This window comes from Aulonocara stuartgranti (assembly GCF_965226115.1).
Source record: "Aulonocara stuartgranti genome assembly, chromosome: 17".
NCBI lineage: Eukaryota > Metazoa > Chordata > Actinopteri > Cichliformes > Cichlidae > Aulonocara > Aulonocara stuartgranti.
In genome coordinates, this window is record NC_138953.1 from 18,583,122 (window position 1) to 18,711,077 (window position 127,956).

Below are 127,956 nucleotides of genomic sequence, written 5' to 3' on the forward strand. Positions count from 1 at the left end.
CAGCCCTGCAGGCTGGATCTAACTGTTTCACAGCGCAGTAACCATGCTTTATTTCAGGCTAATGGTGCTGAACTTACAGAATAAAAATGTTTTACTGGATAAATACTACAATGATTAGAATAACCTTTGTTTGCACTACACAGTTTGAATTAAAAACACACACACACACATTAAAGATAATATGCATGTTCAGACATACAGACGCATGATCAGCTATGTGGTATCAGGTTCACTCCATCCATACAAATAGACACAAACTGAACTTTACCTCCGCTTAACTTACTTAACCGTAAACCTTCATCTGTCCATGTTCAGAGTGAGTGACAGCATTTTACAGTGTCAGAAAATAAGGGAATATTAGAAATGCACAGTGATAGGGACGAGCTGTCAGAGTGCTCACATAATGTTATCTTCATAAACATAATCGCAGTAACCGAAACAAATACTCAGAAAGTCTGCAGTAATCTTTAAATTCATGTAATCAATAATACTTTCATAAAATGAGACATCCAAAAATGTGCACACAATATGACACATTTAACGCGTGTGAAATGTTGAGCAGTGTGTAGAAGCTTTGGTCTTTGTCAGTGCCCTCAGACAGAACACCTCACACCCACGGTGCACAAATCCACAACGTGCACCACTCTACAATGTACATTTACACCAAATAATGTTGACCTTCGAAGCTTGTCTGTCAGATCAAATCCTTGTGACATCACGGTGGTTAACAGTGAGTTTTTATGGTTAGGTTAGAAAACAGCAACAGTGCTGCAGTTCCTGTATGAACTGAACAACTTTGAAAATCTAAGAAACAGTTAAGCTTCTCTCCTCGAAAGCTAAGAGGGACAGACTGAACATGCAGACTGGACGGACTTTGTCACACTGGAGCATGAAACGAGGAACAATCATCAATCAGGAACGATCATATAGCCCTGTCGTCTTATTTGCTGTGATTTAGTGTGCGATTGTGTCCACGGGCAGAATTCTTTCATCTGGAAGTGACCTCATTCTCAGATGTTTCACTGACTTGATCACAAAATCTCTCAAACTTTTCGCCCTTTCAAAACTAAAACAGCTGAGAGAGGTAAAGGTAAGACAAATACTAATGAAACAAATGCAGTTATGCACTTTTATTTTCATCTGCTTTGAAACATGGGTTTAAGAAAAGGTTTCTTCTGCTGCTCCATTTGAAGCTGTTTGCTTGTGCTGCCCTCTGCTGGTCAATCAGGTGATCTTCCAGAATCTCTTAACTTTTGTTAACACAAGTGTTTAAATGAGCTTCATCTTTGGATAAGCTTTTTGCAACATCTTTAAAATTCCCCATCCTCTTGGAGCTGGAGGCTGGAGGATGAACTGAGGAGCGGACTCCATCTGGAGTGGAGTTCTCTGCACGGCCTGCAGAGGGCGCTGCATTAAAACGCTGTCAGTCTGTGACGAAGGTGAGTCCAAACAGCTGAATAGTTTTTGGAACATGATCACGTGATCAGGGAGCTGCAGATACTGCAGAGTGCAGCAGTGCAATAACTCTGTGCTGTGTCAGTGTTGTGGAGCTGAGATGATGATGTTTTAAGAACAGGGTGGACAGTTAGAGCTCTGTAAATAAATCCTGATGTATTCACCTGTTTTTCTCCATCCCTGTGTTGCAGAAACCTTGGGACGGTCGGACGATTTGACAACATCCTCCCAGCTGCTCTTGTCTTTGTTTCATTATTGCTAACACTGTGAGGTGGAATCTCTGAAAAGATGGCTGAAGTTGTGAAGAAGGAAAATTAAAGCATTTATTTAACCATTAAAACATTACGAAAGCCTTCAAAATCTAGTTTTAGTCTAAGAAAACTTTTTTTTTAAATTAATCTTTCCAGGTTGCAAAGATAAATAAGGATATTAATATCAGGCTTACAAGGAATTAGATACTTTACCAAGAAATCATAAGGAGCAACCCACATAGCAGACAAGTTTGGCCCAGATCTGGTGTCACGCCGGCACTGCTAGCTGACTTCTGGCATGGTAAGTGGTATGTCATCCAGATATGGGCCAGGCCTGGCAATGATGCAGGTTTGACAGGTTTGTGAGTGTACACTTTATCCAAAACCTAGTGAGGGTTTACTCATGGTTGCCATCGGGTGGCTGTACCTCAGGAGGTAGAACAGGTCCTCTAGTCTGCATGTCAACAGTGTGAATGTGTATGAATATTGTTAGGAAGCACTCAGTTTAGAGAAAGTGTTTGATTGGGTGAATGTGGCATGTTGTATAGAGCACTTTGAGTAGTCCGTGAGAGTAGAAAAGCGCTTTGTAAGAATCAGTCCATTCACTGTCTGAGCAAAGTTTCGTATTGTTACTTTTGCACTGTTGTGTTCCGGCACATGTTGTTATTACATGGCTTGATTAGAGTACACATTAGGCTGACATCTGGGGCTGGAGCTGAAACTGTTCTGGGACAGGCACAGGCACAGGGCAGCACTGTGTCTACAACTGGTACGTGGCTGCACACAACTTGCACATAGCCCACATACCGCAAAGAATGACGGCCCTTTGGTGGCCCAGATCAGGTTTGCCAGAGCTAATCCACACATGAGCCAGCACAGGACCACCAGTGTGTCTGCAACTGGCCTTGTGCTGGCCCATCTGTGGGCCACCTCTGGCAAACCAGATCTGGGCTAGTTAATGTGAGATGCCAAAAAGTGAGAGGGAGACCTTTCAGTGATGCTTTTCAGAAATCGGAGAAACTCCCCACAAACATCCAGGTTTTGCTCTTTCAGCTGGGCTGAGCAGATGTGAATGTCTGACTGAAGGAACTAATGAAACAAGAAGTAGAAACCTCCTCAACAGGATCTACACTGAGCTCTACATCACAGAGGAACAGAGTGAGGGAGTTTATACTCAACATGAGGTGAGGCAGCTGGAGACAGCTTCCAAGATCCTCTATGACACTCCAATCAGGTGCCAGGACATCTTTAAAGCATTGCCTGACCAACAGAGACCCATCAGAGTGGTTCTGACAAACGGCATTGCTGGTGTTGGAAAGACTTTCTCAGTACTTTCTTTCTCACTTCCGGTATGATGGCGCCTGTTTGGCTCTGCCGCTGCCGGTTGTAGTTTGTCGCGCTCTACTACTGTTGTGTTGTTTTTTTCTGCTCTACTGTTCTCACTCAGTTTTAATGATGTATTTGCGGCCCTGGTGTATGATCGCCTGGCCTTGCTATCCATCCGATCCTCTATGATGCCACACGATGTCTCGTCGTTTATTACCCAGCCTCGGTTGTCTGATCGGGGTGGTGGGCTTGCCGTGGCTTTCCAGGACCGTTTCTCCTGCCGCTCCGTGAAAACTGGACTTTTTCGCTCGTTTGAGCTGCAGCTGCTTAAAATTGGTAACAAGGATCCTTTGTACTGTGCTGTGGTGTATCGTCCACCTGGATATAACAGGTTATTTTTATCGGAGCTCAGCGACTTCTTATCCGCTACTATGAAGCTGTCTAGAGTGCTTATAGTTGGGGACTTTAACATACACGTTGATGATGACTCCGACCTATTCACCAGAGACTTTATGAAAATTATTTTCATTTGACTCAGCATGTGTCCGGTCCTACACACAGCAAAGGCCACACACTGGACCTTGTTTTTACTTTGGGTTTAAAGGTCGTTGATATTATATATAGAACATGTAGATATAATCTTTCATAACCCAATTGGATGTGTTTAGATTTTAAACCTGGAGCACAACATTACAACGTCCCAGTCACTGAGCTTTTCTCGAAAAAGGAAAAAGTCAATTTTATCCTTCTGTTACTGTGGACCACCATCTTCTCAGTTTTCTACACACTTGAAACACAAGCACATACTACCATGCTGCTGATCCCAAATCGAGTCTTGCACTTTAGAATCAATACATTATAAATGATTTTAACACTACTTCAGACAACATGTTTCTATCAATTATCACATATAAACGTTGTACATGTACAACATTTACATTGTAAAGCTACAATGAAATTTCCAGAAACCAAAGGAATATTTTTGGCTTACATTTTCAAATGTATTCTGTGACAACAAATAAAAACATAAAATTATTACCAAAAGAAAATGTAAAGATTTATTGATGGATGTTGTGTATATTCATAAATTGTATGAGTTAAAATTGTGAAATCAAGGAAGTAAACTGACTTAAGAGTCTCCAGTCTATAGTGTGGACTCTCCAAAGAAAACACGCATCTGTTTAATTCCTGAATTCTACAGACTGTTTTCACTCAAGTCCAGAAGCTTCAGATGGTAAGGATTGGACTTCAGAGCAGACACCAGAGCAGCACAACTGATCTCTGATAAACTGCAGTCAACCAGTCTGAATTGTGGGGGGAAAGAGATAAAAACAATGATGATCCTATCAGATGTGTTCAGGTTTTAAACATGTAGCTCACTTTACTATGTCCTAACCAATGAGCAAATACCTCTATTTCTGTGTTTTCTGTGCATTCATGTATATGTGTGTCTTTGCGTCTATTCAGAAAGATCAGTATTAATGATCAAACAGTGGATTAAATAGACAAAAAATATTTATTCCTTATTCATATATATTCCTTATTCCTTATTCAATACAAATATTTGTGCGCGCGTGTGTGTGTGTGTGTGTATATATATCCCCACAAACTGCATGCCTTTGGACGGTGGGAGGGAGCCGGAGTACCCATGCATACTTCACACAGAAAGACCCCGGCCTGATGGTGGAACTGAACTAAGGACCTTCTTGCTGTGCGGCAACAGTGCTAACCACCGTGCCTCCACACACACACACACACACACACACACACACACACACACACACACACACACACACACACACACACACACACACACACACACACACACACACACACACACACACACACACACACACACACACACACACACAGTGGTCCCTCGCTATAACGCGGTTCACCTTTCGCTGTTTACCGGATTTTTTTGTGTGCAATTTTGCATGCTTTTTTTTTCTTACAGCGCATTGTGTTCTGCATCCTGATTGGCTGTAGACCATTGTCAATCCATCTCGTGCCGTGTCTCCTGTACAGTACAGAATGTGTTCAGCTTGTCAAATTTACATAAATCTTTGATCGCTAGCAGTGTGACTCTGAAGTGCTGTACTGTAATTTTGTAGGTTTTCTGCCCAGCAAACACAACAATGTCGACAAAATGTTTTGCATCATCAAAGGCAACCGCCATACCAACCGCAAACCTCGTTTACTTGCATTTGAGTTCATCTTTTCATTTCTTCACATCTTCTAGCAGCTTCAGAGTGTAGGGATTCATGCATTTTCATTTACACGACTGTTTTCTGAGGGGAGACACAAATCCCTTTTTGTGAGGACAACATCATAAAAGCATAGTCACAAAAATCACAGCATAAAAATCTGATAAATCAAACATGCAGGTGGATCACCTGCTGAGGTGAGCATCTCACAGCTGTTTCTTTTTCATTTGCATATTCTGAACCACAACAACTCTGCAGATTATTTCTGTGTATGACACTAAGACACTTGCAGTTATGTATGCATCAATTTGAATTGGTGTAAAGTCTGTGCTCATCACTGTGTTGTTTTGAATTTGAGCGCCACACAGTGGAATGTAGAACTGAGCCAACACAATTTTTGACTTAAAAGTAATGAAAACTAGTCATAAGAACAGCCTTTAGTAAATATTTTTCTTACGAATTCTTAAATTTTAAATGAATGTTTTTTTAATTAACAATTAAAAAAGATTTTTTCTTTTTTTTTTTACTTTTTTGTAAAAGTCAACAAAATTGCTCTAAAATATGTGAATGTTTGTGGTTATTGATCTACATTTTAATGGCAACATATAAGAAGTTTATATATTTTTTAATGATAATCCATGTGTATGTGTGGGGTTGTATTATGGCGATGTAGCCACTGGATGTGAGCGTTGAGCTACTAAATGTTAAAAACTGGCTGTGTGAAACTTTTATTTAAGAAAAAAAATAACCTCTTTTTATTTGTTTCATTCATTTATTCATTTGTCTGTAACTGTTTTGTTAAACTTTTTGTAGTCCTTTGTTTACTTCGTTGTTGCTTAGTAAAATGTTGCAAAATTGATTAGGACTAAATAAATAAATAAACTGCACTTGACCTGTCCAATTAAAAATTGTGAATCTATTTTAAATGCTATAAAAATGTAGTTTAAGAATAATTCTGAAACAATGAGTTATGCACAGTAATGCTATTAATACTAACAAGAAGAATAATTTATACGTTCATATTTTTATCGTTGTGTGTAACCTATGTCTGAGATAAAAGTTGTAATTTCTTGTTTTTACGTGACGGTGTTTTGCCGTTAAACTCCGGGCTTCGTTGTAATGTTTCGTCACGACTGCTGGGGGCAGTGAGGAGCCGTGTGGCCTGAGGACAGCCAGGATTTAGAGCGCAGAAGAAGAAGTCTGTGTTCCACGTGAGCTGGTCAGCATGGCACCTCCGGGAGGAATAAACAAACCGAAAACTGTAAGAAATCCTGTTTTTCCTTCTGTTAGTCGGTTGGAGCCGAGGGCACATTCAGGAAACAATAACGAGTCAGACAGATGTTAAAGTTTTGTTCACACCCCCCTACAGTTATAGTAATGAATCAGTCCTTTGAGACAGTTTCCTCTCCAGTATTGTCAGTTGCGGGAAGTCGAATATAGCCTTAAAACATTTTGAGGAATTGTTTTAAATGTGTTGGTGCAATCCCTTTGTTAGTGGAGCGCATTGTAACTTCAGGAAACTGGGACACCCTGTGGACGGCAAGTAAACTGCATCGATCGAAACGTCACGAGACAAACAACAGCTACAGCTCTAAGAAGAATAGATTATACAGTAACCGGAAGCAGCAAAGGTGCTCTAATGGCTTAAATTATTATTTTTATGGCTGTTAATTTCTAACATGGCAGATGCACAGCTGCAGGTTTTAAACTTTGAAGTAATCGTTAGTATGTTCAGGTCTTTCTTCCACAGCCTGGTGGAGAAATCCTTTTAAGCCATCAATGGACAGTTACGTTTTCCAAGCGGGTCACGTGAGAAACCGTGTCTGTTGTGGAGCTAAACTCAGTTCTGGTCAATGGTACTTTTCTCTCTTTATAAACTGACGCTGGTGTTACAATCAGTCTGTGAAAACAGTAAAAAGTGCAGTAAAACAACAACAACAACATGTTAAGATTATTTAAGCTAAACTGCCAGAAAAGTGAGCCCTGCTACAGGCTGGCGACTATTCCAGGTGTACCTCACCTCTCACCCTATGGTAGCTGTGATTGGCTCCAGCCCCCCTTCCAACCCCACGACCTGGAATTAGATAAGTGAAAGAATATGGATGAATGAATGCCAGGAATAAAAACAAAAAAACTATATGTGCTGTTGTTACTGTGTTCGTAGTTTGAATACTTCATCTGCAGTTTGCAGTTCTCTCACTGAAAAAAAAGAACTGATCATCTGTTTACGGCTTCATATGCATATTACTTGAGAGTTGTCTGCCATATTAAATGTGATACAACCACAAATCACTTGTGGAAGACTCACTCTACTGTGGCAACCATGTCCAGTGTCTATGATCAAGATCAGCGGTCCCCATTTACAGGAAAATGGAAAGTTTTTAAAACTCTGTTGGTTTCCAGTGTAGCTGCTAACACTTTAAACCTAACTTTGTGGTTTCAGTTTAAATCGGCTGCAAGACACATACTGATTTATTTACCACCTGCTTCAAGATTACATTAAATGCATCAATAACAAACTGTGGCTGTGTCTTGATTACATTGGGTTATGTACATCACTCTCTGCTGCAGATGTTTCATAAACACAACCTGTTGGGTCGTTTCTCTGTAGCTTTTCTTGTGTGATAAAGTGTGACTGAAGTAGATGGAGCTCAGTGAAAAGAAACACTTATTACTATGTCCTCAGAATGTCAACTCCAACTTTCAGAACAAAATATCCCACAGAGCATTTTTCGCCCAGTTCTCATCTACCCCTGATTTAGATTCTAACCGTCAGTTTCAGATCTGCATTGTCTCTGAGTTTAAGTTGTTTGAGTCAGCTAATTCAAAGAAAGCCTGGATATGTTTCAGCTGTTGTTGTTTGTTCCTTCATATCTGATGAGGAGCTCTAAACACTCGAGTGTTTCTGCCTTCCTTGAACGTGTCGTGGTTCTCTTGCAGGAGTTGGGGAAGAAGCTTTTCAAGCGCCGGCGAGTTCTGAGCCGTGAGAAGAGGAAGCGGCATCAGATCGTGGGAGCTGTGGTGGATGAAGGTCTCATCACCATCCATCACCTGAAGAAGAGAAGGTGAGTGTCAGCTGACCCCCTCCTTCCTCCACCTTCTCATGGCCGCAGCGCGTTGTGACATTTTCTGTCCCATCAGGACGAGTCCGAGAGCCAACATCACGCTGTCAGGGAAGAAGAAGAGGAAGCTGATTAAACAGCTGCAACACCAGCAGAAGGAGAAGGCCACTATGGAAGGTAAAGAGTGCCAAACCTTCTGACTGACTCTCTCCTTAAGTGTTTTCAGCATCTCTCAGGTACTTCAGTCGGTGTTAGTGTGCGGCTCTGGTTTCCAGACCTGTGTGGTCCACTAAGCTTTAGACCTAAACATATGAAAGACCAGTTGGGATTGCTCCGTTTATTACTTTACATTAATTAATCTTATTTTGAATTTGGGCATGGATGAAAATTTACATACGCTCTGGGTGTTTATGGAAAAATTGGAAAAATGTAACATCCCAAGAACAAAACTCTCATGCAGTCATAAGATAACCTTAACAAATAGGTAAAGCATTTGGGATGCATTGTTTTTATTATTTCCAGTCTTCGTAATTTATCTCTTCTTGGAAAACTGCAGACTGTGGCAATGCAAAATTATGAAAGTTTTGACTTTTCATTGAAACTCAAATGCATATTGTCCACTCTGCCTCAAAGGCTTAAAGACATCCACGTGGCAACATTGAACGCTAGTCATAGCGCCACCTAATGGCAGCAAGACGTCAGTTTTAGCTGATTGATATGACATTATCACCAGTGTTGGGAAGGTTACTTTTAAAATGTATTCCACTACAGATTACAGAATACATGCCCCAAAATGTATTTTGTAATGTATTCCGTTACGTTACTCAATGAGAGTAACGTATTCTGAATACTTTGGATTATTTAATATATTATCATGCTTTTTATAACTACATTAATGTACTATTGCTGTGTGATTTATTACTAGTACTGAAGGTTACTCGCCAAACCAATACCAACTACATTTTTAAATCCTAATATAAAATGAGTAACAGTAGGTGGACATTAGGTAAGGCTGCACTTTTTGCAGCGATCTTGTATAGAAAACTATACGGCATCCATCCCACTTTGGATGGAGCAGCTCTCATTTCTAGAAATATGGACAAATTTATTAAACCCCCCAAAATATGACTATCCAGAGTTGGGACCAGGAAGCAGAGTTGCAGTCTTACACGCTTCTCTGCAGCTTCTCTCCTCCTGCTACCCCCCCAAAAACCCATCTCCATAGAGACTGTGTCGGCTCCCAAACAGACAAAAAACAAACTAAAAACCAGCAACAAACAACTTAAACATAAACAATTACAAAGAAAGAACAACAAAGTATCCACATCTGAACCAAAGAGTAAAACAGTGAAATGTGGATTATTAAATATTAGGTCTCTCTCCTCCAAGTCTCTGTTAGTACATGACTTAATAATTGATCAACAAATTGATTTACTCTACCTTACAGAAACCTGGTTGCAGCAGGATGATTATGTTAGTTTAAATGAATCAACACCCCCGAGTCATTCTAACTACCAGAAATCTCGAAGCACAGGCCGAGGGGGCGGTGTGGCAGCAATTTTTCACACCAGCCTATTAATTAATGAAAGACCAAGACAGACTTTTAATTCATTTGAAAGCCTGATGCTTAGCCTCGTCCACCCCAGCTGTAAAACTCAGAAACCAGTCTTACTTGTTATCATCTATCGTCCACCTGGGCCTTACACAGAGTTTCTGTCTGATTTCTCAGACTTTATATCTAATTTAGTTCTGAGCTCAGATAAAATAATTATTGTGGGTGATTTTAACATCCATGTAGATGCTAAAAATGACAGCCTCAACATGGCATTTAATCTGTTATTAGACTCAATTGGCTTCTCTCAAAATGTAAAAGAACCCACCCACCACTTTAATCACACTCAAATCTTGTTTTAACATATGGCATAGAAACTGAACATTTAACAGTGTTTCCTGAAAACCCTCTCCTGTCTGATCATTTCCTGATAACATTTACATTTACAATAATTGATTACACAGCGGTGGAGAGTAGACTTTATCAAAGTAGATGTCTTTCTGAAAGCACTGTAACTAAGTTTAAGAATATAATCCACCCACTGTTATCATCTTCAATGACCTGTACCAACATAGAGCAGAGCAGCTATCTGAACACTACCCCAACAGAGGTCGATTATCTTGTTAATAATTTCACCTCCTCACTACATATGACTCTGGATACTGTAGCTCCTGTGAAAACTAAGGTCTCTAATCAGAAGTACCTGACTCTGTGGTATAATTCTCAAACACGTACCCTAAAGCAGATAACTCGTAATCTGGAGAGGAAATGGCGTGTCACAAATTTAGAGGATCATCATTTAGCCTGGAGAAATAGTTTGCTGCTTTATAAGAAAGCCCTCCGCAAAGCCAGAACATCTTACTATTCATCACTGATTGAAGAAAATAAGAACAACCCCAGATTTCTCTTCAGCACTGTAGCCAGGCTGACAAAAAGTCAGAGCTCTTTTGAGCCAACAATCCCTTTAACGTTAACTAGTAATGACTTCATGAACTTCTTCACAAATAAAATCTTTATCATTAGAGAAAAAATTACCAGTAATCATCCCACAGATGTAATATTATCTACAGCTACTCTTAGTACCATTGATGTTAAGTTAGACTCTTTTTCTCTAATTGATCTTTCTGAGTTAACTTCAATAATTACTTCCTCCAAACCATCAACGTGTCTTTTAGACCCCATTCCTACAAAACTGCTCAAAGAAGTCCTGCCATTAATTAATTCTTCGATCTTAAATATGATCAACCTATCTCTAATGATCGGCTATGTACCACAGGCCTTCAAGCTAGCTGTAGTTAAACCTTTACTCAAAAAGCCATCTCTAGACCCAGCAGTCTTAGCTAATTATAGGCCAATCTCCAACCTTCCTTTCATATCAAAAATCCTTGAAAGAGTAGTTGTCAAACAGCTAACAGATCATCTGCAGAGGAATGGTTTATTTGAAGAGTTTCAGTCAGGTTTCAGAGCTCATCACAGCACAGAAACAGCTTTAGTGAAGGTTACAAATGATCTTCTTATGGCCTCTGACAGTGGACTCATCTCTGTGCTTGTCCTGCTAGACCTTAGTGCAGCATTCGATACTGTCGACCATAATATCCTATTAGAGCGATTAGAACATGCTGCAGGTATTACAGGTACTGCACTGCAGTGGTTTGTATCATATCTATCTAATAGACTCCAATTTGTGCATGTAAATGGAGAGTCCTCTTCACACACTGAGGTTAATTATGGAGTTCCACAGGGTTCAGTGCTAGGACCAATTCTGTTTACATTATACATGCTTCCCTTAGGCAGCATCATTAGAAGACATAGCATACATTTTCACTGCTATGCAGATGACACCCAGCTCTATCTGTCCATGAAGCCAGATAACACACACCAATTAGTTAAACTGCAGGAATGTCTTAAAGACATAAAGACCTGGATGGCCGCTAACTTTCTGCTTCTTAATTCAGATAAAACTGAGGTTATTGTACTCGGCCCTGAAAAGCCTAGAAATATGGTATCTAACCAGATTCTTACTCTGGATGGCATTACCTTGGCCTCCAGTAAGGCGGTGAGGAACCTTGGAGTCATTTTTGACCAGGACATGTCCTTCAATGCACATATTAAACAAATATGTAAGACTGCGTTCTTCCATTTGCGCAACATCTCTAAAATTAGAAATATCCTGTCTCAGAGTGACGCTGAAAAACTAGTTCATGCATTTATTACTTCCAGGCTGGACTACTGTAATTCATTATTATCAGGATGTCCAAAAAACTCACTGAAAAGCCTTCAGCTAATCCAAAATGCTGCAGCAAGAGTACTGACAGGGACTAGAAAGAGAGAGCATATTTCTCCTGTTTTGGCTTCCCTTCATTGGCTTCCTGTTAAATCTAGAATTGAATTCAAAATCCTGCTCCTCACATACAAGGTCTTAAATAATCAGGCCCCATCTTATCTTAATGACCTTGTAGTACCATATCACCCTATTAGAGCACTTTGCTCTCGCTCTGCAGGCCTACTTGTTGTTCCTAGAGTATTTAAAAGTAGAATGGGAGGGAGAGCCTTCAGCTTTCAGGCCCCTCTTCTGTAGAACCAGCTTCCAGTTTGGATTCAGGAGACAGACACTATCTCTACTTTTAAGATTAAGCTTAAAACTTTCCTTTTTGCTAAAGCATATAGTTAGGGCTGGACCAGGTGACCCTGAATCCTCCTTTAGTTATGCTGCAATAGACGTAGGCTGCCGGGGGATTCCCATGATGCATTTAGTTTTTCCTTTCCAGTCACCTTTCTCACTCACTATGTATTAACAGACCTCTCTGCATTGAATCATATCTGTTATTAACCTCTGTCTCTCTTCCACAGCATGTCTTTTATCCTGCCTTCCTTCTCTCACCCCAACCGGTTGCAGCAGATGGCCGCCCCTCCCTGAGCCTGGTTCTGCCGGAGGTTTCTTCCTGTTAAAAGGGAGTTTTTCCTTCCCACTGTTGCCAAAGTGCTTGCTCATAGGGGGTCATATGATTGTTGGGTTTTTCTCTGTATCTATGAAGCGCCTTGAGGCGACTTATGTTGTGATTTGGCGCTATATAAATAAAATTGAATTGAATTAAACTTATTGTTTCGGAGGAAAACACGAACACGGTGTACAGTCGAGTCTTAATAGCTTACTTACAACTGGGCTCGTCAGGCACTGTTTTTGGCTGCTGTGGTTATTGTTATATTTACATGCTTCCAGCTCCTGTTTCTGCTTGGTGACAACTCGTACTTTCGATTCTCCTTTTTCTCCCTCCCTCGCGCTCACAGACACATAACGGGTATGACAGTCCATTCTCCCTGCAGCACTACACTGCCCATGAGGCTACATTCTTTAGGGCTATGCCTTTAACACTCTGGCTATCACCTTCATATTAAATAATGTTTTGAATAATAATTACAAAAATATTTCTTCACGTCATTATGCTGGCGGCAAGTAGAGGTGACATGGGCCGTGAGACCCAGGCATTAGAGCCTCTTAATGCGTCTTTTGTTTGGGTCTCCACCGGCATGGAATTACCAAAAATAGAGAGGGCATAGCCTAACAGGTGAAATAGGACTGTACTGCTGTGTAATCCATTTATTTCAACAAAGTAACTGTATTCTGAATACCACCTTTTTAAATGGTAACTGTAACAGAATACAGTTACTCATATTTTGTATTTTAAGTACATAATGCCGGTACATGTATTATGTTACTCCCCAACACTGATTATCACTGTGTGTTCTACACGTTACATACTGACACAGATGATTAGAGAGTGAAGGTTGTTTTTTTTGGGGGGGGGGAGGTTTAACACCACATAGTGGACACAGGAAATGATGCATTTGTCCATCATCCAGTTAGATTCCACATGTTCTGCATCAAAGCTGACTGATCATCAGCTGCATTTTGTGTTGTTTTTCAACTTCTGGTGTTTTATTGATACTTTTTTATGACACTAAAATAAAATTGCTCATCATTCGTCTCTCTGTAGTGGAATCAACAGCAGCACCACAGAAGAAGCACAACACCTCATCAGCTCAGACCAAGAAGAAGAACAAGAAGGCGTCCGGATGCCAGGACGATGTAGAGATGGTGGATGTTGAATGAAGATATGTCTGCACTATGAGTCCCTGCTCAGACGTCCATGCCGGCGCCTCAACTTTGAGACTAATGGACAATAAGGACGTCCGTCCTGTAGTTTGTTTCTGCAGAAGAAAAAACTACAACAGTTGACATGGAAGCCCCTTTCTGCCAAAAATGTTTCCCCTCAAATATTAATTGAGCTGCTTTTATTTTAGTTGTAAATAAATCTGAATTTGTTTGAGGCTCACACTGTTTTATTTTTATTTGATCTTTTGCAGATTCTTAACCAAAACAGCTTTAATCAATCATTTAAACAAAAAACTTGAGGTTATTCTAAGTTAAATTAGTATGTTAGTGAAAAGACCAAATGTCTTCTATGGTGTAAAAGTTTTGTGAGAATTAAAAATGTAACTTCACTGGCAAAAATATGAAAAAATATGATATTGTTTTAAATTTACTATCTGAAGATATTTTTGTAATTTTTGACTAACCAAAGGCATTTTACACTTTCATTTTGTTATTTGGCAGAAATGGGTTTCCATATGTGATTGGGTTTTTATTTTATATCTCTGTTAGCGTCGCAGCACCTGCAGAGTTTGAGGGCAACATTTGGACCTGTGGTTGTTACAGCATTCATCTTGTAAGCTTGTTTAATTAAATGGGTCATGAGCTTTGACCTTTAACCTTCTGTTCCACCTAGTTCATTAAAATTTTATACATCATCAGAAGTTTCTATTCATTATTTAGATTATATAATAATTCAGATTTTTTTTAACCTTTCTTAGTTGTTGGTTCATAAATATTTGACTTATTATTTTCCTGACACAGTTTGGTAAACATTTGTGCTTGATGGGAACATCCAGGTTCAAATGTAAACTGCACATTAAAACTCATTTTGGCTCTTCAGCAGTTTATGTTGAAAGAAAATTTTGTTACAGTTTAACACAAACTATGTTCATTTTTGACACGTTATTCAAATAAAGACCTGATAAATCCTTGTTTAATTTTTGCTGACTTCTGTTTTTTTATTGGGAAATAACATCATAGGTTTCCATGCTTAAAGGTATTGTGCTTTGTTTTGTTTTTTTACGTATGTCACTATTTGTGTTTTCTGACATACTTTGATGAGCTTCCATATGTCAAGTCATGTTTTAATAAGTTTTTCTAGGTGGTTAATTCGGGTTTATTTTAAGAAATGTTTTCTCTCATGAGTTCTATGAACTGTGTATAAAAATATATACAATTAAATGTTTTCAGAATTAATGAGCCTCCATAGTTCTGATATACTTTATTTATTTATTTATTGGAGAGTTGTTTATAAACGTTTTGTCTTTTTGACCTTTTAGTAAGTCCAAACATTTAGTCCAGTTAATTCTAGATGTTTGTGTTCATCATTGCGATTCAATTATTATCAAAGGGCTTTAATGGGTTTCCAAACTTATTAAAAATTAAATAATATTGTTTTAAATATTAATATGTCCCCATATTCTTAAGAAAGATAGATAGATAATAAAATGTTTTCAGAAAGCTCCAGGGAGTTCTCATTATTTGTTTTTACTTATAGGGTTGTATTGCGCTTCCATTTAAGTCCATTCATCCATCCATTGTGTACCCCACCCCATAACAGCTGTAACTGGCACTAGCCCTCCACAACCAGGTTTTTTTTTTTCTTTTATCTAATTTTTTTATTTTTGATCTTTAATGCACTTCCATGATTTTGATATTAGGTTCAGTTTTGTTTTACTTTTTCATTTTATTTGAAGGCTTCAAATAAGCTTACATTATCTATTTTTATTTACTATTTATACATCCCATTAGTTGTATTTTTTTCAGGGGGGTATATTGGGCTTCCGTATGTTTCAAAATTTGTTGTCCAGATTTTGACTTACTGCAATTGTTTTATTTATTATTTAAGTTCTAATGTCTTTATGGGCTTCCATAAATTCAGTCGAATTTACACCTATGTTGTTTTTGTAATGTTTTAGAGGCGTTAATGGTCTTCCATACATGTTGGAGGTTTTATAAACTATTGATCCGCTTCACGCTGGCATCCTTTCTCTCAGATGTTTTGTTCATGATCAGATTTAATTATTGATGAGGCTCCGTATGGAGCTCTTATATAAACTGTGTCTTTATTGAAACATCTGAAGCTCTTTGTGTCCGGTTTCTCCGGCTGTTTCTCTGATATTTTTCCGGCTTTTTGGAAGAACATCAGACGGCAGTGAGCCTCAGATTGGGGATGCAGGCTCCTTCCCTCCCCCTACCAGAGGACAAAGACTAAAATGGGTCAGACTCAGGAGACAAGCAGCAGATCCTCCGCACCAGCCATCATGTAACGTCCTCCATCCTCTGCAGGCGGAGAACAGCCGGGTTCGTTATTAAGACAACAGAAACGCGTCCTCTGCCTTCTTTTTGTTTGAGCATCATGTCCTGTCGGGACGGCTGAGGCTTCTTACTGGAACTAAGCTGGTTTGAACAAACACCGACTCATCACATCACATCGCACTGACCGCCGGAGGGACGATGGAGGCGGCGCCGAGGTAATCTGTGTCCCCGCTGACCGCTCAGGTAACAAAACGCATTTCGGCCGCTTCGTGTCCCAATTAGGCTCCATTACCGCACCAGTAAAACCAGTACAGGGCAGGTTTGAAGGGCAGGTGCTGTGTGCAGCAACACATTAGCTTCGTGCTAAGACTCCAGCTTATAGATGCGGTCATGTGTGCAGCGCATTTCATTTATTACACACTTTATTACAGATTTTTGGCCTTGAGCTCAGGCTCAGCCCGGGCAGGTGCTCTCAAGTTCTTATTATCCAAAAGGAGCTGAGAGAACAACAGCTGCAGTTCTTCTGACGTCCAGCAGGGGCTCCACAGAGTCAGTCCCCATAGACTCCCATGTTATAAATTGACGTTTATTTCCTCTCTTAATAACAGCTGGGATATCTGTGTGACGTCATCCTGTGTTCTGCTTTTGATGTGATGTATGGATGGAGTCAGTGCCTCAATCATAGATTTTATATAAAAGATGGAATAGCTGCTGGAGCTTGAGCTTTTTCACTGTCGCAGTTTTTGGCTCATGGGCTAATGACTTGTGATTGGCAAGTCTGATTCTAATAACAGGCAAAATTTACAAAAAGATCTTTGAGTTTTATTTAGTTAAACTTGAAACTATAGTCTGAAATCAGAAAAGTATCACAGAAGTCACAGTTTTGGCTTTTTATACTGTTAATAAGGTTCAGGTTTTAGATCTCTAAAATTGGACTTTTTTATTTATTCATTTTTCAGGTAGCAACTTTTAGCCATGCAGGTAATTTACACTTAGCCCTAAACTCACTTATTTAAACTCTGTTGAAGTTTAATGTCAGACTAAAGTTTATTACAGTGAACTAAGACTAAGAAGACATTAGTTAAAAATTAAAACTACTTCTTCTCCTTTTACTTTTTTTAATGCCCGAACAGCCCCTGAGTTGTCATGTTGTCAGAGTCATGAAACCGGCTCTGTGAGGTTATTACATCACTATTCTGCTTTTACATCAATGATGCATTTTGTTAAGCTCTGTGCTAGTTTTAGTTGATTACAGCCTTATTGTACACTATAAGCATAGTGAGTTATTTTCCTGATTTAGTGGTAAGATAACTCGACAGGTTGTGAAATTGTTGTTGATTTCTTTAGGCTTTTATGTGGACATGATAGTATGTGAGGAGGCTGTATATGACATGGAAGAATACACCCCATGACATTCTTATGTTTTTAATTAACTTTGTTGCAGATTTTACGAAATTAAAGACTAAATTAAAAAACATAAAATATATAGAGATTAAACTCACCTCTAACTCTGGTTTGTTAGAATTTCTCTTTCTAAAAAAAAAAAAAAACTAATAAAATGATCACCATGACAGTCCTCCCAGATGTTACAGGAAAGGTTCATCCAAGCACCCATTAAAACGAGGACTAGCGAGATTATATACCACGTTCTGATGTGGATTTCTAAAAAGATGAAGTCATATTTGGAGTTAGTGAAGTCGAGTTAGTTGACATATAATGATGTGCTGCCTGGTGGCTACTTACAGACTCATGGTTAAGCTAGTATAACACATTAGCACAGGGAAGATGGAGAATGAGGGTTAAACTGCTGTGAGTAAAAGTTCATGCTGAGGGTTCCTGTTGAGTAGAGGACGATGCTGACATAAAAACAGGGTCATCATGTTGTCGTGAATAAGGAGCACTAATCTGTCTGATAGTGGCTCAGATAACAGCAGCTGTAAAGCTGATAGGAGAGCAGCCGTAGCAGAAAAACAGGCTAAAGTCCTGCTCTGTGGACTGTGGACCCACAGAGCTGCTGAGCATCTAAAGGAGGACTGTTCACACGGTCGGTGAGTTTCTGCTCTTAATTATTAAATACTCAAAACTCTTTATACAAACTAACATGTTAAGTAGGCTGTACATGGAAACAAGGTCCTCTTCATCTTCTGTACTTGTGCAATGGGAGCTGGATTTATTCCACCAAATCCAAACGATGATCTTTCAACTATATTTAAATTTTTGAGGACGTGGATGAGATCACAGTAAAGCAAATGTGGTAAAAAAGATGAGTGTAAATTTTGCTTATGTAGCCAAAAACACTGCGTTTTTAATGTGCTTAGCAGACACACCACAGAGAAGCATCCCAGCAGCAGCCTAAAGTCACGCCAGGTGTACTTTTTAATAGGCTCTGCATCAGGCTGCACGGAGCAGAAGTGGGAAGGAAGTGACAAACAGGAACTACAAAGTGAATTTGATGTGTTTTAGAAATAAATGCCCGCTTGCACATGACAAAAGTCAGTTGGAGACTCAATGCGAAAATGTGCACCTGGTTTACTTCCAGGATTCTCCACGAGACGCCTCAGGATGCTACAGGAAAAGTGCACACAGTATCATACTGTATAGAGTCTAATTCTAAACCTCCTCACCTGTAATGATCTTTCACATGAACATCAAGGTAGTTTGAAACAGAGGTTGAGGTTGGAGTGCACAGTGTAAGTGGTAATGGACGTGTTCTCAGAATCTTTCGATTACACCCCCCGTGAGTAAACGTGATAATCAGGATGTAGAACACTTTGTGACGTGAGATTAATGTTTACCTCATCACAGATAACACCTGAGTTAATAAGAGCTGTAAGGAGTAATATGTAATCACAGTCCTCTTTTCTACCATCTTAGCAGTATAGAAAAACTTAAATATGGTGAAATCCACCTTTAAGGGGCTTCTGATGTCCTCATCAGTCTAATCAGGGGCTCTCTAAGTTTTGATGACTTCATCGATTCGTAGATCCTTTGATTCTCTTGTGCAATATTATTTTTAAAAAGTGCTGCTAACATTTTTAGTGCTATGCAGCTGACACCCAGCTGTATTTAACCATGAAACAAATCAGCTAGTTAAATTACAGGCATGACTTAAAGGCCTGGATGACAAAACTGAGGTTATGGTACTCGACTCTATCTTTAAAAAAATGGTGTCTAACTAGATGTTTACTCTGGATGGAGTCCAGCAACACTGTCAGGAACCTCTGAGCCATTCTTAATCAAGACATATAGGACTGCTGTGTGGACATAAATTTTCTTTTTTTCTTTTTTTTGTGGGGGGGGGGGGGGGGGGGTAGCTTTTATTGCAGTAAAACAATGGCGAAAAGACAGGAACACTACGACAACTACAAGACATGCAGCAAAAAGCCTTGGGGCACATTTAAACCCAGGTCTTTGCATTAGCCCCACAGGACATAGATCACCTGCTCTACCCAGTGAGCTACACACTGGTCTGGTTAAACATTAACTGTAGATAAATGTGGCATACAGTATTGGATGCAGGATGCACTTTAAAACCACTCATTGGAGATGGATCGGTTATACCCTTAAAGAATGTGATGCGGTGCGACAGGTGCATTTTATATTTGACCTGTTCTGTAAGCATCCACCTTTGAAATACACAGCTGAATGAACCTGAGCTACAACCATGTGGTGACTTGAAATAGCCTTATGAACATGTACCATTGCTGGAACAGGAAATATATATGCAGGATGTCAGGTGAAGCAGAATGGGCCCTCTTTAAGGATCTATGTCAGATTTTCAGTCACAACAATTTATGTAAAAGATTTTTGCACTTCTGTCTGTAAGCGTCAACCACTGGAGTGGAAAAATGAAACACTGAAAACATGATTCCTCTAATGCAGCGGTCCCCAACCTTTTTTGCGCCACGGACCGGTTTATGCCCGACAATATTTTCATGGACCGGCCTTTAGGTGTCGCGGATAAATACAACAGAATAAAACTAGTACTGGTACCGAAAAAAAGAAAATTTATTCATAACACACATGAAAAGACCCAGGAAAACCGAGTAAACGATAAAAACGATAACAAAATAATGCTGAAAACCGATAAAAACCCTGAAAACTATACATTTCACACCTGAGCCTCAACTCTCACGGACCGGTACGGACCGAGGCCCGGGGGTTGGGGACCGCTGCTCTAATGTTTAGCTCAGGCCCCAACAGTGCGTCAATCCCCAAAGACTCTCATATTAAATGTACAGCCTGCTGTGGTCTCTGTAGGTTTAAAGTTTCCATTATTAGAGGTGTGGCCTCTTTTCCTTTTCCTTAATTTTGATGCAGCGCTGGAATAGCTTTAGATTAGCGGTCTGAATGCTTCTTCCACCACATTTTTCTCTCTGATTCAAACATCTTTCTGACCTCGTTCAGTAGTAATCTAAAAAAAGAAGCTGCCCCGCCACCTCCTTCAGGAACAGCTTCCATTTTTAGGTTTCTATTTTCTCCACAGATCTAATTTTGCTCTCTTTGTGGTCCAAGACAGATCTGGGACTCTGAGACATCCTGACAAGGGTTTGAAGTCTCAGACAAAGTCCAAGAAAGACTTAATAAGATGTACTAAAAGGTTTGACTTAAAACAATGGTTCCAAAAAAATCCACCTGACGTTTCCTGCCCTTTTTTCTCGTTCAGTGTCATCTTGCCTCTGTTGTTCTGAGTGTTTGCTGTGAAACACTTAAAGTGATAATATTTAATAAATAAATAAATAAAATAAATAAACTTTAATAACAGTGGGTTTGTGCTCTGCAGTTCATCTCTGTGGATTTCTGCTGTCCTGCTCTGCACACCGAGGCCTTTCTGATCTGAGTACGCCCACTGCAGCCATGACCCCTCCCACCTCTGAACGACCCTTGGGGACGCTCATGCTGTTCGTTTACGCTGCTTTCACATTCATAGTGATGATATCACTTCCCGTGTCAGCACTGGAACCGGAGACGTGTTTCTCCAGGCAGCACCAGAGCGCCATAGTCGACGTCAGGCTGTCGCTAAACAGACCGACAACAGCCATGGATGCCCGGGTGGTCCACTCTGAGCGGGATTGCGTCCTCGCCTGCTGCTCAGAGGAAGTCAAACCAGGTGAGCAGAGTGAATGGGGAACATGGGGGTCAAAGGTTATGTTTTTTAAAGATATGTTTAAAAAAAACTGTGTCTGAACCATGAAGCATGAAGCATGTAGCTAAAGTAAAAGCACTCATTAGTCTATCCATAATATTATTGGATAATACTAATCCAGTTAAAGCTTTAAAATAAATGGTATGGAGTATAAAGTAATGTACTGGCATCTAAAGTCTGGTTGAAGTGGAAGCAGCATAAAATAGAAATACTGTACTTCAGTAAGAAGTACAGCTTTAAAAAGCATTACTTAAGGAAATTTACAAAAGCCAGCAGCGTCTGTAGGGACCAATTATAAATGGTGGGCTGGTGCCACCCTATGCTCATTCCATCCATTTACACCCCTGCAAAATCATCACCAGGATCTATAGAAACAACAGCAATGACTGTATGTCCAAGATACCTTTGTATAGTGCTCAGGAAAGCCTGAGAACTGAGGTCACGCTGGCCCTGGTGGTGAAAGTTTTGGGTAATTTGTGCAGATTGTAAATTTAAATATTTACCTTCAAAACCAGACATAAGAAAAATCAAAGCTTCATTAAAGGGGAGCTGCTCTTCTTGTTTCGTCATGTATACCTAATTTAGTCAGAGAAAGTATAACCCAGGTTACTGGCTTTGACGGCCACATGTAACCATCTAAAGACTATATCTGGTTTTTGGTCAGTGTTTTTTTTTTTTCCTGTAACCATCGCTACCGTGGGATATATCACAGTTTCTCTATAGTAGGCTCATCAGTCTCAAAGGTCACAGCAGACCACTATAAGCTAAAAACTGTGACTCAAAAAAGTGAAAGGAAAAAACTAACTTTGTGTTTCTGAAGGTGCTAAATGCAACATGGTGGTTTTCAACGGGAACAAACACGCTGGTGATGAGAACTGCTTCCTGTTCCACTGTCAGATAGAGCAGGACTGTCCTTTAACGAAGGCTCAGGAGGGCATCAACACCTATGACATCTACAAAGGTACGTCAGATACTCATTGTAAACACAGAAAATGACTTTAATAATGATGATTAAATGCATGATGAACAAAGACATGAGTGACCCAGCTTTGCATACATTCAGCTTCGGATTCTTGAAGATTTTTAATAAGTAAATTTAAGCCAAAACTAGAAGTATTATTGATTAGTTTAGAAAATAGTTTTCATTTTTCACCGTAGGATCTTCACTTCATTATTATTAAAAAACAAAAACAAAAGCAAAATTAATGATAATGATATTATGTTGATACCTGTGGAAGATCAGTCACGTTCATCAATTACCCTCCCCACACACATTTTTGGCTGTGCGTTCTGTGTGGAGTTTGTATGGGTTTTCTCCAGGGCTTCCTCCCACAGTCCAAAGACATGCAATTAGTGGGGTTAGGTTAATCGGTGATTCTAAATCCGGTCTTTAAGTGATGTTGTGATGAATCCTGCTTCCGGGTCCAAACTACTCTGCGTTTAATAAGGCTGTTGTGTTTTTAACGTTTTAATTAGTGCTGTCAGCGTTAATCTTGTTAAAATTACGTTAACGCCATAACCCCATTAACGCAGCAAATCTCTGTTAGCGAGTTAACGCGGATCGTCCCGTGTGTGGGGCTGCACGGCGACAACGCATTAACACGTTTAGCTCGTTAACGTGTTAGTGCCATGCAACCCCACGCACGGGGCGATCCGTGCTAACTTGCTAACAGAGATTTGCTGCGTTAATGGGGTTATGGCGTTAGAGTCATTTTAACGAGATTAATGCTGTCAGCACTAGTTTTAATGCTTTCATCTTGTTCTATATAATCCCAAAAAAGCCCCTAAAAACAGTCAGTGATCACTGTCAGCCTCTCAATTTTTATTACTGCTATTAATTTTAAAGCACAGTTTTTAAAACCTTGTGATGTAACTACAACCCAGTCAATGCAGCAGTATATTAATTACTAACCGCGTATTGTGGATGGATTATCTCAGTTGTTCTCCTGACTGAAGTTTGGTCCATTTACAGAATCCTGCCATGCGATTGCATTTATCCCTAACCATCGGGAACCCTCACGTTACCTTTTATTGAGTGGAAAAAAGTTAGTGTTCGTCCTCCAGCGTCAATGATTATATTATGCTAATATAGCTGTGTCGCTAGCGATCACCTAGTACATCATTATATACCAGCTAGTCAAGCTTCAGTAACCCAACAAAACATCCCTGCTGTTTACTTTCCTGTGATAGTAAAGGTGATAACAGAGCTGTACGTCTTAATTTGTTTTCAAAAATATCTCAGTCAGAACATGGTATATTCTATTTAGATGCTAACTCACTGCTAACTTCTAACTCCATTAAATTTCATAAATTCTATTTTCATGAATGCCTGGATGTTAAACTTAATTGTTACCCCTAGTAGAGCAGTAATGTTGATCATTTTATTACAGATGAAAGAATTTAGACAGTTTTTCAACTCTCAGTAATGCCGCAGTGATCGTTAGTCTTAGGGACCTGCAGCGTAGTTTGGGCCCAGACATAGCTAATGACGGCAGACTTAAAGACTTTAGGTGCAAATGTGATCACGACTGGTTGACTGTCTCTTCGTGTTAGCCCTTTGCATGTCTGGGATAGGCTCCAGACCCTGCCCCTGCAACCCTGAACTAGATAAGTGGAAGGGAATGGATGAATAATTAAACTCAAAATACAACTACATAGAGGTCCATAACCATAACATTAGCAAATAATATACAATGTTATCATATATGTGCATTATTGATGTCCTATTTTCAAATATCATGGTTATCATAAATATCTTCACCTGTATATAAAAGAATAATAATTTTAAATATTAATGTGTCAAATTTCCTGTATCATGAAAGATAATTAACAAGCACCTGAACAAACATTTTAAATGATGGGGTATATTTTATGTCATGGAGTTTTTTCCCCAGAGAGTTAACAGACAGTATGGTTCTTTCACAGAAGGCATGTAGTTAAGGCTCCAGTGAGATTTGAACTCACGACCCCTGGTTTACAAGACCAGTGCTCTAACCCCTGAGCTATGGAGCCCTATATGTCAGTGTGAGACACACCTGTAATATGTGACATACCACTAAACCCAAACCGTTCATGAATGGTTGTTACCAAATTGGATCAAATGTCAGTATAATTGTTTTTTAGCCTTCTAAAACTCACTTTTTCTTGTTTGTGTTGAATTTTGGATGATTGTGGATTTTTGCTGCCCCCTGCTGACCAAACAATTCTATACAAATCTTTAAGTTTATGTCTTTGTGTTTTCTTTCCTGCACAGGTTTACTTCATCCAACCACTGTGAGACCTCCCACCACTACCACCATCACAACCACCACCACACTGGCACCAACTACGCCAACAACTGCACAACCAACAACCCCAAAAAGTATAACAACAACAATGCCACCAACCACTATCACAATGACAACAACCACTACCACAACACAACCGACAACCACTACCTTACCATCAACCACAACCTCAACCCCTACCTCCACCTCCACCCCCACCCCCACACCTCCACCCATCATCATAATTGCCACAATGGCAGCAGTGACCTCATCACCCACCACTGCAAAAGCATCACCTCTTTCCACCACCTCCATAAAAAAGCCTAACAAAACCACCAAAAAGCAAACTAAAACCAGGAAAGGAAAAATTCATCCTATCAGCATCACCACCACCCAGCCAACTCATACTTCAACTCCCACCACAACCCCAAACACCACCCCCACCACCACTCCAACCACCTCACTTCCTGTTGTAACAATGAACAAGGAGGCCAAATACAGAACTACCGAAAAACTTCAGCCAAACACTGAAACCACCACGACCACGACTACAACACTTCCAACCACCACAACACCTCTAACCACCACACTTTCAACTACCACAACTACCACAACAACCACAACCACACCTCCAACCACCACCACTACTATTCCGTCAACTACCACCACAAACCCCCCTACTCCTCCTTCAACAACCACAACAACAACTACCACCACCACCACCACCACTGAGGCGCCCACCACCAGGACAACGCCCGCGGCGACTCTTTTAATTGTCCCCAAAGGTGCTGTTCAGTCTGACCACATCCTCCAGAATTCAAGTGCTGCCAGAGGCAAAGGGATAGCAGCACATGGAGCAATGAAAAGCGGCATGGTGGCATTTGTGGTGCTGGTGCTTGCCATCCTCACAATGGCCCTCGCCATTGGAGGCCGCAAAGCAATGGAGTCTTTCGACAGACGCCACTACACGAGACTGGAACTCAATGATCTGCACTACGAGGTGTGACAAGGAAAACGTTACAAGGACGGAAGCCCAGAGGGGCAGTGAGATTTATTGAATTTATTCAATTAGTTTAATAGCACAAAGTTACATAATAATGGAGCACCTACATCACCTCCTGAAAGGTTTGTCATACTGTGGAGAACACTGGATTGTGATTGGCCGGAGAGTACACATAATATTTCGTTTCTTTGCATTTAAAACAGCTGTCACTTTTTGATCTTCTAAAAAATAGCGCACTGCTTTGCTAGCAACATTTTTTTCTGTTGTTTTTAACACCCAAACCACCAATGTTATGTAAAAGATAGACACAGATATTGATATTACCTGTTGGTTTGTGACCATTGCCATGTTGCTATTTTAAAACTGGAGGCAAGCTGAAAGAGAAACCAAGGGGTGCTGTGTGTTCATACTTTAGTAACTTTTTTCTAAGTAGAGAAATTATGGCCTCCATGCTGTTTCAGCTAGCACTATCTAAAACTCATGAGTGCCATTTCAATTAACATCTGAAAACAAAATTTCCTGCATATGTTTGGGTTTTGACAGAGATCATTTTAAAAAAGATTGGTCATAAGACCAATTTTGAGGAAAGAAAAACCCTGTAAAAGCTAAGCTAAGCTGGCTTAGCTAGCTGAACTTTATGTTTATAACAATAGTGAACAAACTCCGCCCATTCCAGAGTTTCTAACAAAGAAGTCATTCAACAAACTCACCAGTCACATGATTTTTAAAGTCTTCACTGTTGATTATTTCAGCTTTATTCACCTTAAGTGACCATGTCCATCTTTTATATACAGTCAGTAGGTAAAGTACAAAGATGACAACCTCATTCCATTTCAGACTCCGCCTCCTTAAACTCATCACAGACCAATCATGGACTTCATACCTTAATTTTTCTGTTATTGGTGTTAACAAAAGAAAAAGATGGTAGACTTATATTGAAAAATTCTCACAATGAAGACAAAATATCTCTTAATTTAAAAACTATTCTTAGAATTTATTTGAGGTGTTTTTGTTTTGTGAAAAAAAAATCAAACTTTGAGATATTTTTTGGGCTTTTATGTTTTTAGATTATTTGACTTCTCATGAGACAAATTCCTCAGTTGTTACTTGATCTTTTTAAGTCTTGTGCAACAAGTGATAGTGCAACTTTGAAGCAGCCTTCAGACTTTAGGCGGTAACACTGCCCTTCTGTGGCCTCTCAGATCACATAATGAACTCAGAGTTCTGCTGGGAAGCTCATTGGTCCAAAACTTCAGCTGACGATGGAACAAAGAACAAACAGCAATATTTTTACTCGTAGAAACTCAGGAAGCTTCTGAAGTGGACTGGCGAGAAGAAACTCTATACAAGCGGACTCTGATTCAGATTCTGGCCTTCTTCTGATTCGCCGTGGGGTCGCGGGGCCCTTTGTGTATACACCTGCATGTCTTCTTCCTCCCACACGCTTCAGCCATACGAGCCTGTGATTGCTTCTTAAATCACCTGACCGGTGTAGATGTCAGACTCACTCTCTCACTGTGGTGTTTTTGTATTTTGTATTTCACATGTGGATAAATATTCAAACGATGGATGCAATCCTTTGAAAATCGATGCACTATTGTATCCTGTTTTTTTGTTTTTTTTAATGACTATGATCTGCTGATTTTTTTTCATAAGTAAGAGGACACTTGCTGCGCACTATTTTCCTATAATGACGTTTGTATTGTACTGGATGTGCAGAAACGAGACTGCTATAGCGTCACTTCACCACCAGGTGGCAGCAGCAGCAGTCCGATAAACTGAAGCTGCACCAATAAGGCGTTTTCACTGATACTGCTCTGATTTTTACTTTGATTGTCTAATTAATAATTACATGGATGGTAATAGTTTGGTCTTGTTTTGTGAAGTGATGCTTTTGCATAAGTTTGAACTTTGATGTTTCGTTCTTGTAAGGATTAAAAAACTGTTGATTTTTGAAAAGTATCTGAGTCTGCAGATTTATTTTTGCTTGAGTGTGTTTGATTTTAAATAGAACCACTGTGATTTTTTATCGTCTGGGTGATCTACCAACAAATAATCAAAATTAATCTTGTAAAGTTGTTCCAAATTAAATAAAATTTCACATTTATCACAGCATCACATTTATTACTGTTCTGTATTAACCAAACTGGGAGCAGGTTCATTACAGCAACAAAAATAATCAGCCTGAGTCTGAGAAAAGTTTCCACCTGACCCATCTGTTTTTTAAATCTACAAAAACTTAAATATATGTCATGGAGCCATGCATGCTGGGATATAATGCATGCTTCATATAATGTGTATTTTCAGAGTAACTTGCTGTCACAGTTAAGATTTATCTAACTTGTATTATAAGTTTTTGAGTATTTTTACTTCTTTCAGGGCTGAAAAAAAACCCCACATTTCATCTCTGTTAAAAACTGCAAACAAACTCCCAAAGGTCTCAGCCTTATGTTAGTGCAGATTTCTCATAAACTTGAGTTTTTGGTCGATGCTGTTCTTGATCAAGCTTCTTTTCTATCATGTCCAGCTGAGCTCCAACTTTGGACAAATTCTTGGTGCAGGTTAAACAGTTGAGAATTGTTTGAGAATTCCTCAAAATTTCAAGTTTTTATATTTTCACTTTTCCAGATATATTTATGTATGCTGCACAAAAATTATTTTGAAGAAGGTTAAATGTTTTTTTATGATTTAGTGAAGAACAGTCATAAGCATTTCACAAGTTTCAAAGACTTTTATTGGCCATAAATATGGCACAGGGCTAATATGTATGCAAAAAGTTAGCGTTTACAGGGTCGACCCTTCTGTCTGTCAGTTTCTGGGCCCAAGATGGTGATCCTCCTGCTTTATCACGGTTCCAAGATTATCACTATTCGACTCAAAAACTAGCATAAAAAAATCCTCAGACTGATGATCTTCCAGGATGTCTTTTGTCTTGTGGTAACTAAGAGGCTTCGAGATCATCAAATAAACATTTTGGATCCTTGGCCAGGAAGCTTCCCAAACTTCACATCAAGAATCTTTGCTTAGCACTGTAATATTTACTATAGTGGACTTAAATCATATATTATACTGACTCTCCTGTAAGTGTTTGAAACTGGATTTCTTACCATTGTTCTTCACTAGATCACAAACACGTACAAAAAAAGCTAGATAAAAACTGAAACAGCAAAATGTATATAAAACACTAAATATGTGGCACTGCGAAAAACCTTTGGTCATGACTGCATAAAAATAAACTTTAATACTCTAATGTGTTTCTGCTTGTGGCCTTCATTGGGGCCATCATAAATATAACAAACATCATATACATCTAACCAGAAGCATACTTACCTTATTACCCTTTGAAATGTTGCCTGTAATGTGTTTTATGATGACCCTGATGAAGTCTACAACCTCAACATTTGTAGTAAAGCTGTTTATTATGCAACAGGTGCTTCAGAGCTGCTGTCAACAGCGCTTGGCAGAAAGTGATCATCTGCTCAGTTTCAGGAATGATTTTGACTCCTAAAGAATCGTGGCTAAAAGATGAGCCTGGCATCAAATGTAGATAAAAAAAGAGACCTTTGCTCTGACTTCAGGGAGCAGCCACTGATCACACATGCTGACGTGAGTCTTGAAAGTTTACCCAGAATGCACTTTTAAAGTTTTATTCAGTGAATTATCATTAAACAGATCAAACATCCATGGTTTCAAATTTTGTTCCTGTTGCTCTGAATCTAGATAATAACAATAAATTGGTGCAGTTTATTCAAGTAATGATTTATCTCATGATACTGAAGCTCAAATGATTCAAGTTTTTAACAGAGCTTAAATGAGTTTTTCAGCACTTGAAATTTCATTTGGATATTCGCCATACTTACAAAAGTATCATCAAGTCTAAACCCAATCCTATGAACTCAGTCACTGATCAAATAGTGTGATGTATATTGTGGTTGAACTCATGACAGGCACATGATCAGGTATGTGGTAGTTAATGTGCTAACAAGTTACCTCATATTCCTGAGACTGTGAGGCAGTTTTGCTGACCTGGTGATTAAACCCTGAAATTTTTTAAATGAGATGCTTTCCTTTCCTCTTAGCAGGACATTTGAGTCCCGTCCACCTTGCTTGTAATTTTACAGTCCTGCTTTCACTTCCACATCTCCCACAGATACATTCATTAGATAAGACGAGAGTGATCCACACTTTATTAAATCAGCAAGAGGTTTTAGAAAAGCTGTTACTCTGAAATAGGAAGTGTACTCTGTAATCCGAGGCCTCACATCCTCATTGAACTTTCTCCTTCTGAAAGCTTTTGAGAAATCTTGCATTTTCTGATGTTTGAAACCTGAAACTGGGGCTGATGTTTCATGAATAAAATCTCAATAATAATAATGATAATAATGATAAAGCAATAATAATATTGTAAAAAGTTATTATCAACAGAACACTGAGATGTAAAAATTATAAATCCCAGAGTAATTTTCTTGTTTATATGCTACTGCTGCTACTTTCATGAAATTAATAAAATTCAAAGTTGCTTTTGGGGCGACCACAGGTTATCTGCCTCCATCTTGGCCTATCCCTATCATTTTTCTCCATCACCTCTTCATGTACTTCATTCTGCCTGGCAGCTCCATGTCTATCCACTGTTTCTTGTCTGCTGTTGCCCATCTCAACTTTGCATCTCTAAGGCATAAAACATTAAAATGCAAATCAAAAATAGAAAAATGCAACATGTAAACTTTATAGGGTGTGAAGAAACTGAGAAAACCTGAAATCAGATGCTATAGGTAAAAAGTGTAAAATTCCAAAATTTAGAAAGAAAATTTAGAATCAAAAGTGCTGTAAAATCTATCACATTATGTAGGTTTATTTACAATATCAGATTTCACACTTTTTAATAATCCACATAATGGTTTTTTTGTGTGAAAATCAAATAAAAGTGTCAGATTCATCTATATCTGTGATTATGGTGGGTTTCTGGTGAAAATGTGTTTCTTCTGATGTTTTATGGCATTACATAGACTTGGATTTTTAAGACATGTTGTGATGCAGCGATTTAACAAACAAAGGTGATTAAAAGCTTTTTACCAAATGACTGAATTTGGTATAAAAAAGCAGATATAGTATATAATGATTTCCTGAGCCCCCCTTGCCTTGTGCCACCTGATGTAAAACCCCTGGAAACGCCCCTGCCGTTGGATGATATTGGGGCCCTGTTTTGTGGGGCCCCTGTCCGTGTGATAAAGTAGTCCCGCGGGAATGTGGGGTTAACGTCTGTGTTCGGGGGTGGGGTTCTGTGGGGGTTCGAAGTCGGTTCTGCGGGACGTTTCCGTGTTGTGAGCGTACCAGCGGCTGTGAGGCGGAACAACAATAGAAAGCCGGGCAGCGAGGTGGCGGTGGAGGCGGAGGCTGGAGAAGGGGGGCAGCTTCCTCACAGCGGAAGGAGACGACGGAGCTCCTGCAGGACAATGTGAGACACCGAGAGTTTATCCGACGCAGTTAGCGAGCAGCCAGCCGGGATGGAAGCGGGCACGGTGTAATGCGAACCGGAGCCGAACATCGACCTGAATATTCTGGGAAATCCGCTTTTTTTTTAGCCAAGGAAGCGGCCGCAGCAATGGGAATACTCCGCTGACGAGCCGCCGCGGCTGGGCCGAGAATCGGGAGAAAGATGGGTGTCGCGCTGCGGAGTCTGTTGTTGTGTAGTTTTTGTTTTCTCATACGAGGTGAGTTTGTGTCCACACTGTGACTTTTACCCACACGTCCCCTCGCGTAAAAGACGCGAAAAAGTGCTGTTAGCAGCCCAGGGGAGCTTTTTCCCTTCTCTGTGGATGTTTGGAGCTCGGCCTCCGGGTCGGATTTCTCCCGAGTGGAGCGAGCTAGCTTAGCCTGCTGCTGCTGGAGGAGAAACCACAAACAGCCCTGTTAGCTGGAAAATACCCCACCAGAGACTACTCACAGCACCGCCAGCTTCCCTTCCAGCGCACCCCTTTGTCTCGGGAATATGTATTTGGCGCAGTTGGTCGCTCCTGGTTGTGTTTTGTAACTTAAAAACAGGCTGGATCGGGCTCAACAGCAGTTAGCATAACAAATGCTAGGGAGCGAGCTGGTTAGCATCAGGGAGCTAATAGCTAATAAACCATCTACATGGAAAAATAACTTTATTGATAACAATGAACAGAATAAAGAAAAGCAAGGCCAATAAATGTACAGTATTACACACAAAACAGCAGCTACACGGCTGGACACGTGTGAGAAATGAATGTATTTGTATAAATCTGACAGTAAAGAAACAATAAAACTGCAAAAAAAAAAGAAAAAAAACCCCTCTAAACTCGGATTACAATGAAAGCGAACTGCTAGCTGGATCTAAAGGATGTAAAGAATGAGTCCGAGGCGGATCTCTTTAGAAAAGTAAACCGAATAAAGTAAATTCATGAAGGTGTCATCGCCATTAAAAATGCTCCGTTAAATTTAGTTTAGTGTTTGCTACACAGCACGGCTGTGCAATAGAGCAGAAATACTATATCACAGCAACTGAACAGGGCTAACTTTATTTGTGTAGTACATCTCACACTTACGATATCATACAGATCATCATCTTGGTCTGAGGAGCTCCTGATAATATCCAGTAAACACTAGAGGATGAAAAATAAAACCCATAAAGCCATCTTATGTAAAGAAAGTTTATAGGTCAGTGAGAGACATTCATTTATCATATCACATATTCATTACACAGATTTCAGTGTCAAACTGTTACCCAATAATTATGTGTGTTAAACATTTGTAAAACAAATATTTTTAAATATCAGGTTTATCTGCTATGTATTTAGTTATTTTCCCCATATTTTTGCTATCAAATTACACCAGAAATGGACAATCAGATAAATATTCAAAATGCTGTCTTTATCCTATATTTGGTAATTTCTTTTGTTGCAACAGTTTAAAAAACGGTGATGATAATAATGTCCTTAATGTATAATTTATTATATATTAAGGATAAAATGAGACCAAAGCACAAATGTAAGGTGTAAGTGTCTTTTAAATGAGCATTTCTGGATCTTCAGTACCAGAACAAATGCTTAACAGTTGGTTAAATTCAGATTGCAGCAAGAATTCAAAGTCCAACACTGAGTGGGATTAACAGATATAAGATTTGGAGCTGCATGTTTGTCAGTCTTTGTTGTGGAGACACTGGTGTTGTTATCACTTTGTGGGATGGTGATTGGGGCGTATTTGATTAGTTTTTATCTTGTTTCTTGTCTTCTATGACTTGTTTCTATAGACTCTGCATCTGGGATGAATGAACATTGATTCACTGTACATCAGGAATATAAAAGACAGAAAAAGTGGGAATTAAAATATATTTATTTGAAATAAACAAGTTGTACCAACGCAACGGAAAACACTCATTTAAACTCAGATTATTAATAAAGGCTATATATAAAAAATGTGATTAAAAGCAATTGATAATGAGCGAGGAATTATAGAAAAAAATTGCTAGAAAGACAATTTTCTGCGCAAGTTCTAGGCCAGCACTCACTATAAAGGACATGAATCTAATATTAATGTTTTTTTAATAACATCTTTAAAACATTATGAACAGAATAAAACTAAACTAAAGAACCTAAACTCGTTATAAAATGAGTTTAAGTTGAGGATTAAAAATATTAATGAAGCAATGACGTATGTAGATCACAGAGGCTTCAGAGTGTTCACGTTGCTCTTTGCTGTGCTGCGGTTCAGCACTAGAGCCAAGTTTAAAAAAGCTGGGTTTAACTAATCCCACCACCTGCACCTGCATTCTCGAGTTTCTTTTTCTGACTCACGACTTAAATGGGACGCGGTGGTAAGGCAGCCTGATGATTGGGTGGTTATTGATCAGATCATACACATACCGGAGTCATTATATATTCTGCCTGAAGTTTCTCCATCAATTCCCTTTTTGATTATTCATGAGTTTTGTTTAGGTTTCAGCTTCATTTAAACTTTATATTTAAATGTGAGTATGAATGAAAGAAAAACAGGGTAAGTAAAATTATTGCAGGTGACTCGTGCAAATCTCCACTATTGTGAAAATATGGCAACACATATGGGTACAGATCCTGTAAATAAGTCCAGCTCTTTGCTGAGTTAGAAGAGTTAAAATGATCATACAGTAACTTTTCACGGTCAAACCCATGAACTGATCAGACGAGCGTCTGTTCACTGTGTGGATGATGACCTCACCAAGCGGCTGAGATGTCGTAGTTCAGGTTGTCTGTTTAACTTTTTCTGCCAAGGATAATTTAAGTGCAGTTTTTTGACACCTCACTGTAAACCAGACATTCCCAAACTTCAGACCGCCCAGTTTGAGTTTAAAAATCTTTGTGGTTCTCCCAAACCTTCAATCGCAGCTCAGATCATCACATGCACTGAAAATGAAGGATTTTGTTTGTTCTTTCATTGATTCATTTTGATCTTCTGATTATTTTTCAAAAAGTCTGCCAGATCAAACGTGTTGAGCTACACGCTCTTAACCTCTTGAGAATAAGAGACGGCAGAAAGTCACTTTACTTAACAAATTAAGTTCTTTCCAACTGATGTTGCGATATAAGATGGGTTCAGGCTCAAAAGCAACTCAGAAAAGTAAGTCTAATAGTATTAAACCCCATTCGCTCAGTTTCTTTTTTAGACGTAAACTTATCAGATTGAAATTTGAGGCTGACAGTTTTGTCTTTACCTCACACGTGGTTGCTCACAGTCCGTGTACTACCTGCAGCTTTCAGCTGTGTCTAAAGTGTCTTGATTATTTTGGGCTCTGATGTTGGACATTTGTCTCTATTTGTAGAACGATCAGTTAGTCAGTGAAGACGCGCTCAGCAGATTAATGGAGGTAAACATCAGCTCTGTGTGCAGTCAGCGAGTCCCAAGAGTCGGATTTCCTCATGTTTCCTCCTGGCACGGTTCGGCTTGTAAGCAGCCTGGAGGGACCTGAAATTGAAGTTTTGATGTCTTGGTTCAGTAAATATTTGGAGAAGGAAACCCCCCTCCACCCCCACCCCCTTCGAGTGGAGTGAAAACAGGCCAGCAGGCAGCGGGTGCCGTGGGGCTCATGGTCGCCTCGATGTGTCAGATTGTGGGTTGGGCTCAGAGCCAGGATGCCGCTGAGAGTCTCTGGCTGCTCGTCAGCACGCCGTGTCATGCTTGGACTGCGCTGCTCGCTTTGAGAGCTCGTTCTGCTTCAGTCAGGTTGTTGAACAGAAAACATCAAGGCTAAAGGGGGAGGCATGGCTGCTGAGAAGATGGCGGGCCTCTTATTGGACCATATTTCCACAGCGTGGGTAACACTTTTTCTGCTGCTGGGACAGAGCTGGTTCTGCATTAGTGTTTGTTGGGAACCAGTCCGCATTTCAAGAGGTTAAAGAGATGACTATCACAGAGCAGTGCTGTCTCAGATGTCATGGTGGACACAATGTGTGGGCTGGGTCTGCAGTCACTGGTGACGTTCTTAAAGAAGATCCTCCATAGCCGTGTTCTGCTGGTGTTGCATTTTTTTTTTTTTTTTGCACAAACACCAACCGTTTTTGGTGGAGACATGCAGACAGTCCCACGTTTGGCACTGGATCCGGATCTTTTCCCAGATGCAGATCTGTAGTGCTGCTGGAGCTGCTTAAGAGTCCAGAGTCCAGTCTACATTTTGACAGTTTAAAAAGGATTATATAACAATTCTAGATGAAGTTTGGATAATTTCCATGGAAAGCAAATCATAGTGGAGATGACTGATGTATTTCTCCTGAAATCACTGATTCTAGTTGCTCTAACCTCATGCTCAGGTAGCACCTGACGGTTGGCACTGGGATCAATCAGAGCCAGTTCTAGATTAAGCACCAGCATTGTGTTAAAGGAAAAGAAGCATGATTCAATTCAATTTTCAATTCGATTTATTTTATTTATTTATATAGCGCCAAATCACAACAGTCGCCTCAATGCACGTTATATTGTAAAGTAGACCCTAAAATAATACATTCAGAGAAAAAAACCCCAACAATTATGACCCCCTATGAGCAAGCACTTTGGCGCAGCGGGAAGGAAAAACTCCCTTTTAACCGGATGAATCCTCTGGCAGAACCAGGCTCATCTGCTGCGAACGGTTGTAGTGAGAGAAAGAAGACAGGATGACGGACATGCTGTGGAAGAAAGCCAGAGATTAATAACAAGTGTGATTCAGCAGAGAGGTCTATTAACACATGTTGAGTGAGAAAGGTGACTGAAAATGAAATACTCAATGCGTCATGGGAATCCCCCAGCAGCCTACACCTATTGCAGCATAACTAAGGGAGGATTCAGGGTCACCTGATCCAGCCCTAACTATATGCTTTAGCAAAAAGGCAAGTTTTAAGCCTAATCTTAAGAGCAGAGATAGTGTCTGTTTCCCAAATTCAAACTAGAAGCTGGTTTCACAGAAGAGGTGCCTGAAAACTGAAGGCTCTCTCTCCCATTCTACCTTTAAATATTCTAGGAATACAGCATGGCTGCTGCTTTCTGAAACATCTGTTGTTTACATCCAAACGGTGGAGGTTCAGGGCAGTTTCATGAGGCATTATGTTGTAAAACTATGTTTATGTCTTTGTTTTTTTGATATGTGCAATCCTAATGATATTTCCGTGTCTTCCAGGTGAGCCTCTATTACTATATGCGAATAGGCGAGATCTTCGGCTCGTGGATGCGGCACATGAGAAGGCTAACGCCACGGTGGTGGTTGGAGGGTTGGAGGACGCCGCAGCTGTGGACTATGTCTTCTCCAAGGGCCTCATCTACTGGAGTGATGTGAGCGAGGAGGCCATCAAACGCACCTTCTTCAACCAGTCGGGGGCTAGTGCATTGGAGACGGTGGTATCAGGTCTGGCCTCCCCAGATGGACTGGCGTGTGATTGGTTAGGGAGTAAACTTTACTGGACAGACTCAGAAACCAATCGGATTGAAGTGGCTGAGCTGGACGGATCGTTGAGGAAGGTTCTGTTCTGGCAGGAGCTGGACCAGCCGAGAGCCATCGCCCTGGATCCAGAACGAGGGTGAGTCTGATCATCTGGCTGGTTTCCGGCCTGCAGGAGAAGAATGTCAGGATGTAGCTGGTGGTTTGGTTCCGAGTTGATCCTTGATCCATTTGAAGGTTACTGAGAGGTTTGGCAGATGATGTTACACTACTCTGATCTGCTTCTTTCCAGCTCTGTTTTTGTTCTTGGAGCTTTGTATGATTCCTAGTTCAAACTAATAATAATTTCTTCTGTCTGAAAAAGGCATTTTTGGTTCTTCCCCTTTAGGCCAAAATGTTAGCAGCTGGTCTTTGGGGGGGGGGGGGTTGGGTCAACACTTGAGGATTTTTTTTGTTATCTCTCTTTTGTGGGAGGGGGTGATTCATTGTCCTCTTGGGGAGGACATGTTGATAGTAGAGATGGTATGATACCACTTTTTTATGACCGATAACGATATCATAAATTTGGATATCTGCCGATACCGATATGAATCCGATATAGTGTTTTTCTTAATGAATAAAACTTTGTTGTTTTGTTTAATATCGTGCTGCATTTTGTGCAAGTTCACACTCAAGTTTTAAAAAACAAAACACCAAAGCTATTGTGTTATACCTGTATGCAAAAAATACACTGCACCCAAAATATTTCATAGTTCAGCAGTACTGATCTATCTAATTTACTTAAACCTACACCATCATCCCTATTCTGGTAATTTAAAGAGTACTTAGCAGAAATATTAAACAACCTAACTAACGGGGTTGTAAACTGCCAGCAAAAAAAATAGGCAACCACCCCCCCCCCACCCTCCGCCTTGTGATGCTTAATCGACGCAATCAACTTAAATTCAATGCATGTGTAAAAAAAAAAAAAAAAAAAAATGCACAGAAATCAATTATTTTTTATTTCACAATAAAGCTCAAGATCCTGTTGAGACTTTTCAAAATAAACTGAATCACGTGAAAGATGCACAGTGTTTACAGATGAGAAGCAAAAAAGAGCCGTCAGGTGCTAAAAAATAAACCTTAGACTCAAACGTTAAAACAGGCTTTTCCTCGCAGCACGCTGTGTAATAAATACACACAAAGAAAACGGCGGCCGTTACAACTTATGTCTAAAAATGTATAGTTTCATGCATCAGTTAAAACACTCGACTCCAGGTACGCGACGCCCAGCTGGAAACACTTCACGCAATTTGAGCTGCCAGAGATTCACAGAATTTAGAGAAAATGTTACATTTTTGTGATTTATATCGTTATCGGACAATAGATGTCTTAATATCGGGATATGAGATTTTGGTCATATCGCACAGCCCTAGTAGAAAGTAATATTAAATAATTCTAATTTTTGTTTCTGTTGTTTAGCTGCTGGTTTCCTCTTTCTGGTGCAAAATGGGCCAAAAACTAACAAGGGAGACGGGAGTCGCAACAGAAAAGCCGATCAGCCAATCATTGATCAGTTTCATGATTGAAGTAGCAACAGGAGAGGGGGAGAGAAGAGGCAGTCGCTCCATATATTGGTTGTTAAGCTTAACGTGGGAATGCTTTACAAACATTCTGAGATGTTTGTAAAGCACACTTGCTTTACTTCTCTCTGGGATAACTTTCTCGGAGATGAAATGCTGGTTTGGTAGTGAGGCTCCAAATGCTCAACCAGACCGGCGACAGGTCTCGCACGCCACAGCCGCTCTATCACTTGACGCATACTGCTCGGACTTGCTAAGGTTATGAGCTGAGTTATGCCATGTCGCAAGTTTTGTGAGGCGCTTTCGTGATATTTAATGGATTGGATTAAATTTTTTATTTCTCTCCGATATCCGATCCAGTAATTTAGGTCAGTATCGGACCGATACCGATATGTAATATCGGATCGTTCCATCCCTAGTTGATAGTCCAATAATCTCACACTTGACATTAGAATTCCACCTTTAATGGACAGCTTCCTTTTACAACAACCGAAAAGCCCACACACAAAACTTCTGCCCCCTTTTCCCAAATGTGTGCAGCCATGCCTCCCCCAGGACACTTGCGCAGTAAGTTACATACATCCTAACAGAATGATGCATCGTAGTGATGCTCTTAGTTGTTAGTGTGTTACTAATTACTTATTGTTCTTTTCTTATTGTATTTAAGACAATGTGACTAAGACAATAAATTAAGAGGCGTCCCCACTACAGTCTAAAGGTAAGGGAACAACATGCAGGGAGTGGCAGTGCTAGCTGGTTGGTAGCTGAGCTTTAAAAATAAGAACAAGAAGATTGTCCAGTAATATTTTCATTGCTTTGTCTCAGATGGATTAAAAAATACAAATAAAATGCAGGATATCTGGTGGGACATGCTTATCTAGGGCTGGGCGATATAGACCAAAATTCACATCTCGATATTTTTTAGCTGGATGGTGATATATAATTAGGGCTGCCACAAGCGATTATTTTGATAGTCGACTAGTCACCGGTTATTTTTGCGATTAGTCGACTAATCAGATCATGCATCTATTGGATGTAAAAAGTACAGCTTATTGCATCAGCATGCATCTGCGCTTATATAACTATCATTAGCTTACAGCTTGAAGTGTTTAAGGTATGTGCTAACTAAAAATAAAGAGCAGATGATAGTTTATTAAACTTTTAATGAAATTTGCAGATTGTCTCAGTGGAGTTTAATGAACTCAGCCGTCTGCTCCTTGCTATCTAAAATATAACAGGACACTGGAGTAAATTGTCGACCATCTCACACTTCGGTTTAATCAGTTTTCTGTTTGACGTTTATTCAGCTATGTGAAAACTGTAACTTTAATCTCAGCCAAATGGATTTACTCAGGAACAAATAAAACTTTGAAAAAAGCCAAACAATAACAGTTTTAAGTTATCTAAGTGCCTTATATATCATGTTTAACCTGAGTAGCAAAAGACCGTGGGGGGTTTGAAAACGATTTGTCGGGAGTCCGCTGTTCTCGCCGGCTCTAGTGAGCCTTGAACCCGGCTAGCTATCGGGCTGGTGGGTAACAGATGTCTCCGAAAACATCGCAGCACTTTTACAAATATGTGATATCTTGATAAACTGAGCAGATATTTGAAGTTTACACAGCTACATTATTGCCTGAAAATATGGTAAAAGTTTATTTTGTTACCCAGAAAGAGTAATATTAAAACTAAGTAGCTGCCGCTATTGTTGGAAACTGAAATTGGCTGAGCCGTGCTATGAATTCTGGGATAAGTTGGGCCACAAAGGATTCACCCGACCCATCCTTCATATCTGGGGGAAAGTAGGACGCATTTGTCGGCTGCATTTGCAGAAGTCTTCGAATTTGGAAAGCCTTCGTTGCGTCGCTGTAACGTAATTGAGCTTCAAATGCATCCTCCGCTGGCATCCTTGTACATGCAGTGCTGCCATCTTCTGTTTCAGACTGTTATTACACTGTTAAATCCTACTACTTATTCCTCCATCTTTCATGATCTTACAAGGCTTTAAACGGCGCGTCAACTATTAAATTTGTCGTTGACGATTTTGATAGTCGATCTAATCGTGGCAGCCCTATATGTAATATGTATTAAGGTTGTGTGGTATGTAAAAATTTTACAACCAACAATCGTCAGTCCAGTAACTAACGATATGCGATATAATCGCGAATGCGCAAGCTTTTTGATGGGCGGAGCAATGTAATAATGCACGGACTGATTTGTGCATTTAGAGTAGAGATGGCACGATACCACTTTTTTATGTCCGATACCGATATCATAAATTTGGATATCTGCCGATACCGATATGAATCCGATATAGTGTTTTTTAATCAACAAAACTTGTTTTTTTTAATATCTTGCTGCATTTTGTATAAGTTCATACTCAAGTTTAAAACAACAACTACACTAAAGCTATTCTGTTATACCTGTATGCAAAAAAAAAAGTTTCATAGTTCAGCAATACTGATCAATCTAATAAACTTAAACCTACACCATCCTCCCTATTCTGGTATTTTAAAGAGTACTTAGCATAAATATTAAGCAACCTAACTAATAGGGTTCCAACTCCCAGCAACAAAAATAAATAAATAAGAAATGGGGAACCACCCCTCACGCTCCACCTCATGATGTTTAATCGACGTAATCAACCTTAATTTGATGCAGTGTGAAAAAAAATGCACAGAAATCAATTATTTTTCAAGAAATATTAAATAGATTCAACATCTTTCTTCAACAAAATTGCAGACTGCACAGATGGTACCTTCCCAAAGGAAAAAGTACTATAGCTTACTAGGGTATATATATTAGACTTAATAGTTACTATATACAGTAATTGACTTCTATTCATTTTACATCAAATTAAAACTTTGGGTGTCAGATAATTATTTATTAAAAGGTAGACATTTTAAATGAGAATAAGAAAGAAAAGTATGTCTTTGTGCCCCCTTTTCCCTGTTAATGCCCTATCGGCCCCCCTGGCTAAACTTTGCTAGATCCGCCCCTGCACAGTTACCAGCGTCAGCTACGTAGAAAAAGATCCTGGTGTAGAAAGTAATATTAAATAAATTCTAACAACAGCTTATCAAGCTTAAACGTGCTGCTGTTGTTCAGCCGCTGGTTTCCTCTTTCTGGTGCAAAGTGGGCCAAAAACAAACAAAAGAGACTGACTCGCGACAGAAAAGCCGATCAGCTGATCATTAAGCAGTTTCATGATTGAAGTAGCAGCAGGAGACGCAGTCGCTTGTTAAGCTTAACGCAGGAATGCTTTACATTCAGAGATGGACTTACACACTTGCTTTACTTCTCTCGGGATAACTTTGTCGGAGATGAAATGCCGGGTTGCTAGCGAAGCTCCAAATGCTATCCAGACCACCGACAGGTCCTACATGCCACAGCCGCTCTATCACGTGATGCATACTGCTCCGACGTGCTAACGTTCTGAGGTGAGTTACGGCGTGTTGCAAGTTTTGTGAGGTGCTTTCGTGATATTTAATGGATCGGATTACATTTTTTATTTTTCTCCGATATCCGATCCAGTAATTTAGGTCAGTATCGGACCGATACGTAATATCGGATCGGTCCATCTCTAATTTAGAGCACAGAAGAAGTCCAAACATGGATGAACTAATTGCCAAATTGCACACTGGAGGAGAAGGCGCAGATAGAAATGGACTATTACCTCAGTGTGGAGGCTGTAGACGGAGAAGATGATCCACTGGCTTGGTGGAAAATGCATGAAAAACGTTTCACATTGATGTCACACATATAGCTGTGTATACCAGCCACAAGCACACTTTAGAACGCGTTTTCAGGACCGCTGGTAATATTGTTAAACAAATTGCTAAAACCTGATAAAGTAAATGTGCTTCTCCCTGTCAAATACATTTTGGTGTATTTATTTGAGATGCACCAAATAGCAGAAAAGACTTCACTTTACACCAGAGATTTTTTTTTTTTTTTTTCCATGTTCCCTGGAAGAGACGTTTTGATTTTTGACTTATGTGTTGTTAGGTCGAGGTCGACAGAAAAACACTGGACCGGCCTGTTAACACGGCTTCAGTTGTCCCGTGCTATAATACGGTTCACCTTTTGCGGCCTCGCTGTTTCACAGATTTTTTTCATGTTCTTTTGCATGTTTTTTTTTTTTTTCTTACAGCACATTGTGTTCTGCGTCCTGATTGGCTGTAGACCAGCGGTCCCCAACCTTTTTTGCGCCACGGACCGGTTTATGCCCGACAATATTTTCATGGACCGGCCTTCAAGGTGTTGCGGATAAATACAATAAAATAAAACTAGTACCGGTACCGAAAAAAAAAGAAAATTTATTCATAACACACATGAAAAGACCAAGGAAAACCGAGTAAACGATAACAAAATAACGCTGAAAACCGATAAAAACCCTGAAAACCATAAATTTCATACCTGAGCCTCAACTCTCGCGGCCCGGTACCAAACGACTTACGAACCGGGGGTTGGGGACCACTGCTGTAGAAAGTTGGCTACTTCTTGGATTTCACCTATCGCGGGTTATTTTTAGAATGTAACTCCTGCTATAAACGAAGGACCACTGTATAGTGGAAAAAAATATGCCAGTTGCTCTTTTTTTCCCTCCTCACCATTGTGGTTTTTTATTTAATTAAAATGTTTCGTTCTCTTTTTTTTTTTTTTTTTTTTTTTTTTAAACATAGTCAAAACTGTGATCGACCATAGGCTGAGGCTATCGTCAGCCTATCGTCAATAGTTGCCCAACCTTATTATGTATCTCGATATATGTATATATATATTTTTTACCCCATATGTAAGGGTTAAAAAGACAGTTCTTAGTCAAACCCAGGGCTCTAGACTAACTATTGCCATGGTTGCGCTGGTGCGCCTAACTTTTTTTTTCTTTTCTTATGTGCACCAGCACAAGAGTTAGGCGCACCCAAATTTTTCAGCTGCATCGCTTAACATTGCACTTTCACATGTTCACTTTTTTTTTTTTTTTTTTTTTTTTTAATTGCTGTCCATACAGACAAGATTGATTTGTAAATGATTAACTAAGAATCTTGTCAAAACAAATTTCTTTATTTGGAGCGCAGTTCTACAGGAAAGATAAGCTATTGAAAAAGTGCTTGTGCTTAAAGTGCTTTGGCAATGTTAAACTTAATGAACTGCTTGCTGCTGCCTGCCCCTGAAAGGCAGTGGAGAGAGGGGGACAGTTGGGCAGTGCATTTATCGTGACATATAATGTGTTTCCTGGATACACTGTGTTTTTTAAGTATTTCAATTCAAAGTCACAAATGCAGTATTGCTGGCCATGGTCTTTCCACACTCACGATAGTAAATGCAGTGTATCATATTCTCAGCTTTACTCTATCTTAGCCAGGGAAACTGCTCAAGCCACTGTCTTTGAAATGTATACACTTTCCCCCTTTTACTTTCAGTGCGCTCTGGCTCGGAGTCGATCGTTTGTGGCTCATTATCTGATGCCGTCTCCGGACCAGTGTTAGACATAACCTGAGAGGTTTATGGCTCCGTGTCAGAGGACTGGCTATGAATTTCAGATGGATCAGGCTTTACTTCACAAAAAAGTTATCAATCTTTCTTTTCATCTTTTCTTATTACCCACAGCTACATCCACTTCTCTCGGGCCTAGGCTACTCACTAGGGCTGGGTATCGTCACTGATTTCTATAATCCATTCGATTCTGATTCACAAGATCCCAATTCGATTCGGTCCCCGATTCGATTCCCTGTTCAATTCGATTCAGTTTTGAGTCACAAATATTATAATTCTGATCACTGATCAGTACTGACACTTGTGAGACTTCATCAGAAGTGTAAGCATCACAGCAGATGCCTCTTTGTCAAAGTAACTGAGGATAAAACACAGATAAACATGAAGGAGATTTTCCTAGCATGGCTTTTATAGCAGGTAACTGTCTTGAAAGTGCAGTAGAACAAAAACGGAAGAAAAGCATGAACTTTGAACATTACCTGATTTTGCTGAAGTAAACCAAAGCAAAGTTACATAGGCTTTATTAGAGACACAGCTGAGAGTTTTGCAATTTAGCTTCATTTTAAAAAGTTTACATTTCTTCTGCATTGAACAGCAGAATTGAGGCTTTCTTGTCAGAGGTCATTTTTGGGAAGGAAAAAAACCCAGCAGTAAACGTTAGACTAGTGGGTAATAAGCGAACAAATAATGCAGAAAACGGAGATTTGAGATGGGAAACTGTTCTTGAAGTGAGAGAGAGAGAGAGCTGTGCAGGAAGTGTGAGCTTTATCATGGTGGAAGCAAAACGGCAAAAGTAAGAGGGAATTGATGACGATGTTTATCAAATGTGAAGTGTAGTTTGGATCTTTTGTTGCTGGTTCAGTGAATTTTTGCTGGAGAGTGACAAAACCTGCAGCACCTAGTCACCTCTGTCTATCCCCCTGCACTGGCTGACAGGATATGTGGACCACGGCCAATCAGAGAGGTCTCCCCTGACTATCTCTGATTGGTTTAGACCACAATATGTGCATAATCTGTGGCTGTTGTTGAACACACACGGAGACAGAATTTTTTATTTATTTATTTATTTATTTTTACTCGAATGCCTGGTCGCAACTAGGATTTTTATTATTATTATTATTTTTTTTTTTAGTCGCACCATTGAGAAATTAGGTCCCATGTGTGATCAAACCAAATTGGTTGCACTCTAGAGCCCTGAGAGCTACGTGTCCCAGATATCACAAAGGGACTTTTATTAACATACAGCTGTAGATGTATATCATCTAGTACTTTGTGCAAAAAATGGGATGGCGACCTTATCTTTAGCGATATGATAGGCCCCTGCTTTAGTCATCCTACTTCTTACTTTTTCTCTCGTATGGCACAGCACGAGTATATGAGTTTTGCAAGATGGTTTGTTTCCAGGCAAGAGGCTGGGAAGACTTTGCGCTCTGGTATACAGCACGCAGTTTCACACACTCTTCATACTGCACTTTTAGACATTGTTGTAAATGGTGGGAAAGATTAGTAGTGTGCAAACCTTTTGTCGGGACACTTTTTCTTCTTGTTCTTTTTAAGGATCATTTAAAAACTGGTGGATGTGAGTTTTTTTTCCTGTGTATTTCTATTTTTGGCACCCACTAAAGAGCAAAAGGAAAATGAAAAATACTAATAATCTGCTGATTTGTTAATTGTATAGTTATTTGCTTAAATGTAATCGACATTTTGTTTATCAGGTAGTCAGTCGTGGCAGGAAGAAGCAGATTTCTGTTAAATATGTTAAGCATCAGAGCCCCATTTGAGCCAGGAAGGACTCTGCTACTCCCAGGGTGTGAAATAATGTAGTTTTCTGAAAGTTTCATTTACCCACAAAGTGTCCTGCGTTGGCGTCGGTGAGACGGGGCTGTTGCCCTTGGACCGTCTCATTTTGCAATGTACAAGATTACAACTGTGGCCTAAACCCAAACCACAAGCCTTTCCTAAACCTAACCAGCAACTGAAAGTGGAAGTACAAAAAGATGAAGTGTAAAACACAAAGGTCCAAACGGGACACAGACTGTGGTCTTCAGGGTGATGTGCCTGTGAGTTTACTGCAGAATTTAATAAAAATAGAAAATAATAAAAATTATTTAACAAAAGCTTGTTTGGAAATAATTCCCACTTTAGTCTAAAACAGACGACAATTAGCAGTTTCTTGCTTGAAAGGTGATTTTTATTGATTTAAATTGTTAAAATGGGTTTTACGGCTCTTTCAAACTCTCCTGTGTTCCTGAAGTTTGATGTTTCTGCCTGAGCATCTTCCACCTGCTGATCCTAATTCATCGCCAAAGCTCGCGGCCTCGACACTGTCATGGCCAGCACTCACTCCTCTTCCTGTCCTTCATCATCTCTTTCCCTCTCCCAGTGCTGCCAGCGTCTTCCTCTTGGGAGAGGTTGGATTACGATGTAAATCCATTAGGGTGCAGATAAAAGAGGCCTGTAATGTATTCATTAGTTTTATTTAAATCCGGGCCCGTCGCGCTGCCTCTCACCGTCTTCCCTTCTCTTCTCTCTTGGGTTTCTATTCATGGAAACTCTTCCCGCTCGCTGTTTGATCCACCGCTGTGTTGGAGATAAAAGTCTCGCCGAGCCGCTGGCACATGCAGGAGGCTGATCCCTCTCTGATACTTCACTCTGAGCTCCACTCTTGTTTTTGTCTGGTTTGTTTTTGAGTTGTTTGTCTGATGAAACCGGGTTATTGGAGTACTCTGCCAACAACTGTTCACTTTGCCTTTGGCTCCGAAGCCTCACCTGGATATTAACAGAAAACTACGAGTGTTCATCTGTTTATTTTCAGCGGTGTCAGAGCATTTCAAGATTCTTCAGAGCAGAGTTTACACTGTGTACCTGAGCTTCAGAGTAATGTTAGGGAAGATGACCTGGATATGATGAAGCTAACAGTGTCAGAAACATGCTGTGCCACCCAGTTACAGCTAACCAGCCGTTACTGTAACGACCCACGTGCTGACTGTTAGTTCTGACCATGAGTGAAGTTTGTTGTGCTCAGAGCTCTTCACTCGCTAATGTTTAGAGACCTACGTTTCTGAGGTTAGCTAGTGTTGCTCACTGATGATGCTAGCAGTAGAGGAGAGGCATCCTTTGGATTTTAAATTCATCCAGAGTCTTTCACATAAAAGTCTGCAGGCTGTTTGAGGCCTCCAGAGAGTCAAGGAACATCTCAGTTTTTAAGTTATGCTACAGTCTGTTCAAACATTGAATATCAAAAGCATTTAATCTGGGAAAAGGTTACCCAGCATGTTTAAAACCCAGAGTAATTTATAAAAGACTATTGCAGAATCCAGTGAACAGGACAGGTGATTATTTAAAAGTCTGTACACCTCGTTCACAGATGGTAATCGGCTGGTTTTGTGACTAAAGCTGAATATTTTCCTTCATCCTCTTTCTGCTGCTGTGAACACAGACAGCCACATGTTGAGAAAACTGATCATGTCAAGATTTGATAACCAATGCCAGGTTAAAAACAGGTAAATGACAGCACACACCGACTGAATCTTTGAGCCAAGCTAGTGTATGCAGATGTTCTATTTTTGTCCACGTCTTGTGAACATAAAAAATATGGCCAAGTGCAGACAAACAAACATTTAATCAGAGGAAGTGAGGATCAACTGAAGCTCGTTTTTTCAGCTTTACTGTCTTGTGTTTTGAGAGAAAGCGGCAGAATTTGGTCCAGACAGAGGCTGAAACATGGAGGAAACGTGTTTTAAATGTTAAACATGGATGTGATCTGATTGATGACGCTCCCAACATGAGTGAGGAACACTTGGCAGGATGAAGAGCAGTGTTGAACAAAGCTGTGATTACGCTCCAGTAAAACAACGACAGCAGCTTCTGATTTAATCAGCCGCAGTCCCCACTGTGCGTCTCATTAGCTCGGCAGCAGCGCGCTCTGGGGCTCCTTCTCCAATGCAGTCGTCCCTGTTTTCTCTTGTTTTGTTTGGTTGCGTGCGTTTCACAAAGGCCCATTGTTGCCGCAGCAGCTGTTTTGTTTTTCCAGCGGTTACTAAGCCAGACGAAGGTACTGCAGCAGCAACACGCCAGCTCCACTCAGTCATGGATGAGGGGAGAAAATGTTGTTTCTGCAGAGAGGAGGTAGACCCCTCAGCCGTGAGCTTGTGGACAGATAAACTCCCTCCACATGTGATGGGCTGATGACTGCATTATAAAAATGATTATAGTAATTCTGAAGATTTAAAGAATATGAAGTGTTCCAGGATCTTTTAATTTTCCAACGTCTTTTAAGCAACCTCTATGATTTTTTTTTTTTTTTTCCCCCCCTAAAGCACCCCAAATTGCCAGAACTTTCATTTCCTGGGACCGCAGTTTAGGAATGTTCCAGCAAACCTTCAGCTCTTTGTTATCGGTATTTCTGCCTCAGTCTGAAGGTATGCAAAGATGCATTAAAACCTGTTGTCGAGTTATCTTGTGCCAAAATACGAACTGACACATTAAAATCTAGCTGGACTTGTACATCTTTTAGTTTTTGGCTAAGGACAGAATAAAGTCTGGGAAACCTTCTTTAAACTTCCTAACATGATGACGTCTCAAGCAGCTTGAAGTTTGGGAAGTTTCCAAGGAACTAAAAGTTGGATGTGTTAAGGATGAGGGCTGCACTAAAGTTCAGTGGACCATTTTAGGTTCTAGTTGGACTTGTTTTATCCCCAATTTTGTGACAGTACCAGTTCATGACAACACCAACAAAATATTAAGGTAGAAGCTTTTAAACTTCAGCTGGAATTGTTCATTGGCCCATATTTAAGTTTCCCCTGAGGCAGTTTTAGTTTGTGGTCCAAAGCAATACTTAAACTTGAACTAGATTTTGGTGTCAAGTATAAAAAAAAAAAAGAATAAAGTTCCAGAAACCTGCTTGGGTTTAAACATGTCCTCCAGCACAGTGACCTTTGTTTCTAAAGCAGGAAAAAGTCAGATCTTGTACTTCCATAGACTAAAGATGGAAAGTTTCCAAGGAACCAAAAGGCTCTTTGAGATACTTATTTATCTGTGATTCTATCTCAGTTTAAAGCCTAGAAGACATTAGTTAGCTGATGCCTTAGAAAGCTGTTTCTGTATGTTAATGTCATGAGGCAAATGCTAAATGATGTTGTACACACTGTAATTTTGAAGTGGATGGTGTTGGATTGTAGCTGGACTTGTTTGTTGTTTCATCTGTAATTTTCCTGAGAAGCACTTTAAAACTGGTGCCTAACCTTGAACTAGTTTTTGGTAACGAAAAGGAAGTGAATCAAGTTGTATAACCTTTTTCTCTATTGACTATGTGCACGTTAGCATATGCTACTTCCGGTGCGGAACCTCCTGTGGGGAGCTTTGTTTCCGGTGTCCTATTCGCGCCTGGTTTACGGTCCAAAACAAGTTGAGCAAATGAATCAAGCAGCGATTTACATTTCTCTAGATGTCTTGGGCATTTACCCAATATATCTGTAAATGATGTTCATCGACTTGTCGATATTTTTCCCCCGCGCCTCAGAGCAAAAGAGAAAAGGGATTCAAATGTTATATTTCTCAGCTGTCCCTCGTTTATCGCGGGTGTTATGTTCTAAAAATAACCAGCGATAGGTGAAATCAAGTAGCCAAATTTATTTTTTGACGGTGCAAAACGTTTGGACATACAGTACTGCACTTCAGAGTCACACTGCTAGCGATCGATGCAGCGATTCTGTACTGTACAGGAGAGACGTCACGGAGGAGATCGTCTGCAGCGATCAGGACACAATGTGACGTAAAAAAACGTGCAAACTTGCACTAAAAAAATCCGTGAAACAGCGAGGTGAAAGGTGAACCGCGTTATAGCGAGGGACCACTGTAATTTTGAAGGTAAGTCACAACATACCCTTCGTAAATACTAATGTATAGAAACCGTTACCAGTAATCATTCATTTTTTGTGTGGCTTTTTTCACGGTTTGTTAACATGCTGTGTAGGTGTGTACTTGACTAGCTGATATCGACATAACTGGGGAAAGATCTGGTTTGACTATTCTTCACCTGTAGTTTGAATGCTGAACATTTGCCTGTTTAAATCATAAGACCAGTCACTATACAGAGATGTGCTTCTGAATGTGGACGATGTGTCTTCTGCTGCAGTGATGCAGTTCTGCTTGTGTTGAGTGATGTAAACAACTGATCGATCTAAACGCTTTAAACGTCAAAGTTGATCATTAGATTTTTTTATGACACAACAGCGGTGTGTTCCCACCTTCTGCTCTTTGTAACTTAACGCAATCTTTCCGTTTTCGAGTTTTGGACATGATTTTGGAGTATATCTTCGCAGTAGCGATTGACCGCAAAGTAAAGCTACCGGAAATGCACAACCCCACATCCGGTCTCAAACCAGGAAGTTAGCATTGTCTCGTGCACATAGTCAATTCATAGTTCCTCCATCAGATGATCTGTATTTCTAAGAAATGCAGAACTTTGACTTCCAGAGAATAAATGTGAACTTTCCAAGGAACTCTTATTCTCTTATTATATATCTCTCTCTTATAACTCTTATTTCAGTTTTGTGCTTTTACACCCCAGTCTGAAGCCCCTCAAAGAGGATTTGAAACCATCATCTCATCTTTAAACAAGTCAGACAGGCGGGTCCTTTTGTTTTTTGAAAAAAAAAAAAAGAAAAAAAGTTCGCATCGAAGAAAAGGGCGCAAGACGTCTGGGCTCCAGCTTTGGTGATATTCTTGAAACGCTTTACCTGGCAATGTTATTCTACCTGCATCCGTCTTTTATTTACAGTTTTTGGGCATTAAAGATTGACTTCCTTACAGTCTGAAGATGTTGCAGTTGTCTTTGCTACTCTGTAATGCTAAAAACTGTACCCTGCAGGAATTCAGTTCACAGCTGCTTGTAAGAAGCTTCAAAGAGGGACATTTTTAGTGTTTGTAATAAAGTTTCTCTGGTGAAGTGAAGTAGCGAGTGTTTCTGCAGTCGGGTTCATTGTGTTGCAGCAACACAGTCTTTGAGGAAAACTGGTTCTTCAAATCCACAGTGGAACGCAGAGCTGGACTCGGTTCAACCGGGATGATTAATGCATCAGGTACCAAACACAATGCAGCTCTTGTGGTGAGGGGATGTGTTGTGTGCTCGGCATTTCACTGCAGCTTTTCTCTCCCCTCTCTGCCTGGCCGGGGCCTCATTGTTCAGGGAGGGAAAAACACACCCTGAATGTTTCAGAGCTCTGAAGTCCTACCTGCTGCTTCTGCTGCTGCTGCTGCTCGTGCCGTCTCAGGACACAGCTCTTCATTTGAAGAGATACTGAAACCCTTCGGTGCCGGCCTGTCACAGCCAACGGCTCATCTGGCCGCTTTGCTTTGCTTTGTTCGCAGTGAAACCCAACCAGCTGCTGCATTTAAAGGCTGCTGGGCAGGCTATCAGTTCAAGCTTTTGTCTTGTCTGAATGGGATTACGTGGAGAGGCCCAGCAGCTCCGTTTTTGGGTCAGTTTTTCATTCAGAAACATGAAGTTACAGGATGTGACGGTACTTTCCTTTTATGGCTCACCTGTGTGTCAGTTTACTCATCAGACTGACTCACAGTGAAAGTGTTATCCCAAATATCCAGTTAATTGATGGGAATTAATGTATAAGCCTTAAAGCTGAGGGTGAAAAATCAGCTAGGCTAGTGTGTGATCAGTGGGCTTCTTTTCATCTTTCAGTCAATTAAATCACATCAAAGTGTGAATATATGCACTGTAAGTACTGTACACTGTACTATACACAAGTCCATCACATAGAAATTGGTCAACAGGGTGTTGGAGGCAACCAGAGGTTCCAGGAATAAATATGAAGCCGCAAGAATAATCCCACTTTCCTTTCTTTCGGCTTTGTTCTAGCTTTTTCTTATCACAGCCCCTTTGCTATACGATCACTCACACCTACAATTTGTTTCCTGGAAAATTGAGCTTCTCACAAACTCAAAGTAACGTCTGAGTGAGCTTCCTCTGTGAAGACTTTCAGGATCCGGTTACAGTTTTCAAACTTCAGAGGTTCTAACTCCAGCTGTGAGTTTTCCATCAGCCTCTTTGGATCTGCTGATGTTCGATTTCAGTTTGGCCCTGAGTCTAGGGATAAAGGGGTCTGTTCTGCTCTCCATCCCTGCCTGGGCTGTGGGGGGAGGTGGTTTGAGATTGAGGTGTGGGATCTGGGTAGAGGAAAAAGAGGCTGTCCAGCTGTGATGGTAATTAAGGCAAACAAAGAGGAGAATTAGCTGCACAGCAGGAAGCCCGCCTTCCTCATAACACCTCCACATGTGTGCTTCATGTGAGGAAGACATGGTTTTTAGAGCTGTTGGACTCTGGGAGAGCACATTAAAACAGTTTTTCTTTCACAAAGCAGCCTGAAACCACAAAAAAACACTGATTATTCAAAAAAAGAAACCGTTTAATCAGGGTTTGATGGTATTGTTCGTGATTTAATCGGCTGTGGTAGAGTTCATCTGATCTCAATCTTCAGCCCAACATTGGTCATAGGTGAGTCGACCTGGACTAAACCTGACAAGCAGTAAAAACAGTGGAAAACTTTAACGATGACAACAGCTACCTAAAAATAACAGAGGACACAATCACACACTGCATTATATTATATTACCAGAAACTTTCTAAAAAGTAGTATATTTAGATTTGGTACATGGTGTCACCCCTGGGTATCCCTTTTTCATCATATTGAGGCTTTACAAAAGAGAGAGAGTGGAAAAAGTTCAGCTTATTTGGACTGATGAAGAATATTCTGTGTTTGTATGTCTGAGGCTGGAAATCAAATACCAGCCCCCTGCCTGCAAACTGTGGTTTCTACAGGCCTTCAGGCCTGCTGACAGAGATCACACATCCAAATGTTTCAGGGACATCCAGCATCCATCATTCTGTTTATGTGAGCTCCACTCCCAAGAGTCTGTGTTCACTCAGCCGCACTACCAGATATTTACAATAAAACCTCTGAAGGACGTATCCTCGGTGGTTTCTAGATAATAGCATTTATCTGCAGCTGAGATGTTCCTGTAGTTTATTTAGAAACCCTGCACAGATTAATAACAGATAACAGCCAGTAGTTTGCGCACAGCAGTGGAGAATGATGTAATGCAGGGAGGGAAGATGTTTAGGTTCTCTAAAATTTATATTGCCTGACCATCAGTCTCATTTCATGAAAATGATGGTTTAAAATGAAAAAGTCAAAACTTGTAGGTTATGTTGCTGTGTGTAAAAACCCATCTTTTACTGCACAGCTGAGAGCTGTGCTGGTTCTGCAGTAGTTTGTGGAAAACGATGAGGTGCATGTGTGAATTTCACTTGTCTCTCAATGTGTGGGCACGCTGTTTAGTGTGGAGTGATTAGTGTTTCGTGTCTTTGTGATGGTCGTTTTTCTGTGTCTTCAGCTTCATGTACTGGACTGATTGGGGCGAGATCCCAAAGATTGAGCGGGCGGGCATGGACGGGACAAATCGCTCCATGATCATCGATAAGGAGATCTACTGGCCCAACGGGTTGACGCTGGACTACAGCCAGCAGAAACTGTACTGGGCCGACGCCAAGCACAGCTTCATCCACCGCTCCAACCTGGACGGCTCCTTCAGGTATATGCAGCGCCACCTTTAGGGTTTTTGAAGCTGGGTGATGAGTTTTTTCAAAACCGTAACATGCTGTGTGTTTTCAGGGAGGTGGTGGTTAAAGGTGAGCTGCCTCACCCGTTTGCCCTCACTCTGTTTGAGGACACGCTCTTCTGGACTGACTGGACCACCCACTCCATCCACTCATGCAGAAAGCAGACAGGAGGTGGCCAGCGTGTTGTCCACTCCAACATCTTCTCTCCCATGGACATCCACGTCTTCAGCACCAAGAGACAACCCACCGGTGAGTCCAGACAGTTTCATCCCCTCCGACATGTTCACTGACTCACTCGGGTAAGAATCTGAGCTTTGAAAAGAACAAACCAGGCCTCTCTGCAGATGTTTAACAGCTGCATGTTTCCTCGGTCTTCACTTGTCCTCATCTGTGATCAGACAGTCCTCTTTCAGGCTGTGGAGAGCACAGAGCCCTTCAGGTGTTGAACAGAGGCACATCCTTCCAACCAGATGTGAGAATATCCAACATGTGGAGTCTGTGAAGCTCCAGCTGCAGCAAACCTCATCGGATTTATGCACAAATGTTTTTGTTGGCTCTCTGATAAAGAATCTGAAACACAGTCAGATTCCTCGTCTTGTGTATTTTTATACTTGGGGTTAAATTATTCACAGGGAAAAAAAAAAAAAGCTCTAGAAAATCCTTTAAAAACCCCAACGAGGTGTTGTGGTTTGTGCAAACAATAGCTTGGCCGTGTTAATTCAAGCCAAACAACAGCAAAGTTTCCTCACTGAGAACATGTGGCACTAATTAAAAAGCCAAGCACTGACAGATTTGGTATCACTGTACTGTGAAAATGCTGTTTAGATTTCTGTTTTGTTCCTAAAAAGTCCTTGATTTGTTGTTGAAAAGTGCACAGGAACCTTGTTAGAGTCATTAAAACTATTTTCAGTGAAGATGATCTTATTAAAACATAAAAAGATAATTTAAAACAAGCGAGGTCTCTATATGTCAATTTCTTGTTTGTTTGTTTTTTTTAAAAGTGGACTTTTACGTATTCAAAATGAAAAACACATTTTTACTTTTAAATGATTACAAATGCCAAACAATTGCTTGTGTTATGTCACTGTAGCGACATGCAGACCACCCAAACACACAGTTCTCTGCCTGATGTTTATCCTTTAGTGTCTGATGTAAGAGCTGTCATCTGGAACACATGAATGATTTCCTGAGGGTCGTGCTGAGGGTAAAGTGCAGTTTTGAGGCTGTAACTTGAAGGTAACTGGATTTTTTTTTTCTTGTTTTTTTTCCTTTCGTGGCAGCAGTGAATACTCCTTGCTCCCTGAACAATGGAGGATGCTCCCACCTCTGCCTCCTCTCACCTGTCAGGCCTTTCTATCGCTGTGCCTGCCCCACTGGGGTCCAACTGCTGGAGGACGGCAAGACCTGCAGAGACGGTAAGAACGCTCTCCGCCTTCATTGTCTGTCGGTTCCTGACGCAATCTGTCAATTTTTAGCCGTTGTTTTTCAGGGTTTTGTTTTTTTTGTTGTTGTTTGTTTCTTTGTTTGTCTTTTACCTGAAGCATTTTAGTCTGGGTTTAATAGTAAAGTCAAAAGTTGGACTTTGACTAATAATAAAACAAAAACTGCAGACAAACATAAGGACAAAGAAATTGTGCTAGAGCTCAGCTACCTTAGATTGCAAAGGTGTTCCTAATGAGGTGGTTGGTGTATATTTAGGTCTATATAATCCAGAGAGTCAGATTAAACTCGCAAAATGTGCATTTTGGCTTCAGAAACACTCGAATGGAAACCGAAAAAGAGTCCAAATATTTCCTGAGGTGCGTCAGTGAGCAACGTCGATGCATGCAGATTATCTTTTATTTTCACCCAGAAAAAAGGGAAAAAGCACAAAATGCGAGCTTGTATAACTGTTTACAAGGATCCAGGCCGAGCACGCAGATTGGATTCATTAGTGTGTTTGAGCTTTTTGTTCCTGCTTGAAGAGAAGCCGGCAGATTTTCTGGTGCCAAACCTCATTAGCTTTTCCTCTAATTTAAAAACTCCTGATAATGTGCTCGCTCCCACTCTCCACCTCCTCCTCCTTCTCTTCTTCATCGTAGTCATGTACAAGCAGAAGGTGGTGCTGGGCTGACCTGTTGTTGCTATGGTAATCCGCCTCCATGAGCGGGGCCGGCCGTTTGAACTGCAGCCCGACGTTTCCCCGCCCTCTGCCTCCTTTTATTTACATTTTCGGGTTCAGTAACCCTCGCCTGTAGAGCAATGGGAGTTTTGAAGGCGGGGAGGCCTTTGTGAGAGACGGGATCACATGATTCCCCTGCAGACAATGCCCCCTTTCACTGCTGGGGTTTAACCATTTCAGCCAAGGGGGGTGAGCTGAAGGGTCGATGTTTGTTACTTCTCTGAATGTTAAAGAAATGAAGTCAGGTGTTATATCAGGACTGCGAGTAAAAGTCCTTCACACAGAGCCCCAGGGTTCATTTCTGCTGTGCATGTTTTTAATTAGCTGTGTGCTAACAGAAAGAAAATCTTCACCAGGTGGATTCAGACCTGCAGTAATTCCCCTTCAGGGTTTACACTGCTCTTTATATGTAAGATATCAAAACCTTCAAATATCTTTTACATTTCTTTTAACTTTAAAGAAGGCAGACATAATGGTCTCAAACAAGGCTAAAGATTTTCACTGGACAGTTTTTACATTTCAGTTTTACTCAAGACCAAAATGATCACACTTAGTTTTAGTTCTCTGCAGTATTCGAGGTCTAAACTTGGTCCAGAGTGGATAAATTTTGTATGGGTCATATTTTCAGCTGTGGGCGGATTACCAAACGGCTTCATACTTGTTGAAAGCTGAGATGGAAAAATGGTTCAGGCTGCCACTGTAATGTGTTATTATTACGACACCATAGATGGTCTATAAAATTATCAGTAAGTATGTTGATAATTGCTGATCTCAATTTTTATGAATACTGTACTAGCCTAGGTGAAACTCTAATGCTGTGATATCTTCATTACTTTGAATCGGCATCTTTTTAAAGGTGATGCAGTAATGTAATTGTAAAAAAAACTTTGAGTGATGATGTTCTGACCCTGTTTCTAACCTATGTGTTCCTCCTCAGGTGCGACGGAGATGCTGCTGCTCGCCCGGCGAACTGACCTGAGGCGAATCTCTCTTGACATGCCAGACTTCACTGACATCATCCTGCAGGTGGACAACATCCGTCACGCCATTGCCATCGATTATGACCCGGTGGAGGGATACGTCTACTGGACCGATGACGATGTGAAGGCCATCCGCCGCTCCCTTCTGGATGGCAGTGACGCTCAGTTCGTGGTCACATCTCAAGTGGACCACCCTGACGGCATCGCCGTCGACTGGATCGCTCGGAACCTCTACTGGACCGACACTGGGACTGACCGCATCGAGGTGACCCGGCTCAATGGTACCATGCGCAAGATCCTGATCTCCGAGGACCTGGATGAGCCCAGAGCCATCGTTCTAGACCCCGTGGCTGGGTGAGTCTAACATCTGGAAGAAAATAAAGGAGAGAGTTTTGTGATCTGAATAAAGGCACAAAATATTTATAAGCATATGTCAGGATTTTAAAAATTCTCAGATGAGGCTTCAATCAAAGATTTCAAAGATCTGAATCTCATATTTGGAGTTATTGCAAACAAAACTTCAGAGTTTAATTCTGTGAAATCATTTTAAAACGTTCTTTGTAGAAGTTCAGGTGTTTGACTCCTTTAAACCAACAAGGTCAGGTTAAAGTTTTTTTCCCCTCCTGTTTTTCAGGTACATGTACTGGACCGACTGGGGTGATGTGCCGAAGATCGAGCGGGCCGACCTCGATGGGATGGAGAGAGTGGTGATGGTGAACACGTCTTTGGGTTGGCCCAACGGCCTCGCACTCGACTACGAAGAACGCAAAATCTACTGGGGAGACGCCAAGACGGACAAGATCGAGGTTTGTGTTTGAGCTCCAGATTTTACTTTGATGCTCAGAATTCTTTAGTCTTGGTGTCCTGATGGTTCTCTGATCTGCTATTCTTAAAAGTCAACCTTTATGATTTCAATCTTTTGTCAATTTTAAACAGGGTGGTGGGAACAGTTTTCACACAGGTTCTTTTAGTTTTTGTCAGCACAGAGCTTCAAGTCTTCTTATAGGGCCACTCGAAACACCACCAGCTGTCCTGTATGTAAAATAATCTGTGTTGGAGGCAGGCATGTCAAGCAAATATGTGAAAGACAAGGATATTGACTATGGACTGTTAGATCAATCCAGCCTTGTAGTTAGCAGTGCTTTTGTTCTGTTGGTTAATCTTAGCTGGTAAACAGCTGTTAGGTACATTACTGCTTTCTGTTGGTGGTAATGGTGCTTTACATGCAGGCACAGGTAAAACATGAGGAACATGGACTTCAGGTTAAACAGTTGAATAAATATTTCAGTTATTGTGAAATTATGATTCCTGTTTGTGATGTTGTAGATCTGAACATAAAATGACAGTGAAGTCGTTCTTCTCCTGACTCAACACTCATTTTGGGCTGTTTTTTGGGTTTTGTTTGAAGCATCATTATAAATTTATAGAAATTAAAAATTTCAGTAATTTCAACCTGTCAAAAAAAAATCTAACTTCAGATTCTGCCATTAAGCCAGATTTTTGGTAATAGCCCAATATTCAAACCACCACAGCTGAACTGAACATGAAATCACCCTAAACTTGTGACGGTGAGCGACTCGTTCAAGGAACAGTACAAGCAAATATATAACGTTCAGAATAACGTTCACTGATTGCCCTTTTAAATAATCTGGTGCTGACGTTATTTTCTACTAAAAATATTCAGAGCATAAAAAAAGCACTAGACTCTAGTGCTTTTTTTTATGCTCTGAATGTTGTTCATTGTTCACTCTAGTGACTAGAGTGAACAATGAACATTAAAATGGTTTACAGTTTTATTTTCAAATGGCCTCCTGAAGGTTTGCTGATGTTTTATTGTTTTGTTTTTTTTCCTGTGAGAGGAAACGTTGCAACTGGACGGTCTCTTCAGCTCTCTGTTCGTCGCAGAGCTGTGAAACTTTGTGCTCATGGCAGCTGTGCTCGGTGTTGACCGTCCAGCTGGGTCTGAAAGTAAAAGTCTGATCTCTTTCTCTCTGCGGTTTGCATCCTCACGCCATGCTGTCATGTTTGTAGCTGATTTTATATCTCTGGTTTTCATCTGACCCCACCTGAACCCCTTCTTTAAACCCCCCCCCCCCCTCAGAGATCATGTTGATGCCTGGCAGTGCCCCGGCAGAGGGGCCTCTGCCCCCCTCCCCCCCGGGTTTCTCCGAGGACCCAGTTTTTGCGGTGAGATCCCACATCTGGTTCCGATTGCGGCCTGCGCTCCAGCTGCGGTCGGCTCTGTTTAGAATAGACCCAGAATCTGAAACCGTCGCCGCGCTGCGGTCTCAACTCCCAAACCAGCGGAGACCTTTTGGCTGAGGCCGTCGGGCTGAGGATGGAAACTTCGTCTTATATTTATACACCACGTTCCTCCGAGGCCCAGTGTGTGGAGATGTTTTTGAAAGATGGCAGCCGGCCACGCAGGGGCTGTTCTGGGAGCAGCGAATCGCATTGCTCCACGCTGCACTGATAGGTGGAAGGACGCTATACAGATTACAGGCCTCACTGTTTTTTCTTTTCTGCAAATTCCTCACATATTTGTCTCTGTTGACACTTTGAGCCTCCCTGCATGTTTCAGAAATGATCTTATCGAGGTGAACTCCTCTTCATGTGTTCGCCTGTTTCACCAACACTGCTGCAGTTAAAAAAAAGAATTGCCTTTAAAAATGAGTCTTGGGTTCGATGTTTTGTTTTTCTTCCTCTCACTTTACTCTTTGTGCTTTGGTCTGCTGGCTCATGAAAATGTAAAGCTTTTATTTTTCATGGTTTAATTACACAAAGAACTTTTAACAGTGTATATAAGAGAATACAGGAAAAACTGCATTAACCTGCACGTACAGCTCAGAAGTTTAATGATATTAAAAAAACAATAACTGGGTTAAGTTAAATTTTCTCTGATAAAATATTTAGCTGAAGGATAAACACTTGAAACAGCTAAGTTATGAGTATGCAGGTTGAATTGGTGATTTAAAAGAGAAACAATTAGAAACAGTCGAACATAAATATTTAACTAATAGTAGCATATAGTTGGCTTTTGAATGTTAAACGTGCTGGATAAAAAGTTTAATTTATCTAATTTAACAAATGACTAGCTTAAAGTAAGCTAGTCAGGAGCTAAAGACAAGTGGCTTAGTGTATATCTTTTTATTTTCAAATAGCTGTACAGCACTTTGTTTGAAAGCACTTTATAAATAAAGTTATTATTATTGTTATTATTAAAAAGTTAAAAATATTTATGTATACATGAACAGATGAATCATTAAAGTCACAGATGGTTGAAATGTTAAGCTAAAAGTAATAAAGTCGTTTAGGTTGTTGGCTAAGTGTAATTAATGGTTAAATGAGCGGTGTTGAGGGTCCACATGGTTTCTGCAGTGACTCAGTCCTTATGCATCATGTTTGGTGGTGCTGATGGAGGTGTGTTGGAGCTCCTCTGATGGTGCGTCAGTGTGTGGAGGCTGTAACGTCAATTCAGTCTTTGTTTTAATCGATTGCAGCTTCATGTGTGAGTTTTTCTGTGCTTGTGTCCCGTGGAGTGGGTCTTTACAGCACTCTGTCCTGGTATTTGTCAAAGTGAGATGTCAAATTTTGTGTGAGAGCAGAAGAAGAAGAAGAGGAGGAAATGTGGCACCCATATGCTGCTGTTGTTTGTTTGCTCCGGCTGTTGCTTCTAATTAGTGGCTCTGCGATGTGCTGCCAGGACGCCTGAGCCCTTATGAGCATGCTCTGTATCCACAGTGAGTCTGCCCAACCCCCCATCTGTGCAGCACTGGCTAGAGGAAATGTTCTGTGATGGGACCTGGTCTGTTCTCTGCTTGGAAGCAGGTTTATAAACTCTTCCTGCTGGTGTCAGCACTTTTAATACAGCAAACATCAAACTCTTATTCAAACCATAACAATTAATTTTTTTAATTTTATCCCCATTTTTCTTCCTCCTTTTTATCTTCTCCTTATTTTGTTTATATCTTCATTTTATTCTTTACTCTTTCTTATCTTCTGATTTGGAGGTTGGCTTCCTCTTTTTATTCTCACTTCTTCCTCTTTGTCTTTATGTACTTATTCCATTTTTCCACTTATTGGCTTTGTTTTCATACTCTTCCTTTATATTTCCTCTTTATTATGCTTTTCCTCTTCCCCTGATGTCTTCCTTCTCCTTCAGACTATAATTTCTTACCTTGTGTTTTCAGGTGATGAACATGGATGGGACGGGGCGACGGGTGCTGGTGGAGGACAAGCTTCCTCACATCTTTGGCTTCACCCTGCTTGGAGACTACATCTATTGGACAGACTGGCAGCGGCGCAGCATCGAGTGCGTGCACAAACGCACCGCAGTGAGAGAATTCATCATCGACCAGCTACCCGACCTCATGGGCCTCAAGGCCACGAATGTACATGAAGCTTTTGGTGAGTCCAGCTGATGATGGTCTGGTCTGCAGCAAATAAACCTCCCCATTTTCTCCCCAGATGCTAACTTTCTGCTTCACATGCTCAGGTACGAACCCGTGTGCGGATGATAATGGCGGCTGCAGTCACCTCTGTCTGTACAAGCCTCAGGGCGTGCAATGTGGCTGTCCCATCGGCCTGGAGCTTATTGCCGACATGAAGACCTGCATCGTCCCCGAGGCCTTCCTGCTCTTCTCTCGTCACACAGACATCCGCCGGATCTCCCTGGAGACCAACAGCAACAATGTTGCCATCCCGCTCACTGGTGTCAAGGAGGCTTCAGCACTCGACTTTGACGTCACCGACAATCGCATCTACTGGACCGACATCACTCTGAAGGTGGGACTCATTTTCACATACTTGTTTTTAGTCGTTCTCAGTTTTTTTTTTTTTTTTTTTTTTTTTGTTTTTTTGTTTTTTTTTCTTTCTTCCTCACGTCGTCTGAATCTTTTCTTCTGTTAGTTTTTTTTCTTCTTTCTCTCTAACACTTCCTGGTGTGAGCAGAACCTTGGTTGTGAACTAGGGGTGGGTTTCAAAAATAAATTTTAGCGTGAATAAAGCTCTATCGATTCATTAAATCCTGAATCATTTTCTAAATATAAATGTATTTGCCAGAAACGCGAGAATTTGAGGTTAAAGCTCACAAAACGATTTCAACAACCACCAAACAGCTAAAACGGCAAATGAGAGCAGGTAAACGAATTCCACACAAAGATGTAAACAAAAAGCTCGGACCCTGCGCATCAGAATGTGTGAGATGTCGGCTTTCTCACCTGACGGCATGTACATGGACACGCCATCGGTGCAAAAAAAGACAGCTCACTGATTCTGAAGCTGCAGGTTTTGTCATTCTCCAACCAAAATTCACTGAACCAGCAGCAAAAGAAGATCAAAACTACACTTCACATTTGATGAACATTGTCATAAATTCCCTCTTACTTTTGCTGTTTTGCTTCCATCATGATAAAATCACACTTCCTGGGCAGTTCTCTCTAATTGTACTTCAAGAAGTGTTTCCCATCTCAAACCACTGTTTTCTGTATTATTTGCTTGCTTATTACGCACTAGTCTACCGTTGTTTACAGTGCTGTCGGTCACTTCTTTGTTTTGTTTTGTTTTCCAAAAATGACCTCCAACAAAAAAGCCTCATTTCTGCTTTTTAATACCAAAGAAATTAAAACTAAAATTCTGCCAAACTGCAAAACGCTTGGCTGGTTCTCTTAATAAAACCTCTGTAACTTTGCTCTGCTTCAGTAGCATCAGGTAATGTCCATATGTTGATTCTTGCTTTTCTTCAGTTTTTGATCTACAGCAGAATATTTTTAAGGTTATCTGCTATAAAAAGCCAGGCCAGGAAAATCTCCTTCATGATTTTCTGTGTTTTATCCTCATTTACTTTGACACAAAGGCATCTGCTGTGATGCTCACACCTCTGATGAAGTCTCTCAAGTCTCAGTACTGATAAATGATGATATTTCTGACTGTCTGAGTCAAAATCTAATCAAATCAAATCAATTCTAGAAATCAGTGAGGATACCCAGGCCTATTGTGAACTGCTGTTGTTTATCCAGTCTTTACTTTGACCTTTGACCTGTGCAGACCATCAGCCGGGCCTTCATGAACGGCAGCGCTCTGGAGCACGTGGTGGAATTTGGTCTGGATTATCCGGAGGGGATGGCGGTGGACTGGCTGGGAAAGAACCTGTACTGGGCTGACACTGGCACGAACCGCATTGAGGTAGCCAAACTGGACGGGCAGCACCGGCAGGTTCTGGTCTGGAAGGATCTGGACAGTCCCCGAGCTCTGGCTCTGGATCCGGCCGAAGGGTGAGAACCGCATGAAGCGGTCTGCAGGTCATGATGGTGGGTGTGGTTTGTGCTGACCTGTCTCCTCTCTGCAGGTACATGTACTGGACAGAGTGGGGGGGAAGCCAAAGATCGACCGAGCGGCCATGGACGGGACAGGACGGATCACGCTGGTGGCCGATGTGGGGCGAGCCAATGGACTCACCATCGACTACGCAGAGCGCCGCCTGTACTGGACCGACCTGGACACAACGTTGATCGAGTCCTCCAACATGCTGGGTAATCTCTCAACCTCATAACTGCCAACCTAACCATTCAGCTCATGTTAGAGTAGCAGAGCGCACTTCGTGTTGTGTGACATAAACGATAGAAAGCATCAAAGTTTTTACTTCTTCGTCCCCTTTAGGTCTCGACCGTGAGGTGATTGCCGACGACCTCCCTCACCCGTTCGGTCTCACCCAGTATCAAGACTACATCTATTGGACAGACTGGAGCCAGCGCAGCATTGAGCGTGCCAACAAGACCAGCGGGCAGAACCGCACTGTCATCCAAGGTCACCTGGATTACGTCATGGACATCCTGGTGTTTCACTCGTCCAGACAGGGCGGCTGGAACGCCTGTGCCTCCACCAACGGTCACTGCTCCCACCTCTGCCTTGCTGTCCCTGTCAGCAGCTTCGTCTGCGGCTGCCCCGCCCACTTCTCCCTCAACTATGACAACAAGACCTGCAGCGGTGAGAAGACGCTTACACCCCTGCATGTATACAAACATCATGCAGAGTTATTTTGACACCTAGATTGAGAGAGAAATAAAATAACTGAAACGGCAAGCGTCATCTTTGACTTCTGTATGGTGGCCTTTATGGGACATCTCAGACTCAGCTGAAGTTTGAGCTTGATAGCTTGAGTTATCTTTGTTTACTGTTTCTGCCCCACAGAAGCTCTAAGAATTCTGTCTGACGTGTTTCTGTCTTTCAGCTCCCACATCCTTCCTGCTCTTCAGCCAGAAGACAGCGATCAACCGCATGGTGATTGATGAGCAGCAGAGCCCTGACATCATCCTGCCCATCCACAACCTGAGGAACGTCCGCGCCATCGACTACGACCCACTGGACAAGCAGCTGTACTGGATCGACTCCAAGCAAAATGTCATCCGCCGTGCTCAGGAGGACGGGAACCAGGTACTGCATCCATTAGAAAAACTGGAACCACTGCCGGTCCCTGGGGAGAAAATCCAGATTCTGGTGGTTTTAGTTAACAGTCAGATCAAAACTGCCAGAGGAACTGAAAGTGTTTTTGGACAGTTGGAGAGTCTGTTTCTATAAGAAACTTAAATTTGTCTCCTACATTCACATGAAAGAGATTCAAATATAGGTGTGTTGCTAATGTTGAGTAACCACTACCATAAGTTCGCTACAAATACTCCAATCACCGCACACACACATGAATCCGGTCTTTAAGTGACGGGGTATGAACCCTGCTTCTGGGTCCAAACTGCTGTTTATTAAGGCTGTTTTGTTTTTAACATGTTTTAATGTTTTGTATGTTGTTCTATTTAATCTAAACAAGCCCCTAAAAAGAAAAAAGAAAAAAAAGTCAGTGATCACTGTGTACCACTACTCATTTTAAAGCACAGTTTTTAAAACCTTATGATATAGCTACAGCCCAGCCCGTGCAGCAGTATATTAATGACTAACCTCATATTGTGGATGGATTATCTCAGTTGTTCTCCTGACTGAAGTTTGGTCCGTTTACAGCATCCTGCCATGCGATTACATTTGTCTCTAACCATCGGGAACTCTCACGTTAACTTTTATCGAGTGGAAAAAGGTTCATCCTCCAGCTTCACTGTGTTTATGTTATGCTAACATAGCTGTGTCACTAGCCACCAGGTAGCACATCATTATATACCAGCTAGCTCAACTTTAGTAACGTCACTACTGTTTAGTTTTCTGGCTTCAATTATGTTGGAAGTGATAGCAGAGCTGTACATTTTGATTTTTTCACAAAACTCTGTCAGAACATGCTATATCATGTTTAGGTGGAAACTAGCGAGCCAACTCCCTGCTAACTTCTAACTCTGTTAAATTTGATAAATTCTGTTTTCATGGATGCCTGGATTTTACACTTAATTGTTACCCCTGGTAGAGCAGCACACTGATCCTTTTATCAAAGAAGAAAGAATTTAATCAGTTTGTAACTCTCAGTGATGCTGCAGTGTTCGTTTGACTTCAGGACCTGAAGCGGAGTTTGGACGTCAGACTTAAGGACCGGATAACCGGTGCCATAAAAGAAAACGACGGGCTCACTGGATATAAAATAAGGTCCCGTCTGAGCCCCATGAGCAGTTTTCACTGCAATAATTGTAGTAAATGTGCAGAAGTCAATTTGACCTTCATACTGTTTTAAGCGCTGTTTCAGACCCAGAAAAGTCAAGATTTATTTCCTTTTAATATTATCAGTTTAATTTTAACATTTACGATTCATAACCTGATGAGTTCACCACATTTAAACAGAAATGGAGACAGTTTACATCCACTACGAGAAACAAGCTAACGACTAAATCTGGCTTTTGTTAAGCATTATTTTTTTGTATAATCAGCTCTGAGCATCATGGGATATATTGTAGTTTCAGTAAACTGCAACAGTTTAATGTCTTGACATTTTTCATGAATCTTCAACTTTGAACGTAAACAGAGAGATGAGACAGAAACCTTAAACCTGCAGTTTTCTCAGGGGGAGTTCAAGTCATTCCTAAATAAACATCGCAAACGACCTTAGTGACAGCATCTATAGAGAGGAGAGGGCCATGTGTGAGCATGTGCAAACGATATGTCGCCACTTTGATGTCGTTCTTGATGGAGGGTGTGCTGGTGTCATTTTGGACATTTTGTGCGTAAGTCTGTCCCGTATTCAGTAAGTGAAAATAAAATGAACAATAAAAGGTGAATCAAATGGACCATTATGGCAAGGCTGGGATGGTCAATTTGGTAAAGTAAATCCGTTGGGCATCTTTCTTTGCCTTTAGACAATAATTCTGATGGCAAAAGAGCCAAACGGGACAGGCAAAAAAAAAGAAAAAAAAAAGACATAAAACAAATAAATATGTAAAAAAAAAAAAGGACATTTTGTGCGTGTGGGCAGTAAAAACAACCTTCATTTGTCTCTTACAGATTAAACATTTCAAACTGCCCGTTTCTGGTTTGTTTTTCCAGAGCATGACAGTGGTGTCGGGCTCTCTGGGCGGACACAGTCAGGGTCTGCAGCTGTACGATCTCAGCATCGACATCTACAGCCGCTTCATCTACTGGACCAGCGAGGTCACCAACGTCATCAACGTCACCCGCATCGATGGCAGTAGAGTCGGTGTGGTGCTGCGGGAGGAGCACGACAAGCCGCGGGCCATTGTCGTCAACCCGGAGAGAGGGTCAGTACCACTGAGGCCTCACGCCAGTAATCGCCATCATTACATCATCATCATCATCATCAGGGCACTTTTTTCAGGCCAGTCAAAAATGACAAAACAAAAACAAATGTAAATGCACATCCCTGTCAGCATGGCCACATAGGCTCAAAAACACAACGTAATAAATATTATTAAATCCTTTACAAATAACAGTATATTCATATATGAATATAAGTGACGATAAATACATTTTTTGTTCAAATGAGAGACTATGAGATGAGATAGCCTTTATTTGTCAGTTGCAGGTCTTTTGCCCACAACCGAGATGACAGACCATACAATACACAAACATCACATTGGGGAGACAGGTCAGGCTAGGTAGTGAGGAAAAAAACATCGAAATGTGTAACACAAAAGGATAATACAGGAATGAAATCTTTTAGATTTCTTCAGATTCTTGTGTTTTTTGTTGTGTATGAGTTGAATCTTTGTTTCTGGAAAGCATCAGGTTGCGGTGAGATGGACCTGTGGTGTAGGTTTAACACAGAAGTATAAATCAAACCCTGAACGTTTGTCTCTAGATCAAATATTATGATGTTATCATCTTGCCTAGCAACCACCTAACAACAGACAAAAACACCCAGTATTTGTAGCATGGGCATGTAATGGTAATAAACTGGAACAAATACTGTGGGGTACTTCATCTTCCTTGTTTACACCATCCCAGGCTGAAAAAAATCGTTATGGAAACTGAAATCTGTTCAGGATTCAACATTAAACAGCTGAGAAACACTTGAATGATAAACATTAACATGATTCCTGGTTGTAAATCAGCTCTTTCATCCTCCTGTGTTTCTGTAGTTAATCTGATTTAGATCCAGAAAATGTCACCTGACCCACCTGCAGGTCGTCTGTATGGCGGTGTGTGTGTGTGCACTCTGCCTTTAATCACTCTCTAATTTGTCCTCCATGTTTGTTCTGTCGGGCTGCTGCAGTTCACTGGCTCTGACTCGCTCGCTCGCTCTGAGCCATAATTGTAGGTTAGTTTCAGGCCTTGTGGTTGAGAGATGAAGTCTGCAGATGTTCTGGTTAACTTCAGAGCAGCGAGAGGGAGAACGTGTACAAACCTCCAGTCTTTGTCCTCACAGCCCGTACATTATGTCCCCACAGGTACATGTACTTCACCAATCTAATGGAGCGCTCCGCAAAGATCGAGCGGGCGGCGCTGGACGGTACAGAGCGTGAGGTGCTCTTCTTCAGCGGCCTGATGAAGCCCGTTGCTTTGGCCATCGATAACGAGGTGGGGAAGCTGTTTTGGGTTGACTCAGACCTGCGGCGCATCGAGAGCAGTGACCTCTCGGGTGAGTTGGGGCCGTCGGGTCCACTTCAGTGTCACCTGTCCAAATATTTTACTGTTTACTGCAGCTTGACCAGAGGCTCAGAGTTCGTCTTAAAAACTGAGTTTGGCGTTTTTCAGCTTTGAAGATATTAAAGGAATTTATTTAAAACTGGAGTTCATCCTGCTGCACATTCAAATCAAATCTGTTCCTGTGGATTCTGAACCTAATGCTCAGCAGTACGAACCTAAACAGGAAATAAACAAACCTCCATGAATGTCAGAAATCAGCGGAGGTGGGGGTTGGTGTGGAGACCGGCATTCCTGTGATTCTCCGGCGCCGCGTGCCGGCCGGCAGGAATGTAAACTGTTCAGTTCCTCAAATGTTTCCTCCTAAAGGAAACTCGGCCCTGCAGATTTTAGCTGCAGGAGGCCGTGAATCCTTTTTCTCTTGTGAATTTTGTGCCTCTGGGACTCCGCCTCGATGAGCAGATTTTCAGGCTGTTGACCTCGGTGTATCGCTCTCCATCCTCCCACCTCCCCTCTGCCTCACCCCTCAGTTTCTCTCCCGTTTCTTTGCTCCTGAAGTTTTTGCCCTACAACCTTGTTCTTTTTTTTTTTTTCTTTTTTTTCTTTCCCGGCACTTTTTTGAAATGATTTAGGAGCCAATCGCATCGTGATTGCGGACTCGAACATCCTGCAGCCCGTGGGCCTGACTGTTTTCGGGAACCACTTGTACTGGATCGACAAACAGCAGCAGATGATCGAACGCATCGACAAGACGACGAGGGAGGGACGGACCAAGATCCAGGCCCGCATCGCCTACTTAAGTGACATCCACGCAGTCCACGAGCTCGACATGAGGGAGTACAGTGAGTCCGCTTTACATGCACGATTTAACAGATCAAACTCAAACTGAAACCGCGCTCACCTGAGCTCTGCGATTTCCAGGTAAACATCCTTGTACGTGGGAGAACGGCGGCTGCTCTCACATCTGCATCGTGAAAGGAGATGGGACGACGCGCTGCTCATGTCCTGTTCACCTGGTGCTGCTGCCCGACGAGCTTTCATGTGGAGGTGAAGCATAAAATCATCAGCATTAATAAAGATTGCTCAAAGATTTGAGCAACCCTCCTCTCAGTAAAATAAAATAGATAGATAAGGGCTATTTGAGATAACGATATATATCGGATAGGAAAATGTCTATCATTTCAAATTAGCCTATTGTTTATTTTGTGGTGACACAAAATAAACTGTTTACGGCAATATTTTTTCATCATTTTGATGGTCACTGTAGAATTAATTTCTTAAAGTTCTCTCTTTCTCTTATATTTAATATAACCACACTACGGACGGACAAGCGACTGTTTTTGTGCGTTGTCGTTAGCAACAGCGACGATAAATGCACTGCGTGGCTCCGCTGTCCGCATGTTTATTTTCCACATAAACCTTTCACAATAAAGCTGTAGATCCTGTTGAGGTTTTTCAAAATAAACCGAATCACGTGAAAGAGTACGCAGAGTGTTTACAGACGAGAAGCACGTCATGTGCTAAAAAGTAAACATAAGAACAGGTTTTCCCCCGCAGCACGCCGTGTAATAAATACTCACAAAGAAAATTGCAGCTGTTTGAGCTTATGTAACACTCAACTCCAGGTGCACGACGCCCAGCTGAAAACACTTCACGCAAGTCGAGTTGCCCGAGAGTCACAGAATTTTAATAAATGTCTTATATCGGGATATGAAATTTTGGTCATATCGCACAGCCCTGATGTAGATATTGATAGATATGTGATATAGATATATATTCATATATTTGAATACAGTTTCAACGTTAATATAAGGTTTGACCAGTGTCTGCGTCGTCCTCAGAGCCGCCCACCTGTTCGCCGGAGCAGTTCTCCTGCACGTCGGGCGAGGTGGACTGCATCCCACAGGCCTGGCGCTGTGATGGTTATGCCGAGTGCGACGACGGCAGCGATGAGGAGGACTGTCCGGTCTGCTCCGACTCAGAGTTCCAGTGCGATAGCCGGCAGTGCATCGAACTGAGCCTTCGCTGCAATGGAGAGATCAACTGCCAGGACAAATCTGACGAGAACAAGTGTGAAGGTGAGCCGGGTAAGACAGAATCTTTGAGGCGGGATCACCGCAAAGTAAAACTTTAATTCCTCAGCGATTTAATTTTCAAAGCTTGTGTGTGTGTGTGTACCTGTGAGAGTGTACAACATTTGTTTGATAATTTCTAAACGCTTCACTCCTGAAATAAAAGTCAAAGGAGCCACAGTGTTTAAATATCAGTGGCCCGACCACAAACGGCAGCTGTAACAAGTCTGTTGAGCGTCTTTTGCCTAAATGTTTGTCTGCAGTTCGGTGTCCCGCCGATCAGTTCACCTGCTTCAACGGCCAGTGTATTGGGAAGCACAAGAAGTGCGACCACAACATGGACTGCATGGACAACTCAGACGAGACGGGCTGCTGTGAGTCTGCAAACACAAACATCCAAAACATCCGAACAGTTTGATCCGGTTTATCTTTTTTAATCTGATCACTTGTGTTCTGACCTGCGGGAACATCTTAGCTGTGGTGCTTCTGTCAGACTTCAAATCACTGAAACAGAAAAACGTCTAACAGTTATGAATAAATACGTACGTGTACTACACCAAGAGTTAGGGTACACACATACCCACACAGGTTTACTGTACACCAAGAGTTAGTGTGTGTGTGTGACACCAAAGCTGAATCAGTTCTTTGTCTCCATCTTATATTAGTAAAATAATAACTAGAACTTATATTTCCATAGAAAATAAAAATAAAAAATCTTCTGTGAGTTCAGATCCAACTGAGGAGCCACCGCCGCCTCCTCACAACACCATCGGCTCCATCGTGGCCGTGGTCATGGCATTGTTTGTGGTGGGCGCCATCTACTTTGTGTGTCAGAGGGTCCTCTGTCCTCAGATGAAGGACGACGGTGAAACGGTCACCAACGACTTCGTGGTTCACGGGCCGTCGTCTGTGCCACTGGGATACGTGCCGCATCCGAGCTCACTGTCCAGCTCGCTGCCAGGTGATGATGTCATCCTGGGTCACACATGGCAAATTTTCCCAGCTGCTCTTCTCAAACTGACCAAAAATCTGAAATTCATGTTTTATTTAATAAATAGCTGCTGATTTTTGTGTATAAACCCATCGACAGGTATGTCCAGGGGGAAGTCTGTGATTGGCTCCCTCAGTATCATGGGTGGGAGCAGCGGCCCGCCCTATGATCGCGCTCACGTCACCGGGGCTTCATCCAGCAGCTCATCCAGCACAAAGGGAACGTACTTCCCACCGGTGAGAGACAAACACACGCTTACTCTCCCCACTTCCTTCTATAAGACTCTACCTGCTGTCCTTAGCTGGATCCATTGATTGATTGGAAACGTGACTGTGCTGTAAATTAGCCTAAACTAGCAAACGCTGCCCCCCACTATTTGTCTGAGGAACAACTCTTTGTTTTAGGTTTTGTTAAAGAATGAAACAGTGAAGTTATTAACAGTTATTTGTTTATTTTTTTTTGTTTTCGGTTTGAGCTGAATGTAGATTTGGATTCATGCTGATTTAAAAAGCAGCTAACATTACAGTGTCTGAGTTATTTGAGCTTTCTCTTTTTAACACTGCACGTTAAGCCTCTCTCCTTGTGGACTCTCTGGTCCTGGGTCAAATTGGTAAATTTCTCTTATTTTTTTGGTTCGCAGATCCTGAACCCTCCTCCGTCTCCTGCCACGGTCCGCTCCCAATACACAGTGGAGTTCGGCTACTCCTCCAACAGCCCCTCCACGCACAGATCCTACAGGTCTGTATGCTTCTGTCTGTCAGGAACTTCCAAACAGCGTCTGCTGCAGTGAATTCCTGAAATCCCTGAAGTGCTCTGGTTGTGTATTCAGAGGATTCCAGAGTAATGGAGCTGGTTTGGAAATGTAATCAGAATTCCTGCCACACATGTGAATGTTTACCCCTCGGAGATGCCTTCAGGGACCCTCGGCCTTTTTTTTTTTTTTTTTTTTTTTTTTTTGTGTGTCAATTTTTTCACGTGAGACCGAGTGTGTGTTAATATAGGAGGACATTTAGATTCTTGTGGAAAGAAGCTGCGTCTGCTACTTTTTCAGAGTCAGACATCTTCAAGTTAAGAATTCATATAAAGTAAAGAGGCATTAATGACTTCATGGAGCTTTCTCCCCAGTAGAATGCTTGCATAGCATAAACCTTTGAGGACATGGGGCGATCGTGGCTCAAGAGTTGGGAGTTCGCCTTGTAATCAGAAGGTTGCTGGTTCGAGCCCCGGCTTGGACAGTCTCGGTCGTTGTGTCCTTGGGCAAGACACTTCACCCGTTGCCTACTGGTGGTGGTCAGAGGGCCCGGTGGCGCCAGTGTCCGGCAGCCTCGCCTCTGTCAGTGCGCCCCAGGGTGGCTGTGGCTACAATGTAGCTGCCATCACCAGTGTGTGAATGGGTGGATGACTGGATATGTAAAGCACTTTGGGGTCCTTAGGGACTAGTAAAGCGCTATATAAATACAGGCCATTTACCATTTTAAATCTATTTTTGTTTTTCTCTAATTCACACAGGCTCAGCTATATGTGTACACCCCTCCCAAATATTTGGTTCAGGTGCAAATTTTAACATTTAATCAGGTGCGTTTGGTGGCCATTAACAAGCATTTGGCATAATTCTGGCTGATATTCAGCAACAATTCTTGGTAGATTGGTTGGTTTCCAGGCCCGTCTTTTAAGCACAGTACACAAAAGGTGGAGGTGTTGGCCTCCTTCATGATTTCCAGAACTGCCGCTATGCTTGACCGTTGGTCCAATGTTCTTCACTCCTTCAAACACACCTTGTCATTGTGGCCCAACAGCTCAGTCTGCGTCTTGTCTCTGAAGTTCCGTCCTTCTTGAATGCCTCATGGGGGCATTTGACTCTTTCTCCACAAGTTGGAGCTGTTGCTCTGCTTTTCAAGCATGCAAAACACATGTGACCTTTGACCTCTCTACACCAAGTGAAAGAAGCAGAAAAAAGTGTTTTTTGTTCTCACTCTGCCGTTTCTCTTTTTCAGCTACCGGCCCTACACCTACCGCCACTTTGCCCCTCCCACCACCCCCTGCAGTACCGACGTGTGCGACAGCGACTACACTCCGGGACGCCGAGCGCCGCTCAAGTCCAGCGCCACCGCCAAGGGCTACACCAGCGACCTCAACTACGACTCAGAGCCTTTCCCGCCACCGCCGACGCCCCGCAGCCAGTACCTGTCTGCGGAGGAGAACTGTGAGAGCTGCCCGCCGTCGCCTTACACCGAGCGCAGCTACTCCCATCACCTCTATCCGCCGCCACCGTCGCCCTGCACGGACTCCTCATGAGCCAAATCCCCTGTGATCCCCCACCCCCTCCTCACAGCTCCACCCCCTCACTGTAAATAGCAATTGTGCATATATGAGGTAAAAAACGGGAAAGAGAGACTGATGTAACAGGAGGAGCGAGATGCAGGACGAAAAAGGGAAAAGTGAACCGGGAGCTACAGAACATTTGTACATTGAAAAGAGAAAAGCATATTTATATATTTTCTATACAGTGTTTACTGATAATGCCATAGAGGTTTGTATTAAGAAATTTGTACATTTTTTATGAAAAGGTTTTATTAAAATCATCACAAATATAAGTTGCCTTAAACCAGGAGAAAAGAGGCTGAAGGACACAAAGCACACAAATCAATGGGACGTTTAACTTATGATGCCAAATATAAAAAACATCGACAGCTACAGGGACAAGAAGAGCTCTGCCCGGAGGCTCCTCCCATCGCCGCGCTGCTCTGTAGTTACCATGTAAACTGGATGAGGAGCGGCTGGAGAGAATGTGGTACTGGGTCTTTGATTTGAACTTACCTCTCCTTCTTTTACTGAACGGTTCGTCTGTGTGGGTGTGAGTCATGTGCTGGATTGCGAATCCAGGACACTCGGTCTGAGCAATAAGGCACATATTTACCAATAAATCAAACCAGAAGCCACTGAGTATCGACGACGCTGCAGGGGTTCAAACAACTGTGGTCCAGTCTCTGAGAGCCCCAGAGACGACACGAGCGTGAATTCTTTTTTTTTTCTGTTCTGTTTTGTTTGTTGGTTTTGTTTGTTTCTGTTTGTCACAAGGAACTTTTTTTTTTTAAGTGTCAAACACTGCAGAGAGTTTTGGCACAAACTCTAATGCGCTGCAAAGTACTGCATGAGGCCAAATACAAGCGTCAATGGGAAAACTACAGTCATGACAAGGATTTGACTTGGATGTCCTTGTGAGTTACTGCAGCTTCATATTTGCCCTCCACAAACTACATGGACACATATGTTTAACTACCTGCAGCGCAATACCTGCTATATTTTGCACTCTGCAAACTTCGTGTAAGGTCTGCATATTATATTCAGCAAATTTCAGCTCCACGGCTCTCACTGCAAACTGCTTGGTACTACACCATTAACCTACATGCAGTGCATTATAAACTACAGGTGTGAGCCCCTGTTACATTTTACTTACCGGTATAACAAACTTCCACTGGCACCCGTCGTGCTCACACTGACCTCCACGCAGTGCTTGACAAAAAAAAGAATCTTTTTTTCTTCTTTTCTTTTCCTTCTCATTTTCACATGTGCGCTCGTGTCTCTCCGGAGCCTCTGTAGACACGGCACAAACGCATTGAGGCAGCATGACTCACATCCTCAAACCTCTCCGTTGATGTTCAGACAGGATTTAAACCAAAACGTACGCTTGTGTTTTATGTTCTCATCGAAACGTTCTCATGCCCGACTGCAACTGAAGCGAGCCAAAGCTGCACAGTGGACGCAGGAGGCGCTCTTCAGTTTCCACTTCTGTTTTGGGTTTTTTTTTTTTGTTGTTGTTGTTGTTTTTCCTCACGTGTGGAAGCAGCGTTCCCCTTCAAGAACACGATGTTGTGCCTGACCAGCTTCATATCCTTTTTTTATGTTGTTGTTACTTTGAGGAAAAACACACAAATGAAATCCAGTGCCCACTAAATGCTATATAGTATTTTTGTACCACATATTGTGTAGATAACGTATTTATAAGCTATATAGTAAATCATTGTAAATCCATTGAATTCTTGCAGTACTTTTCATTCCGTCTTTTTTTATATTGCCTCATTATATTTTTCTACAGAAAATCACTCCAAACTTACGGTGACAATCTCCCATCAGTCCAGTCGAAGAACATATCCAGGTTTTCTTGTCTGTTTAAAGTTGCTCTGATGTTTGAAGGACTGTTGTGCCAAATCTTTTTTTTTTTTTTTTTTTTTTTTTCTCTCTCTCTTCTCTGTCAAACAACGTGGAGGCAGATGTTGGGACCAGAGGAGAAACATGAGACGCTCGTGTCTGTTAGTCTATTTGTGTCTTTACGCTCTGAGTGAACTTCAATCTTTTTTTCATGAATCGTCAGAGAAGTTTCGTTTCCCTTCCTGCTTTTGTAGGAGATGAATAACACCAGCATGAATTTGAAGACAATCTGATGTTCTACACATTTTTTATTTTTTTAATGTCGGTCTTTAAGCCACTTTTCTGGCTTTTTATTCACCTTATTGTCGTCAGAATCCAAATACAGGGTGCAAGTGAAAACGTGACATTTTAACATTTTAATCAGAACCCCAAACCACTGGCAAGCAGAAACTTCAGTTCGTCTTGATACTTTTTTTGCTTGATAATTGTTTTGTTGTGTCCGTCCCCCCCCATCCTTTATTCATTAAAACAAAAACAAAAAAGTATTTAATCTTGGAGTTTGTATTAAAAAAAAAAAAAAAAAGACATAAAGCCAGGACTTTGAGATTCAGGAGTCTGAGACTGAGGGCAAATTTTCAGTCACTGACAAAATTCGTATCATGTAGCGATAAAGTGATTTTATTCTGACGCGTCCTGTTGAGACTAGTTGAATTTCATATTTCCACTGAAGTTTTCTCATTTCATCACTGGATTTTTTTAGAAACTGTCTTTATGATCTGAAGAAAGTAGAAAGATATTCTGGGGTCAAACGTCTACAGAGCCAGTGAAGTTCAGAGACATGTTACAGTTTAATGACTTCTCAATATATTAATCTGTGAGAACTGTTTTCCTCCTAATAAACACCCCTGCAATATGTTTTATGTTTAAGATATTTGTACAGATGCTTCGCTGCCACAGACAAAAGCAGCTTTTCTGGGTTTAAGGAACTTGATAAATGAATATAATCACATCATCTGCATATTAGCATTGGCGGGGGCAGATTCTATTCTCATCAATGCAATAACATTACCCAGTACAGTACTTTAATCTCAGATTTTTTTTCTTCCCCCTCTGGGTTTTGAGGCCCCTTTGCCTGTTTGTTGTTATCTTTAAAGAGCAGCAGTTTCTTTTAAGAAACTGTTACACTCCGGTTTTGTCCTATCCTAGTATTTTTAGCGGCCCACTCCCCCTCAACAATCTCGATATGTGTCCACATCTGTACGAGAGCTTCTTTGTTCTTTAGTTACAATGATCTGCTCTGGGAGAAGTTCTCATTTGCTCTCTGAGCTTTATCAAACTTTTTTCTGTACAAACTATTGTAGCTGACTTACACTGTGTGAAGACAGATAAAGAAAAGATGACTGACACGAATCAAGAACTCATAGCATGAACCCTTGATTCGATAATCTGCAACGGCTCGGTCCTCTGTGTTCTCCTCTGATCGGCATTTGCTTCCATGAAGAGTTTGAGCTTATTAAAGTCTTTGTTGTGTCAAGTCTGTGATCTGGGAAGTCAAATGTGAAGAAAATACTGTTAAGAATTACTAAATCTACAAGCTTGACTGAAATTGGAGTCAAAACTTTTTCATATAATGGCAGGTTTAAGGATTTAAAAGGTACAAAAGAAACATTTGAGGGAATAAATGAGTTTACTGATTGGATGAGTCATTTGTCCTGATAAATATTACATGGGATTCCACTTGGTAAATAAAATTATTTGGATAAATCTGGGTTTAAAGAGATATAGCAGCTCTAGTTTGTTTGTTGTATTTGGGAGGAATTTACCAAGAAAACGTCCCTTCTGACTACCGTCAGGCTTTGCAGATCCAGGGACGTTTCTGTGCAGATTGCGAGGAATGTGGATGAAAATGGTTCCAGGAAGTAGAAATGTAAAAAGGTGTTTTAAAAAAAAAACTATTAAAAGCACTTTTGTTAGTTTATTGGCGGGTCGACAGGAAAACTGTCGGGATCTGTTTTGATCTTGTGGTGCTTCATGGAGACGACCAACATTTGGTTCGTCATGTTCGTTAAATTCCACTAACTGTACATTTTTTGTTGTTTTGTTTTGTTTTTTATATGATGACTGCTTTACCTGTAAACCAGATGGACCTGTACAGCCCATCCAGCTGCCACCATAAGCTGTTGTAACTCATCAAATGCTGTTTTTTTTCCTCTTTTTGTTAAATATAAAGTGAGTGAACTCTGCATCTGTGTCCTGATTCATGTTTAATAGGCAGAAATGCCAAAAACGTGGTTCTTTAGATTTGACAATACATCAAAATATGAAAAGGTACCTATAAATCACAGACTTAAGGCATTTGTTTTTAGTTGTAGTATTTTTTGCATCCTTAGCCTGATCATTAAGAACAGAAATAAAACCATGTTTACAAAACAAAAACTTTTATTGTGTTTAAAAGAAAATGGGAATACAACTGTCTACTGTAAGAAATGATAATCTGTGCAAGGCTGGACTGGGACAAAAAATCGGCCCGGGCATTTTGACTAGAGACCGGCCCACCAGGATAAAGATTGAAAATGTGACGTCATTCAGGGATAAAACCACAAAGGTTTCTGAGAACTTGTGGCAAGAGGTACTAGCGCGCGCAGGCTTTCAATTGAACTCCGTTACACAGCGATAAAAAGAAACCCAAAAAAAATGGCAAGAAGCTGTTGTATTATTAACTGCAATAGCCGGTCGCATGACAGCCACGGGAAGCCGACGGGTAAAGAGATCGTTGTTTTTTTATTTTTTTTTATCGGATTACATTGTTGAAGAGAATTTTTTTAAGCCATGTTTCCGAAGTAAGAGCCGACGGATGGTCTGGATATACCAAATATAACGTCTCAGAACACTCCAGCTCACATGTTAGTCTGCTCCAGGCATTCCCACAAAGGTCAGAGTTTTGTAGTAGTTAATACGTCATTTTTCTTAACATAATTGGTGATATAGGTTACAAGCAAGTCTGGCGCTGAACAGAAATTGTCGCGCTATGCTCCTTTATTTATTGTGCATAAATAGTGAATTGTCCTGACACAATATTGCGTTTCGCTTCTGTTATTACTAGGGATGTAAGAAAATATCGATACAACGAAATATCGCGATATTTCACGCAATGATACTGAATCGATATTTAAAATCAGTGTTATCGATTTTTTTTCATTGAAAAATAACATGCATTTACTGTTTATTTCTTTTGTATGTTGGAATTCGAACTCCGGCCACTGGTTTGCAGTTTTCACCGCCTTTACTATAACGTAAAAACGAGGTCTCGCGATAACTGTAGAAGCGTCTAGTTTGCCAAAAGAACGAAGTAGAACAGTCAGTGGACGTGTGTGATGCTAGCTAACTGATGACTGAAGAGGAGAGGATACAGCCGGCCCCCGCAGCTTTCAAAGCTGATGTGTGGACTTATTTTAGATTTAGGACAAAAGAAGGCAGTAAAGACTATGACAAGAGCTATGCAGTCTGTAAAATCTGCACCGCCAGAGTCAAATATTCCGGTAACACAACAAATTTACGAACACACGTGTCTAGACACCATAGCGACGTAGCGTCAAATGCTAATTTTAAAACGAAACGAGGTGATCCCTCTCAACGGACAATTGAAGAAGTTAACTTTTCGAAACTACCAGCAACTTCAACTCGTGCAACAAAAATAACGCAGTCAGTACTTGTTTTTATTTGCAAAGACATGCGCCCTCTGAGTGTTGTGGAGAATAAAGGATTTCGTAATATGATTAAAATGCTGGAGCCCCGTTACACCGTTCCTTCTCGACAACACATCACGGACATCGCTCTGCCAAAGTTGTACCAAGAAGTCAAAGCGACAGTGCTGGACTCTCTCAGCTCGGCTGAGACAGTTGCTCTGACATGCGACGCTTGGACTTCAAGAGCCACTGAATCGTACGTAACTGTTACAGCACATCACATAACGGACCAGTGGAACCTTCAGTCTCATGTACTACAAACCCGAGCCATGCATGACAGTCACACAGGTGAGCACATTGCAGCGTTACTAACTGACGCTGTGGCTGAATGGGGATTGAACGCAAAGGACCTTGTTTTTGTTACCGATAATGCACCAAACATGGCTCTCGCGGCTAGACTTGCAGGCATGACGCACATACAATGTTTTGCACACAGTCTGAATCTCGCCTCACAGAAAGCACTGAAAATACAATCCGTGGTGTGACTTCTCGGGAGGATCCGACGTGTAACAGCCTTTTTCAGGCGCAGCACCACAGCCAGCAACCAGTTGAAGCAGAAACAGTGTCTCCTTCAGCTACCAGCTCACAGATTGATCACGGACATAATTACAAGATGGAACAGCTCCTATGATATGATAGAACGATTTTTAGAACAGCAACCAGCCATCTGTGCAGCTCTGCTTTCTGCAGAAATTTTCACATTGAGTGAATCTGACATCAGATGTGCAGAAGAAGTTGTCAGGGCACTCAAGCCTATGAAGGAAGCCACCCTGGTGATGTCACAGGAGAGTATGCCAACCCTGTCCATCATTGCTCCTCTTCATTCCAAGCTTGTGATGGGTGCACAAGAAAGTGTTGATGATACACCGACAGTAAGGGACATTAAGACTGCCATAGCAGAAGATCTGGGAAAGAGATATGTAAATGAGAGGGAGACACTATGGCTGGCATCAACTGTTGATCCTCGGTTTAAGGACCTGCCCTTCCTGTCTGAAGCAGAGACCAGTGAGACCTATTCCAGACTGTTGGACACTGTGGTGACTGTGATAAAGAAGGAAGAAAATGTAAGTAAATAAATTAATTTATTTGGAAAAATTCAACTGAAGTTATAAGCAAGTGAATAAAGTAAAAAGCAAAAAAATAAAAATGCATATTGATGACATTTGTCATCAAATATTAGTGAAAAACAGGGTGAAGCTTGGATTTGAATTTTGACTTTCTGACATTAATACTATTTGAATTTAATGTTTTTCAGCAGCAAAAGAATGAGGAGACTGACAAACAGGTGGAGGAAGAGAATGCCACAGAGGAGGCTCATCACCCACATATCAAAGACAACTTTGACTCCATCCCTCGGCCACCCCTAAAGAGACAGAGGACCTCATGTGCATTGGTGGACTTGCTCGGAGCTACGTTTGCCTCTACTAGTGACAATACTGCACCAAAATTAGAACATGATGTTGCTGCAGCTGAGATCAAGAGGTATAGAGATGAGACCCCTTTGCCTCTCACAGGAAATCCTCTCAGTTGGTGGAAGGACGATGAACAGGAATACCCTCAGCTATCCAAAGTAGCAAGGAGTTTCCTATGCATTCCTGGAACAAGTGTTTCTGCAGAGAGAGTTTTCTCCTCTGCAGGAGACATAGTAAATGCACAGAGAAGTGTCCTGAGAGCTGACCATGTCGATCAGCTTGTATTCCTGCACAAAAATCTGGAAATTGAAAAATAAACACTGAGAAAACACTACACATGTAAAATCTCTGATATGAGAATGTTTGGTATTTTGGTTGAGTCTCATAAGCACTTTTATTTAGATGAGTAAATTCCTTTTTTCAGGTTGTACTAAAAGTGTTCCATTGATGGACACTGCAGAGCTGTACTTTATTTTATTAACACTTAGTTATAATAGCACTTTACATTTTTTGTTAATGTTTACTTGGATGGATTCTTCAAGCAATTTCATTTTTGATTTATATTTGTTTATGTTAAGGTCACATAAAAAGTACTTTGTTTTGATGCTCCATAGAGCAGTTTTTGGATAAGTATTTTACAATCATAGTACTTAGAAAGACTTCAGTGTTACATGTTTACTTTTTTCATGTTAAAAAATACTTGATATTTCAGTAAAGTAGTTTTTGTTTGTTTATTTGACATGACTTCTAATAAGGCAGATGTTAATTTCTCCATTCATTTTGAACTTAGAGTGTTTTTGTTTCAGATGTTTCATGTCAAGCATTAAACAGTTTGGACTGTTTACTGTGAGTTTTCCTAATTAAATTTAGTCCTACTAAACACAAATATCGTCTGGCTTTTAGTATTGCAATATATCGTATCGTCTACCCTGTATTATGATACATATTGTATCGCCAGATTCTTGCCAATACACACCCCTAGTTATTACCATGGTACATTAACAAAAACATATACTTTTATTCACAGGATAAAACAGTTGTTTTGTATCACTAATTGTCCAGTGTGATTACAGCATACAATATTATTGTCACTGCTACATTTCTGTAATGCTACCAGAAATTATTTCCACTACTAATTAATTACCGTTGAGCTCAAAGGTTATATTAATAAACGGTTAACGAATGTGTATTTATGAAGACGATTTGTGAGGCTGGTAAACTTACCTTTGTTCGTACGATGGTCTTTCGTTCTACACGGTGCATTTCAAGGTCCTGTACCCATCCGTCGGTAAACTGTACCTGGGCTTGTTGCAGTGACCTGAAGTTACTAAACTTCATGAGTGTATGCACTCACTCCAAGAACCGTATAATTATAAATCTGAGCGTGGTGAAAGTTGGGCAGCACGCTAACGTATTTTGTCCACTCTGTGTGCTCGTAAGGGTCTGACCCTTTCACACCTTTGATTTTTTCCTCGTATCTTTTCTTTGTCTTTTCGTCGAGTCTGTCTTTGTACGGACCGGCATTGTTCTCCTTTTGTTTTGTACATTCCTTTTTTGTGTGGCAAAGAAAAAACAAGAAGGTATTGGAACCGGAGAATGAACGTTTTGCGGAGCTGCAAATGCTTGCATTTGATGCGGTACTTGGATTGTTTTGCCACGAGTTCCCGGCATGCAATGCGCGAAAATCACGTGATTGCTAAACAAGGGGGAGGGTGCATCCGGCCTCCTCGGCTGTAATTGGTCCAGCCCAGAGTCGATCATGACCAATTGGCCAATCCAACACCTTTCATTATATATACCCTTACTAAAAAAAGAAAAAAAAAATCCATCGGCCCATAAAAACAAAAAATCGCCAGCGGCCCCGGTATGCCCGATGGCCAGTCCAGCTATGGCTAGAGCTGAAGAGGATGATCACCCTTGGCCTTACATACAAAGGATGTTTCGCTTAAAAGCAGTACAAAAGAACAGCTATGTCTTCAGCGTCATTGTCTTCAGTGAGAGCCAAAACAACAACTTTTCAGCGTGAAAAAACTCAGCTCGTGTAACCTGAGGAAATGGTAAGTTTTCTCTAAATATCTTTTAGCTGTGGTTAGCTGGATGTCAGTCTTATGTTACAGCAGCTGTGTCGAGCTCGAGCTGCGAGTCATATTTTTGGCACTACGTTGTAGTGAGATAAGTTTGTGGATGTTTTGTGCAGCTTCAGCTGTCCTTTTAACTGCTTGCTGGTTAGCTAGCATGAGCTATAAGCTAACAGCTAGCCTGGTTAATGACGCCAGAGTTCCACGCACATGCAAACAGCCCGTCTCTACTGCTTTAACTGTTAAAACAGAAGGCAATACTCCGACTAACAGGGTTTATTATGTGAAACAGCAGCTTGTTTAGTTTAAACAGTCTGCATTAAGCTGGGCAAACACTTTCAGTCGCGTTATTCAGCACCTGCTCAAACTGTACAATTAAATCGCAGGGGTTAGAAGTTAATAGGTCACGATGCAGGGTCTCACACTATACGGCCTGATGCTCTGATGCGACCTGAGTGCTCAAACTGTGCATTCATAACATGAAGCTTATCATACAAAATCTGTCCCTCGTTCTCCCATTTTGACCTCGGGACTTCCAGGTTATACTCGGCACAGATGTTCCTGTACACTATGCCGGCCACTTGGTTATGGCGTCCCATGTATGCCTTGCCTGCTAGCATCTTGCACCCTGCTGTTATGTGCTGGATTGTCTCTGGGGCATCTTTACACAGCCTGCACCTGGGGTCTTGCCTGGTGTGATAGACCCCAGCCTCTATGGATCTTGTACTCAGAGCTTGTTCTTGTGCTGCCATGATTAGTGCCTCTGTGCTGTCTTTCAGTCCAGCTTTGTCCAGCCACTGGTAGGATTTCTGGATATCAGCCACCTCCTCTATCTGCCGGTGGTACATACCGTGCAGGGGCCTGTCCTTCCATGATGGTTCCTCGTCTCCCTCCTCTTTCTTGGGTTTCTGCTGCCTGAGGTATTCACTGAGCACTCGGTCAGTTGGGGCCATCTTTCCAATGTATTCTTGGATGTTCGTTGTCTCACCCTGGACTGTGGTGCTGACACTCACCAGTCCCCGGCCCCCTTCCTTCCGCTTAGCGTACAGCCTCAGGGTGCTGGACTTGGGGTGAAACCCTCCATGCATGGTATGGAGCTTTCTTGTCTTTATGTCAGTGGCTTCTATCTCCTCCTTTGGCCAGCCTGTTACCCCAGCAGGGTACCTGATCACGGGCGGGGCGTACGTGTTGATGGCCCGGATCTTGTTCTTACCATTCAGCTGACTCCTCAGGACTTGCCTGACCCTCTGCAGGTACTTGGTGGTTGCAGCTTTTCTAGCGGCCTCTTCATGGTTCCCATTCGCCTGCGGGATCCCCAGGTACTTGTAACTGTTCTCTATGTCTGCAATGTTGCCTTCTGGTAGTTCAATCCCCTCAGTTCTGACTACCTTCCCTCTCTTTGTTACCATCCGACTACACTTCTCCAGTCCGAACGACATTCCAATGTCATTGCTGTATAGCCTGGTAGTGTGGATCAGTGAATCGATGTCTCGTTCACTCTTGGCATACAGCTTGATGTCATCCATGTACAGGAGGTGGCTGACAACTGCTCCGTTCCGTAGTCGGTATCCGTAGTCAGTCTTGTTAATGATCTCACTGAGGGGGTTCAGGCCTATGCAGAACAGCAGTGGGGACAGAGCATCTCCTTGGTAGATCCCGCACTTGATGGTGACTTGTGCTATGGGCTTGGAGTTGGCCTCTAGTGTTGTACACCACATCCCCATTGAGTTCCTGATGAAGGCTCTTAGGGTCCCATTGATCTTGTACAATTCTAGGCATTCCAGTATCCAGCTGTGGGGCATTGAGTCATAGGCCTTCTTGTAATCAATCCAGGCAGTGCACAGGTTGGTCAGTCTGGTCTTGCAGTCTCGGCTGACTGTTCTGTCTACCAGTAGCTGGTGTTTTGCGCCTCTGGTATTCTTGCCAATTCCTTTCTGTGTCCTGCTCATGTATTGACCCATGTGCCTGTTCATCTTAGCCAATATGATGCCTGACAGGAGCTTCCATGTAGTGCTGAGGCAGGTTATTGGTCGGTAGTTGGAGGGGACCGGTCCTTGGGGATCAGGACAGTCCGACCTTCGGTTAGCCATTCCGAGTGTCTCTCGTTAACTAGCAGCTGGTTCATTTGTGCTGCCAGACGCTCGTGGAGTGCAGTCAGCTTCTTTAGCCACTAGGCGTGAACCATGTCGGGCCCTGGTGCTGTCCAACTCTTCATACTGGAGACCCTTTCTTGGATATCTGCCACTGTGATGGTTACTGGACCCTGTTCAGGGAGGTCGCTGTGGTCTGCCCTCAGATCCAGCCACTGAGCATTGCCGTTATGGGTTGCGTCCTTCTCCCATATGCTCTTCCAGTATTGCTCCGTCTCCAGCCTTGGTGGTGCTGTTCTCTTATTATTGTTCCCTTGCCACTGAGAGTACAACTTTGCTGGTTCTGTGGAGAACAGCTTGTTTATTCTCCTGCCTTCTATCTCTCTGGTGTACCTCCTCAAGCGGCTGGCCAAGGCTGTGAGTCTTTGCTTGGCAGTTTCCAAGGCCTCAGGTATGGACAGCTTGCTGTATTTCTTATGCACCTTCTTTGTCGCACCTTTCTGCAACTCCGATAGTTGGCTAACCTCCCTCCATGCTACTTTGATCTTGCCCTCTAGCCTCCTTCTCCATGGAGGGTACTGCCCCTTGTGGCTGTTCAACTTGTAGCCAAGCATCTCACTGATCACTGCTGCCGTATTGTAGATCAGCTTGTTAGTGTCGGTAATTGTGGTTGTAGGTATTGTCCGTAGTGCTGCATTAACATCATCTAGCAGACCTTCTGAGGGTACTTCACATAATCTTGGTAACCGGCTACGGGGGATCCAGGTTTCAAGCTTGGCCATGATCCTATTTTTTCAGGTCAGTTCCTCTCGCAATCAACTGTGAGAGCAGTCCCTTCTTTCGAATGTTGGAACACTGAGCTACTAGTTGTTTCGCCGTCATTGTGGATGTTGGGTATCGAAGAATCCATAGGTCCCTCATCCTATTCATATAGCCCCTTCCGCCGGGGTTACTTGCGTAGTAGCATTCCAACAACGCCCTGTTTTCGTCTCTTGCCCACCGATGCCTTCTTGTTCCAGTAGCCCACTTTTCGTCAGGGTGCCCTGGTTCCTCAACACCTGACGCGGACCTTGTTGATCCGGGCGACGTCCGAGCCGGCATGCCTTCATATTTATCTGTCTCGCTCATATCTGTGGTAGGCTTGCTTAGCATAGGGGGTCTAACCTTAGGACCCTTACTGGATACAGACGCCCCAGGCAGGAATCGAACTTGCGATCCTCTGTTCCAAAGGCGTGTAGTCTAACCACTGCGCCCGGGTCCTTGTTTTGAAGCGAGCTCAGCACATCATGTAATTCGTACAAAGCCATACCTGTGTCCGCTTGGGGTGGGATGTAGACCACCGTGGCGATGACCGAGGTGAACTCACGGGGCAGATAGAAAGGGCGGCACTTAATGCTCAGGAACTCCAGATGTGGCGAGCAGCCGCTGGAAAGAGTAGAAATGCTCCTGGCATCACACCACTTTCAGTTTACCATGAAACACACTCCTCCACCTTTGGTTTTGTTCGACTCTGCCGTTCTGTCTGCGTGGAGCACAAAGAATGAATCCGACGGAGTTATGGCCTGGTCCGGCACGGTGGGGGTCAGCCATGTCTCCGTGAAGCACAGAATGTTGCAGTCCCTCATGTCACAAGTGATCTGCTGTCGTATACTATAAGACTAGAGGATTTTGGGATGTAAACCAGAGCAAAAAATAAGTAAAAAAACAAGAAAAGTGGATAGTTGGAGCGGAGCGGTCAGGAAGGCGTCTGGACGTGGCCGCGCCATTCAGTGTCCACAGGAGGATCTATTGGCGAGCACTGCTTAGCCTTGCATGCATTCTTATTTTAAACTTAATCTGGAATTCATTGTAAACTGTTTGTGCGGGATATGAATGACAAGATTTTGTTTTTCTACAAGAGTTAGTAAAAACCATCTCCAGTGTGATCAAATCTTCTTGCCAAACATCTGCAGCTTGGCAGTGTATACAGCACTATAATGCCCAGACCTAATTTTTTTTAAAAACCATACATCTTTCCACAGGTCTCAACTTCATCAGACGTCACCTAGACACAGAGCTGGATGAGGCCAGCGCAAACAGCAGCCTAACCGACTAAGATGATGGCTCCATGGGGTCAGGAAAGCCAGAGGCAGGGGAGCTGGAGAGTTACCTTTCATGTCCATTCACTGGAGGTGTGGCTCTATTGCATGGCGTTCCTCACATCAAGAAGCTGTCGATCAAAATCAATACAGCTCTTCCTGCATCAGGAGCCTCTGAAAGACTTCTTAGTCATGCAGGACTCCTCCCTAACCCCCCTCCTGTTCACTGCCAAACGGTCACAGCTTCACAGCAAGAACCTTGAGAGCCAACTGCTGCTGAAGCTGAACCACCATTTCACTGACTGAAGAAACAATTTATGGTAAAGTGAGCCATACACATATGTACATCCACATACTGGAAATTTGTATTTCTTTTATAAATAGTTTTACTCTGATTTCAGTGTTTATTTGTTAGTGTAGTTTTTACATATTACATTGTGTTAATCCACTGTCCATACTTCGAGGGTATTTTAGTATACAAAGAACATTTTATAGTTTTGTTAGAATGTCTATTCCTGTGGAATTTTAGCGTGTGTGTGTGTGTGTGTGTGTGTGTGTGTGTGTGTGTGTGTGTGTGTGTGTGTGTGTGTGTGTGTGTGTGTGTGTGTGTGTTTTTCCTGCTGTCCGCCTTGGGAACAAACTTTTCCTGATTATACCTGTTGCATCTCTGTGTCATTTGTTTCTGATTTACTTAATCCCTCCTTGTATTTAAAAGAACCACCCCTAGTATGACATTCTGGCGCATCAGCTGTAGCCTGTTATGTTGAAATTGCCTGTTCTGTTTTCTCTGAGGCTGCTGTAAATGTGAATATATTTACTGTGGGTTTTTCTTGAAAAAGCTTTACGTTGTGAAAAACTGAAATCTTGAAATTAGAATTGTTGTGCCTTATTTTGTGGATCTTTTTACATATATTCCTTTTGAAAATACTAAAATTTGTATATTTATTTATTTTTGTTTGTCTGATAGCATTTATTTATAAAATAAATCGGACATTTCAAACAGTTACTCGCTACTTACTCAGTACTTGAGTAGCCTTTTCACCAAATACTTTTTTACTCTTACTCGAGTAACTTTTTTGATGACTACTTTTCACTTTTACTTGAGTAATAATATTTTAAAGTAATGATACTCTTACTTGAGTACAATTTTTGGATACTTGACCCACCTCTGGCTGTAGGCTGTGTGACATCAACTTTTGATGTTTGAAACATCAACTGCAGCTCTTCATCATGCCACAGGATGGAGCTTTGGCACAAAACACCCACATAACCACTTCCCATAGTTCACAGTCACTGAAGAGGTGAACTAATGGGAACACCAAGTCAGTTGTGGAAAGAAGATAGAACGGACATGATAACTTTTAGTATTGAGTACATTTCAAGTCCACAGTGGAATAAATCACTGACAATCCTGAATACTGAAGTAAAAAAGAATGTTGAATCCCTCCTGAAACAAGAGTCTCTGTGTATTGATGAACATTCATGTATTTCTGAAATATCAGATGACTACCAACTACCAACAACAGCAGTTATCTTCACATCAATGCAGACACATGGTTACCAGAAGCTTCTGGCTGATCTAATTGGGTGACTATTGTTTGTCATCAGTTTCCATTCATTGCTTCACTGTGAAAACCAGCCAGTGAGGAGGAGCTTTACTTTAATACCAAATGTATTTAGCACAATACTGCTGAAATTCACATGGACTAAATTGAACCCTATACTGACCTCAAATCCTCTAGTGTGGACTTTTTACAAAAACAGCTGCTTTATATCTGGACTGCAGGTCCAGATGTTCCAAATGGGAGGGGCTGGACTTTAGAGCTGAGACCAGAGCAGCACACCTGATATCTGAAAACCTGAAGTCCCATGGTCTGAATGAAGAATACAATATTTAGGTGAATCACTTCTGTGGCCACAGGTGTATAAAATCAGCACCCCGGCATGCAGACTGCTGCTACAAACATCTGTGAAAGAACGACTCGCTCTCAGGTGCTCAGTGAACTCCAGTGTGGTACCGTAATAGGATGTCACCTGTGCAACAGGTCCAGTCAGGAAATTTTCTCGGTCTCTTGTGCATGTTACTGTTGTTGGGCAGCAACAACATGTTCAAAAGATTGGTCTGTAACATACGGTGGCCCTGAGAGGCCAAACGGACTGCAACTTCAGAAAACACTTATTTTTGTGCAAATGTTTAATAATGAAGAACATTAAAACATTACTGTTGGCCACATGCCAGCAAAGTTATGTGACATTAGCGATGTTTGTACGTACAGCATTTACTTTGTTTTAAAGCCTTTAATTTATACGCCGTTTGATAGTCGACCTTAATCTTACAGAGAATCTGATGATTTTGCGGATAATTAAAGTCAGTCATATATCCACAAACACAACAGGCTGAAAGTCAGTGATGCTGCTCGGTTTGCAGTCCTGAATATCACGGCACAAGCAGGATTCACTGCACTGTTAATGTTAGCTATGTTATATTGCTGCCTCTGTTCGGTGGTGTCGAGCCAAACGGACTTTAACGTGTGTTTGAACGAGCTGACGGTTCACTCGTTAAGCTGGAAGAAAGATGCTTTAATCACAGGAGTCACACATGTGTCCACTGTACCATCTGGGAACTCTTTTTGTTTAGCACTCGTAATAACACAAACACTAAATCCTCCTTCTCTTGTGCTCTTTTGTAGTAGTGTATACTAGAGATGGCACGATACCACTTTTTTATGTCCGATACCGATACCGATATCATAAATTTGGATATCTGCCGATACCGATATGAATCCGATATAGTGTTTTTTAATCAACAAAACTGTTTTTTTAAATATCTTGCTGCATTTTGTATAAGTTCATACTCAAGTTTAAAACAACAACTACACTAAAGCTATTCTGTTATACCTGTATACAAAAAAAATATTTCATAGTTCAGCAATACTGATCAATCTAATAAACTTAGACCTACACCATCCTCCCTATTCTGGTATTTTAAAGAGTACTTAGCGTAAATATTAAGCAACCTAACTAATAGGGTTCCAACTCCCAGCAACAACAAAAATAAATAAATAAAAAATAGGGAACCACCCCTCACGCGCCACCTCATGATGCTTAATCGACGTAATCAACCTTAATTTGATGCAGTGTGAAAAAAAATGCACAGAAATCAATTATTTTTCAAGAAATATTAAATAGATTCAACATCTTTCTTCAACAAAATTGCAGACTGCACAGATGGTACCTTCCCAAAGGAAAAAGTACTATAGCTTACTAGGGTATATATATTAGACTTAATAGTCACTATATACAGTAATTGACTTCTATTCATTTTACATCAAATTAAAACTTTGGGTGTCAGATAATTATTTATTAAAAGCTAGACATTTTAAATGAGAATAAGAAAGAAAAGTATGTCTTTGTGCCCCCTTTTCCCAGTTAATGCCCTATCGGCCCCCCTGGCTAAACTTTGCTAGATCTGCCCCTGCACAGTTACCAGCGTCAGCTACGTAGAAAAAGATCCTCGAGTAGAAAGTAATATTAAATAAATTCTAACAACAGCTGATCAAGCTTAAACGTGCTGCTGTTGTTCAGCCGCTGGTTTTCTCTTTCTGGTGCAAAGTGGGCCAAAAACAAAGACGGACTCGCGACAGAAAAGCAGATCAGCTGATCATTTAAGCAGTTTCACGATTGAAGTAGCAGCCGGAGAGCGAGAGGCAGTCGCTCGTTAAGCTTAACGCAGGAATGCTTTACAAACATTCAGAGATGGACTTACACACTTGCTTTACTTCTCTCGGGGATAACTTTGTCGGAGATGAAATGCCAGGTTGCTAGCGAAGCTCCAAATGCTATCCAGACCACAGGTCCCGCATGCCACAGCCGCTCTATCACGTGATGCATACTGCTCCGACGTGCTAACGTTCTGAGGTGAGTTACGGCGTGTTGCAAGTTTTGTGAGGTGCTTTCGTGATATTTAATGGATCGGATTACATTTTTTATTTTTCTCCGATATCCGATCCAGTCATTTAGGTCAGTATCGGACCGATACCGATACGTAATATCGGATCGGTCCATCTCTAGTGTATACACCTGAGACTGTCACCTGTCTCTCTGTCCTGCACTCTCTCTCTTTTTCTTTGATTGTGGAATAAACGTATGAACTTGTATTTATAAGTTACACTTGTGTTTGAATCCTGCAGCTTATCACACATTTGATTTCCATGTGTGACAACTGCAAGTGTCCAGAGTGAGGACAGGCTGAGGGACCCACTGCTGCACATCATCTGTGAGGCTTTGCACCCCTGATGATCCACCAGGACAAACTCAGCAGTGTGTGAGGAAGAGGAGGAGGAAGAGCCAGCAGTAGCTGACAGATGGAGAGAATAGACAGACTGTTCCCTGTTTGTGAAGGACTGATAGAAAAGTTTAGAATAACTAATGGTCTGTCCTGAATCAGTCTTATTAGGTAATGTTCAAATAATTTTATCATCCCAGTGTTTTCAGTGTGGGAGAAAGTACTCAGGGCCTTAAAGTTACACACTATGAAAGGCAGAAACAAGTTTAATACTCAGAAACCTAAAGTTTAATACCATCCGGCCATACAAACTACGTCCCAAACTCCACCAACTGGGACTTAACTCCTCTCTGTGCAACTGGATTGTGGACTTCCTCACTAACCGTAGACAGAGTGTCAGAGTGGGTAAGAACACCTCTTCCACCCTTGTGGTCAACACCGGTGCCCCTCAGGGGTGTGTTCTGAGCCCTCTGCTATACACTCTCTTCACCCATGACTGTATTTCCTCCTGCGCGTCCAATCTCATTGTTAAGTTTGCAGATGACACTACAGTGCTCGGACTTATATCCAACAATGATGAGACAAACTATAGGACAGAGGTGCAACAACTAGAGTCATGGTGCCACGACAATAACTTGGTCTTAAACACCAAAAAGACCAAGGAGATCATTGTAGATTTCCGGAAGAGGGGTCATAACAACCATCTGCCTCTCTTCATTGGCAGTGAGGCGGTGGAGAGGGTGAGCAGTTTTAAATTCTTGGGGGTAACTGTGACCGAGGACCTGTCCTGGGGCAACCATATCACCTCAGTTGTACGGAAGGCCCAACAGCGCCTCTACTACCTGAGGAGACTGCGGAGCGCACACATTCCCAGATCTCTGATGTTGAACTTCTACAACTGTGCCATCAGCAGCGTTCTGACGTATGGATTTCTAGTGTGGTTCCCCAGCTGCACCAAGGCCGATCAGCAAGCACTCCAGCGGGTGGTGAAGGAAGCTGGCAGAATTATTGGAACAAGTCTGCCAGAGATCAGTAATATCTTCCCCACTCGCTGTCTGAGGAGGGTGCACAGTATCCTGCGGGACCAACATCACCCTGCGCGCCACCTTTTCCATCTGCTGCCCTCAGGGAGAAGGTACAGGTCTATACAGGCCAGAACATCCAGACTGGCCAACAGCCTGTATCCACAGGCTGTGAGGCTCCTGAACTCTCTGCCCCCCTCTCACGGACAATAACCATATCCAACTTCTTAATAGCAATGAACTGGTCTGCATTGGTGCATCATATCTTTATTCTCTTCCCCCTCCTGCCCCCCCCCCTCTTTCTTAAATAGATAACTATCATATCTGATATCATATCTCACAGTACAATAATATTGAATGGGTTGCATTGTTGTATTTTGTCATGTTTCTCAGGTCTTTGTCTGAATTTCTACGAACATTATTGCTAAGGATTGTCTTATTACATTGGAGTCACACTGGGTTAAATATGTACACTTGGGTTTTAAGGGGTATTTATTATTTTCTTCTTTTTTTTGGGTTGTATGGAAGCCCCAAACGCAATTTCATTGTTCTTGACAATGACAATAAATAAATAAATACTAAATACTAAAATACTAAATACTATGTATCAGCAGCAGAATGGACCTAAAAATAAATGTTTGTTTCAGTTCTGTGAAGCTTTGAGTATTTTGGATTAGTAGCACTGCTGTGTTTGTTGCATCATATTGCTGTAATTGTTTATATGCTTTATATATTCTAAGGTAAGTTGATCTACATCATATTCTATAAGGATGTTATGTGTTTATATACTTTCTGCCCAGTTTGGCCCATTTAGCAGAAGTCAGCCTGTTTAAGGCTCTGATATCTATTCTGTATGACTTAAAGCAGTTATGACATGGTATTATTTTCTCACCCATTAAAGGAATATTTAATTTATCAGTCTACTCTTCATTCTATCAGAAACAGTTATCACAGCTCGTACATTTTGTTTTTACACATATATGTAAGCATTGAGCCAAATTTAGTAATGCCAACATATTAAAAGAACAATATTTGTCTCTTATATATAATACATCTATAGATACTTGTCTTTGAGTGAAGATTTAAGGTGATGGGAAATATAAATAAATGCAACTCTACTCTTTACTGAAGCTCAGTATTTGACACGGAGTTCAAAATCACTGCTGTAATAACTAATAATGATTAATATAATAACTATAATATTGGCCATATTATATTTACATTACCAAAGTGAGATGGCTTTAGTCTCATGAACAACATTAGCTAATTGTTATTTACTAGCTAATCTTAAATGACTGTTCAGCACAGAAATGAAGCCCAACAATCATGTTTTACAGTCCTGTGGTCTCAGCCTCAGATACTTATCAAATCACACAAAGCTCATGTAGAAACAAATGTACAAAATATGTTCTCCTTCATTTCTGTCAAACAAAGCTGTATGAAACGTTTCCAGCTGTTAGTATCATGGTTGCTAAGCAACTTGGGCAGCGCGATGGAGGCCAGTCCGTCCCATTTCACAAGCCTACAAGCGTCGCACTTCCGGCCTCAGCAGTCTTTGAGTACGCGGCCCTTGAGGACCGTTAAGGCTGCGTAATTTAAGGCTGCAGACCCTGAATTGGGATAGAGCCATACATACATGTTTTGGTTCGTGCAACTGGTCCGTCGGGTTATTGTCTCCCCAGAAACATTTCCGTTGTGTTTTGTGTGCTTTTGCAGCGTTTTTCTTTTTGCAGGTGTTTTTCTTTTTGCAGTGTTTTTCTTTTTGAAGCGTTTTTCTTTTTGCAGCATTTTTCTTTTTGCAAGTGTTTTCTGAAGTTGCAGTCCGTTTGGCCTCTCAGGGCCACCGTAGTAACACACCCATACATTTGTAGAAAAACAATGGGACAGACAGTCTAAATTATTTGTTGATGATGTCATTTTGTTTATTGCATAATCAAACTGGTTACAGCATTCTCACATTATCAGTGTGTACAGTAAAAAAAAACTAAAGCAGCAACATTCTTAGTGAAATTAAATGAACCCAATTTATGAAGTATTACAGTTTCATGTGTGAGAACAGTTTACATTTTGGATACAGGTTTTTCCAAATGCAGACCTTGTTGACTCTTTAATTTCTCTTTAATGAAATTATGGACTTAATTGGTAGATTGTTATGACCCTGGCCATAATCTGTCTTGGTGGCTGTTTCTTTGTCTGTGTCTTTAAGTCTCTGCAGGTCCCTGATTGGATGAGCTGACGGCTGCTGATTGGCCCCCTGATCATATGGTTGCTTCAAAATCTGTCACCAGCAGTTGTCCCGGGGCAGCCACTGACAGCAGCAGCAGACCTGACCCTGGCCTCCAAAACCTGTGACATTTGTGCCTGTGACTTTTGCGACTTGCTGAGTTCTGTATATAGTGTGCACATTAGTTTTCACTGTAAATAGCACATTGTAAATAGCACTGGAACAGAAGGGGTGAGCTGCCTTATTGTTTTTCCTTGCACAGTTTTCTCAGTTAGGGAGTTAGGTGTAATGCTTGTCTTTTGTTTGGTTTTTGATTTCACATAGGGCTTTAGATAGCACCTCCTCCTGACTTAGCTTGTTTTGTTTGTTATTTTGGCCTTTGTTCACCCCGGAGCTTCATTTTTCAGTGTAGACAAATAAACCACCGTTCACTAAGAAATTGGTTTTCCCTCTGTGTATGGTTTTGGGGACCAGGGCGGGGTCAATCTTTTCAACTCTTATGTTGCGTTCCTGTACCCCTAGACTGGGGCGTAACAAGATCCATCTACTGTAACTGGAAAACTAAACAAAGAGTCGTTAATAGAGAAAATATTCTGGAGCTTAGAAAAGAAACTATTACATGACTTATTTGTAAGTGAGTCATTTCCCGACACCACTCCTGAATGTAGGGTTCCCCCACCCTACTGTTAAGTTTACAGATTCTCACAGTCGTCTTCACCTCTTTGTGTCTGAGGGTTTGTGTTCATTCCTGAAGTGTGGAGGAAGATTTTTAGAGTTCCTAGACAGACTGAATCCTGGAGATTCTGCTCTGTCCTCCTTTTCATCCACATCGTCAGTTGGTCTGAGAGAGAAAACATCAAAGTTAAAGCTTTAAGGTAAATTTCAAAACTTAAATTTAATACTCACTGTAAAACTTTTTATTTGTCATTACATATTGCATTATTTTATAATTAAAACATGAGGAATTCCATTTTGCTATAGTAGCATGCACCCTACTGGCATTGCAGCATTATTTTGAGTGAGCCATTATTTTGGAGTACCGTCTCCAAATTGAAGGCCAAGTTTCATATAATGGGGGATGTCAGAAACACAGCACAAAATGGTTGTTCCAAAAAAGACAACCATTTCCTAAGCACTTAAGAACCGTAGGTGGTTTTCTACAGATTTGCACAGTCCAAACAGACTGCACACAGCCAATCTCAGGTCTTATAGGGCTGCCAGTAGGCCAGCATGACTGCACTACACCATCAAGCACAAATTTCCTTACTGGGAATTAGTTTAATTTTAGCAGCTTCAGAATGTGAACTAACATTCAGTCATTAATTTCTTTTTGTTTTTATCTAAAATTCCAGCATAATGATGAACACATTATTAGAGATGGCACAATACCACTTTTTAACGTCCGATTCCGTTACCGATATCATAAATTTGGATATCTGCCGATACCGATATGAAGCTGATATAGTGTATTTTATAATCAATAAAACTTTTTAAAAAAAATATCTGCATTTTGTATAAGTTAATACTCGAGTTTTTAAAAAACAAAACACTAAAGCTATTCTGTTATACCTCTACTTAGTGGAAATATTAAACAAACAAACTAACAGGCCCTCTTCTCTGGGCCTGGACTCACATGTAAAGTCTTTGTCTCGTTCCTTTATTTAAAACTTTATTATTTAAACAGGCCTTCCGTTAATCAACACTTTTGAATTGTTTTGAATTTGCATTATTTATATTGTCTATTTTATTACTCAATGTTTTCTTTATTTTAACCTTTGTGTACAGCGCTTAATAAATAAACCTTACTTACTAATAGGGTTGCCAACTCCCAGCAAAATGCTTAATTAACGTAATCGACTTTAATTTAATGCACGTGTAAAATAAATGCACAGAAATCAATTATTTTTGTAAAAATAATTAAATCGATTCAACATATTTCTTCAACAGAATTGCAGACTGCACAGATGGTAATATAAAGTAATATAGCTTACTAGGGTATATATTAGACTTAATAGTTACTATATACACTAATGGACTTCTATACATTTTACATCCGATGAAAACTTTGGAGGTAAGATTCAACAACAAACAAAACAACACACAAAACAAAACAATTCAAATAATTATTTATTAAAAACTAGACACTTTAAATGATAATAACAAAGAAAAGTATTTCTTTGAGCCCCCATTTCCCTGTTAAAGCCCTACCTGGCCCCCTGGCAAAACTTTGCTACACCCACACCTGCACAGTTACCAACTGCTAGGTATGTAGAAAGTAATATTAAATAAATTCTAACAACAGCTTATCAAGCTTAAACGCTTCTGGTGCAAAGTGGGCAATAAACAAACAAGAGAGACGGGACTCGTGACAGAAAAGCCAATCAGCTAGTCATTGATCAGTTCCATGATTGAAGTAGCAACAGGAGGGGGAGAGAAGGTTGTTAAGCTTACCATGGGAATGCTTTACAAACATTCAGTGATGAATTTACACACTTGGTTTACTTCTCATGGATATCTTTCTCGGAGATGAAATGCTGGTTTGATAGTGAGGCTCCAAATGCTCAACTAGACTGCGAACAGGTCTCACACGCCACAGCGGCTCTATCACGTGACGCATACTGCTCCGACGTGCTAAGGTCATGAGCTGGGTTACGACATGTCGCAAGTTTTGTCAGGTGCTTTTGTGATATTTAATGGATCGCATTACATTTTTTATTTCTCTCCGATATCCGATCCAGTAATTTAGGCCAGGATCGGACCGATACCGATACGTAATATCGGATCACCGACGCAAATGAATACAGAGCTCAACTGAGGGAGCTAAAGGTAATGCCATCAATCAATCGCCTAATCATAATACTAACTGCACCGATAAAATAGTATTGTGAACAAAAACATCTTTTTAAAAACATTATTTTGATTTTGTTTTTAAATCTCACTTGTTACTACTAAATGTGATGCCATACTACTAATGACCTACTAATTTTAATTCAGGTGTGTTGCAGCACTTGATCTATAAAGTGAACATCAACCTCAATTTAAAAATAATAGGCTGTGGGGGCGCTTGTGTACACTGATGGAGTAGGACGCACTCTTCTCAGCTCCGCACTTTTCTTCTTTTTTTCCAACAATTTAACGCGACATCGTGCCTCTTTAATTAACTGGTCAACAGCACTACTGCTTTGCATCGACTACGATAAATACTGGACGACATGCCGCCTAAAAAAGATGCAACACACTGCCAGAAAGCAGTAGCTGAAAATTCTGCGAGCACCGACGCCATATTAGCAGCTATCGCTAGCCTAAAAACCTCTATGGAGACCCGCCTTGACACAATTGAGTGTACTTTGTCTATGCTCCAGGCAGATATCCGGTCATCTGAACAGCGTCTAGATCAGGGCTGCCCAATCCCAGTCCTCGAGAGCTACTATCCTGCAGCTTTTGGATACATCCCTACTCCAACACAGCTGAATCAAATGGTTTGATTACCTCTTCAGCATGCCATCATGTTTGGCAAAGGCCTGATAACAAGCCATTCATTTGATTCGGGTGTGTGGGAACAAGGATGCATCTAAAAGCTGCAGGACGGTAGCTCTCGAGGACCGGGATTGGGCACCCCTGGTCTAGATGTTATCGATGAGTCGCTTACTACAATGGACAGCCGTGTTTGTATGCTTGAAGCTACATGCAAGGAACTAAAGGCAGCCACCAATAACCTGCGTGGCAAGCTAGGCCAGATGGAGACGCGCTCATGTCGGGCCAACATTAGGATTGTTGGAGTGAAGGAAGGTGCTGAGGGCGGTAAGCCTGCGGACTTTGTTTCATCCCTGCTGCTGGATGTGTTGGGGAAAGACAACTTTATTAAGCCGATAAAAGTGGAGAGGGCACACTGCACCCTTAGACCAAAACCAACGGCTGGCCAGTGAACGAGGGCTATCATAGCCCAGTTGCATCATGAGAAAGACGTGTGGCATGTCCTGCGTCTGGCACGCCAACGTGCACCGTTGAGCTGCGATGGAGAGAATTTGTCCATCTTCCCTGACTACACTGCGGAGGTCCTTGCACAGGCCTTCAATACGGTCAGGAAAAAGCTTAGTGCCTCCGGAGTGACGTGCAGTCTGCGCTACCCGGCCCAGCTTCGGGTAGTTCACAACAACATCACTAACACCTTCAAGTCTCCTGCTGAAGCTGAACGTTTTGCGGACTCACTGTAATCGTGACCTGGTAATATATTTGTTCATGTTGTTGATGCGGCTGTATTTTTGAACATTCTCACTCTTCTCTTCCTATAGTGAGAGTCGCGATTCGTTCAATCATTTTTTGAATGCTTCTGTGGTGCTAGCTTTCTATCATTGTTGTTTGTTTTTTTTGCTACGACGTCTTAAAACTTTTCTCTATTGTGAAGTACTGAGAACGTTTACATTATAACTTTGGTTATACACAAGTCATTTTATACAGGGAGTGCAGAATTATTAGGCAAATGAGTATTTTGTCCACATCATCCTCTTCATGCATGTTGTCTTACTCCAAGCTTTATAGGCTCGAAAGCCTACTACCAATTAAGCATATTAGGTGATGTGCATCTCTGTAATGAGAAGGGGTGTGGTCTAATGACATCAACACCCTATATCAGGTGTGCATAATTATTAGGCAACGTCCTTTCCTTTGGCAAAATGGGTCAAAAGAAGGACTTGACAGGCTCAGAAAAGTCAAAAATAGTGAGATATCTTGCAGAGGGATGCAGCAGTCTCAAAATTGCAAAGCTTCTGAAGCATGATCATCGAACAATCAAGCGTTTCATTCAAAATAGTTAACAGGGTCGCAAGAAGCGTATGGAAAAACCAAGGCGCAAAATAACTGCCCATGAACTGAGAAAAGTCAAGCGTTCAGCTGCCAAGATGCCACTTGCCACCAGTTTGGCCATATTTCAGAGCTGCAACATCACTGGAGTGCCCAAAAGCACAAGGTGTGCAATACTCAGACACATGGCCATGGTAAGAAAGGCTGAAAGACGACCACCACTGAACAAGACACACAAGCTGAAACATCAAGACTGGGCCAAGAAATATCTCAAGACTGATTTTTCTAAGGTTTTATGGACTGATGAAATGAGAGTGAGTCTTGATGGGCCAGATGGATGGGCCCGTGGCTGGATTGGTAAAGGGCAGAGAGCTCCAGTCCGACTCAGACGCCAGCAAGGTGGAGGTGGAGTACTGGTTTGGGCTGGTATCATCAAAGATGAGCTTGTGGGGCCTTTTCGGGTTGAGGATGGAGTCAAGCTCAACTCCCAGTCCTACTGCCAGTTTCTGGAAGACACCTTCTTCAAGCAGTGGTACAGGAAGAAGTCTGCATCCTTCAAGAAAAACATGATTTTCATGCAGGACAATGCTCCATCACATGCGTCCAAGTACTCCACAGCGTGGCTGGCAAGAAAGGGTATAAAAGAAGAAAAACTAATGACATGGCCACCTTGTTCACCTGATCTGAACCCCATTGAGAACCTGTGGTCCATCATCAAATGTGAGATTTACAAGGAGGGAAAACAGTACACCTCTCTGAACAGTGTCTGGGAGGCTGTGGTTGCTGCTGCACGCAATGTTGATGGTGAACAGATCAAAACACTGATAGAATCCATGGATGGCAGGCTTTTGAGTGTCCTTGCAAAGAAAGGTGGCTATATTGGTTGCTGATTTGTTTTTGTTTTGTTTTTGAATGTCAGATATGTATATTTGTGAATGTGGAGATGTTATATTGGTTTCACTGGTACAAATAAATAATTGAAATGGGTATATATTTGTTTTTTGTTAAGTTGCCTAATAATTATGCACAGTAATAGTCACCTGCACACACAGATATCCCCCTAAAATAGCTAAAACTAAAAACAAACTAAAAACTACTTCCAAAAACATTCAGCTTTGATATTAATGAGTTTTTTGGGTTCATTGTGAACATGGTTGTTGTTCAATAATAAAATTATTCCTCAAAAATACAACTTGCCTAATAATTCTGCACTCCCTGTATGTTTGTGTCTTTTTTTCTTTTTTTTTACCCAATCAGTCGATTTATGGGTGTAACCAAGGCTGGACTGGGACAAAAAATCGGCCCGGGCATTTTGACTAGAGACCGGCCCACCAGGATGAAGATTGAAAATGTGACGTCATTCAGGGGTAAAACCGCAAAGGATTCTGGGAACTTGTGGCAAGAGGTACTAGCGCACGCAGGCTTTCAATTGAACTCCGTTACACAGCGATAAAAAGAAACACAAAAAATGGCAAGAAGCTGTTGTATTATTAACTGCAACAGCCGGTCGCATGACAGCCACGGGAAGCTGATCGTTTTTTTTTAATCGGTTTACGTCGTTGAAGAGAAATGTTTTAAGCCATGTTTCCGAAGTAAGACCTGACGGATGGTCTGAATATACCAAATATAACGTCTCAGAACACTCCAGCTCACATGTTAGTCTGCTCCAAGCATTCCCACAAAGGTCAGAGTTTTTTAGTCGTTAATACGTCATTTTTCTTAACATAATTGGTGATATAGGTTACAAGCAAGTCTGGCGCTGAACAGAAATTGTCGCGCTATGCTCCTTTGTTTATTGTGCATAAATAGTAAATTGTCCTGACAAAATATTGCGTTTCGCTTCTGTTATTACCATGGTACATTGACAAAAACATATACTTTTATTCACAGGGTAAAACAGTTGTTTTGTATCACTAATTGTCCAGTGTGATTACAACATACAATATTATTGTCACTGCTACATTTCTGTGATGAACCAGAAATTATTTCCACTACTAATTAATTACCGTTGAGCTCAAAGGTTATATTAATAAATGGTTAACGAATGTGTAGTTATGACGACGATTTGTGAGACTGGTAAACTTACCTTTGTTCGTACCATGGTCTTTACTTTCTACACGGTGCATTTCAAGGTCCTGTACCCATCCGTCGGTAAACTGTACCTGGGCTTGTTGCAGTGACCTGAAATTACTAAACTTCATGAGTGTATGCACTCACTCCAAGAACCGTGTAATTATAAATATGAGCGTGGTGAAAGTTGGGCAGCACGCTAACGTCTTTTGTCCCTCTGTGTTCTCGTAAGGGTCTGACCCTTTCACACCTTTGATTTTTTCCTCGTATCTTTTCTTTGTCTTTTCGTCGAGTCTGTCTTTGTACGGACCGGCATTGTTCTCCTTTTGTTTTGTACATTCCTTTTTTGTGCGGCAAAGAAAAAACAAGAAGGTATTGGAACCGGAGAATGAACGTTTTGCGGTGCTGCAAATGCTTGCATTTGATGCGGTACTTGGATTGTTTTGCCACGAGTTCCCGGCATGCAATGCGTGAAAATCACATGATTGCTAAACAAGGGGGCGGGTGCATTCGGCCTCCTCGGCTGTAATTGGTCCAGCCCAGAGTCGATCATGACCAATTGGCCAATCCAACACCTTTCATTATATATACCCTTCCTTAAAAAAAAAAAAAAAAAATCCATCGGCCCATAAAAACAAAAAATCGCCAGCGGCCCACCGGGCAAATGCCCGGTATGCCCGATGGCCAGTCCAGCTATGGGTGTAACTATTGTTTTGATTAATGGAGTCTGGTGCGGAGCTGCTATACACGAAGGATGTTTTTTTCTCTTTTTCTTTTTTGTTTTTTTGTGCTCCTCTTCCCGGCAGTCCCCTTAATGCACGCTGGGATGGGCCACAGTGGTTCTTGTTCTTTTTTGCGGCCTTTTTCTTTTTGGGGGGTGGGGTTCAGTGTTCTTGTTGTTAATTTTGTTTTATGTTTACATCCTGGAATTTCAAGGGCTTAGGCAGAGCTTTGAAACGTGGGAAGGTTATGTCACATTTGAAGCATTTATCTTCTGATAGAATTTTTCTTCAGGAAACTCATATTCACTCCAATGAACAGAGATGTTTAAGAGCAAATTGGGTGTCGAAGGTTTACTGGTCCACTTTCACATCTAAGGCCAGAGGTGTTGCTATACTCATACGGAAAACCACTCCATTTATATTTGGATCCGTCGTTACTGATCCGGATGGGAGATTTGTTTTGGTCTCTGGGTCCATTAACTCTTTTCCACTGGTCTTGCTAAATATCTATGCCCCTAATTTTGACTGTCCTGACTTCTTTTCCAAAATATTTGACCTAATTTCTGAATATAATATGTCTAATATAATTGGTGGCGATTTTAACTGCTATTTTGATCCTGTTTTAGATAGATTGTCTACAAAAATAGCCCTCACTACTAGATCCACGGCAGTTTTGAACAATCTGGTAAAATCACACAACATGGTAGACGTTTGGAGGCTTCAGCATCCAAATGACAGGCAATATTCCTTTTTTTCACCTGTACATCGTAGCTTTACCAGAATAGATTACTTTGTTACAGATTCTAGACTATTACCCAGTATTATCAGCTCTGCTTATCATCAGATCTTGATTTCTGACCATGCCCCACTTACCATGAAAATAGATTTTAATTTAAAGCCTCGAATTTTCAATTGGAAATTCCATTCTACCCTTCTGTCAAACAAAAACTTCTTAAAACATAACGACAACGGTGAGGTCTCTGATTCCACTCTTTGGGAATCTTTTAAGGCAGTATTGCGTGGCAAGATCATCTCCTTTCAAACATTTTCGAAAAGAACTAGATTAAATCGTCTGTCCCAAATTGAGTCTGAATTATCAACATTAGAGGAGGCACTTCGCCAATCTGATACTGAGGACATATCTAATGCTAATCTAAAACTAAAACTCGAATACAATCATATTTTGGGAACCCAAGTCGGTAGCGATATTATTAAATTGAAACAAAGACACTTTGAGTTGGGAGATAAACCCCATAAATTACTTGCCAGACAATTAAAAGATGTGCAAGCCTATCGCACCATACACAAAATTGCCTCCTCTACCGGTGAATTAATTACTGATCCTAAGCTGATTAACGACAGATTTGTTGAGTTTTTCAGCACACTGTACTCTTCTAAATCAAACACCACTGACTCTGAGCTTTTTAGCTTTCTTAACTCTCTGAGTATTCCAACCCTTACAGAATCTGCCACCCAAGCACTTGAAGCTGACTTCAGCATCACAGAAGTCAAAGCTGCTATAGTTTCTTTCCCTAGCTGTAAAGGCTGCGGACCGGATGGGTTCAACATAGAATTTTATAAAGCCCATATTGATATAATCGCTCCACTTTTACTCAGAATGGTGAACTGCTCTATTGCACAGGGCTCTTTCCCTGATAGCATATATGATACCCACGTTTGTCTTCTCCCTAAGAAGGACAGAGACTACAACGAAGCATCTTGTAAATGGTGACGCGCTCCCACAATGCATTGCGGTGTGACGTCAACTCCAAAGCCCTATAGGCTGTGCGAAATTTTGCACTTATAGTATAGCATGTGTAAGTCTCTAACACCAAATCAAACTTGCATGTCAATTTTCAATTTACCAAAATGGAAATGAGGTTTTATGGTTCACGCAAACTATGTTTATGCTATTACAAATATATATATTTTTACCTTTTTATATATTTTCTTTGTGGCAAAAATGCTGACAAAATATACCTACACTAAATGTGTGTAGAAAAATATTGCTAAGCGCACCATGGACTAACTCTTCTCTACTGACCTTAATAAACTGTAGTTTCACGAGATCAGACAGCTGCTTCTTATCGGAATCATGCAGGTTGTTTTTACTCAGGTCTAGATGTGTCAGGTGAGAAGGGTTGGCCTTCAGAGCAGAGACCAGAGTAGCACAGCTGGTATTTGATAAATTACAGCTCTCCAATCTGAATAAAGCAAGCAGATAAAATCACTGATAATTCATTCAGATGATTTCACGTTTTAAATGCGCAGCTCAGGATTACTGCAATCAAAAAATCAATCAGCTTCTGTGAAATGAGTAGTGACTATTCATTCTGTTATCGTGGATCATAATCATCTCAACTACACACATGCAAAGGTCAGCATGACATTCAAACACATATTCATATCAACAGACATCATGCTGGTGACCTCTGTCAAGTCTCTTACAGGATTACACGATCAGTATGATATAAATATGTTAAACATATAAAAATATGTGTTTTAATGTCGCTTTCTTTGTGTGTGTGTCTCCTTCATTATCTTAAATAAATCAAATTTTCCTTATTTGAAAACAAAGTAAATTTCGGAAAAGAAAAATGAAAATATAATTAAAAGAAAAATTTACAGCTTGATGGATGGAAGTAGAGTGCTTGGGAAATAAACAGATGTGTAAAGACTTGTTTAAAACAAAGCATTATATTGTTTATTAGGCAAATAAACTAAATGATTAAATACTCAGTATTTGCATACAAATAATAACTAAAAAACTATTTTGTATTTCTTGTTTTGGCATTCCTGCTGGCATTCTTTTCCTGCACATGTCTCTTTTGTTAGGGAGTTCCAGATAGTTTCTAGCTGTTTCCAAATTTGATTCCACTATATCCCAAAGCTTCCAATAAGATACAAGTCAGGACTTCATCATGAGATATTTCATACTGAATTTCATGTTTTTCTTTACCCAAGTTCGAGCAGGCACATTGGACTTCTGTAACATTATTGTAATTATAAGTAACAGACTCTAAATTAACTCACATCAGAGTCTCAAGTGTACACTTTGGACTCTCCAGAAAACCACAGAGCTGTATGATCCCTGAATCCTGCAGATTGTTGTCACTCAGGTCTAGATGTTTCAAGTGAGAGGGGTTGGACTTCAAAGCAGAGACTAGAGCAGCACAGCTGATCTCTGACAACCTGCAGTTTTTCAATCTGAATAAAGGAAAAAACAGATAAAGTCATTAATAATTCAAATAGCTGCTTATTATTTCATTTCCATGACCATTGATGACCTATATTGGACAGCAATAGACTCCTTTGTAAGGAGATTAATTTAATTCACAAGTCAAACAACTGAGATATCTCCAGAAATAAAAGCAATCCCATTGAAATAACCTTAGAGTCTGCAGTCTACAGTTTGAACTCTCCAGAGCAGCACATAGCTGCTTCAATGCTGAATCCTTCAGGTGGTTTCCACTCAGATCCAGCTCTGTCAGATGGGAAGGGCTGGACTTCAGAGCTGAGGCCACAATTTCATAGTGAGTTGTTGAGAGCCAACAGTTAGAAAGTCTGTAATGGCAAAAATATTAGAAAACATTATTATAAATAGGACATTTTATATTCATTTTGTACATTTGAGTTGGAGTCTTGCTGTTTGGCATTTTGTTATTCATATCAGTGGTTCATCAGTTCCACTTGGAAAGATGATCTCTTTGCCTGCTGTCAAGCAGTAAAGAAATTAAACCAAACATTTGACAGTGTCAGATCTGAACCTGATTAAATATGATAACAATTAAATATGTGGATGTGGACTTTTAATATCTAAAAACATTCATGATAAATCCTGAATCTGGTTCTACAAAAGTTTTTTTTCCTGTTCCAAGGGTGTTTTTCCTTCCTAATGTTGCCAAATCCTTGCTCATAGGGGGTTGTCTGCTAATTAGGGCTTTCTCTGTATTATTTTAGTGTCTTGACCTTAAAATGTAAAGTGCCTTGAGACAACTGTAAATAACCTGCTGCTCCTGCACATTAAAAATCCAATTTAGGTGGTTCAGCATCTGATTAAAATGACTGTTGAATGCCTCCTAGGTGAGGTGATGTCCAACTGGAAGGAAGCTTTAAAAGAGAGCATTGGGAGGATAAGCATAAGCACAATTATTATCACATCTGGGCTCACCGAAACTTTCTGCAATTCCTCACAGCTGGAATCAATCTCCGCTGTCCCTCGGGTGATGTGTTGTATTTCCCAAGGTCCAACTCATCCAGAACCCCTTCGGACATCTCCAGCATGTAGGCCAGGCCTGAGCAGTGGATCTCAGAGAGTTTCTGCTTTGATCTGTTTTCTGACTTCAGGTACTCTTGGATCTCCTGATGCACTGAGAGGTCATTCATCTCCATCAGACAGTGGAAAATGTTTATGCTCCTGTCAGGAGAGATTTCATAACTATTCATTTTTTTGAGGTTCTTGATGACTCTCTGGATGATTTCTGGTTTGTTCTCTGTCTGACCCAAGAGGCCTCGTAGCAGTGTCTGGGTGGACTCCAGAGAGAGGCCATGAAGGAAACGAACAAAGAGGTCAAGGTGGCCATTTTTACTTTGGAGGGATTTTTCCATGATTCTCCAGAGAAACACATCCAAAGAGGAGCTTTTCATGTCATCATCATCATAATCATCACCGAATAAATGAGGAAAAATATTTATCAGGAAGTCCTCCACCACCTGTGTCTTCCTTTCAGTGTGACAGTGGAACATGTAGACAGCAGCCAGAAACTCCTGAATGCTCAGATGAACAAAGGAGTAGACCGATTTCTGGAAGATCACACACTCTCTTTTGACGATCTCTGTACAAACACCTGAGTACACTAAGGTCTCTGTGACATCCAGACCGCACAGTTCCAGGTCTTCTTGGTAGAACAGGATGTTTCCTTTCTCCAGATGTTCAAAGGCCAGCCTCCCCAACTTCAGGAGAACTTCCCTGTCAGCCTGCATCAGCTCCTGTGGACTCGTCTCATGTCCCTCGAGGTACTTGTTCTTCTTCCTCTTTGTCTGAACCAGCAGGAAGTGTGAGTACATGTCAGTCAGGGTCTTGGGCAGCTCTCCTCTCTGCTCTGTGGTCATGTGCTCCAGAACTGTAGCAGTGATCCAGCAGAAGACTGGGATTCTACACATGATGTGGATGCTCCTGGATGCCCTCATATGTGAGATGATTCCGCTGGACAGCTCTTCATCACTGAATCTCCTCCTGAAGTACTCCTCCTTCTGGGCGTCAGTGAAGCCTTGTACTTCTGTTACCCTGTCAACATATATGGGAGGGATCTGATTGGATGCTGCAGGTCGGGAAGTTATCCAGATGAGAGCGGAGGGAAGCAGATTCCTCTTGAAGAGGTTTGTCAGCAGCCCAATAACTGATGACTTCTGTGTGATATCAGACATGAGCTTCCTGTTGGTGAAATCCAATGAAAGTCTGCTTTCATCCAGGCCGTCAAAGATGAGCAAAAGTTTACAGACAGCGAGCTTCTCTGCTTTGACCTTCTGCAATGCTGGATGGAAAACATGGAGCAGCTCCAGAAGACTGTACTGCTCATCTCTGATCAGGTTCAGCTCCCTGAATGAAAGCAGAATCACCACACTGATGTCTTGGTTCTCCAAACCTTTGGCCCAGTCCAGAGCGAACTTCTGTACTAAGAAAGTCTTTCCAACACCAGCAACGCCATTCGTCAGAACCACTCTGATGGGTCTCTGTTGTTCAGGTAAGGCTTTAAAGATGTCCTGGCACCTGATTGGAGTGTCATAAAGGATCTTGGAAGCTGTCTCCAGCTGCCTCACCTCATGTTGGGTATGAACCTCTTCACTCTGTCCCTCTGTGATGTAGAGCTCAGTGTAGATCCTGTTGAGGAGGGTTCTACTTCCTGTTTCATCAGTTCCTTCAGTCACACGTTCACATCTCCTCCTCAGACTGATCTTATGTTCATCTAATACCTCCTGCAGGACAGCATCTGCTAAATGAAACAATAATCATTGGCCTCATTAACTAATATTTGCATGCACAATTTACACATTTGCATTTGTATTCTTACCTTTCAAAAAAATAAAGTGTTCCCATGCAAAATCAGCATGCCAGATTCATGAAACATGATTACTGGCCTCTTTTGTTCTTACCACTGTGCGTTTGTTAGTACATCAGAGTTGCTCAGAAACAACAGACTAACACAATACAAGAAAAAGAAGAAAAAAGAAGGGTAAGAACCACGAACCCTAATCTATCAATCCCATGTGAGAAGCTCAATGCAGTGGAAAAAAAGAGTGTAGTGTTAAATGTATATTGTCGACATATGACTGGGTGCGTTTTGTTCTTATAGTTTATATAAATAAAGGGGTCACAAGCAAGGACATCAGGTAAAGACAGCATTACAACTGATGTAGGGAGTGGTCAGAGGGAAGTGCAAACAAATTCCGGTACAAAAATATTGATAAATCATGGGTTTTTTTTTTGTGATTTGTGTGTATGCATTGAGACCCAGCCTAACAAAATATAGTGAAAGAAAACAAATATCACAATAAGAAGTCCATTTTTCAGAAATGAGACCATCAGCAGATATATGTTAAGTCTTACTTTATACACTGCTGCTCTTACCGGTAGTCTGGAGTTCAGCTCCGGTTCTGGGTCCACTGATGTCCAAGGAATTCAGACAAAGAATTGTAGATTTGTAGAATTGTACACAGGTTGGTAAGTTTTTTAGAACCATTTCTAATTAAATCATCACTTCAAACAATTGTACATAGGTACAAGTTATTTGGATATGTCACTATTTTTCCATGGTTTGGAAGAAGACCTGAACTGTCATCCTCAGATGAGAGAAAATTAAAGGATATTCCTGCCTGCCATGAACTGGTTTACTGTCCCCTGAGAACCAAATTTTACACCGTCATGGAGTGAGAGTCATAAGCTTCTCTAAAATCTAGGTTGGTACGCAAAACAAAACTAGAATTTAATGAGATAATTAATAAAAAAACAAAATTCTTAGTACAAAGTCTATGCTTACAAAATTATGAACATGGTATTAAATCCAGTCAATTTCTAGTGAACCAACTAAAAATAAATAAAGAAAAAACAACTTGAAATAATCTGCAAAACTCTCTCAAAGAGATTAGAGAAAATAACCCCCTCTTAATTCATCCTGACCAAACTTGTTTCATAAAAGCTAGGCACTCATCAACAAATACACGTAGATTACTTAATTTGATAGACTACTCATACAGTAAAAACATCGAAACTACAATATTTTCTTTAGATGCAGAAAAAGTGTTTGACAGAGTTAACTGGAAATTTCTATTTGCAACTTTACACAAATTTGGTTTTGGAACCTCTTTCATTATCGATCCATCCATCCATCTTCATCCACTTTATCCAAGACCGGGCCGCGGGGGCAGCAGCCTAAGCAAAGAGGCCCAGACCTCCCTCTCCCCAGCCACCTCCTCCAGCTTATCCAGGGGAACACCAAGGCGTTCCCAGGCCAGCCGAGAGATATAATCTCTCCAGCGTGTCCTGGGTCTGCCCCGGGGCCTCCTCCCGGTGGGACATGCCTGGAACACCTCACCCAGGAGGCGCCCAGGGGGCATCCTTATCAGATGCCCGAACCACCTCAGCTGGCTCCTTTCGATGTGGAGCAGCAGCTGCTCTACTCTGAGCCCCTCCCGGATGGCCGAACTTCTCACCCTATCTCTAAGGGAGAGGCCAGCCACCCTTCGGAGGAAGCTCATTTCTGCCGCTTGTATCCGCGATCTCGTTCTTTCAGTCACTACCCACAGCTCGTGGCCATAGGTGAGGGTAGGGACGTAGATCGACCGGTAAATTGAGAGCTTCGCTTTTACACTCAGCTCCCTCTTCACCACGACGGACCGGTGCAGCGTCTGCATTACTGCAGCTGCAGCCCCAATCCGTCTGTCGATCTCCGGCTCCCTTCTCCCATCACTCGCGAACAAGACCCCGAGATACTTGAACTCCTCCACTTGGGGCAGGAACTCATCACCGACCCGGAGTGGGCACTCCACCCTTTCCCGGCTCAGAACCATGGCCTCAGATTTGGAGGTGCTGATCCTCATTCCCGCTGCTTCACACTCGGCTGCGAACCGTTCTAGTGCGAGCTGGAGGCCCTCACCCGATGAAGCCAACAGAACCACATCATCCGCAAAAATCAGAGATGAGATTCTGAGGCCACCAAAGCGAAAGCCCTCCGCCACTTGGCTGCGCCTAGAAATCCTGTCCATAAAAATTATGAACAGAACCGGAGACAAAGGGCAGCCCTGGCGGAGCCCATCACCCACCGGGAACGAGTCCGACTTATTGCCGGCAATGCGAACCAAGCTCTTGCAACGGTTGTATAGGGATCGAATGGCCCGTAGCAATGGGCCAGACACCCCATACTCCCACAACACCTCCCACAGGACACCCCGAGGGACACGGTCGAATGCCTTCTCTAAGTCCACAAAACACATGTAGACTGGTTGGGCAAACTCCCATGCACCCTCAAGTATCCTGGAGAGGATAAAGAGCTGGTCCAGTGTTTCGCGACCAGGACGAAAACCGCATTGTTCCTCCTGTATCCGAGGTTCGACTAGCGGACGAACTCTCCTTTCCAGCACTCTGGCATAGACTTTCCCAGGGAGGCTGTGGAGTGTGATCCCCCTGTAGTTGGAACACACCCTCCGGTCCCCCTTCTTAAAGATGGGGACCACCACCCCGGTCTGCCAGTCCACAGGTACTGCCCCTGATCTCCACGCAACATTGCAGAGGCGTGTCAACCAGGACAGCCCTACAATGTCCAGAGCCTTCAGGAACTCGGGGCGGACCTCATCAACACCAGGGGCTCTGCCACCAAGGAGTTGTTTAACTGCCTCAGTGACCTCACCCCCGGAAATTGGCGGAGTCATCCCAAGACTCTGCTTCCTCCTCGGAAGACGTGTCAGTGGGATTAAGGAGGTCCTTGAAGTATTCCTTCCACCGCCTGACAATTTTCTCAGTCGACGTCAGCAGCGCTCCGCCAGCACTATACACAGTGCAGGTAGAGCACCGCTTTCCCCTCCTGAGACGCCTGACGGTTTGCCAGAATCTCTTCGAGGCAGTCCGAAAGTCTTTTTCCATGGCCTCTCCGAACTCCTCCCACACCCGAGTTTTTGCTTCAGCCACTGCCCGAGCCGCATTCCGCTTGGCCTGTCGATACCTGTCGGCTGCCTCCGGAGTCCCACAGGCTAACCAAGCCCGATAGGACTCCCTTCACCTCTGGTGTCCACCATTTGGTTCGGGGATTACCACCACGGCAGGCCCAAATCACCTTGCGGTCGCAGCTCAATGCTGCAGCTTCGGCAATGGAGACGCTGAACATGGTCCATTCGGACTCAATGTCCCCAGTCTCCCTCGGAATGCTGTTGAAGCTCTGCTGGAGGTGTGCGTTGAAGATCTCGCGAACTGGGGCCTCTGCTAGACGTTCCCAGCACACCCTCACTACGCGTTTAGGTGCACCAGGTCTGTCCAGCGTCCTCCCCCGCCACCTGATCCAACTCACCACCAGGTGGTGATCAGTTGACAGCTCAGCCCCTCTCTTTACCCGAGTGTCCAGAACATATGGTCGCAGGTCTGCTGATACGATTACAAAATCGATCATCGACCTACGACCTAGAGCGTCCTGGTGCCACGTGCACTTATGGACACTCTTATGTTCGAACAGGGTGTTCGTTATGGCCAAACTGTGATTAGCACAGAAGTCCAATAACAAAGCACCACTCGGGTTCAGATCAGGGAGGCCGTTCCTCCCAATCACGCCCCTCCAGGTCTCGCTGTCGTTACCCACGTGAGCATTGAAGTCTCCCAGCAGGACAACAGAGTCTCCAGGTGGAGCACCTTCCACCCCCCCCCCCCCCCCAAGGGACTCTAAGAAGGCTGGGTACTCCGAACTGCCACTCGGCGCATAAGCGCAGATGACAGTCAGGACCCGTTCCCCGACCCTAAGGCGCAGGGAACAAACCCTCTCGTCCACCGGGAAAAACCCCAACGTACCGGCAGCAAGCTGAGGGGATATTAGAATACCCACCCCAGCCCGCCGCCTCTCACCAGGGGCAACTCCAGACTGAGACAGAGTCCAGCCCCTCTCCAGGAGACTGGTTCCAGAGCCGAAGCCATGCGTAGAGGTGTGCCCGACTATATCTAGCCGGTACCTTTCAACCTCACGCACTAACTCAGGCTCCTTCCCCACCAGAGAGGTGACATTCCATGTTCCTATTGCCAGTCTTGGCAGCCGGGGGTCAGTCCGCCAGGGCCTCCGCTCCTGGCCGCCACCCGACACACAATGCACCCGACCCCTATGGCGCCTCCTGCGGGTGGTGGGCCTGCGGGAGGATGGGCCCATGTCTCCTCTTCAGGCTGTGCCCGGCCGGGCCCCATGGACTAAGGCCCGGCCACCAGACGCTCACCCTCGGGCACCCTCCCCGGGCCTGGCTCCAGGGCGGGGCCCCGGTAACCCTATCCCGGGCAGGGTAAACTGTTCCCTCGATATTGTTTTCATAAGGGTCTTCTGAATCGCTCTTTGTCTGGTCCCTCACCCAGGACCAATTTGCCATGGGAGACCCTACCAGGGGGCAAAAGCCCCCAGACAACATAGCCCCTGGGATCCCTGGGACACACAAACCGCTCCACCACCTTATCATGGTAGAGGGGTTTGCCCTGGTGGGTTGCAGAGTATGCGGGTGCCTACTGGGGTCAGCGGGGGAGCTGGCCCCAGGGAGGGGCCACTTGCCCCTCCCTTCCTTCCCTCCCCATCTCCAGCTGCCTCCCTTTTCCCGCTCCACCACAATCACCCACACATGCAGGGCCTTGGGGTGGAGGTGTGTCACCAGGGTGCAGGGGAGGCATCCCCCCTCTGTCCCCTTCTGGCTGCCTGTGCCTCAATTTTATCCCACAACTTAGACATTCACATTACTCACATTCTCATAACACATACATATAGGACCTTGGGGGTGGGCACGCTACACGGCATCCAGATGACTTGTAATCTTATGTGCAGCACTTTGTGATTCTCTCTTGAAAGGTGCTATATAAATGAAAATTCATTTATTTATTTATTTATGACCATCAGGATGTACAACCTCACCCCTGGCGCCATTGCTGACCTCTCAATTTTAAATACACGTATACATTGAGGGCTGTCAGGAGGGGCAATGAGCTTACCTGCTGCTCTCTGGCAGGTAGCTCCATGCCCTCCTGGGTTTTAAATGCACCTTAGAACACACATGCATCAACATTACATATGAGCGGGCAGAGGGAGGTTTGGAGTCTTCACACCCCCCCGTTCTCTGTTGCCTGTTGGGGCGGGGGAGCTGGGAGGAGGAGTTGGCCATCCGATTAGGGTCTGGAATGTGGTGCCTCCCTGCTGCTGCGGAGTCTGGGCGGTCTTCTTCTCTCCACCCCAGGGAAGAGGGTAACACTACCTGGGTCTGGGTGCAGTTTCCCCCTCCAGGGGCAAGGGTACCTAGCCATGGGGTATAGAGTACACATGGGGAGTGTGATTGTGTGTACAGTGTCTATTTATGTCTGTCTCCACGTTGAGTGAGTGCTGCGTAATTGCATATAATAATAATAATGGATTGCATTTATATAGCGCTTTTCGGGGCCCTCAAAGCGCTGTACAATTCCACTATTCATTCACTCTCACATTCACACACTGGTGGAGGCAAGCTACAGTTGTAGTCACAGCTGCCCTGGGGCAGACTGTAAGAAGCGAGGCTGCCATATCGCGCCATCGGCCCCTCTGGCCATGAGAGCATGAGGGTGGGAATGGATGTTTGTATCTGTGTGTGCCTGTTTGTTTGTGTCTATATGTCAGGTCGGGTATCAGATGCCACCTCTCTAGGGACATCTCAGGCCCTCCAAGGTATTGAGGCCTATCTCCCCCCCACCACTCCCCCTGCCAGTGGCAGACGCCCTCAAACATTGGTGTATTGGTGGTTCTTTGTGTCCGGGGATGGGAGTCCAGGTACGTGCCGGCTCACAACTGGTGGTTGCTTGTAGGGGCCTGGAGCCTGGGGCTTGCTCGGGCCCCTTCGGGGGTGTGGTGCCCTCGGCCTCTTGGCCTGGGGCTCAGTCAGTCTGGCACAGCTGGCTGCCGGTGGAGCTCACGGGCACGTCACTGCAACCCCCCGGCTTCTGCTCTGCGGCTACTGAGTGACCCCTCATCTGGGGCTCTCCTCAGCTCTTTCCGGGATAGTGGCATGGTCGCCCCTCCGTTGGTCTTCCTTGGTCTCTTGTGCTCTCAGGGCCTCTGGATGTCTGAAGCCTGGATCCCCTCCATACCTGCTTCATGCCCTGGAGGATGGGGCTATGGCTTCCCACACCCTCTAGCAGATCATTACATGAAGTAACCTTTTAAATACAAGCGCGCTCACGCTCACAGGTGTACACACGGGTGCTCACACACACAAACTACACCCTTTTTGGCTCCTACCTCAAAGCACACTATACACTGTTGATCTTACATGCACAATAATATTCAATATTTAGTATTTACTGTTATATTCACATAGATCATCTCGATGATGTTGTTTATTATATTATTATATATGCTTGTTTATATGCTTGGGAATTCTTTCACGTCATCTTGGTGGCTGTTTATGTTCCTCCCTCTGCTAACCCCAAAGCTGCATGTGACACCATTCACTCTGCCGTAGCCCGGTTACAGACTCAGCACCCGAGTGCCTTTATTGTGATCTCGGGTGACTTCAACCATGTATCACTGGACAATACACTACCAACATTTAGACAATATGTGGACTGTCCCACCAGGGGAGAAGAAATTCTAGACCTACTGTATGCTAATGTCAAGGATGCATACAGCTCCTCCTCCCTCCCCCCACTTACTGTCAGATCATAACCTGATTCACCTCACCCCCCCGCTATGTGCCAATTGTGAGGAGGGAACCTGTGACCACGAGGACTGTTAGGAGGTGGTCAGAGGAGGCCTTAGCAGAACTACAGGGCTGTTTCGAGGTGACCAACTGGGAAACACTCTGTGAGCCTCACGCCGAGGACATCAATGGACTTACTGAGTGTATCACAGACTACATAACTTTCTGCACCGACTCCATTGTTCCAGCTCAGACTGTTCATTGTTACCCAAATAACAAGCCGCGGGTGACTAAGGACATCAAAGCCCTCCTCAACAACAAGAAAAGGGCTTTCAGAGGGGGCAATAAAGAGGAGGTGAGGAAGGTCCAGGTGTTACTAAAGGACAAGATCAGAGAGGCTAAGGACAATTACAGGAGGAAGCTGTAGTGGAAACTCCAGCAGAATAGCATGAGAGAGGTGTGGAGGGGCATGAAGACCATCACTGGATTCAGGCCAACCAACAGCAGGGGAGCTGAGGGAGGTGAGAATAGAGCTAACGAGTTGAATCTGTTTTTCAATAGATTCGACACCACAGTGTCTGCTCACACCCCCACAACCTCACCTGTAGTCTGCCTGGAATCCAGAGCCACACCACTGTGCCAGCCTCTCTCTTCACATGGCGCTGTTGCCTCCTGTGAGATTCCTGACACCCCTCTCCCACCCATCACCTTCACTTAATACCAGGTTGAGATGCAAATGAGGAGACTTCACTCAGGCAAGTCTGCTGGACCAGACGGAGTGAGTCCCCTCGTCCTCAAGACCTGTGCCCCCCAGCTGTGTGCAGTCTTTCATAAACTGTTTATGCTGAGTCTGAGTCTGCAGAGGGTACCAGTGATGTGAAAGACATCATGCCTCGTCCCTGTACCAAAGACGCCACGTCCCAGTGGCCCCCAGGATTACAGGCCCGTGGCACTGACCTCCCACATCATGAAGACCCTGGAAAGGCTCATCCTGGACCAGCTGCGACCCATAGTAAGACCACATCTGGATCCCCTTCAGTTCGCTTATCAGCCTCGTCTCGGAACTGAGGACGCCATCATCTACCTGATCAATCGTGTCTACACCCATCTGGACCAGCCGGTGAGCACTGTGAGGGTCATGTTTTTTGACTTTTCTAGTGCTTTCAATACCATCAGGCCGACCCTCCTGGGTAATAAGTTAGCAGCAATGCTGTTGCATGCTGGGGGTGCAGGCTGAGGGTAGGAGATGCCAACAGACTCAATAAACTAATCCGTAAGGCCAGTAATGTTGTGGGGATGGAGCTGGACTCCCTCAAGGTGGTGTCGGAGAGGCGGATGCTGTCCAAGATAAAGACAATGTTGGATAACACCTCCAACCCACTCCATGACATGCTGGTCAGTCACAGGAGCACGTTCAGTGAGAGACTGAGATTACCGAAAAGCACCACTGAACGACACAGGAAATCTTTCCTGCCTGTGGCCATCTCCCTGTACAACGCATCCACTTAACACACTGGTTACTGCTACAACTACACATGTTTCTTTTCCAGCTATTTATTAATGAGTGACTTATGTGTATATATATTAAAAAAACACCCAGCACGCCCCTGCGGGCGGTTTATCCTTCAAGCTCGGGTCCTCTACCAGAGGCCTGGGAGCTTGAGGGTCCTGCGCAGTATCTTAGCTGTTCCCAGGACTGCGCTCTTCTGGACAGAGATCTCCGATGTTATTCCCGGGATCTGCTGGAGCCACTCGCCTAGCTTGGGAGTCACCGCACCTAGTGCTCCGATTACCACGGGGACCACCGTTACCTTCACCCTCCACATCCTCTCGAGCTCTTCTCTGAGCCCTTGGTTTTTCTCCAGCTTCTCGTGTTCCTTCTTCCTGATATTGCTGTCATTCGGAACCGCTACATCGATCACTACGGCCGTCTTCTTCTGTTTGTCTACCACCACTATGTCTGGTTGGTTAGCCACCACCATTTTGTCCGTCTGTATCTGGAAGTCCCACAGGATCTTAGCTCGGTCATTCTCCACCACCCTTGGGGGCATCTCCCATTTTGGCCTCGGGACTTCCAGGTTATACTCGGCACAGATGTTCCTGTACACTATGCCGGCCACTTGGTTATGGCGTTCCATGTATGCCTTGCCTGCTAGCATCTTGCACCCTGCTGTTATGTGCTGGATTGTCTCTGGGGCACCTGGGGTCTTGCCTGGTGTGATAGACCCCAGCCTCTATGGATCTTGTGCTCAGAGCTTGTTCTTGTGCTGCCATGATTAGTGCCTCTGTGCTGTCTTTCAGTCCAGCTTTGTCCAGCCACTGGTAGGATTTCTGGATATCAGCCACCTCCTCTATCTGCCGGTGGTACATACCGTGCAGGGGCCTGTCCTTCCATGATGGTTCCTCGTCTCCCTCCTCTTTCTTGGGTTTCTGCTGCCTGAGGTATTCACTGAGCACTCGGTCAGTTGGGGCCATCTTCCCAATGTATTCTTGGATGTTCGTTGTCTCATCCTGGACTGTGGTGCTGACACTCACCAGTCCCCGGCCCCCTTCCTTCCGCTTAGCGTACAGCCTCAGGGTGCTGGACTTGGGGTGAAACCCTCCATGCATGGTAAGGAGCTTTCTTGTCTTTATGTCAGTGGCTTCTATCTCCTCCTTTGGCCAGCCTATTACCCCAGCAGGGTACCTGATCACGGGCAGGGCGTACGTGTTGATGGCCCGCATCTTGTTCTTACCATTCAGCTGACTCCTCAGGACTTGCCTGACCCTCTGCAGGTACTTGGTGGTTGCAGCTTTTCTAGCGGCCTCTTCATGGTTCCCATTCACCTGTGGGATCCCCAGGTACTTGTAACTGTCCTCTATGTCTGCAATGTTGCCTTCTGGTAGTTCAATCCCCTCAGTTCTGACTACCTTCCCTCTCTTTGTTACCATCCGACTACACTTCTCCAGTCCGAACGACATTCCAATGTCATTGCTGTATAGCCTGGTAGTGTGGATCAGTGAATCGATGTCTCGTTCACTCTTGGCATACAGCTTGATGTCATCCATGTACAGGAGGTGGCTGACAACTGCTCCGTTCCGTAGTCGGTATCCGTAGCCAGCCTTGTTAATGATCTCACTGAGGGGGTTCAGGCCTATGCAGAACAGCAGTGGGGACAGAGCATCTCCTTGGTAGATCGCGCACTTGATGGTGACTTGTGCTATGGGCTTGGAGTTGGCCTCTAGTGTTGTGATTCTGATTCTGATTCTGATGAAATAGACCAATACGGCAAGGCTGGGATGGCCCATTTGGTAAAGTAAATCCGTTGGGCATCTTTCTTTGCCTTTAGACAATAACTCTGATGGCAAAAGAACCGAACGGGACAGGTGGAAAAAATCCAAAAAACCCCCAAAACAAACAAAAACAAGAAGAAACGTCCAGCAGAACCAGGCTCAGTATGGCACAGGGAGAGTGGAGAGAGAGAGACAGGACAAAATGGAAACTATGGGAGAGGACACAGCGTTCAAAAATTACTAATGATTAAATGCAAAGTGGGGATAAACACAGCGAAAAAAATGTGCTTAAAAAAAAAAGAAGCTAATTTTATCATTAGAAGCACAGAGCAGCTAAGGTATGGTTCATGGCCAAAAACTGACATTTTAAGCCCAATCCTAAGAGGGTGTCTGTCTCCTGAATCCAAACTAGAAGTTGGTTCCGCTCAAGAGGGGCCTGAAAGCTGAAGGCTCTGACTCCCACTTTTAAATACTCTAGGAACAACAAGTAAGCCTGCAGTCTGAGAGTGAAGAGCTTAAGAGATAACAGAGTGAATGTGAAAAGTGAATCTGTGTTAACTGTGAGCCGTTTTCACTCCGACCACGTAACATACCCATGACTTTGTGGACTGGTGCCAGCAGAACTACCTCCAGATCAACACTGGTGGTAGACTTCCACAGGCACAAACATCCTGCACTGCAACCACTAAACATTCAAGGCATGGACATTGAGGCTGTGGACAGCTACAGGTACGTTATATTATACTCAGTTGTATATAGCATTTGTATTTGTTTTTATTCTATTGTATATAGCATTTTATTTTATTCTATTCTATTGTGTACAGTTGTGCAAAGTATCTTATTCTTATCCTATTCCAGTGTTTTTCTAATTTTTGCTATGTAACTTTGCACTTTCTACTTTCTGCTGTAACAAAACAAATTTCCCACCTGTGGGACTAATAAAGGTTATCTTATCTTATCTTACCTTATCTGTCATGTCCCAAGGCATTCCTCAGGAACGTGAAAGGTAACCTTCGCGTTCCCATGATGTGCACTGGGTTGTGGATGGAATCCAATAGATTGATGTTTTGGCAGTAATACACATTCCAACGTGTATTCCAGCCCTAGCCCTAATCCTAACCCTAACCTTATCCCTAACCTTAACCACCACCTTAACCGTGTTAGATAGTGTTTTCCAAAGCGATTACAGTAAAATAAATGTGTAGATTCATTCCAAACGCTTCTCATGTTTCTTAATTTTTCCGACCTCATAATATAGGGATGTGTATGCTTATATGGGTGTCCGAAAGCGTAACATACCGAAGATTTGTCACCTAGTGTAAAATTTTACGCTTTGAGAGTAAGAACGTGTTGGAACTGTCGAGCATGGTGGTGATAACATCATGCTTGACAGTTCCACTTTCAGTTAAAAAGCCACAACCTGCTGTCTTAGTTAATTATATGTCAATCTCCAGCCTTCCTTTTATTTCAAAAATTCTTGAAAGAGTAGTTGTCAAACAGCTAACAGATCATCTGCAGAGGAATGGTTTCAGTCGGGTTTCAGAGTGCATCACAGCACAGAAACAGCTTTAGTTAAGGTTACAAATGATCTTATGGCCTCTGGCAGTGGACTCATCTCTGTGCTTGTCCTGCTAGACTTCAGTGAAGTGTTCAATACTGCTGACTGTAATATTTTATTACAGAGATGAGAGCACGCTTTAGGTTTTACAGGTATGGATACCTGGTTTATCTATCCATGAAGCCAGATGACACATAGCATTTGGTAAAACTACAGGAATGTCTCAAATTTCCTGCTTCTACATTCAGCTAAAACACATTTTATTGTACTCTCCCCTAAAAATGTTTGCAATATGGTATCTAACTAGATCCATATTGTGGATTGCATTACTGTGAACCCCAGTAACACTGTGAGGAATTTTAGAGTCGTTTTTGACCAGGATATATCATTCAGACATCCTGTCTCAGAGTAATGCTGAAAAGCTTGTTCATGCATTTGTTACACTAGACTAGGCTGTTCAGGTCACTGAAAGCCTTCAGATGTTTCAAAACGCTGCACTGAGAGTACTCAGGGACTAGAAAGGGAGCATTTTTCTCCCCTATTAGTTTCTCTTCATTGCCTCTCTGTTAAATTCAGAATCAAATTTAGATCAGTCAATCAATCAATCAATCATCCCCCCCCCCACCACACACACACACTTAAAGAGTAAAATTGGGCTGGATACGCATGAGCCAAGTGAGATAGATTTGTAGATTGCATAAAGTGAATGAAATAATGACGGAGGGCTACATTTAAATTTGTCAGCTTGACCTTGGAAACATGGACACAGTTGGCTGTTCCAACAGAACAATAGGTCCATGCTAGGATTTTGAATTAACTAGCAATTCTGCCAAAAATAATAGTCAAATATCCAGAATTATAGGAAAAAAAATCAGAAAGATAATATAATAAAAAAGAATAGAGCAAAAGTAGAAAAGCACAATGGGGAAACAACTGCTGCCCTTGGAAGAAAGAAAAAACATACAAAAACCAAACAGCACCTGGAAGAGAAAAATATGGGAAGATAAACACAACACAAATCAACAACTGTGTTGTTTTTGTGTGTGAGTGTCTTTGTGTGCGTCTTTTTCACAAATGTGCTTCGTAAAGAGGTTGAGAGGCTGTAATAACCTCGGACCCGAGGGCCCACATGTTAATGACAACCAAGTGCCAACCGAAGCAGATTTAGTGGATTTATATTTAGAAAGTTATTAAAGATGTATGCTGTTTACAGTTACGGTTGCAAACTGTCCTGTTTTAGCTGAGACATCTCGTATAATGAGCAAAATTGGTGCATTGTGATTCTGGCATGCCAGCGTCCCTTATTTGATAGTTAAAAACTTGGCAACCCAACAGCGATCCCACGCTAGAAAAATAACAGTTCAAAGATATCTTTAAAAACTCAGTAACCATGACATTAATGCCAAATGCAAACATCTCATCACAACTACCAGTAGAAACAGTCTCTTACTTTTTGTCTGAAGGGCTAGACTCACCACTGAATGCCAGAGGAACATCTCTGGAAATGCGACGCTTCATAGACAAAAGCCTGGATCCAGTGAAGGATGAGGATCCTGGTCGATCCTTGTCCTTCTTCAGATCACTCATTTTTCAGTCTGAGAGAGGAACAAGCAACACTAAGTGTGTGCACAGAGCAAGAATCATGACAAACACGTTTGTCCAATAATTACCCTGAAGACTAGCAGGACAGGAAATACAACACACACTCACACACAACAACACACTCACACAGACACATACCTATACACACAGTCTAGCCTGTAATAAACCCAGTCGCCCCTGTACCTCATAAATGAACAGATCTCTTACAGTCCACAGAGAGACAGCTGACTCAGCAGAAAATGGAAAATGTTGGACTGACCATCACCCAAACATTTACTTTTATCCACTATTTTTTTTTCAATTCAATTTTATTTATATAGAGCCAAATCACAACAACAGTCGCCTCAAGGCACTTTATATTGTACAGTAGATCGTACAATAATAGATACAGAGAAAAACCCAGAAATCATATGACCCCCTATGAACAAGCACTTTGGCGACAGTGGGAAGGAAAAACTCCCTTTTAACAGGAAGAAACCTCCGGCAGAACCAGGCTCAGGGAGGGGCGGCCATCTGCTGCGACCGGTTGGGGTGAGAGAAGGAAAACAGGATAAAGACATGCTGTAGAAGAGAGAAAGAGATTAATAACAAGAATGATTCAATGCAGAGAGGTCTGTTAACACACAGTGAGTGAGAAAGGTGACTGGAAAGGAAAAACTCAATGAATCATGGGAATCCCCGGCAGCCTACGTCTATTGCAGCATAACTAAGGGAGGATTCAGGGTCACCTGGTCCAGCCCTAACTATATGCTTTAGCAAAAAGGAAAGTTTTAAGCCTAATCTTAAAAGTAGAGATAGTGTCTGTCTCCTGAATCCAAACTGGAAGCTGGTTCCACAGAAGAGGGGCTTGAAAACTGAAGGCTCTCCCTCCCATTCTACTTTTAAATACTCTAGGAACAACAACTAAGCCTGCAGAGCGAGAGCAAAGTGCTCTAATAGGGTGATATGGTACTACAAGGTCATTAAGATAAGATGGGGCCTGATTATTTAAGACCTTGAGGAGCAGGATTTTGAATTAAATTCTGGATTTAACAGGAAGCCAATGAAGGGAAGCCAATACAGGAGAAATATGCTCTCTCTTTCTAGTCCCTGTCAGTACTCTTGCTGCAGCATTTTGGATTAACTGAAGGCTTTTCAGTGAGCTTTTTGGACATCCTGATAATAATGAATTACAGTAGTCCAGCCTGGAAGTAATAAATGCATGAACTAGTTTTTCAGCGTCACTCTGAGACAGGATATTTCTAATTTTAGAGATGTTGCATGAATGGAAGAAAGCAGTCTTACATATTTGTTTAATATGTGTATTGAAGGACATGTCTTGGTCAAAAATGACACCAGGGTTCTTCACAGTGTTACTGGAGGCCAAGGTAATGCCATCCAGAGTAAGAATCTGGTTAGATACCATATTTCTAAGATTTTCAGTGCAGAGTACAATGACCTCAGTTTTATCTGAATTAAGAAGCAGAAAGTCAGCGGCCATCCAGGTCTTTATGTCTTTAAGACATTCCTGCAGTTTAACTCATTGGTGTGTGTTATCTGGCTTCATGGACAGATAGAGTTGGGTGTCATCTGCATAGCAGTGAAAATGTATGCTGTCTTCTAATGATACTGCCTAAGGGAAGCATGTATAATGTAAACAGAATTGGTCCTAGCACTGAACCCTGTGGAACTCCATAATTAACCTCAGTGTGTAAGATAAGATAAGATAAGATAAGATAAGATAAGATAAGATAAGATAAGATAAGATAAGATAGAACTTTATTAATCCCTCGGGTGGGTTCCTCTGGGAAATTCGATTTCCAAAAAGCACAGCACCGACAGAAGTTACAGTTACAGAATATTATATACACACACACACACACACACACACACACACACACACACACACACATATAAATACAGAGACAAATATAAATACAGAGACAAATATAAATAAAATATACGAAGGGGATAAATAGAATAAATAGGAATAAAAATAAAAATACAAGTGAATTGCACATTTCAAGTATTGAGGTCTGTTGCACCATTGACTATTTACAAAAAGTATTGCACAAGGTATTGTACAGTGAGGTGACGAGGCACTACAGCTTAGTTGAAGAGGACTCTCCATTTACATGCACAAATTGGAGTCTATTAGATAGATATGATACAAATCACTGCAGCGCAATAATTGTAATACCTACAGCATGCTCTAATCGCTCTAATAGGATATTATGGTCAACAGTAAAGAGCGCTGCACTGAGGTCTAGCAGGACAAGCACAGAGATGAGTTCACTGTCAGAGGCCATAAAAAGATCATTTGTAACCTTAACCAAAGCTGTTTCTGTGCTGTGATGAGCTCTGAAACCTGACTGAAACTCAGAGAGGCCTGTGAACGTTATTCTGCTGATAAATTCTGACACCACAAAAATGCACAGTCTGCTCTGTGACTGTAAAATGAAGTCTGTTCTTGCTTGAGCAGGGCAGCCCCTCCCTCCATTCAGTCATTTGACTAAATTACAGGTGTTGAGATATAGATCAGCTTCTTTCAGAGCTACAAGATCTTCCTATGTGCGTCTCTTGCGTCAGATCATTTGTAAACACAGAATTCATTTCCATTTCAATGTGAACGATAAAGGAGTAGTTACATGAATACCAACTTTAATTTTACGGCTATTACTAATTATTTTATGTTATTGATTTAGTGTATGTGCCATATTATTCACATTGTTAAGGTTTTATGGCATTTTATATTTCTTCATGTTTTAACTGTGTTAACTCCTCTTATTTTTGGTGATCTATTTGATTTTCATAAAATAATTTATCCAACAGCTTTTTATCTGCTTCACTTGTAATTTGGGATAGGGATGCAGTAATCTAACATTACTAGTAATGTCACGATAGGCTCTATAGATGGTAAACTAGATTTGCAGACGCACAGGAAATGCAAAGTCAGTAAACATGGAGAACACAGCTTAGAGGCATAGATAAGTAGAGAAGACGACAAGGGAAGTTGGAGACAATATATACAAGGGATAACAAATGAGAAGGAAACAAGTGGTAAACTAAACAACAAATCAGTGAGAGCAAGGAAAGTAAGTAAAGCTACACATGGCATAGAGGAAACAAGCCTTTCAATGTATAAACAGGACATAGCTACAAAGAAGCAGACACAGGCAGTAAGGATGCTAAATACAGTGGCTTGCAAAAGTATTCGGCCCCCTTGAACTTTTCCACATTTTGTCACATTACAGCGACAAACATGAATCAATTTTAGTGGAATTCCACGTGAAAGACCAACACAAAGTGGTGTACACGTGAGAAGTGGAACAAAAATCATACATAATTACAAACAGATTTTACAAATAAATAACTGCAAAGTGGGGTGTGCGTAATTATTCAGCCCCCTTTGGTCTGAGTGCAGTCAGTTGCCCATAGACATTGCCTGATGAGTGCTAATGACTAAATAGAGTGCACCTGTGTGTAATCTAATGTCAGTACAAATACAGCTGCTCTGTGACGGCCTCAGAGGTTGTCTAAGAGAATAACAACACCATGAAGTCCAAAAACATACCAGACAGGTCAGGGATAAAGTTATTGAGAAATGTAAAGCAGGCTTAGGCTACAGAAAAGATTTCCCAAGCCTTGAACATCCCACGGAGCACTGTTCAAGCGATCATTCAGAAATGGAAGGAGTATGGCACAACTGTAAACCTACCAAGACAAGGCCGTCCACCTAAACTCACAAGCTGAACAAGGAGAACGCTGATCAGAAATGCAGCCAAGAGGCCCATGGTGACTCTGGACGAGCTGCAGAGATCTACAGCTCAGGTGGGGGAATCTGTCCATAGGACAACTATTAGTCGTGCACTGCACAAAGTTGGCCTTTACGGAAGAGTGGCAAGAAGAAAGCCATTGTTAACAGAAAACCATAAGAAGTCCCGTTTGCAGTTTGCCACAAGCCATGTGGGGGACACAGCAAACATGTGGAAGAAGGTGCTCTGGTCAGATGAGACCAAAATGGAACTTTGTGGCCAAAATGCAAAACGCTATGTGTGGCGGAAAAACTAACACTGCACATCACTCTGAACACACCATCCCCACTGTCAAATATGGTGGTGGCAGCATCATGCTCTGGGGGTGCTTCTCTTCAGCAGGGACAGGGAAGCTGGTCAAAGTTGATGGGAAGATGGATGGAGCCAAATACAGGGCAATCTTGGAAGAAACCCTCTTGGAGTCTGCAAAAGACTTGAGACTGGGGCGGAGGTTCACCTTCCAGCAGGACAACGACTCTAAACATAAAGCCAGGGCAACAATGGAACGGTTTAAAACAAAACATATCCATGTGTTAGAATGGCCCAGTCAAAGTTCAGATCTAAATCCAATCAAGAATCTGTGGCAAGATCTGAAAACTGTTGTTCACAAACACTGTCCATCTAATCTGACTGAGCTGGAGCTGTTTTGTAAAGAAGAATGGGCAAGGATTTCATTCTCTAGATGTGCAAAGCTGGTAGAGACATGCCCTAAAAGACTGGCAGCTGTAATTGGAGCAAAAGGTGGTTCTACAAAGTATGGACTCAGGGGGCTGAATAATTACACACACCCCACTTTTCAGTTATTTATTTGTAAAAGATGTTTGGAATCATGTATGATTTTTGTTTCACTTCTCACGTGTTCACCACTTTGTGTTGGTCTTTCACGTGGAATTCCAATAAAATTGATTCATGTTTGTGGCTGTAATGTGACAAAATGTGGAAAAGTTCAAGGGGGCCGAATACTTTTGCAAGCCACTATAAGTGTGACCAGATGACAAGCTGAATGTGACACAAGGAAAGTAAACATGAAGACAGAGAGGATGAGACACTGAAATATGGTCACAGCTCCCAGATCCAATGGCCATGACAAATAACAAATGATGAAGATCGATACAGTGAAAAATGTAAAAAACACTATTTGTATTTCAGCTCGCAGTGAGAATCTTTACTGTTGTCTTTCATGTTAGTTTCTCCTTCTCTGCTCTTAGCTTTACTGAGTGCATCTCCTCACACATGGAGTTTAGCAGACTGAGACAAAAGAAAAGAAATAATATAGCAACATTTTTATTTTATGTGACTCTCTCTGATCAAACAAAACTAGAGTCACTAGAGTCAATGGGAAATTAATAGATGACGGATGAGCAAGCTAAGCAACACTAAAAAGAGCAGAGAGAGACATGATAAACACAAAGAACAAATCAGACTACAGAGTTCATCTAATTAGTTCATCTCAAAGTCTATAATTAGCAATGAGTGGATGTTATTTTGAACTGCAGTTACAATCTGGGTTGTACATATGTACACATTTACAGATAAAACAAGCATGTAAAAACCTAAGTATCCAAAATAATTTAAACATAAAATGAATAATTTATTTATGACATCAGAGAGTACTGACGGGAACAAGAGAGACAGAGAGAGAGAGAGCATATTTCTCCCATATTATCTTCTCTACACTGTTAACCTTTTAAATCCAGAATCAAATTTAAAGTCATTCAGGCCTTATCTTATCTTAAAGACCTTGTAGTATTATATCACCCCAAATGACCATTTTAGTCATTAGTTATTATTCATCTCTGTCTCTCTCTCTCAAAGTGTGTCTTATGTCCTGTCCACCCCTCTCTGATCCTGATCCTCCTCTAGTTTATTGATTGTTGACATCAATACACTTCTTTCCTTTTATTTCAGTTCTCTCAGACGACCAAGTAAGAGCATGTTCTACATTATACTTGGGAATATATATGCAGAATATACACTAATTAACTTTTTTTAAATAAGAACTTGATGATGGAGTACAACAGCACAAGAGTCTACTATACGGGATTCACAGCATATTCAACTGAAGCAGCAAAATGGTGGAACAAAGATCCCTTTGATGCACTAACAAGAGCAGCTGAAAGGAAACTGTTGTGTACGACCATGTTAGACCTTATCCAATTCGTATGTAAGAGACTTGTTAAATTTTTAAATGAAATGTTGAATGTAGTTTTAATGCTGTGAACACACAGAACGTTTTACATTAAAAAATAGACCACAGACGTCCGTTACTCTGACGTGATGCCTGACGGTGACTGGTACTACCAGACTCATTCTTACCTGGAGTACCAGCTTCAGCATAAAAAATTGCCTGCATGGTTGAACACCTTGGTCTCTCTGAGCCGATGTTTGTGGTCTGGGGTAAATTTGCTGTTGTGATGGCAATTAAAGGTAGCGAGATAAAAGTGAAGCTGCATAGTCACGAGTGTCACTTTTATCTTACCGTTTCAGACCCCTACTTTCCAGTGGCAGAACAAACTCAGATAGTTGTTGGAGTGCATTAAACACATGCTTGTTGTTGCTCCCGTCCACCCAGGATGATTGAGTGGCTAGAATCCTCCATCAGACAAGAATGGGACAACAATCCTCTCCTAAAATTTAGTCTGAGAGCTGCTCTCCTCAGCTCCCAGAATGTAGATTACATCCTAAGGTTTTAAAAACTGATCTTAAATAAATGATTAGCGGTAATAAAAGCCGAGTGAGGTCAACAGTGATCACTGACTGTTTTAGGAGCTTTTTGAGATTAAATAGAAGAAAATACAAAACATTAAACATGTTAACAACACAAAAGCCATATTAAATGCAGACTACTTTAGGCCTGGAAGTAGGATTCGTCACGTCATCACTTAACGACCGGATAAAGTTTACTTTGACTTCAGCAGCAAGCAGGCGCACCGAGGGCTCTCACACTCACTTTTCGCATATAGAATTTCGAAAAAACATCGGTGCAGATTATAAGTCTGTATCATAATGTCTGGTGTTTTCGTGTTTGTTGGTTTGTTTTTATTTTGTTTTAATTTGAGAGTTGGTTATTAGATGCCACTCCAGCCAGCCAGAGAATCCCCCGCCGCCCCGCCCTTTCCTCCCTGTGCCGCAAGCAGCAGGCGCACCTCGCAAACGGAGGGCACCCTGCAGCAAATGGCCGTAAGAACACCGATGGGTGCCTATGCCATCCCCAAAATGCGCTGGCATAATGTCGGGGCAGCATGAGTGCGAGCAACTTTTTTTTGCCAATGCCCGTGATGCCGCCCCCCACCACGATGCTGCCCTGGGCAACCACCCATGTCGCCCATATCAAAAACCGCTACTGAATTCAAGTGTTCCAATCAAATATCTGTGAAAGGATCGCTCGCCCTCAGGAGATGAGTGAGCTCCAGTGTGGTACTATGACAGGATGAAGCTTTTGTAAAAAGTCCCGTTGAGACATTTCCTTGATACCAAATATTCCACAGTCAGCTGTCCGTGGTGTTATATCAGCGTGCACTGTAGAGCAGTGGTTAAAGACCTAAAATCTTGTTAGGATGCCAAAATGGTTAAGGCAGGAATGCTTGTCCTGTTGGACCTCAGCTCAGCATCTGATACCACTGACCACAATATTTTACTACAGAAAACATATTGCAGCTAGGTATTG

At 42.0% G+C, this 127,956-nt stretch overlaps 4 protein-coding genes and 1 long non-coding RNA gene across 7 annotated transcripts; 3 read left to right on the forward strand and 2 right to left on the reverse strand.

Annotated features, from left to right (window-relative positions):
* The first annotated feature begins 6,391 nt into the window (after positions 1-6,391).
* c4h11orf98 (chromosome 4 C11orf98 homolog) lies at positions 6,392-14,944 on the forward strand. Of its 2 annotated transcripts, XR_014272151.1 has the most exons (5): positions 6,392-6,500; positions 8,180-8,304; positions 8,381-8,478; positions 12,704-13,152; positions 13,849-13,948. XR_014272151.1 is itself a non-coding variant. In XM_082509924.1 (4 exons), the coding sequence occupies exons 1-4, from the start codon at positions 6,465-6,467 to the stop codon at positions 13,962-13,964; spliced, it is 375 nt and encodes a 124-aa protein (XP_082366050.1). In that variant the 5' UTR covers positions 6,393-6,464; the 3' UTR covers positions 13,965-14,944. The 2 variants fall into 2 exon arrangements, 1 of the variants encoding a protein (XP_082366050.1); XM_082509924.1 differs by lacking the exon at positions 12,704-13,152 and having other exon boundaries at positions 6,393-6,500; positions 13,849-14,944.
* A 626-nt stretch (positions 14,945-15,570) lies between these two features.
* mansc1 (MANSC domain containing 1) lies at positions 15,571-27,636 on the forward strand. 2 transcript variants are annotated; one of them, XM_082510036.1, is made up of 5 exons: positions 15,571-15,597; positions 16,148-16,508; positions 21,049-21,375; positions 22,232-22,372; positions 24,665-27,636. In XM_082510036.1, the coding sequence occupies exons 3-5, from the start codon at positions 21,123-21,125 to the stop codon at positions 25,681-25,683; spliced, it is 1,413 nt and encodes a 470-aa protein (XP_082366162.1). In that variant the 5' UTR covers positions 15,571-15,597; positions 16,148-16,508; positions 21,049-21,122; the 3' UTR covers positions 25,684-27,636. The 2 variants fall into 2 exon arrangements, with proteins under 2 accessions (XP_082366162.1, XP_082366163.1); XM_082510037.1 differs by lacking the exon at positions 15,571-15,597 and having other exon boundaries at positions 15,984-16,480.
* Positions 27,637-30,946: 3,310 nt separating this feature from the next.
* lrp6 (low density lipoprotein receptor-related protein 6) lies at positions 30,947-76,890 on the forward strand. The gene is given in 24 exon segments (XM_082509919.1): positions 30,947-31,391; positions 36,323-36,719; positions 53,047-53,244; positions 53,325-53,521; positions 54,556-54,687; positions 56,371-56,767; positions 57,048-57,219; positions 60,604-60,820; positions 60,909-61,198; positions 62,459-62,685; positions 62,760-62,785; positions 62,788-62,943; positions 63,071-63,397; positions 63,642-63,844; positions 65,879-66,090; positions 67,240-67,430; positions 68,068-68,277; positions 68,357-68,482; positions 69,277-69,513; positions 69,771-69,881; positions 70,238-70,468; positions 70,598-70,734; positions 71,139-71,236; positions 72,493-76,890. Coding segments are annotated over 24 exon segments (4,848 nt in total). The 5' UTR covers positions 30,947-31,336; the 3' UTR covers positions 72,794-76,890.
* Positions 74,668-81,858, reverse strand: LOC309691906. Its single transcript, XR_014272153.1, has 2 exons — positions 81,030-81,858; positions 74,668-80,104 (listed from the first exon to the last, which is right to left on the reverse strand). It is a non-coding gene; the product is annotated as an uncharacterized lncRNA (long non-coding RNA).
* An 11,451-nt stretch (positions 81,859-93,309) lies between these two features.
* On the reverse strand, positions 93,310-120,480 carry LOC309693090 (protein NLRC3-like; the record flags this gene model as incomplete). Its single annotated transcript, XM_082512067.1, has 6 exons — positions 93,310-94,423; positions 103,219-103,378; positions 104,208-104,381; positions 104,565-104,738; positions 105,346-107,164; positions 120,369-120,480. The coding sequence occupies 6 exons, from the start codon at positions 120,478-120,480 to the stop codon at positions 94,415-94,417; spliced, it is 2,448 nt and encodes an 815-aa protein (XP_082368193.1). The 3' UTR covers positions 93,310-94,414.
* Between the last annotated feature and the right edge of the window lie 7,476 nt (positions 120,481-127,956).

What these genes read in the sequence shown, in the direction of transcription:
- c4h11orf98 (XM_082509924.1), top strand. Translation starts at nt 6,465, where the DNA reads ATGGCACCTCCGGGAGGAATAAACAAACCGAAAACT. An exon ending in CATCACCTGAAGAAGAGAAG is followed by an intron (nt 8,305 to 8,380) that starts GTGAGTGTCAGC and finishes CTGTCCCATCAG; the next exon opens with GACGAGTCCGAGAGCCAACA. An exon ending in GGAGAAGGCCACTATGGAAG is followed by an intron (nt 8,479 to 13,848) that starts GTAAAGAGTGCC and finishes GTCTCTCTGTAG; the next exon opens with TGGAATCAACAGCAGCACCA.
- mansc1 (XM_082510036.1), top strand. Translation starts at nt 21,123, where the DNA reads ATGACCCCTCCCACCTCTGAACGACCCTTGGGGACGCTCATGCTGTTC. An exon ending in CTCAGAGGAAGTCAAACCAG is followed by an intron (nt 21,376 to 22,231) that starts GTGAGCAGAGTG and finishes GTGTTTCTGAAG; the next exon opens with GTGCTAAATGCAACATGGTG. An exon ending in CACCTATGACATCTACAAAG is followed by an intron (nt 22,373 to 24,664) that starts GTACGTCAGATA and finishes TTTCCTGCACAG; the next exon opens with GTTTACTTCATCCAACCACT.